At 43.0% G+C, this 144179-nt stretch overlaps 6 protein-coding genes and 2 long non-coding RNA genes across 13 annotated transcripts; 4 read left to right on the top strand and 4 right to left on the bottom strand.

The window, feature by feature from the left end:
• Positions 1–21138: 21138 nt before the first annotated feature.
• Positions 21139–21544, top strand: LOC144389451 (uncharacterized). The gene is made up of 2 exons (XR_013453516.1): positions 21139–21295; positions 21392–21544. It is a non-coding gene; the product is annotated as an uncharacterized LOC144389451 (long non-coding RNA).
• Positions 21545–25078: 3534 nt separating this feature from the next.
• LOC144389452 (uncharacterized) lies at positions 25079–26382 on the top strand. The gene is made up of 2 exons (XR_013453517.1): positions 25079–26133; positions 26230–26382. It is a non-coding gene; the product is annotated as an uncharacterized LOC144389452 (long non-coding RNA).
• Positions 26383–42687: 16305 nt separating this feature from the next.
• hace1 (HECT domain and ankyrin repeat containing E3 ubiquitin protein ligase 1) lies at positions 42688–65833 on the bottom strand. Of its 5 annotated transcripts, none has more exons than XM_040164845.2 (25): positions 65451–65833; positions 64606–64660; positions 64368–64457; positions 62309–62413; positions 61523–61598; positions 61241–61372; positions 60311–60393; positions 59695–59791; positions 59518–59619; positions 59327–59433; positions 58339–58489; positions 57360–57434; positions 55609–55913; positions 54533–54601; positions 54346–54433; positions 52653–52764; positions 52316–52413; positions 52102–52189; positions 51865–52014; positions 51458–51654; positions 50743–50874; positions 48446–48544; positions 47076–47146; positions 46883–46996; positions 42688–45033 (listed from the first exon to the last, which is right to left on the bottom strand). In XM_040164845.2, exons 1-25 carry the CDS (start codon positions 65536–65538, stop codon positions 44931–44933), a joined length of 2787 nt encoding a protein of 928 aa, XP_040020779.1. In that variant the 5' UTR covers positions 65539–65833; the 3' UTR covers positions 42688–44930. The 5 variants fall into 5 exon arrangements, with proteins under 5 accessions (XP_040020779.1, XP_077951447.1, XP_040020781.1 ...); XM_078095321.1 differs by having other exon boundaries at positions 64343–64457; positions 65451–65715; XM_040164847.2 differs by lacking the exon at positions 64368–64457 and having other exon boundaries at positions 65451–65763.
• Positions 65834–68782: 2949 nt separating this feature from the next.
• Positions 68783–76920, bottom strand: LOC120810359 (alpha-N-acetylgalactosaminidase). The gene is made up of 9 exons (XM_040164849.2): positions 76783–76920; positions 74692–74848; positions 73680–73820; positions 71863–72074; positions 71650–71744; positions 71218–71379; positions 70242–70439; positions 69921–70061; positions 68783–69175 (listed from the first exon to the last, which is right to left on the bottom strand). Exons 2-9 carry the CDS (start codon positions 74844–74846, stop codon positions 68984–68986), a joined length of 1296 nt encoding a protein of 431 aa, XP_040020783.2. The 5' UTR covers positions 74847–74848; positions 76783–76920; the 3' UTR covers positions 68783–68983.
• Positions 76921–77331: 411 nt separating this feature from the next.
• LOC120811176 (uncharacterized) lies at positions 77332–80530 on the bottom strand. Its single transcript, XM_040166376.2, has 2 exons — positions 80371–80530; positions 77332–79749 (listed from the first exon to the last, which is right to left on the bottom strand). Exons 1-2 carry the CDS (start codon positions 80387–80389, stop codon positions 78260–78262), a joined length of 1509 nt encoding a protein of 502 aa, XP_040022310.2. The 5' UTR covers positions 80390–80530; the 3' UTR covers positions 77332–78259.
• Positions 80531–83709: 3179 nt separating this feature from the next.
• Positions 83710–86936, top strand: rrp15 (ribosomal RNA processing 15 homolog). The gene is made up of 5 exons (XM_040165270.2): positions 83710–84001; positions 85432–85694; positions 86058–86155; positions 86232–86418; positions 86547–86936. Exons 1-5 carry the CDS (start codon positions 83977–83979, stop codon positions 86670–86672), a joined length of 699 nt encoding a protein of 232 aa, XP_040021204.2. The 5' UTR covers positions 83710–83976; the 3' UTR covers positions 86673–86936.
• Positions 86937–87374: 438 nt separating this feature from the next.
• On the top strand, positions 87375–121057 carry tgfb2 (transforming growth factor, beta 2). Its single transcript, XM_040165269.2, has 7 exons — positions 87375–88896; positions 103341–103504; positions 108879–109011; positions 109105–109215; positions 117567–117747; positions 119264–119417; positions 119498–121057. The coding sequence occupies exons 1-7, from the start codon at positions 88551–88553 to the stop codon at positions 119654–119656; spliced, it is 1248 nt and encodes a 415-aa protein (XP_040021203.1). The 5' UTR covers positions 87375–88550; the 3' UTR covers positions 119657–121057.
• A 13943-nt stretch (positions 121058–135000) lies between these two features.
• Positions 135001–142316, bottom strand: preb (prolactin regulatory element binding). 2 transcript variants are annotated; one of them, XM_040164270.2, is made up of 10 exons: positions 142118–142316; positions 140860–141033; positions 139979–140177; positions 139221–139474; positions 138090–138170; positions 137879–138006; positions 137625–137798; positions 136332–136404; positions 136096–136255; positions 135001–135982 (listed from the first exon to the last, which is right to left on the bottom strand). In XM_040164270.2, exons 2-10 carry the CDS (start codon positions 140992–140994, stop codon positions 135888–135890), a joined length of 1299 nt encoding a protein of 432 aa, XP_040020204.1. In that variant the 5' UTR covers positions 140995–141033; positions 142118–142316; the 3' UTR covers positions 135001–135887. The 2 variants fall into 2 exon arrangements, with proteins under 2 accessions (XP_040020204.1, XP_077951445.1); XM_078095319.1 differs by having other exon boundaries at positions 139979–140290; positions 140349–141033; positions 142118–142274.
• Positions 142317–144179: the final 1863 nt, after the last annotated feature.

Here is a 144179-nt window from a genome sequence, read left to right as displayed (position 1 = left end):
TCCATTCCTATCCTGGTGAATGGTACATCAATGACTGGAAGAGGCTGAAGTGGGAAAGGCTTGACCTTGTGCTTGCTTGAGAGCTGACATTGTCAGGATCTCCGATCCCCCCGAGTTGGTTGATGAGAAGAATCGCAGCACGTTGATCAATTAAAGTCAAAAGTTAACATTTATTTAGAAGAGAAAAAGATTACATGAGCAATTCTCCGCAGATATCTGGCTCTAACTATTGCTTGCAAGCAGGAGGTCCAACACACCAGCACGTATCTCAGCGCTCGGTGTAATGACGTCCCCGAGCAGTAAAAACGCTGAGTTTTTAAACACATGTGAAGGACATTCTCCATGCCAGTTACGAGAAGCTGCAAAGCAGGTTGATAAGAACCCAGGTGAAGCTGAGGGTAGCACACACACACAAGATCCTCCTCAGAGGCCGGTGCAAATCATAATTAATTGACATATGGTGAAAACGTGGATCCGGAACTTTCGTACCGAATAAGATATGAACCAAGGCCATGAACAGAAGTCCTTTGTTTTAAAGCTTCTATGAGATCGAGTCAACCGCTCTCCCTTCTCAGGACACAGCTGAAAAGCAACATTTTGTATCATGCTGCTCCTTGCACATCAGGGTCAAATACAGACACTTGAGACACAGCTTTAGCACAAAACAATGTTATAATATATTTTACCAGTACATGCATCTCACAACATGTTGGACATGTTTTGCAGTATTTGTACACATCTGTATATATTAGGGATGGGGGAAAAAATGGATTTCTCTCGATTCTCTCTTAAGTTTTCTGAATCGAGACCGAATCGTTCTAATCGGAATTTAAATTTTTTTTTGTCTATGAATAGTTTGCCTGCTGCAACATTCTGTTCGCTCGCTGCAGAACGCAACAGAAAACTTATGAGGGGCCGTGAGGGACATTATTCAGAATACCCTCTCACACACACTACTGAAAAGCTCTCACACACACATATGAAATGCTCTCCGCTCACACACACATATGAAAAGCTCTCACACACACTACTGGAATGCTATACGCGCACGCACACATATGAAAAGCTCTCACGCACACCTATGAAATGCTCTCACACACACTGCTGAAAAGCTCTCACACACACATATGAAAATCTCAGTTACAACAGAAGGTGTTTCAGATGGAAACGGAAGGTGTGTGGCAATAATGTCAGCTCAACCATGTGCTCAACAGCCTTCAAGCAACTTAGCCGAAGCAGCAGCGTTACTAAACAATATATTGGCCTCAGTGGAGACAATCAGAACATTGTCTAATGCCTCAAGTGTTCAGCAGCAGCCGGTCGTTTCCGCGGCTCCAGGTGTGGACACAGTCGACAGCCACCTAGCAGCTCTCTTTCCGTCCCGGCAGCGTAGCGGCGTGCCGCTGTCTGCTGTGGGTCCAATCGGGACACACTGTGCACCCCGCTATCAAGCGCAGCAGCAATTCAGCACGTGGACATCCAAAGGCATGAGGAGAAAAAGGTAATTATACGTATCAAAATGATCTTTTGTGTGCAGTTTGCTAGTTGGCTAGTTCACCTCTAGGACACTAGCCTAGCCTAGCTTACTGTATGAATGAACGAATGAACCAACCAACGAACAATATTTAACTCAAAAGGAGTAAGCGTGGTAATTGGGTTAAACTAAAACCAGGAATGTAGTGTATATGTGAAGGGAATGTATTGTAATGGACTGTTGTTAACATGTTCCGTGAGCAGGGTTGCACTTTACGGAGTTTGAAAGTTCAGTGAAGGGCCCACAATGGTTTATGTCGGTCATCCTAGTGCCACCTATGGGGATATGTTGTGGTGATGTTTGGGTACGGTGGCCGAGAAGGTTCAGACAAATACAAAAGCCACAACACAAACGCAAATGCCACAATACAACCCGAAAGCCACAACACAAAATACAAAAGCCACAACACAAACACAAATGCTACAACACAACCCAAAAGCCACAACATAAAATACAAAAGCCACAACACAAACGCAAAATGCCACAACACAACCCGAAAGCAACAACACAGCGTTGCGTTGTGGCTTTTGGGTTGTGTTGTGGCATTTTGCGTTTGTGTTGTGGCTTTTGTATTTGTCTGAACCTTCTCGGCCACCGTATTTGGGGGTGGGTTAAGTTTACATTTGCTTTTGTTTACATTTCCTTGCGGTCTTAAAGAAATCGCCACTGATTGGATACAACTGCAGACTGTCACCCATAATCAACCGCCTTCTGGCATGGACTGTGAACCGACTCCTGCTGCCTCACGTTAAATTTTCTTTCATTGTCTGCCAAAATATGAAAAAGCAACAGCGAAAAAAAGCAGTAGTTTTATAATTAAGTGCTCTTTAAAATCTTTGCGGTAAAACGAGAGGAAATATATAATTTTAGGCAGCTGGAGGGTTGGTTCACAGCCAGAGGAGGGTCTATAAGGGGTTATGGTTAGTTTTTTGCTCTTGTCAAACTGGACGTCATTAAAATATATATTGTCTATACAAGTTTGTACGTTGGTCTACGACTGTGATCTCTGAATTGTATTTATCTATGTTTTTATCTGCTGTTTTCATTTAGTCTTCACAATATTCTTCTTTCAGAGCTCGGTCACAGCAGCATGACCATTTCAACAAAGACGTAATATTACTTCCCAATCCATCATGGGGAATAGTGTGCAGACAAGGGCCAAAGTTACGGTTACACAAACATGGGCACATCCTCAGTGCCTTTGAATTCCAGAAGGCCTGGGACTGGTTTTGGTGAGCACATTCCAGAGGATGTCAGGTAAAGCCTTTTTTTTTCTTACTTTGTAATTAATTATATAATAATCTTTATTCCCAGAACACTTTAAAAAACAAACACAGGTTTCCAATCATCATTATTGCAAACCAAATACAGTAGCATTTGTTATACAATTTACATGACTGTCACATATCTAATAAGAACAAGAAACCAAGGAGAGACACACTCTCATGGCCTAAAAGCATTTTTTGTTGTTGTAATATCCCCATCTTCTTTGTAGCCTCCAGTTTCTAATGGCTTGTGGCAATAAGCTGGTGTCCCCTAAACTCCAGCAGGGCCAGGAGCTGAATGGCATGCTAATCCATAAGGTTTTTAAAACCAAAGCCCTGTATGTGAGACCATCAAGGACCCTTTAAGTAAGTTTGCGTTATTTTTTTAATTTGTTTTTAATACAATTCTATTTAGTGAAATGTGTTACTATTACTTTTAGCAGTACACAATATATATATTCAATACAATATATATTCAATTAAAGCAAAGGTTTCAGAGCAATCTAACCAGAGAACAGCGCAGACAAAGGTTTCTTGTTTTAATCGGTCAAATAATTACTGGTTTCCAATATGGTTATTTAATTTCAAAGTTGTAATTTTTGCTTTTGATATATTTATTTTTGGTCTTCTTTTCTGTTTAAGACTGACTCAGATGAAGAGAATGAATGTTCACACATCACTACCAGATCAACATTAAGCAGTTCTAAGGACAAGGATGATGACTGTTTGGAAGTTGATGGTCCACAAATCTACACTGGCAGACTCAGCACCACCAGGGTTGCTACAAGTGATGGAGCAATGAGAAGTAAGGATGACCCCTGTACTAGCAGTCATGATGGAGATGGCAACCCTGGCACTAGCAGTGGTGATGAACATGGCTATGGCATCAAACACTCCACCAGGAGTGTTGTTGAAAGAACTACAGCAATGCAAGGAAGTGGAACTAGAGGTCACGATGGAGGCTGCCTTGCAAGAAATGATGGCAACCCTGGCACGAGCAGTCATAATAAAGACTGCTCTTCATATTTAAGACTTCTTGCCAGTATGGAGAGTCCAACGTGAGTAGCACAAACCGAGAATGTGTTAACTATTGAGGATGATGTGATCAGGTAGTTGATATCAACTATTTCATCTTTAGATTATTATGTCATATCTAATCATTTATTTTTGATGTTGTCTTCATAGTGCAGAAAAAGTCACGGTTCAAGAGATACTGCTGGAACTCTCAAGCAAAATAAGCACAAACAGTGCAAATTTAATATAAATCGCTCTGCTGTCTGGGACGGAGCCGTGAGAGGATTCCAAAGGGTGTCCTATGACCCCAACTTGATGATCAGTGTAAAATTCTCAGATGACATGGGGAGAAATGAGGAAGGGATTGAAAATGCATAACAGAAGAAAACAAATCTATTCCATAGTTCCCATCGTTTTCAAGTGGATTCACTTGTTGAATACTGTTCATCGTAGTCTCATTAATGGTTACATCAATGTCGGGAATTCTAACATTATTATTAGTTTGAAGTTCCGGTAATGGCCCTTCTTCATCAATGCCATAGTAGTTATCGTCATCAAAAATGTCATTTATAAAGGGATCGATTCCTACATTGTTTATGACCCCTGTATGCCACAGCTGAAGAGGAGTCGCCCCCCCTTGTGTGGGCAGGCCGTGGTTGTTCACTGGTTGACAAATTCTGTTACTGCCCTTTCAATTCTTGGTAAATAAAAATAATGCAGACAAAATAGATGTAGTTCATTCAATGAATCCAGTATACCCTGTTCCTCCATGAAGTAAAAAATATTAATAAAGTGTCTAGATACAACTCTGTTCAATTCTGCCCATAGTCTTTCAATCCTTTGGTTGTGTACTGAAACCCCTGTAATAACACTGCGACTGTTCAGTCCTCTTCTTTCTAACATAAAATGGGCAACACGTATATTTTCCATTCCGTGATCACATCTGACACGTAAGGGCAAACCAAAGTTCTCTACTCCTCCCAAAAACAATGACAAGACACTTGAGGCTCTGTTATTAGATAAGCACCGTAAGTATATAATAGTCCGGCTGAAGCCATTGACACAGCCATGAAAGACCATCCGCCATCTTATCAGCTTGTGGTTGCTGTCAAAATGCCTGTTGGGAGATATAAAGTACATTCAATTTAAAATGATAGATGTAAAGCTTGCAAAGTATATCAAAGTGTTGATTATTTTTATTGATAATATAAAACAGTTACAAGTCAACTTACCATAATTCGTTGGGGGCCTGAACACTATAGACCCTTCGGCGTATAGCATGGCGGCGTCTAAATTACCGCCCGATGGGATCCACTTGATCGAGGCTCTGTCTGGCGCGCCAACGCTGAACCCTTAAGCCACGTGATCTCAGGCTTCCAAGAACGTATGCTTCACCTGCATTTGGAGTGTTTTGTAGTATATCAATCACAACGCTGTCCAGGTCTTGATTTGACAATATTGCAAATCTTAATGGCCCAACTCCCAGAGTTTGTCCGTGTCTGTCCTTCGACTGATTCCGAAGCAAAATGCAATTCTCTGCCATGTCATACCAATGGATACACAGTGAGCAATCTGTTCGGCGGCTATGCTGTATCGCGGCCGACCTGGATGGCCAGTCAAAATTGTTGGGGGTATCAAATTGTTGATCACATCACTGGATCCCTGTCTGGCCTCATGTTCATGTAGCAAGTTGCGAAAGCATCTAAACAATGATCCTAGTAGATTACTCACATCACCATCATCAGGATCATATCTGGACACAGCAAAAAATGCAGATAGTTTGTGTATGATCATCAAGCTCTCTATAAAGCCTCTCCTCACTGAAATTGTTGGACTCCTCACTTTGCAATGACTCAATGCATTGCAGAGCACTAGTAAAAAAACGTAAAATATCCTCTTCATTGCCTCTCACCTCAAAAAATAAAGTTTGGAAGTGAAAAACAAAGAGGATCAGGTGAACTCGCATTGTGGTTGAAGTACTAGCTCAAATCCAGTAAGAGCACATGCACTTCCTGGTGTTGAGTTCCTGACGGTGCTTTCAGGGTCCGATCGATGCTGCGAGGTGCGTCCGCTCGCGCCGCCCCCATCGCCATCCACACCTTAAATCTTCGGCTGCTCTCCAGCCACGCCGCCTGCAAAGGGCCCCTTTTAGAATAACTTATTTTCCCCGTTAAGATGGTTCAGCTACTGTAAAGAAAAGAGCACCGTCTCTCGCTCTTTAATCTCATTAAATGCCCAGCAAGAACGACAGCTTTGTTTTTCCGACGGGCCCTGAAACAAGCTCCATATCTCACGCGCTTGAGCACCCGCTCAGCATCTCGCCGTTGTAGACAGAGCTTTGGCATGTTTGGCAGAGCGCCTTGAGCGCCGTGTACAACCAGTATAGATCAACCGATTAACCAATTGATCCATATATATAAGGCGCTCCGGATTATAAGGCGTACTGTCGTTTGAGAAAATTAAAGGCTTTTAAGTCCGCCTTGGAGTGCAGAGAATGCGGTATATTTACTTTAATACTACAAGAGGGCGCCCCGTTTGACATTGTTTTATTTGGCGGCGCCTTTTGTTGAATAAGGACAGGCGGACAAGAGCAGCAGTTTCGAGCGAGAGCCTTATTGTTTGTGCTTCATCAATTAATGTTTCATGTAACTAATGTGCCGCATCATAAATATTTTGATATTAATTTCAAACTTTTCAAAATTGAAAATTAAAAACACGAATAAAACAATTTTATTTATTGTAAATGACCTCTCGCGGCCCACCTGCAGTACCGTCGCGGCCCACCAGTCCTCTGCTTCCTGCTATAAGGCCTTACCCTTTCCGTTAAGTTAATGTCGTTGTGTTTTCCTATTTGCTGTTATGCGTTCTTATTTGCCGTTGTGTTTTGATCTTCATGGCCACTGTACATAACCCATCAATGACGTGAGTTCTGGAGCTTAAAGGTCTGCAGGATGAAACTGTCCCTTAAACTGAGTCTGTAGGAGCGAATGCTGCTGGTGCAGTCTGACTACCGTTTGAGATTGGGATGGTTGGGGTGATAATCCGGTTATCACCCCAGCTCCACTTGTGGGAGACTCAAATTAAACAACTTTCTGTGTTGCCAAAGAATGACAAAACAGTGTCTCCACCGCCATGTTCTGCACATTTTACTCATTCACTAGGTGCACTGTGTCCAGTGACTAAGGTGTGGATAATGTACATTACTTATAGGGATTGTAAATATGTGTAAATTAATCGTGTATTGTATGTATTAGGTTTAGGAAAATTCCTAACTAACTAGATTAATATTTAGTGTGTGTGTGTCTATATATGCCTCTATATATGTCTGAGCTAATTAGAGTCAGGTGTTTATGTCAGGAGCTCAATTGTTTGTGTAAGAAAAGGAGAAAACTGGAGACTGAGGATAACTGCTTGGTGATGGTAAATGGTGTAATTTTCATTTTTTAAATAAATGAAGCTTCTGTTTAAAACCTTGTCTAGGCCTCATGATCTGTGTATTTGGCCGCTCGGGCATGCTAATAAACATAAGGACAGATGAACTCTTAAAATACTCAATACTCATAGACGGAGCCCCAAAGTTAAGCCCTCACCTTTACTAGTAAATATTCACACCATCTCTCCTCTGCCATTCCCTCTTCCTCTCTAGGTAAAGCAAAGACATGTGAGAAAAGGATAGGATTGGCGGTGTGCCACCTTTTCAATCAGCTGTGCAATCAGGTGGGTACTTAGATCCTGACAGTGACGAATATGGCTTTTAATGTCCTGCTGCTTCATGTTAATTGCATTTTTCCACTGTTTAGATGAGCGTCACACAGAGCAACCGTAGGAACAATAATTAACACCAACCCGCACATAGTGTGCAGCTTACATAGTTGGGTTCTCTGTACCAGAAGAATGGAGGCACATGAGGGTGAAAATTACCTGCTCAGTCACAGAGCTCAGGGAAAGCTCATTTTGCAGGCAAAATGAATCTACAAAGGCATGTATTACTGGAGTGTTAATACATAGCTTACATCATAAGTTTAATCCAAACTTTAGATTGCAATATCAAAACTGCAGACATGAGGTTGTTGCCAACTGCCTGCAGTAAAACTGGTATGATATAATAAATCGCATCAGGAGAAGTCACATGCCAGGGGCGTGGACAATGCCTTTCAGACCTTTACTGATCTGTATGAAAAAACCTGTAGGCACCCATTGTTCTAGGAATTTGTTAGTGGAAGCGAGGCACAGGAACTATGGGTGGTGAATGGGCTGCCCTGTGGCCTGATCATTGCAGAAACTAGCGGCTCACTTTACAGTCTGTACACATGCAACATCCTCTGTCCCGAAATCCTCACATCGGCAGAAGAAAAACCCTTCGAAAAAAGAAGAAACCTTAGAGAGAATGTCAGAGGAGAGATCCCTCTCCCGGGATAGGTCAGATAGATGAAGCAACATAAAGAATAACAAAACAATATTTAAGCATATACCAGAGGTCTTCAACAGGGGGTCCGCGACCCCCAAGGGGTCTGCGAAGGTACTGCAGGGGGGGTCGCAAAATTTTTGGTTGATAAGACAATTTTTTCCCCCACAAATGTAAATGTATTCAGAATCAGAATTGTATTTATGGTCTTTAATTAAATACACATTAACATGAATCCAACATATTGAAGCGAACGGATAAATTGATGGAGAAGACGTTATCTTCTCAGTCCGCAACACACACATTCAGCTTCCCTCAGCAGCTCTCAAGCTGGGCACCGGTTCACTCACAGCTCCTTTCATGTGAATACGACAGCGCAGGCACCAGCCAATCAGATCGCGTCAATGCTCACGTCTAAAGAGCGTGAAGCTCAAAAATAAAAGATGGCGGACCAAACTCCGTAGAATAGGGGGTCCCTGCTCCACCTCGCCATCAGTTTGGGGGACCTTAGCTTGAAAAACGTTGAAGACCTCTGGCATATACATTATACACAACCGAATAATACATGTTAAGTGCATAGAGGCCATACTGAAGTGAGTTCAAAATAGAATAGTAATAAGACTGATCAAAAACACGCATATGGTTGCACTGCTGAAGGCTGCAAATCAATCAATGTGCCCGAGTCTTTTATTCTACTCTGAAGTATCCACAATGACTACGGGGTGCTTTAATTGTTCTCCACATTAATTATTCTGTAAAGTCTGAATAAAGTTTGTTTTGTCTTAAGTAATTGTAATTGTGTTGGAAAAATATTGGAAATATGAAAATATCATCCCAGTAGTCTCATGTGGTGAATTCTGGATGCAGACTAAGGTGTTTTCTGTTATAAGATTTCTATATGATTCAGGTTCAAGTATTTACCATCAACTTCATACAGCCCCCACACACCCAACTGCCTGAGGCTTGCTCTTAGGCATTCATGCTGCTTGAACCCTGCTGTTCGCCAGTGGGATTGAGGTCTCTTAAATTGGGTCAGTGAATCCATCAATATTACACGACGTGGAGCCTATTAAAAAATGAATTCTTCATAACATAAAAAAGGAGTTTTACCTTTCCAACTGTTGTGGGGGATAAGGTTTTTCCCATTCGGACTGCAAAGCCAGCATGGAGCTTTTTTCCATGGACTACCAAATACAGAGACTTGAACAGCATTGTATGAGCCAAGCACTGAGTTTCACAATAGGATTTGACTGATAGAATTGTTAATATATTTGTTTCAGATTGACATTATAAGGTAGTAATTATTCATGGCATTTTATTGCCAACAGTGCCTGAGTAACATGATTATACTGTCACGATGTGGGTTTGTTGTTTTATTTTGTATTGTCCTGCCTCTCATGTTCCTTCACTTCAACCCTGTCTGCTGTTTCCCTATAATTTTCAGTGTCTTGTTTAGTGCACAATCACCTAACCTTAACCTAGCTATCACTGTCTCTTCTCTCCAGTTACTACTCCCTACCCTGGTCACTTTACCCTCTTTTATAGATAATAGATAGATGATCTCCTCTCTGTCCCACTTTTTTTGCCACATTTGGGAGACACATTTCTAGGTTTGCTTTCTTTAGTGGCCTCTTTGCCGATTCGTTTCCCTCTCCTCCCCACTATCCCCTATGTTCTGCAACCCACAGGAATGAACAATTCTTCTCATTTGCTAAGACATACTAAACCAAACTGGCATCCATTTGATTATCATGACATTCTTAGCACAGCAGTAATCTTCTCTTGCAAATAGTTTGACACTTGATAATTTCTTACACACATTTTTCACACCTTTTGTCAAAACAATTTCCACAGATCTTATTGAAAGAACCCAAACTATTGGATTCACTGTATTTAACAAAAAGAAAAAATATATTCACAGCTGATAGAAATTACTTGCTGTGGTGGCGGGGTGAGGTTAGCTCAGCTGCAGAGGGGAGAGCTGTCGAGTGGTTCAGGGAACAGTGCCGCCAGGTAGTTAACAAGCACAGCTGAACAACAACCTGACTGATTGTCTGCCCTGTAAAAGCAGTGAGCAGGACTTGGAGAAAGGAGAGACTGGAGCAGACGCTCAGCGGCAAGGCCGAGGAGAGGAGCAACAAAACCACAAACCTGCTCACTGCAAAATTAAAATAAAGTATATGGTTAAGTAGACCCGTGTGTCCGTGCGTCCTTCAACGAACCCGGCGGTAGTAGCTCCATCACGGCTACACTTGCATAACTATATATATGTTCAATCAGCAGGCAGTTCCATCCATTTATCAAAGATGCCACAGTCACTGTATTGTATACCACTGTGTATTCCAGATTTACTCCATCAACAAACTGTCTACAGTAATTAAGATGTTGTATCAATCTTATTTTATGTGACTGTCATACAGTAATGTCAATTTTGACATGCTTTACTTTATAGAATTTACACATTACCACACACAGTGTTGAACAGGAGCCTGCCATTGTATATATGTTTGTGGCAAACCATCCAGTCAGACTGGGTGAAATCCAGGCAGCAGTGAGACATCGTTAAGGAGGTAATATTCCAGAATGTGCAGGTACAGATCTTGTAATAACTTTTTTTACCATACAATTACATGCGACTGGAATATTTTGCAAATATCAGCATGTACTACTACTACCGCGTCAGATGGCGCCGTTGATGGCTGCCACGGTGCTTCGGTGCGCTTAGTTTTTTGTTGTTTTTGTTGTTATGTTTCCTGCTGCGATTCCCGGAGCTCTTTCACCAGAGATGAGCTCTTGAACATTCGTGGAACAACTCCAGCGGAGTTACTTCCAACTTTCCTGCTTTCTTCAGTGGAATTACTGGACATTCTAGTCAAAGGTGCACTCACCTTTCGTCACGCGGTGAGACGGCGTAGGAGAGGAAAACGGGCCGGCTCGCTGGTGAGACTCCGCAAGTGTGGTTCTCGCACTCCGCTGCCAGGCATCTTTCTCTCCAACGTGCGCTCACTGTGCAACAAATAGACGAAATTCAGCCGCTGGTGAGGAGAGACAGAGACATCCTCCGTTTTGTGCTTCACAGAGACGTGGCTCTGCGGATCGATACCGGACTCCGCGTTCCAGCTGGCGGGCTTCAGCTGCCCAGAGCGGACCGCGACACGGAGCTCTCCAGCAAGACAAAGGGTGGAGGAATCTGCTTCTACTTCAACAACAGCTGGTGCAACGACGTAATGGTGATCCTAAAACACTGTTCTCCTGATCTGGAAACTTTCTTCATCAACTGCTAACCCTTTTATTCCCCCCGTGAGTTCGCTTCATTCATCCTGGTCGGTGTTTACATGCCGCCGGCGGGCAACGTGCACGGGGCACAGCAGACACTCGCCGACCAGATACGGCGTGTGGAGCGGACCAACCCGAACTCTTTAGTTATTGTCCTCGGGGACTTTAACAAAGGTAATCTCACCCATGAACTTCCTAAATACAGACAGTTTATTACATGCCCCACCAGAGAGGAGAACACGCTGGATCACTGTTACACCACAGTAAGCAGGGCTTATCACGCCGCCCCTCGTGCTGCACTGGTACACTCTGACCACGTCATGGTCCATCTGATTCCTGCATATGGGCAGAAACTAAAGCTCTGCAAACCTGTGGTGAGGGAATTCAAGAAGTGGACCAGTGAGGCGCTGGAGGATCTTCGGGCGTGCTTTGACTGCACAGACTGGGATGTTTTCAGGACTGCTACTGACAAGTCTGGATGAGTTCACAGAGGCTGTAACTTCCTACATCGGCTTCTGTGAGGACAGCTGTGTACCACCATGCACCAGGGTGAGTTATAACAATGACAAATCCTGGTTCACAGCAGAACTCAGAACACTACGCCTGCAGAAGGATCAGGCATTTAGGAGTGGGGACAAAGACTTGTACACAGAGTCAAAATACAAGTTTAGCAAGGCGGTGAGAGATGCTAAACGACTGTACTCCAACAGCTCCAAACTCCAACAACAGTTCTCAGCAAGTGACTCTGCTTCGGTTTGGAGAGGCCTCAAACAACTCAAACTACAAGCCAAAAAAACCCCACTCCATGAATGACCTCCGCCTGGCAGACGAGCTGAATGAGTTCTACTGCAGATTCGAAAGACAATGTCCTGATCCCATCCCCCACAGCTCCACCAACCTGCTGCAGTCCCCCACCCCTCCCTCCCCCAGCCCATCAGGTGCTCACGCCTCTTCATCTATATCACCTTCCCCTCCCCCACCAGCAACAACCCTCTCTATTCTGGAGAGAGACGTTAACCGGCTCCTTAAAAGACAAAATCCCTGTAAGCCAGCCGGTCCGGACTCCGTCTCCCCTCACACCCTGAAGCATTGTGCTGACCAGCTGTCTCCGGTGTACACTGACATCTTCAACACCTCCCTGGAGACATGCCACGTACCAGCCTGCTTCAAGGTCTCCACCATCATCCCTGTTCCCAAGAAGCCCAGGATCACAGGACTCAATGACCACAGGCCTGTCGCCATGACCTCTGTAGTCATGAAATCTTTTGAACGGCTAGTCCTGACCCACCTGAAGTCCCTCGACGATCCCCTCCTTGACCCCCTGCAGTTCGCTTACAGAGCCAACAGGTCTGTGGACGATGCTGTCAACATGGCCCTCCAGCATCTGGACTCCCCAGGAACCAACGCCAGGATCCGGTTTGTGGACTTTAGCTCTGCCTTAAACACCATCATCCCGTCTCTGCTGCAGGACAAACTCTCCCAGCTGCACGTGCCCGACTCCACCTGCAAGTGGATCACAGACCTCCTGTCTGACAGGAACCAGCACGTGAAGCTGGGGAAACATGTCTCAGCCTCTCGGACCATCAGCACCGGTTCCCCTCAAGGCTGCGTTCTCTCCCCTCTGCTCTTTTCCCTGTACACCAACAGCTGCACCTCCAGTCACCAGTCCGTCAAGCTCCTGAAGTTTGCGAATGACCCCACCCTCATTGGACTGATCTCTGGTGGGGATGAGTCCGCCTACAGGTGGGAGTCTGACCATCTGGTGTCATGGTGCAGCCAGAACAACCTGGAGCTCAACACTCTAAAGACAGTGGAGATGGTTGTGGATTTCCGGCGGAACAGAGCCCCACCTTCCCCCATTACCCTGTGTGACTCCCCCGTCACTATTTTGGACTCCTTCCGTTTCCTGGGCTCCATCATCACCCAGGACCTCAAGTGGTTGCTGAACATCAGCTCCATCACAAAGAAGGCTCAGCAGAGTTTGTTCTTCCTGAGGCAGCTGAAGAAATTCAACCTGCCAAAGGCGATGATGGTCCACTTCTACACGGCCATCATCAAGTCCATCCTCTGCTCCTCCATCACCATCTGGTAGCTGCAGCCACAGCCAAGGACAAGGGCAGGCTGCAGCGTGTCATCCGCTCTGAAGAGAGGGTGATCGGCTGCAATCTGCCGTCCCTGCAGGACTTGTTTGCTTCCAGGTCTCTGAAGCGATCTAAAAAGATCGTGGCCGACCCCTCTCACCCCGGACAAAGACAGTTTGTGCCCCTTCCATCTGGCAGGAGGCTGAGGTCCATCAGGACTAAGACCTCCCGCCACATGAACAGTTCCCGTCGGCAGTCGGGCTCATGAACAGAGCCTGGTCCCCCACTGACCGACTATAACATTCCACCGGTCACTCCCCTTCATACTGCACATGTCACTTTAACTGCAATTTTTCACTTTGTCGTCACTCGTCACTTTACTTGTTCGCTAGTGCACTTTATGCTTAATATTTTTTAACTTTTTTAATATTTAATATTTTGAACTAACTTTATTCTCTTGTTTTATACTAACCCATAGCCTTATTCTACTAACCCATTGCATTACCATTTACTTTTACTTTATTTTATTACTTGTGCACTGCTGTCTTGTCGTCTACTGTTACACTGTCTACTGTCACGCACCAACTACCAAGACAAATTCCTTGTATGGTTGACATATTTTGGCAATAAATGTTTCCTGATTCCTGGATGTGCTGCCATCTCCAATGACGGGACCTGTTGCCAAATACCAACTATGTTTTAGTCTTGAACATATACAGTGGTATGAAAAAGTTAAGGCACCCTTGATCATTGTCAAGATTTTCCTTTTGTATCATTGGTTGTTCGGAACAGCAATTTGAATTAAATATAACATATACCAGACAAACACAGTGACATTTAAGAAGTGAAACTAAGTTTATAGGCTTTACAGAAAGTGTGCATTAATTAATTACTGGCAACTTGTTGTTCCTAGGGTTTTAAAAAGTAGGCTGGGGGCCAGAGCCTTCAGTTATCAAGCTCCTCTTTTGTGGAACCAGGTTCCACTTTCAGTCCGGGGGGCAGATTCGGTCAGCTCTTTTAAAGTAAAACTTAAGACGTTCCTCTTTGATTCTGCCTATAGTTAGGGCTGGCTCAGGTTAGTCCGGACCAGCCCTTAGTTAAGCTGCTATAGGCTTAGAATGCCGGGGGAATTCTTAGGACACACCGAGCTCCTCTCTCACGCTCTCGTTCTACCATAATTCAAGTTTTATTAATGCACATGACTAATTCAGCTTCTTTCGGGGAGTTTTTTTGTGTGCTTTCTCCCCTATCAGGTCTCCGTAGATCGTGGTTCCTTCGGGACCCTGGTCCTGACACCTACCGTGGCCATGCTGACGCCTGCTGCTGCCATCATCATCATTATTTTAGATATTAATCATATTACTTTACTCATAAACCGACATTACCCTCTCCTAAAATCTCTCCCTCCCCACAGGATTCTGTGGATGGTGGTTCTATCTGATGGTGGTTGCCCCTGCAGTGGTCCTGCTGTGCGCCTGGCTTACTATTCACAATTACTTTAATCATTTCTGTCATAGGAATTGCATGATTATACATTGTTCATTCTGTACACATGGCATCCATTGTAGTCTGTCCATCCCGGGAGTGGGATCCCTCCTCTGACGTTCTCCCTAAGGTTTCTTCCCTTTTTTCCCTCTTGTAAGGGTTTTTTTCATTTTTTGGGGAGTTTTTCCTGTGCCGATGGTGGGTTTCGGGGCAGAGGATGTTGTATGTGTACAGACTGTAAAGCCCTCTGAGGCAAATTTGTAATTTGCGATTTTGGGCTATACAAAATAAAATGACTTGACTTGACCAAAAGTAGGTACCCTTGTTGTTTTATTGATTTGAATACCTTTAGTACTAATTATTGGAACACAAAATTTGTTTGGTAAGCTCATTGACGCTTGACCTACATACACAGGTGAAGCCGGCTGAGGAGCCGCTGGTCTCAGCAATCAACAGGCCCCAGGTCAGTCCTTTTGACCATCCCTAGTGCCCATTTGTTGTCTCCACCAGCAAACTCGAGAACAATTGTTCCTACAGGTATTAATGCCAATGCTCAATGGTGTGAAAGTTAGTGTCCACGCCTCTGGGATCCTACAATGGTGAGAACAGTCAAACTCAACCCACAGACCAGCTCCAAAGACCTACAACATGATCTTGCTGCAGATGGTGTCACTGTGCATCGTTCAACTCTTCAGCGCACTTTGCACAAGGAGATGCTGTATGGGAGAGTAATGCGGCAGAATCCTTTTCTGTGCCCATGCCACAAAAAGAGTCGCTTGAGGTATGCTAAAGCACATTTGGACAAGCCAGCTTCATTTTGGAATACAGTGCTGTGGACTGATGAAACTAAAATTGAGTTATTTGGACATAACATGGGCGGTATGCATGGCGGAAGAAGAACACAGCATTCCAAGAAAAACACTTGCCACCCACAGTAAAATTTGGTGGTGGTTCCATCATGCTGTGGGGCTGTGTGGCCAGTGCAGGTACTGGCAATCTTGTTAAAAGTTCAAGGTCGCATGGATTCCAGTCAGTATCAGCAGATTCTTGCGAACAATGTTCAAGAATCAGTGAAAAGTTGAAGTTGCGCCAGGGCTGGATACTTCAACAAGACAACGACCCTAAACACCGCTCAAATTCTACCAAAGCATTCATGCAAAGGAACAAGTACAACGTTCTGGTATGGCCATCTCAGTCCCCAGACCTGAATATCATTTAAAATCTGTGGTCTGTTTTAAAGCGGGCTGTCCATGGTCGGAAACCATCAAACCTGACTGAACTGGAGATGTTTTGTAAAGAACAATGGTCAAAAATACCATCCACCAGAATCCACACCCTCATTGGAAGCTATAGGAAGCGTTTAGAGTCTGTTATTTCTGCAAAAGGAGGATCTACTAAATATTGACGTAATTTTTCTGTTGGGGTGCCCAAATTTATGCACCTGCCTACTTTTGTTTAAGTAATTATTGCACACTTTCTGTAAATCCTATAAACGTCATTTCACTTCTTAAATTTTACTGTTTGTCTGCTATATGATATATTTAATTGAAATTGCTGTTCCATTGCTGATCCATAAAGGAAAATCTTGAAAATGATCAGGGGTGCCCAAACTTTTTCATACCACTGTATGAGCATTAGAGCAACCTTTTTTGCCTCGCGGACCGGTTTCATGTTAGACAATATTTGGCGTACCAGTCTTCAACCACAGTCTGGCCCCCAATTTGTAAACCTAGGGGGAAACAAAATAGAAAGATACGATTGGGATGAAAACATACATACACATAACTCAGAGCGGGCCTGGCACACGAGAATTACCTGATGCAATAAACTCATATTTTAAGGATGACTCCTGATACTGCCAGTTAAATTAATCTTTTTTTGCAGTTGTATGTTCTTTGCTGTCTCCTCAGGGGGGCTTTTCCCCTTTCCAAAGAAGCTCTCCAAAGATGCTTAAGTTTGTAATTATCACGTGTCCGAGACAAGCTTCCTGAAATGTGACAAGAGGGTCATGTAATTGGGAGGGAGTTAGGTCATTTTTGTAAATTAAGCTTTTTTGGGGAAAAATAAATATGGTTATTCATTCTTTCTGTGTGGCACAGTGCCATTGCATTGAGGTCATGTGCTTTGATTGTGTGGATTAAACATTCTCAAAGTGCATCACTTCAGGCACATCTGTTTGAAAGGTTGTGTTTCACCAAGGTTAGAAATATGAAAAGGTTCATATTTATCAAAGGTGCAGGTTCTACTAGGAAAGTGAATATGGGGTATTGAAAGTGTTCATTCATATATATTCAAAGCGCCTTCGTTTCCTAACGACAACACGGATGTGGAAGGTTTTCAGACTTCTTTGTTAAGCTGTCACTCATGATTACACAGCCCTTTCAATCGATGTCCAGCCCATTAAACTTGTGATTACACGCCCCTTTTAGGTGATGTCACGCCATCTAAACCAGATCAGGGTCTGAAAGTGAAAATATACGATCTGAAAAAAAAGATTTGAAACTTTAAAAATTTGATATTAATCGGAAACGGAAGAATGAAAATAAATATTTTACTCAAAACCATTCAAGAAATGAATCAAAATGATTTGACCATTTTTGTATTTTTTGTCAAAGCAAATTAAAGGAGCAGCTCAGGCCCAGCGGTGCCTCCCCGTCTTACTCATCTGGGAGGCAATGACAGTAATGCTTACTGACCGGCCCATCGTAAAGGAATTGGTGCTGATGAGGTGTTTGTGTCAGCAGCTGCTGTGAGGGTGGGTTCCCTAAGGAGTCTATGGCTTACACATTCCATTCCCTTGCTTTGGAAAAAAAACTTTGGTGGAAATCTATAAAAGATAGCACCTATGGTCGAATCATGAGATCAATGCAAACAAATAAAGAAGGATCTTAACCTTGAAAATGAAAACTAATAACATTATCTTGTTCTTCAAGCCAAATGATGAATAAATTATGATTGGTCCTTTAGTCAAGTTTTTAAACTGAACTCTTATTTGCTTTCATCATTCAATACACATTTACACAAAAACAGGATTTGTATTACATTTTCTTTAGAATTCAATACTCAATAATTTAATTAAAGAAATTCTCAAAAAGAGGGTTTGCATAATACAGTTTTAAGCTGCTTCAGTGCTGAACATATATTTATTAAAAATCTTTAAATAAAAATGCTAGTTTCTTAGTTACTCTGGATACATGTGTGGGTATCTATGTATGTGTATGAGTCTGCACTTATTTTGCCAAAAAATGTTTTGCCCGGCAGTAATGCATCTTTCCAACGATTAGAGCAGACACGAGAGAAACAAGGCAGGAGGAAGAAAGCTCTGGTGTTAGACAGTGACAGCAAGCTGTCATTGTTGTATTGTTCCTACTGCATCTGGCTGCTGCAATGTTCCTCCAAATGGAATAAATATGTGGAATGACTGACTCCCCCAGGCCATTGCACCAGCTAAGGTCAAGCATAGTCTCCTTCCAACTCCTCTTTCACTGTACAGAGCGCTTCAGGTTGTGTATATAATATATCATCTCTGTTCCCACTATTTTGCTGTGCTGACAGTTTTAAAATCTGTTCACAGCCATATCTTCATACTTTCTCTATATCCAAAACATATGCTTGGGTTCCTTCCTGTGCACTTCACAGGAATTAATACAATTCTGACAATACCACATCTACTCTTTCCCTGTTGCTTCTTTTTCCAGCAGATTAATCAAACGCCTCATTACACAGATAATTATATAGTTTTAATTAATTTAAATTTACATTGAATGAGCCTGGAATGAAAATTTCTATTTTTAATCCAAGGAAATCTAGAGAGCGGTGCTGATTGAATTAATCATTCACGCTTCCCATACTCTGGCTATGTAAACCTCCGGGGTATGAGTGGGCTCAGATCTTAATAATTGCGAATGCAATTGCAAAAGTGACAGCTCTTTGAACTTCTTATTGAGAGTTGACCGCAACAGATTCCAAACACAACTACCACACCTAAAATTAGCTCTAGACCTTTTATCTACTCCTTGTAAATTAAATAACGAGGGAATTACACACACTGACCTTGGAACAACTGAGCAGCCAATTGTCTAATTACTTCTGGTCCCTTAAAAAGAGGGTGGCCACATTTGAATTTGTTGTAATTCCTACACCGTTCACCTGATTTGGATGTAAATACCCTCAAACTAAAGCTGAATGTCTGCTGTTACGGGCGGACGGACACCACCCTTAACATAAAGGCGAGACGCACACAAACCGGCTCGTATCAAAAATAATAGAGGGGTATTTTATTTAACAGAATGGATATTAAAAGGTAGTTTAATAATAAACTAAAACAAAATACAAATGCGGAACGTTTTCCACTGCAGGGTGGACGGCTGAACGGCAATCTTGAAAGCCATAACTTTATAATGCATGAATGCCTCTGGGGTTACAAAAGCAGATATTTGTTTTGCTCTAGGTGTAAGGGGAACTTGCCAGTAACCTTTTAGGAGGTCAATTTTAGTGACAAACGTGGCCGAGCCGACACAGTCCACACAGTCATCCATCCGCGGTAACGGATAACAGTCTGGCGAGTGATGGCATTCATACGCCTGTAGTCCGTACAAAACCTGTGAGTGCCGTCAGGTTTGCCAACTAAAAGGCACGGAGAGCTCCAATGGCTCAAGCTAGACTCAGCAATATTATTCTTTAACATGTACTCAACCTCCCGTTGGAGGATAGCTCGCTTCTCTGGATTTACCCTATATGGGTATATGGGTTTAGTCGGGCCCTTATCACCTACGTCTATGTCATGTTCCAGGACTAACAGGAAATCATCTATCCCAGACAATATATCAGCTGTGGCAAATGCTGTTGCTTCACCGAATAGGATATATATATATATATATATATATATATATATATATATATATATAGTTATACTTCTGGACCTTTTCTTTGGCCTTCTGCTTCTCCTCGTGATACTTGGCCTCCACCATAGATTTCAAGGTCTGCCTTGAAGGAAGGACATAGGTGGGGTCCAAAAGTGACACCAAGGCCCTAAAGCCTTGATTATCCACAACCTAAACAGCAAAAGAAATGTTACTATGTGTTTTACACAAATACCTCAATCTATGTGGCAAATAAATATCATACCTTGAAGGGCTGCGAATCCTTGACAATCATGTTCACCAGTGCCTCGTCAATCTTGGCCTTCCTATCACCTACAATACAACAGGCCATGGATACATAATATTATTATACTATAATACTTTTTAATGAGTAAATGCTGGAATAAAATGAATGTATAAACATATATTATATATTTATAACATTAAGATTACATGTAGAAGGGACCTACTGAATTAGAGGAATTGTACCCATCATGGATGCTTGCTGCAGCTTGACCAGCCTCATGCTTGGCACAAAAGTGCCTCAGCATGGATGAGGTGTTATTGTTATAGGCCAATTGCTGATGGCAAAAAACACATTGGACCTGAACAGAATTTACAAAAACACATTTTTCACAAATAAAATAAAGGCACATGTATAGTTTAACTACAAATAAAAATAAACATCCATAATTACACAATACAAATTACAGACTTGGCCTGCCTATTACAAACCTTGTTAGAGGAAATGAAATTGAAGTGCTCCCACATCTCGGAGCGACCCCTCTTTGCCACAGGTTCCTATGTAAATTTGGCCTTTGCTGGGACTGCTACTACTACTGCAACAACAACACTGACTTTGACTGTATCAAACAGACAAGCCCGAACCCTGTTTCGCGCCCATTTGAATCAAATCGAAACGGTCACGTAACTGTGCGCCGGAACGAAGCTCCGGACGTCACTGATCACGTGATCAGCAGCGAACTAACCAAGCACGATACATTTGCTTCGCCTTGCACTCAGTGCTGTAGTGGTAAAATTAGAGGTGGGTAAACTCTGAATTTTGTGATCATACAGACCTCGACGCGATGCGAAGCAACGCAACACAAAGCGTCGCGACTCTGTAAGGCTGTCCTGGCTATATTGCATTATGTTATCAGTAAAAGTCATATACTGTCAGGTCGCCACCCTCAGGAGGCGTCGGTGTGTTGGCACCAACCAGCACTCGAGGGGGCCGGACGTCAGCACGGAGGTGAGAGCAGGGCCCAGCTGCGTCTCATCCACAATCACCCACCTGTTGCTGCCTTCCAATCAGGGGAGGTATTTAGGAGCGGCCCCGAAGCCTCTTCCCCGCCGGATTGTTAGTCTTGTTTGTGAGTCAGACCGATAACTCAGGTCGAAGAACAGCAAGAAGTCAGAGGCCGCTGTTCTAAAACTAACCAGTGTCCTGTCTTCCTCTTTTCACCCAGGCACCTGAACGGGCCGCATGGCCCACGCACCTCCCCGGGAATCCCGCTCACTGTTTTTCCCCCACCTCTGGAATCCGGGACCGCCGTCACCACCCCGTCACCTCCTAGTCCGGTGCCTCCTTTTCACGAATAAAATACATGGTGACTAACAAATCTGCGTTTGGGTCTTTTCCAGTGGAGGCAATACGTGACAGAACAATCCGGCCCAAAGACATGGACCCAGCAGATCTACAATCTGTCCGCGGGGCCGTCACCAATCAAGGAGCCCTGCTAGATCAACACAGCCTAGCACTTCAGGAGATCATGAAGGGACTACAGGAGCTCTCAACCAGTGTCGCCGGGATACAACACCGACTCAGCGCCCCGGTTGGTCCTCCGGCTCCGGCTCCAGATCCTGCTCAAACACCGCCAGTGCCAGTCCCTCCCTACCATCGGGAGCCACAGGTTCCTACCCCGGAGAGGTACGATGGCGACCTCGGCAGCTGTCGAGCCTTCCTACTACAATGTGGGTTGGTCTTCGACCAACAACCAACTTCATTCGCCACGGACGGGTCAAAGATTGCTTTTGTGATTGGACTGCTACGTGGAAAAGCCTTAGAGTGGGCCTCAGCGGTATGGGAGACACAGAGTAATGTGGCAAGTACCTACCCAATGTTCACCTCAGAGATGCGTAAATTATTTGACCACCCAGTGCGTGGTAGAGACGCATCCAAGAGACTACACGCGCTGCGGCAAGGTACCCGAGGCGTCGCAGACTACGCCATTGAGTTCCGGACGCTAGCCGTTGAAAGCGGATGGAACGATGAGGCCTTAGAATCTGTTTTTTATAACGGATTAAGTAGCCAGATCAAGGACGAATTGGTTTCATACCCTGAACCAGAGACTTTAGAGGATCTGGTTCAATTGGCGATTCGGGTAGATAACCGATGCCGGGAGCGACAGAGAGAAAGGAGGCGCAGCGAGTCACCCCTCCCCCGAAGGGTAGCAACCTCATATTCTGTTGGAGGGGGACCTCCCAGGTACAACGCCAGATCACCAGCGGGGACCAACAATGAAGAGAGGCCCGAGCATGAGCCCATGCAACTAGGCCGATATCACCTTGACGAAGAGGAGCGGCGGCGCCGGTTTGACAACAACAGCTGTCTTTTCTGCGGGCTACAAGGACACTACCGTTCCTCCTGTCCTCGGCGCTCATCAAACAGGAGGGCTCGCTAGATGTGGAGAGAATACTAGCGAGCCAAGTACCCATATCTCCCAACCCCCGGCCCAGAGCACCACTGCACGCCACGCTCTCAACAAAAGGTCAGTCTTTTCGATTTCAAGTTTTAATCGATTCTGGGGCAGACGACAGTTTTATTGATGCTGATGTGGTGAGACAACTGGGCCTCAACACCACTCCTCTGGAGGGGGCTGTTGAGGCTGCTACTCTTGACGGCAGGCTGCTGGCCAGGATCACCAGCCGAACCGAGCCCGTTAAGCTATTTATTTCAGGTAACCACCAGGAAGAGATCAGCCTGTTAATTATTTCCTCCCCTAAGATTCCGATCGTTCTAGGACTTACGTGGTTGGTTAAACACAATCCGGTAATCGACTGGCCAGAGGCTAGGATAACCAACTGGAGTAAGTTTTGTCATGCTCATTGCCTGCGGTCTGCAAGTCCGAGACTAGAGAACAGCCAGGGATCCACCCAATGCGCGGCTGACCTATCCCTCGTCCCCACTGACTACCATGACCTGGGGGAGGTTTTCAGTAAGAATCGGGCCTCATCACTTCCACCTCACCGCCCGTACGACTGCGCGATTGAATTAAAGTCTGGTTCCACGTTCCCCAGTAGTCGTCTGTACAGCATCTCTAAACCGGAACGGGTAGCCATGGAGAAATACATTAAGGAGTCGCTCGCCGCCGAGCTCATCCGTCCCTCTTCGTCTCCATTGGGAGCAGGTTTTTTTTTTGTCACCAAGAAGGACGGTTCCCTCCGGCCATGTATTGACTATCGCGGTTTAAACGAGATAACCATCAAGAATAAGTATCCGTTACCACTCATGAACGAGGCCTTTGATGCACTTCAAGGGTCCACAATCTTCACTAAGTTAGACTTGCGTAATGCATACCACTTGGTGAGAATTCGTAAGGGAGACGAGTGGTTGACAGGATTTAACACACCGTTGGGGCATTTTGAATATCAAGTCATGCCGTTTGGATTGACTAATGCCCCAGCGGTATTTCAGGGGCTGGTTAACGACGTGCTCAGAGACATGTTGGGACGTTTCGTATTTGTGTATCTTGATGACATCCTCATATTTTCTAGAGACCCCACCGAACACATTCAACATGTCCGCCTGGTGCTACAACGTCTCCTGGAGAACAAATTATATGCCAAAGCGGAGAAATGTGAATTTCATGCCGACACTGTTTCATTCCTGGGCTACGTCATTTCTGAGGGACAGGTGAGGATGGATCCAGCTAAGGTGGAGGCAGTACTTGGATGGCCTAGGCCCGACACGAGAAAGCAACTTCAGAGGTTCTTAGGGTTTGCTAACTTTTACCGACGGTTTATTCGGGATTACAGTAGTGTCGCCGCTCCCCTTACTGCACTTACCTCCTGTAGCAAACCCTACGTGTGGACCCCAGAAGCAGAGGGGGCGTTTGGGGAACTCAAGAGGCGGTTCACGTCTGCTCCCATCCTTGCCCAACCTGATCCGTGCCGGCAGTTTGTTGTCGAGGTGGATGCCTCTGACGTGGGGCTGGGAGCGGTGTTATCCCAACGCACCGCGACGGACGGTAAGCTCCACCCCTGTGCTTACTTGTCGCGTCGGTTGTCCCCGGCCGAGCGCAATTACGATGTGGGCAACCGTGAGCTACTGGCCGTCAAGGTCGCCCTAGAGGAATGGCGTCATTGGTTGGAGGGTGCGGAACTACCGTTTGTGGTTTGGACAGACCATAAGAATCTCGAGTACATCCGGTCAGCAAAACGCCTCAACTCACGTCAAGCCAGGTGGGCCCTGTTTTTTGGACGTTTTTCCTTCTCCCTGACTTACAGACCTGGATCACGTAACACCAAACCAGACGCCCTATCTAGAGTGTTTTCCAGAGAGGAGGAGGGGCGAGAGCCGGACACCATCGTCCCCAAACACTGCTTGGTCGGGGCAGCCCTGTGGAGAATAGAAGACGAGGTAACCTCTGCCCTCAGAGTCAACCCGGGGCCAGGTAATGGGCCTCCGGGCCGGCTATTTGTGCCAGATAATGTGAGAACTAATGTCCTGCAGTGGGCTCATGGCTCAAGGCTGACGTGCCATCCCGGAGTGGCTCGGACCATGGCATTTCTAAGGAGACGGTTCTGGTGGCCAACCATGGCTGACGACACAAAGGGATACGTCGCAGCTTGCCAAGTGTGCGCACAAAATAAGGTATCTAATAGACCTAGCGTCGGATTTTTACGCCCCCTGCCCATACCACGACGCCCATGGTCTCATGTGGCACTGGACTTCGTGACCGGACTACCCCCGTCAGAAGGTAACACAGTTGTACTCACCGTGGTTGATCGTTTCAGCAAGTATGCCCATTTCGTTCCACTCCCCAAGCTCCCGTCAGCAAAGGAGACGGCCTCTATCCTTGTCAAGGAGGTGTTTCGCATACATGGGTTGCCTTGTGACCTGGTCTCGGACCGGGGGCCCCAATTTTGGAGAGCCTTCTGTAGGGCCATTGGGGCCACAGTCAGTCTGTGCTCGGGATACCATCCACAGACCAATGGTCAGGCAGAGAGAGCTAACCAGAAACTGGAGATATCTCTTCGATGTCTAGTGTCTGCTAATCCCGGGTCCTGGGCCTCCCAAATCTACTGGGCAGAATATGCCCACAACACCTTGCCCTCTTCCGCAACAGGTATGTCCCCTTTTCAATGTTTGTACGGCTATCAACCTCCCCTTTTCCCATCCCAGGAGAGAGACATCGCCGTGCCCTCCGTACACAGTCACATCCGTCGCTGTCACCGAACCTGGCATCGAGTCCGCGCGGCCTTGCTCCGCTCCTCTGAGCACTACCAACGGCATGCCAACCGCCACCGGACGGCCGCCCCGACCTACAAAGTAGGTGACAAGGTCTGGCTGTCCACTAAAGACCTTCCACTGAGGACGGAGTCTAGAAAACTGTCTCAGAGATTCATTGGCCCGTTCGTAATTGAAGGGGTCATCAACCCGGTTGCGGTCCGATTGAAGTTACCTAGGTCCCTTCGTGTTCACCCCACTTTCCACGTGTCCCGTCTTAAACCGGTCCTCCTCAGCCCCCTCCTGCCCCCTCCCCCGCGACCCCCCCCACCACGGATCATTGACGGTGCTCCGGCTTACACAGTGCGTAGGATTCTGGACTCCAGACGCCGGGGCCGGGGAACCCAATACCTAGTGGATTGGGAGGGTTTTGGTCCAGAGGAGCGGTGCTGGATTCCCCGCCGCCAGATCCTGGACGCCGTCATGGTGAGGGACTACCATCGCCGTCGGCCAGACAGGCCTGGTGGGGTGTCTGGAGACACCCGTCGGAGAGGGGGTACTGTCAGGTCGCCACCCTCAGGAGGCGTCGGTGTGTTGGCACCAACCAGCACTCGAGGGGGCCGGACGTCAGCACGGAGGTGAGAGCAGGGCCCAGCTGCGTCTCATCCACAATCACCCACCTGTTGCTGCCTTCCAATCAGGGGAGGTATTTAGGAGCGGCCCCGAAGCCTCTTCCCCGCCGGATTGTTAGTCTTGTTTGTGAGTCAGACCGATAACTCAGGTCGAAGAACAGCAAGAAGTCAGAGGCCGCTGTTCTAAAACTAACCAGTGTCCTGTCTTCCTCTTTTCACCCAGGCACCTGAACGGGCCGCATGGCCCACGCACCTCCCCGGGAATCCCGCTCACTGTTTTTCCCCCACCTCTGGAATCCGGGACCGCCGTCACCACCCCGTCACCTCCTAGTCCGGTGCCTCCTTTTCACGAATAAAATACATGGTGACTAACAAATCTGCGTTTGGGTCTTTTCCAGTGGAGGCAATACGTGACAATATACAATCAATGAAAATGAATAAATGTGTTAGTAGTTTATTAAATTTAAGAAAACAGTAAAGAAAAGTATGTCAACACAACAACACAATTGCAGATTAAGAACTATGTACATACGGAGTCTCCTTTTTACAGTAGTGCCCAGAGGGCCTCCTTGTCCTCCACGTCAGGTCCTGCCTTGCACAGAGTGTGTTTTGGGGTTCATGGCTCCTCTGTGCTTCTCCTCTCTCTATTGGACCTGGTGTTTCTCCTCTCCCTGTGCTCTCTGCATCATTGCCTGTCCTATCACTGCATGAAAAAATATGTTGAATTTAAGAGTTAACCAGTTAAGCAGCCTGTCAATTACACTGACAACATAAGTTAAAGGAACACTCATGTACTACCTATGTCATCATAAATAGCCTACAGCATGTTTTGTTTTCACATTGAGAACTGACTTGTTTTCTAACGCTTACAGGCTACTCTACACCTTTCATGACTTACAATAATTGATTAAGCATATAGGCCTATTCAGTGAAGCAACAGCTTTGCTCCCCGCTCATGATGACAGGGGAGGCAGAGCCTTTGAACATTGACTGGATTTTCTCCTAATTATGTGCGCACGTCACCAGGCGTTTTTCTTGTCCTTTTACCGTGCACGACCAGCAAACACAGAGCGCGCGACTACTACCCCATCCCCCCGTCGGTCGTTCCGCCCGCAACGACTACTACAGGGTGTCTGTTCCCTGCAAGCCCCAAACTTCTATTGGCTTTCCATAAAAATGTCTGTCCGGGTGGGGATGAAGCCAGGAAACTTGTGCAAGAACATGTTTAAATGCCGTACCCTTTGACACAACATTAACAACTATAAACTGCTTTATAATGGCTGGTCGTAGTTCTGCTAGAGGGTCAAGGACGGGTTCCTCAAAACTGTTAGTGTTTCCACACCACTTAGCATAAACATGCTGACCTTAATGCTCTGCATCTATCGATTGAATAAGTTACATTCATATATGTTACCCGTTTACATGTCATGGGAAACATTCAACCTCAGTGACACAAGGGTACATCTGATGATACATTGTCAACATTGCATGTATGTCAGACTCATCCAAGATTGTCTGGTGGAATGGAGAAAGAGGCACCACTGTACAGATTTCTAGGAAAAGTCGTTCTGCTGACACCAAAACACTGCTTTACATAAAGCATATCAGCTGTTTCAAAGTCCCAACCATTTGTCTTCCTAAAATACTGGTCCTTCCGTATAACAATAACCTCGTATGTGATTGGAGGACCCTTAGACTCCTCGTCCAATCACGTGTGAGGTCATAGGCATGACTCAGACAGCAGTACTTGCAAGACGAGCATACAAACACGTGTGTGTTACTATATTCAGAAGAACTGTATCTCCAGTTCCTTTGTTTGGTTTTTGCTGGTTCGTGAATAACGGCTGGAGGACGGCTCGCGTTCAACTCGCCTTCAACTCCTCTCCGGGGTCACCAACTTTCGGCCAGTCCGCAGACAGACGAGAAACTGCTGAATGCTCTCAGTGGATCGTCTCGTCAACTCCAACAACAAACTGCCGATATCAACGAGCGGTTCGCTCCACTGGAGCGTTCGGGACTCTCCAGGTTGTTGTCAATGGAGGAGAGGATGGCGGCTCTGGAGGAACTGAGTCAAAGAAGAGGAGACGGGCGCACAATCCCAAGATAGCGGTAAGAATACGTTCGATGACTGCAAGCTAAGCTAAAAGTAGCGTAGCCTAAAACGAAAGCTAAGAGTAGCCTAGTTGCCTTACAAGTGAGCAGAAACAGCTTTATTAAAGTGTGTTTTCTTTGCCGTGTCGTTTACAGGAAGCGGTGTGCCGTCTTCACAACTCCGAGACGAATTACAGGCGCTACGAACCGGAGCAAGGGTAAGATTTACTGCATATGCTTTCATTCTGCGGTATAAGGGAATATATACGTATGGATACCATAGGATGGATACCGATCATAACTGTACATTTTGTTTTCACAGACTAATCTCGCCTCATAATGAGGCGGTGACCTCGTATTTGCTCCGGGAAAAGTCCAGATTTAGACGACATCATTGTGTGTAAGTGACACTGTTTACTGTTTCTCCTTCCTCGTTAAATGTTACTGTGACTTGCGTTTGATTTTTTTTGTATTCATACCACACTCATTTAATTGTTTTCCAGCCGCCTGTAAGACGTATTTTGAGACGGGACGCAGGACCTTCAGGTTTTCCAGCCGGAACACTCATTGCTGGCGGAAGCTGCGAAGGATTCAGCGCGGAGTCGAGCGAGAAGAAAGAGGGTCAGAGTTTATTTGCTGACTTTTTCAGGTGCATTGATAGATGTGTTGTGTCCATACGCATCGCATCGCACAGCACTGATTCATTGTTGTTTTTACAGCTGCTGGAATTGAGACAAAGTGTGCTGGCTGATGACGAGGTGGAACTCTGGAAATCCGCCACCGTAGAGCTCACGTCGGACGGAGAGGATGGCGTTGTTGGCGGGGTCTCGGGGTGGATTGTACAGTCGCCACACGCACACGAGGCGCCTGCACAACAGACCTGCCTCGGAAAACACGCCGCCAGTGACGGTCTACAACCCCGAGGAGGCAAACTGACAGTTTACTGAGCTGTAGTTTTTAAACCGCCGTTACCCAAGTGTGGGCAGATCCTCACTTTGTATGTAGTTGTTGTTTGTGTGTTGTTAATAAAGCTCTTTCTTTGCATAAACATGTGGCAAATGTTCATTTTCTCTATAAATTCATTGATGTCCTGGTTGGTATCCTAATAATAGTGTAGTAGCCTACATAGGATAACCATGAAATGAATATACAGCATAATATGAATATATAAATATATATAAATAAAATGAGGCGGGTGACCAATAGCGACAGATCTGCCAACCAATCACGAGTGATTGAAAGTTGTGGTTTCATCCAATCATGAATAAGGAAACTCAAGCCTGGTCTGCCCAAGTGTGGTTTTGCTGCCAATCACGAGTGATTTTATTTGTTCGTAAGTTGTGGTTTCATCCAATAAGGAGTAAGGATATTCAAGCCCGCTCGGCTCGGCCACCCGCGGTTTCGCTGCATTCATATGCTAATTCGGGCCATTCGCACCTCCGCCAGCTCTCCACCTACGTCATGGTTCGTTTCCGACAATTTGTGGCACAGACAAACGCGACGTGCGCGGGTTGCAAATTGTCGGAAATTGTCGGAAATTAGGGAGATTTCCGGGCGTTTACGGGAACGAAAATCTCACTTTTGATGCAGTGTCTATTACCGCTGGGCCGCAGTGACCACCCGTTCCCGCTGGGCCACAGCGACCTCCCGTTCCGTATAAAAAATAATATAGGGGTATTTTATTTAACAGAATATTATTAAACTTTAATATCCAAACTAAAACAAAATACGGAACGTTTTCCACTGCTGGGTGGACGGCTAAACCGCAATCTTGACAGCAGCAAGCGCCGTTGTGCAGACTCTCAAGGATCTGTGTGCGCCTCCAAAAATGGTCCAGGAAGCCTTTTGTAGCGCAAACACAGGCTCCGCTCAGGTGTGGCTCATCTGTAATCAAGAGACACACATTGTATGCACTCAAACTCATGTAGCAACAAACACCAGAGCTGGGCGACGTAACATCTGCCATTAATGCATTTTTTCATTTCAACTCCATTGTTGTGTACAAAATAATGAAAAATGTGTCTATGTCCAAATATTTATGGACCTAACTAAGTATTTTGTGCTCTCCAGAATTGTTGGTTACCACATGAAACTCAAACCTTTTGTGTCCGTTATTGTGTACACCTCCATCATACAATACAACATCACATCAGTAAGAAGACACCTCACAGTGGTTACACATAGTGTAACTTTAATTGTTGATCAGTATACAGACTTCAAGGGGTTTGGTGTCTTACCTTTCACCTGCAAGGGACATGATGCACATCCTGTTATCCATGCTCCTAGACCTGTTCCAGCACGATTGCGGGAGCTGAAAGAAGAACTTAACCCTAGGACATAACTAGGAGTTATAAAGAACGTCGAGGAGCCCACAGAATGGGTTCATTTGATGGTGTGTATCAGAATGCCAAATGGAGACTTGCGCATGTGCATAGATCCTAAAGATCTGAACAACAACAAAATAAGGGAGTATTATCAGATCCCAACTAGAGACGAGATCACAAGCGAGATGGCCGGTTCAAAATATTTTAGCAAACTGGATGCCCCTCAGGGTTTTTGGCAGTTGGAACTGCATGAAGAAAGTATTGCATGTTCAAGAAAACATATGGCCTTTACTGCTTCCAAAGGTTGCCTTTTGGAATATGCTCTGCCCCAAAAGTGTACCACCGGGCCATGGGGCACATAATTGAAGGAATTGAAGGCGTGCATGTGTAGCGGTTGTACTCTCTCTCTCTCTTGTGTTGCGTTTTTAACATCACCACCAGGACACGGACCACATTCGGCTCCAATCAACCGTTTATTTCGCGACGTTAGACACCCTGGCGAACAAACAGAAGTTAACGTCTTCAGAATGTACCTCGTGGCATCATAACAGTTGCACACCCTGCAGCAGACTAACTTTAGCTACGAACATGACATACCTGGCGAACATACAGAGGTTAACGTCTTCAGAAAGTACCTCGTGGCATCATAACTGTTAAACAAAATAAAACACATGAGCTAGTTGAATCTAGCATTGGCATTGACAAGGGGACTTTCTACAGCCAACTTACCAGTTGCACACCCTGCAGCAGACTAACTTTTTAGCTAAAGGGTGTCGCACCCCCGTCCGCAGGGACCCAATAGAGGGCACCCACGGGACACCCTGTCATGACTTGTAGCGATGGCAAGTGGATTCAAACACCCGTTACACATGTGTATGTGGATCATATAATTTTGTGGAGTGCCTCACTGGAACATCACAACAGAAGGTCAAAGTGCTTTAGATAATACAGCAGTATGGATTGAAGTTGAACAGAGCAAAGTGTCAGTTTGACTTAGAGACAAGATGTCCAAACCAGATGTTGAACCAGACAAGAGCATGGTGAAAGCAATACTGCAAATGCCCAAACCTGAAGATAAGAAATCCCTGTGAGCTCTAGAGACGGGGAATTATTTTCATATCTCCGTTGATAGCGGCAATGGTATGGGGCATCGATGGCTTGGTAGTGGAAAGCCTTCAGAAAGGTAGGAAAGTCAGTAATGTGGGTTTAGGATGACAGTGATAGTATTGTGATTAATAATGACTCAGTTTAGGCAGTTTATATAAGGCCATATATAAGACGACGATTAACCAGTTAGTCCCTATCGTTGCAGGAATGAGGAAATGTGGACATGAAATATATCTAACAGTTGTCCAGAGAACAAATCATATGTGTAGGTGAATTTTGAAACGTGTTAGTGTCATTTACCATACTATGTTACCAAAGATACTGCTACTACTTTTAGGCCACCTGGATTGTATATTTAGAACGGAAATCTATTACTTAATTCTGAGTATGACACACATTATATGAATACGTCCACAGTAATAGTAATTTAGGTTTTAGAATATAGTGGGGGTACACTCACCTAAAGGATTATTAGGAACACCTGTTCAATTTCTCATTAATGCAATTATCTAATCAACCAATCACATGGCAGTTGCTTCAATGCATTTAAGTTGAAGACTGGAAAAATGTGGCCCAGTCTGATGAGTCTCGATTTCTGTTGAGACATTCAGATGTTAGAGTCAGAATTTGGCGTAAACAGAATGAGAACATGGATCCATCATGCCTTGTTACCACTGTGCAGGCTGGTGGTAGTGTACTGGTGTGGGGGATGTTTTCTTGGCACACTGTAGGCCCCTTAGTGCCAATTGGGCATCGTTTAAATGCCACGGCCTACCTGAGCATTGTTTCTGACCATGTCCATCCCTTTATGGCCACCATGTACCCATGTACCCATCCTGCTGGCTACTTCCAGCAGGATAATGCACCATGTCACAAAGCTCGAATCATTTCAAATTGGTTTCTTGAACATGACAATGAGTTCACTGTACTAAAATGGTCCCCACAGTCACCAGATCTCAACCCAATAGAGCATCTTTGGGATGTGGTGGAACGGGAGCTTGCCCTAGATGTGCATCCCACAAATCTCCATCAACTGCAATCAGGAAACATTTATTGCCAAAATATGTCAGACATACAAGGAATTTGTCTTGGCGGTTGGTGCATGACAGTAGACAGTGTAACAATAGACAACAAGACAGCAGTGCACAAGTAATAAAATAAAGTAAAATGAAATGCTAATGCAATGGGTTAGTAGAATAAGGCTATGGGTTAGTATAAAAAAAGAAAATTAAGTAAAAAATTAAAAATATTAAAGTTAAATATTTAGCATAAAGTGCACTAGCAAACAAGTAACAAAGTGACAAGTGACGACAAAGTGAAAAATTACAGTTAAAGTGACATGTGCAGTATGAAGGGGAGTGATCGGTGGAATGTCATAGTCAGACAGTGGGGGACCGGGCTCTGTTGATGAGCCCGACTGCTGACGGAAAGAAACTGTTCGTGTGGCGGGAGGTCTTAGTCCTGATGGACCTCAGCCTCCTGCCAGATGGATGGGGCTCAAACTGTTTTTGTCCGGGGTGAGAGGGGTCGGCTACGATCTTTTTAGCTCGCTTCAGTGACCTGGAAGCGAACAGGTCCTGCAGGGACGGCAGATTGCAGCCAATCACCCTCTCTGCAGAGCGGAGGACACGCTGCAGTCTGCCCTTGTCCTTGGCTGTGGCTGCAGCGTACCAGACGGTGATGGAGGAGCAGAGGATGGACTCGATGATGGCCGTGTAGAAGTGGACCATCATCGTCTTTGGCAGGTTGAATTTCTTCAGCTGCCTGAGGAAGAACAACCTCTGCTGAGCTATCTTTGTGATGGAGCTGGTGTTCAGCTCCCACTTGAGGTCCTGGGTGATGATGGAGCCCAGGAAACTGAAGGAGTCCACAATAGTGACAGGGGGAGTCACACAGGGTAATGGGGGAAGGTGGGGCTCTGTTCCGCCGGAAATCCACAACCATCTCCACTGTCTTTAGAGCGTTGAGCTCCAGGTTGTTCTGGCTGCACCACGACACCAGATGGTCAGACTCCCACCTGTAGGCGGACTCATCCCCACCAGAGATCAGTCCAATGAGGGTGGTGTCATCCGCAAACTTCAGGAGCTTGACGGACTGGTGACTGGAGGTGCAGCTGTTGGTGTACAGGGAGAGGAGCAGAGGGGAAATAATGCAGCCTTGGGGGGAACCGGTGCTGATGGTAAGATGATATCCTATCAATATGGGCCAACATTTCTAAAGAATGCTTTCAGCACCTTGTTGAATCAATGCCACGTAGACTTAAGGCAGTTCTGAAGGCGAAAGGGGGTCAAACACAGTATTAGTATGCTGTTCCCAAAAATCCTTTAGGTGAGTGTACATCATGCAGTACTGCTTACACTGATTATACATGTATTATATGCATAGTGTAATTTGATTTACTTTCATTAACCTTTTTAGGTTGGAGTCAGTTATTCCTATAAACTGTCTCCAATAAAAAAAAAATCATTGCAGCAGAGATGGGACATGCCGCCAATAGACATGCAATATTTTGTTTTCCGAATTAGCAAAGCTTCAAAACATTTCCGTGATATCAGAAAGGTTTAAAAGAAAATAAATTATGCAATTTTAAATTAATGCCGACATTGCTACCGCCAGCATTGACTATGTTACTCCATGCACACGTTCCTATGCCCTCTCTTACATCTGCACCATCCCTTACCCCTGTTTACCTTACCTTCCATCAGTAATCCTCATCCATACTATCTCACCACCTAGGAAAGTGTACGCACATCAAAGAGCTTCACCGTCATCAGTACAGGGACAATCAGCAAACATTGGATAATTGGTTGTTTGTGGAGGCTCCCCTCAATCCCGCAGTATCTCTCGGACAGGAGAGGTGCGTCGATGCAAGAAGTGAAGAGTGACAGGCTCATAGCCTGAAGCAGAGGAAGGAAATGAAAGCAAGGAATAGTGAGTGATGACAATGTGGCCCCTGCAAGCTAAACAATGACTCTTAACTACCAGGCAAAGATTTTAATTCAGTTGACCGTACAGTAAGTATTGCCCCTGACCGGGATGATTGAGCCAAAGTTATGATCTTGTGCTCGTCTAAAAGATTAACTTTGCAAGCTTGTGTTGTATGACTGATATAACTATTTAATGTTCTATTCGGAGGAAAAAGCCACAGACTAACAGAGTTTAAATAACGGACCTCAGAAAGAGAAGTGACAATTTGCCACCATAGTCTGCCGTCTGCTCCAGAACTTGACTTTTAGTTTATTTCCGGTTTCTTTCCACAATTGTGTTTTGAGAATTCAAAGTGGATCTTTCCAAAATAATGAATGGCAATCAAGACATAAACACGCAAATTAAATGATCAAAGTTTTATAAAGATCACAAAGTTATATCTTACATCCCCAAAAACCTGTTTTTTTCACAGTTGCATACTAACACCTTTTAATTTAGTTTCATTAGTTGTCTGATTTTGGTGTTTTATTATTTGAACCAAAGCGATACTGACATAAAACAATACAAAGTAAATATGACGGTTCCACAAAATTCTCTTTTAGAAAATAAATTCTATATATATATTATAGAATTTTATATATATATATATATATATATATATATATATATATATACATAGAAAACTGCTGTATTGATTAATCTTGATTGAAGTAAATCAAGATTAACAAGTGAATGATTCGGCTTTAATAGCTTTATTCTTTCATGCATGAAATTATTTGCATGTATATTTTCTCAACAATACATAATCAGCATCATTATTTATAACTTCATCGTTTTTATTGTCATCGGCATTATTTAATCCTTTTTTTCATCTATTTATGCCATACATCAATTTATTTATGCATTAATCCAGCATTAATTGTATAATTTAAAAATATATTCAGTCCTTCTGTCACTATTTCTCATTCTAACTTCATTTTTTCTAATTAGCTTTGTCTTTCTTATGAACTACAGGTTTGTAACATTTCACAAAGTAAATCCAGTCTTGATCATTAGAAAGGCATTCATTTAACCAGCTGCTAATGTGAGGCTCAATGGGAGTCATGTTAGCACTCCTGCGTGGGAGGTTGATTAGGGCTGAAGTGAGCAACGTCACAGTAAATCAGTTCTCAGTGTTAGCTGTGCCTTACCTGCATTCACCTCCACTGTTTACACATCCAACCAGAAAAACACTAAATGCCTCAAACAAGGTTACGGTACAAAAGAGGGTAATTTTCATGCTTCCTCTGATACCTGATGTCTGCGTGTGTCTGCTTTCAGGAGGTTCACTGTATTTGGGGGCTGGGCAACCATTGTTTTATGGCAGTGGTCCCTTACCACGGGCCGCAGAGAAAGAAAAATAGCTGACATTTTTCTGAAAACTTTTATTTTGAAAAATGAACGGATTATCTCCCAATTACATGCACCTGTCCCTCTTGACACATTACAAAACCGTCAGCAAAGCGTTTTGCAGTGCACGTTGACCGGTTCATGACCAGTCTGCAAAATATTGTCTAACATGAAACTGTGAGGCAAAAAAGTTTGGAAGCTGCTGCTTTATCGTACATATAACATTGCAGGGTAATCCCATGGAGGCGGATTAGAGGGTCCTTGCATTCAATTTTTTTCGCAGACTGCCTTTGTTCACTCAGTCCTCGCTTCACTTCACCCTCAGTTCACTAAAATGGGGCTTTTATCAATTTGTGCTGTCTGATTTCACTGCAGTTTTAAAAAATACAATGCCAAACAAATACAGCTCTGCATGGGGGCAAGAGTCTGTTATATTGTAATAAATTACTTCTAGTTTTATGTTTATCTAATAATGCATGAAGTTGTGCAGCTTCCAAATCATCCTCTGTTATCGGAATCCCTCTTTTCTGTGTGTCAACCTTAATTTAAATGTACAATCGCTAATGTCCCCAATTGTCATGGTTTGGGTTTGTTTCATGTCTTATTTTGTAGTTTTCTGCCTCTTGTGTCCCTGGGTAACTTCACTTCCTGCCTTGTCCTGTCATCCCCTGTGATTGTTTGATTGTTTCCACCTGTGTCCAATCACCTGCACCTCCCTAGTGTATTTAAGCCCTGTGTGTCTCTTGTCGCGTCATTGTCGAATGTTGTCTGGATGTTCCTGGTTCCCGTCTGCATTTTTTTCCCCTTTGCCCTTTTTGGATTGGACAATTAAAGTCTTTTTTGTTTTTGAAGTCTTACCTTCCCCGCATCCCTGACATATATTTGAATATCTGGTTGCTCATTAGGCACGTCAATAACACAAGGTTCCCAACTTTTCAAGAAACCTTGGAGTGGTATTTATTTTGTCTGGGGTGTACGCTACAGCCGACGGGGGGAGTAACCAGCGCGGCTTGGTCTGATTTTTTTTTTTCAAATTGGGTGTGTGGCGAGAGTGCGTGACTAGAAAAGAGTAATTTATTTAAGTTCAAACGTATTTAACAACATATTACCACACAAATAAGTAAATTAACTAATGGCCAAGATCTCGCTCTCTCCCACACCATCACGCTCTCTGCGCATAGTGGGGTAATTACAATAAACAAATGCTGAGTGCTGATCAAGAGTTTTGTGCAAGCAATTTAATGTCGGGATTCTTGTCCCTAATATGGCAGGCTTCAATAAGTGATTGGAACAATCATTATTAACATTAATTGTTAAAGGTTTTACCGTACCGACATTGAACGCTGTGCTGGTGAACATGGAACTTTTCCTGGCGCATGAAACGGCAAATAATCAAACTAGTGCATGAAGCTGTTGTAGCCTATTTTATTCATGTAATATATAGTCAGTACAGTCAGGCGCGCCGCGCACACCCGCAAAAGCAGACAGTCGCGCAACTGCTGCGCTATTGATTTTTTTTTTTTTTTTTTTTTTTTTTTTACATTTGAATATTTATTTTGAAATTCGAATAGTTAACAACTATTCGAATATTATATCCCCAACTCCTCCATTTTGTTCCCGTCTCCACTTCTTGTCACCCTTCAACCATGGAGTGGATGTGACAGATAATTAGCAAAATAGATACCAACCTTCACTGGCATCATACTCAAAAATAATTCAAAAACAAGCACACTTTGTATTGGTGTTTAGCTTCCAGTGGGTTAAGTTATGCCATCTAGGATCCCCTTGCACGGGAGGAAATGGGCACTTTCTAGGTGATGGTTTCCCACCTATAGTGCACCTAGTGTGCTTTTTATATTATTTAGCCTGCCCCTCAGACACTGGGGAGACAACTCTGCTTTGATCCACTGGACCTTCGGCTCTTCTTCATTGTATATCCTTCAGTAGAGGGCTGTGATTGGTGTACGTTATTATTTCTGTGTAAACTGTGAGGGGTAGATGTCAATCAGGACTGGATGTAGCAGTGTGAGATGATTAGAGCTTTTCCCTCCAGGATGCATTCAGAGACTAATCAGAGTAATCACTTGGTGGTGGTGCCGCTTTCGAAGCCATGCCACAGAGCACCGGGGAAACCTCCAGTGAGGTCTTTTTTTTGGTCTAATGAGATGAGAGGTGGATGAAACCCAGACATGCAAAATTACTTTAAGGATATAAGTCTCATCAATTAAGGATATCAGCCAGTGACGTGCGGTGAGGTTCATGGCTGGGGAGGGACTGACTCTTTCAAAGTCAGAAGTAGCATGAATTCACCATTCAACTAGGTGCTTGCACTTCGACTACTGGTTATGTTTCATATCCCGTATCATATATTCTTTTATAATACGGGGCAGATGAAATCAAGCATTCTGAGAGACAGTCACTGGTGTACTGAATTGAGCCATAATGTAATGTTACCAGTTTATATTGACCTGAGCGTTCCAGATCAGTGCGGTGATCAGAATAAGTTGTTTTTTTTACAATTTTGCGCGACCGTTTCATTTCAGTTTTTAGCTCTGTGGCGATCACCTAAAAACATCCCGCAAATGGGCAGTTTTGGGAAATGAGAGCTTTCGCAACAGATTAAAAAAAAAAAAAAAAGGGAAAACGCATGAATCTATGTGATTAATGTGGCCAAGATTAATGCAACAAAACATACGTTTGTTTACTTCCAGATCAGATGTTGACTGTGTAAACTAAACTGCCGCTAGCTGCAGTCAATTACATCAGGATGGAGAGAGCTTTTTGTATTGGAAGTAAAACTAACAGAGGCCCAACATACAGCGGAGAAGTGTGCAGAGGAATTACTTAACGTGTCAAACCGAATAGGGGTGAGTGGCCAACGGACCACTTAAAGCACCGGTATGCTAAGCTAGCTGCTAGGCTACTTCCATCTCAACATCTCTACCATGCGCGGCACGCAAGCTGCAGAGGACCACCAGTGGGTCCCTAAAAGACCGTGGTTTGTAAACGTCCTGGCTAAATGTGTGGAGATTGGCACTTCAAACACAGCCGTTAAATTATGAAGAGTTGAGAGCAAAGTGCACGTAGACAGCAGGAAGACTCGCTAGTTCAACATGTTCCACCCGGTGGAATTCTGACAAGATGATCAAATTTGTGTAGTTGTGTTTAAAATAACATTAACAATTAAACAACAGTGTATAAAATACAAGCTTTCTAAAGTGATTACTCATTACTTTTAAGATTTAGTCCTTTGGAAGTGTAGGATATTAGAAATAAACTGACGACCCGGTTCATAAATTAATAAAATGCATTTAGTGTAAACCAGAATACAGCCATGATTCTGTAACTATGCAATCAATAAAGTAATGAGAATATTGTAAAGCCACTGTAATTTTGAAACTTTAATCAATAGAATAATATTATCGAGGTGTTAAAAGAATAAGCGTTGCACTACAAAGTTATTATATTCTTTTGATTATAACTTTTCGATCCCCGATGTCCTTTGTCTGTCCGGAGTTTCTTCATTTTGAACACAACAGAAGAAAAACAAACATTCATTAAAAAGACATTGTACATTAATAACGTTCATTAATCGATATTAATGAATTTCAAAATGTGGATTTATTTTTTAATATATTGACAGCCCTACTAAAAACGATACAATTGATTCAAATCGAGGTATGAGGTGGGTGGTGGGGGACGGGCGGGGGGGGGGCTGTCAATGTTCATAAATCATCAAAGGGTGGCTCGACAGAAAAGTTTGGGAACCACGGGTTTCCCACTATGCTTTGTTTGGAGGATGAGAGGCAGATGTCGCCTTTTAATGACCCTTTTGCACACATCAATCACCTGTCCATAAGACCATGTGAGCCACAAAAAGGCAGACAAGACGAAAATCTGCTTGACCTGTCCAGGACTAAATTAATTATCCAATTACTCCTTTCCGAGTCACTGTGCTGCCCAGATAAGTTGAGAGCTATTTACAACAGACTGGCGACTGCTTTGCTAAGATAACATAGGGCCAGTTGCCGTGTAATCACTTCGCATGGTAAACGATCAGCACAAAACTCCTGAGACTGCCAAAAACTCCTTGCACCTCAGAAAAGTCATCAGCATATTTTACTTTTACTGTCAGTGACTGATGAAAGCGTCATGAACAAAAATACAAAGTAAGTGGAAATAAGACAAAACAGATGCATTTCAACAAAATTCACATGCTCAATTTCTCTCAAGCCCATCTTGAGCCCATTTCCAGCATGTGTTTCATTACCATTAAAGCCATCAATTTTGTTTTTATCTTGCCCAAAGCTCTGGGAGTGGCAGGAAAAGTGTTACCCGGAAGCGGGTATTATTCCGGTCTATTCCTGTCGAGAGCATCTCGTGTCTTCATTTCTTATTTTCTCTCAATTTCAAAAGAAAGCTCTGACTCAAGTTACATTCAAGTAGTAAAAAGGTCATTACCAAAAGAATGGACTCCACCTGTAGAATGTTGAAAGTTTAATAACAAGCAAAAATAAACCACATTTAAGCTGGACCTCTGCCAATCACATGGGAGAAAGGACAGCAAAGGTCTCAAAGGTCTATGGAGTATGTAAATTCTCAACATGAAGCTGGAAAAAAGGGGCAGTGAGATCAATATGGCATATCACTTGCCTGCAGCACTAATAAAGACATCCAGAGCCCAGGCTTAACAGATGAGGGGTGGAGGCAAGTGTGGTTGTTTGAAAAAGCAATACAGCTTACTACACAAGTTGCAACATCAGAGCCAATGTCAAACAGAGGTGGACAGAGGTCATATACAAAAACATAATTATTGTTTTGAACCAGAAACCCGTTGAACGAATGGCACTAATGTGTATTCATGACTGGCAAGCAAAAGAAAGCAAGGCCAGGGTGAGTGAAAATCCACACACACTTTATAGAGTAGTTAATCTGCACTTTGATTTTATAACCCTTTCATAATGCTGTGAGGCAGGAAAAAAACAAGGAGGTTGACCCCGATCATAATCCTGACCTCTCCTTTAAGACCAGAGGCAAAGGAAGCGGAGGTTCTATGCATAAAAAACCTGAGGCATTTTCTGCCCCTCACCCTCAATTGAGAATAAAATGTTACTTTCTACTTTAACAGGAGTGGAAAGTGTTTGTGTGGGAGAGGAACCACGAGTAGCAGAGTTGGCTGCAAAGCTTATCGGGTACCTTCTGCATGGGAATGACATCGGTTCGACAGGACGAACAGGGTTGGTTAGGGTTCCTGTGTACCAACTAGACCTTCTTTTGTCTGTGAGCATGCAGTGCGGCAGGGCTAATTAGACATGCTGATATATCGAAAATATCTGTAAGGCCAGCTGTTGGATTTTGGCAAACCTGTTCCTCTTTTTCTCTTGAACAGGGGAACACGTTAAATAACACGTGTTATTTAAGGCTATGCTTAAGACTCCTCTTTGGTAACCCTTACAGTAAGGGCTGGCTCAGGTCAGCCTAGGCAGCCCTTAGATAAGCTGCTATAGGCAGATTTGTGGTTATACAAAATGAATTGAATTGAGTGTGACGCCCCTCAATGTCTTGTCACATTGTGGTAATGTATTTTTGTACAACAGAACGGAAGTGCCTGATTTTAAATATATTACCTAGTTGAAAAAAGCAGTTTTCCAGCAGCTGCTGGATACCAGAGCAGAGCAGAGAAGAGAAACTATATCACGAGACAGCTGACTTCAGAGGTGCTCTGGGCTTATCAAGATAACCTCAAACATCAAAGTTGCTAGTCATCCAAGTTTTGATGTCCCTGAGACATTCTTGATGTCGAACAAGCTGGCCGGTCTTGTCTGGCTTGATTGACAGATACAATTTTAACAACAGTATTGTCTGGATAACAATAGACGTTTATGCAGTGTTTTCTGAGTAAATTATAAAGTTACTAAAAATATAAATATTTAGCACAGGTGGACTCCATTCAAGTTGTAGAAACATCTGAAGGATGATCAGTGGAAACAGGATGCACCTGAGCTAAATTTTGAGTGTCATGGCAAAGGCTGTGAATACTTATGTACAAGTTTTCGTTATTTATTTCTTAAGATTTGCAAAAATTAGCAAAAAACAGTTTTTACTTTGTCCATTATGGGTTGTTGTGTGTAGAATGTTGAGGAAAATAATGAATTTAATCCATTTTGGAATAAGGCTGTAACATAACAAAATGTGGAAAAAGTGAAGCACTGTGAATACTTTCCGGATGCACTGTATATTGAAAGCATTTATGTTGGATTGAGTGACGTCATGAAGGCAGCAGGTGCAACACAGAAGAACTGCATGGGGCACGAGAGCATCATCTTAAATGAACCACATGAAAGTATAAATATAAACACATTTCCATGATTTTTTTCCAAAACTGCAGAGGATTTTATTTTTTTCCAGGCCTGGAAATGACCAAAATTCCAGGTTTTTCCTGACCGTACGAACCCTGTTACTAGACAATGGTCTGACAAGAGGGTTCTGTGGAGTGTTAAATGTTCTACCATACACCAGAACCAGGTCGAGGGTGTGGTTAAAAAATGAGTAGGTCTCCGTACACTCTCAAGAATGGACATGGATGTGCACTGTGGGCTACAAATCTGGATGTAGCCTACAATGCCATTGCAAAACAGATGTATGGACATGCAGATCCAATAGCAAACACACCTGAGGGCTGCACATCTTCTCCTTCTATCTTCTCTTCACTCCCAATGGCTCCTTCTTTATTCCTGCACAAACATGAGCCATGTTTTCCACTGCAGACCACAGGAACATTACCAAATCACCAGAATTGTCCACAACAAAGCACAAATTGACTGTATATATTTACCAAAATATATAAATACCCATGTTTAATCAACTTTAAGAGCAGTTTACAAAAGCATTTCAGGCAACGTCCTCAAAACAACACCAATGGATAGTATGAAATATTGAGTCAATGTGTAAAATCCCTTTTGTAAATGGATAGAAGGAAAACGTCATGCCATGGTTTTTCTCTCTAGAACAGAGGTCTTCAGGGTTCGGTGCGGAACAGGGTCCGCGGAGGTACTGTAGGGGGTCGCAAATTTTTTATTATTTAAAAAAAAAATGTCAACCAATTTTCTTTCCACGAAATTTATGTCTTGAGAATCAGAATTGTATTTATTGTCTTTAAATACACATTAACATGAATCCAACATATTGTAGAAACGGATAAATAAATGGAGACGTTGTCTTTCAGTCCCACAGCAGCTCTCAAGCTGATAGGACATCACAGGCACCAGCCAGGCACCAGCCAATCAGATCCATTCATGCTCATGTCTAAAGAGGGCGGATAAAAGATAAAAGATGGAGAACAGGGGGTCACTGCTGCATCTCGCCATCAGTCTGGGGGACCTTGGCCTGAAAAACGTTGAAGACCCCTGCTCTAGAAGAATAGGTTATTTTCATTTTAATTTCTCTAAGGTATTCAGATTTGGTCTTTTGGCACTGCGAGCCAACACAAAGACATATTGTATTGCTCCTCGTGAAAGTCTAATAACCAGGAGAAAGTAGATCAGACAGCAAAATACAAAAATAAAAACAGGGATGGCCATGGTCTTACAGCTATGTATACAAAACGTCAGCCATACAATCCATCAAACACCTAGAGCATTGCCAAACACACGCTCCTTCACAGTGGGATGAGTCAAGTTAAAATACAGTACATTCAAAATGAAAGACGATTTTTGCTAAGAAATCCATATAAATGTATATTCTGTGTCCATTCTAAATTGTGCATTCATTTTGGTAAAAATTTAAAAATATATTTTTCTCCTGATAGCCAGTGGGCATTATTTGGTATTCTTTTAAATTGTGTTTTCTATCAATATCATTACTGTCATTTGATGGTCAAATATCTATATCAGGGGTATTCTAATACAACTCAGCCAGTTCTATTTAGTTTTATAATATACAAATGGCAAGGATTTTCAATTCAAATAATGAATATTTATTGTCAGAGAAATGTGTGTGCAGGGTCTAATACCACTTGTTTAAGCTAAATTACCCATCTCTGTTGACCTCATTGTTGGGCAGTGTATTTTGTGCGTTAGTATTCGGATCATATTGGGCTCTCAGGTTTATTTTATGTGCCTTCATTTTGGATGTGAGCAGGTACGCTGTTTCTTTAGTGGAGTTTCACGTTACTGTTTTTAATAATGGTCATGTTCTTTGAAGATGCAACATATTGGTGCAGAAGTGGCCGAGGGGAGAATGAACTTCAAACAGTGGGCCCATTCTTGGTTGAATACTCTGGTCTAATCGACCACTTTGGTCTTGTTTGAGAACGTCATGTGAAATTATTTCTGACTGCAATAACGTTTCACCTTAGTCAGTAGTAGACGTCACAAAGTCTGTTCGCTTTCACACAGAGGTACATGTTGTGGGTCATCTGATTATCAAGGTGTTGCTTCAATCTTTACAATCTTGTGGTGCCAAAGATAACTGCCTACATCAAGGTCTTTTGATCTCGGTCTAATACCCTAGGTTAAGGCTTTATAGTTCCAATGGTGTTACATTTTAATACAAGAACATAAATGATTGACCCGCTTTGTGCTAGATATGTTATTGTTACATACATACATACAGAACCCCAGCTCCACATCCCTGCAGCCAAAGGGCTATGCTTTGAGATGACATGATCATCCCTCTTGCATCACTTGCATCTAAAGTTGTACACAAACTTTTGTCATATAGTACAGTGACTATACAGTATGTCTGGCTAAAGTTTGGTTAGACAGCGCTATACAGAACTAACTGAATTGATGACATGTAAAAGCGCTTTGGGTGGTACATGGTAAATGCGTTTTTTTTCTTTTAATTCAATTTCAAATGAGAAGATATTCAATTATTTTTTGCATACATGACCAGATATCACGTCAATCTAAGGAGTAGAAGTTGCCACACAGGTATGAAGACTCAGAACCTGGGGTCTCCAGTCATTGTGTTGTGGATTTCCCTTTTTTGTCCAGCAAAAGCAGCGAATGGCTACATGAAGTGCGTGAGTGGAGGAGGGAGTGTTGCATGGGTCTGCAAACTCTCACAACAGCAGGGACTGATACTACGCCATGGTGTAACCATAGCTCCCACAATGCAGCGCCACCAGCAGCCGGTCTCTCAGGACCTCCTGGCTTGGATATTCTGGGAGTTTCAGCATGTTGATACTGTGGAGAAGGGAAAGAAAACCCAATCAGCTGTTGCGGTCATGACGACTCATGGAGCTGGAAGAGTAGGGATGACTCCTCGCTGTCCACAGGAGAAAGAGCTGCTGCGATATGAAGTACCTGTTGCTCATTCTAGCAGAAAGAGAACTCTCCCTGTTTTCAAGCTGCCATCAGCGTACAAGGACTCCCCTACCCAATCCCAACGATACTGAAAAGACATACTGCCCTCTAGTGTTTCGTAAGATTTGTAAAGCTGTGTATTGTGACTTGTATTGGGTTTGTATGTCTCTCTATTTATTTGATCTCAATAGTCAAACTGTGAGAACTTCTGAGAACTCCAGGCCGAGTACAAAGAAACTATATTCTACTTGCTTCTGCCTCTCTATCTCCTGGATTAACACTGCTTTTAGAGGTAATTACTGGATCGATTAGACAAATGAATAAACGTCTGTACTCATATACTTCCATATTCTTAAGGGACATTCTGAATGACTTGCAGGCAGGTCATTTATCTTCTCTTTTCTAGGTTGTCCTTGCGAGCGGTTGCATTTTTCATTATGTTGAGTCTCATAGAAGATTACATTCTTTGAGCACGGAGACTTGCTGCGAACACAACAACCACACAAGTTTTCCAGGTACCTTTGTGAAAAATAGGATGTGATCCAGTTTTCTTGGAAAGCTTTTGACAGCAAAAGACCGGACTTACTGCTGGGCCACTTCACTCTAACAGGGACATTTGCTACTGAGTGTAGATTATTGATCGATCAATAGCTTGTTGATGCTCCTCCCCGATAAAAGAAACAGGTAATGATGGCATCCGCTCCAGGAAAAAAAAAAAAAGTAAATGCCAACTTGCCTGTTTTAATGTTATGATCTTGGAGATTAACTTTTTATAACTATAGAGATAGAGAGAAACGTTAATGCCTCCTGGCAGTGGTTAGTTTTTTTTTTTTATTGAATTAAGTTTAAGTGGAGATTTACAAGAAGCTTCTAATATGTAAAGCAGGGGTGTCAAACTTATTTTAGGTTTGGGCCAGATACTACTTAAGTCTCAAGTGGGCGAGACCATGAAAATCATAGGGGGTTGTTGCGGGTGGTCCGGGAGGGGGGTGCCTCGCGGATGGTCCGGTCGACGGGGGGACACAGTAATTTACAAGTAGGTCACTGCTGCCTGGAGTATCGCCGTGGTTGGAAAGGTCTAACGCAGGGGTCCCTACACTCTTCGGCTCGCAAGCTACTTTTCAATCAACTCTTCAATCCAAAGTCATGGCGATCTACCCTCCCTTCCGCTCGGGCAGTTCACCTGAATAATAATAATTACGAGCAGTAGCGGTAACCGAACAGAACAACAGCGCTGTATACCGGGTACGCAAAACAAATCGATACACAGATTAAAAAAAAACACGAGTATCGTCTGTCAGAAGCAACCACGCATGCGTGGTGACCTGACGTGACTTCAATGGCAGGTAATCTACCGGCATTGCATTGGTGAACGACCCCCCAGTGGACTTTCTAGGAATAGCAGCTACTTTTATAGAAATGCAATTTATGTCTTTCTGTAATTCTCACAATGGCAAAGTCATCCGCACCAGACCCCTCGGCGGGCTGGATTTGGCCTGCGGGCCTTGGGTTTGATAAATTTGATATATTGCAATTAAACATTTTAATTTTTACCCAGTACTATTAAATATTTTAATTGTTACCCAGTACTGGTAAATATATAAAGAATATCTACTTGAAATTAATCTTTTTTTCATGAGGATTTTAGCAGTTCTATGAAAGAAGTTCCTTTTTGAAATGTAATAATAATAATGAGATAAAAAGAGCCGGACAGAGAAATGATCATTACCAGGTACTAGAGGTAGGCAGTAGGTTGGAGGTGTATGGTACTGCAGCAACGGTGAACTTCTGTAAACCACTGCCCCCCATCAAGTAGGCAAAGCCACCATGTGGAACCCTGGAACTGAGGGAGACTTCATTACTCATTTATGGACAATTTTTGTATACTTCAAGATCCTTAGTACAAAATCAGACCGACAAACCTTCCAGTGACAAACTGGAGTAGAAGAACCCGTTCCTCCTGGGACAGACTTTTCACCACTTCCCAGAACCACTGCAGAACAAATGGATCATGTTAGATGACAGATAACACAATCAGAGAGCTGGTTTGCTTTGTCCAGGAAGCAGATGTTTCCAAGTGACATGAATCTCACTGTGCCTAGTATATGTCCTTGTACTGTTGACTTTTTCTGGACAGTTAAGTGTTTTTCAACATCATTATCATAATTTCAAGATATTTGTTATTTTCAACAGGGTAGTTTCACTGTAAGTAAGATTTGATCACTGAACACAACTGGGGGGGTGGGGGGGTGGTTAGCATTATTGCCTCACAGGTCCTGAGTTCAAACCCACTCAGCATCTTTCTGTGTACTTGTACCCGGGTCCAAAGACATGATGTAGGTTAGACTCTAAAAATGCCAGTTGGTGTGTGAATGGGAGAGTGAATGGTTGTCTCGGTGTCAGGACGTACCCAGTCTATAGCACTGTGTTAGCTGTGATGGACTCCACAACCCTTTGAGGATAAAGGTTATAGCAGATGACTGACTGAACATGTTCTATGCTCACGAAATACACTGCTCAAAAAATAATGCAATAATGTGCTACCTTAGAACGACAGAGTCTGTGCTCTTTCACTTAGTGTGTTTGAAATCTTCTGGTGCCAAAGATGATGGTCTACATCCGGGGTTGACTACCAGCACTTGGGTTTTGCCCAGAGCCCCCCCTGTTTTAGCATGTTTATCTTACCAGCAGGTAGATATATATATATATATATATAGTTGGTTATTACAAACTATATATTCCTGCTCCGAAGATGAAAACCTTGGAGTAGGCTTGGCAATTGTTTTCCTGTCAAGCTGAGGATGGTCCGACTGTTTCACCAGTGAACCCATAGGACACACGGCACCAAATGTCAACAACAACAGACCCTACTTCCAGTTGGCTCTTTCTTTCACCCTCCATCTCCCGAGAGGGAGGAGGTTCTTTTCTGACGTGGGTTTCATTAGAGAGGCATGAAAAGGTGCATTTTGGAAAATGGGTGACCTTTAAATATGCAACGCTTTCTCTATAAGTAATATGTGTGGAAACACGTAGTGGTAAAGATTAATTCCATTTGGAAAAGACTAAAGAAAGCAGGCGACCAGATGTCTTACCTGCTGTCAGACTGGGAATATAATCTCTACTGAAAATAGACATATCGCATCCCTATTTGCATCAGCACTTGTGATAACTTCCCTTTCTGACATTTACAATTCGCAGCATGACTTGGTAAACGCCCGTGGTTTGGATGACGAGGTGAACATAATGGATGATGCTAGTGAGTCATGAATGTGTGGTTCTGGAGGAGTCCCACCTGGATGACCGCCTCCTGAGGGTCATAGCCACTGGTGTACTCGGTGTTCCTGCACCAATCCTGCACGTCGATTTCTGGCATCCCTGACAGCAGGAGCTCCTGCACACACAACAGTTTTTTTTAGTTATCCACCCAAATTTCCACCTCTGCGTTATGACTTATTTATGACTGACTGAGTGTCATAAGATAAATAACATGAACATAAATGTTGTGCACCTCCCTGACAGAGTTGTGTTTTTGATGTTTTTTAACATACACAACGAGCAGCTCAATTACCGGGAAACGCTGTGATGTTAACACACGTCTGCTTGTAGTAATTAGTGAAGAGTCACTTTAATGACTAAACTTCCACATGTTTTGTTTTGTAACATCCCATTGAGGTTGACATTTTTATAGATAGTTTGTACTTCATATTATGAACAGAAAGGGCTCAAAGTGAGTGCTAAAAGTTAAGAAGCTGAAATATCACTTTCTAAGTCAGTAACGTTACAAATGTTGAATAAATCCTAGGAAACACAACTTGCTTTGCTTCATTTGTTTAGTGGTGTGATTATAAACTAACTTTACAGTTTGTTGGGTTTCATGGAGCCAAGAGGACGATGCATCAAGCTGAAGGAGAACGATGTGTGTGAGGACATTCAGCTACTGTAGCTTGGACATATTCTGTAATATCTTACGGTCACTATGCAAGAAAAAATAAAAAATACAAGTTAATAAATTTGTTTGCTGCAGTATTGATTCTGCAGCAAACTTCTAGCTGAAAGTAGATGGCCTACTTAATTTGAATTTAAAATAGTAATGTTCTTCTATCAGCCTGAAATAAATCAGGCATATATCAATGGAAGGTGAAGCAAATCTTCCTAAATTAAATCAAATACGATGATTACCTTATATATCTGTACTTTAGGTTTTGGGGATTTTAAGGCCTTCACTGTCAAGCGCAGCAGGTTGCTAGGCAACGGGAGCAGTGGAGGTAAAGCTGATGACGCAAGCAGGAAGTCCCCCCGTAGTCCAGACTGTCTCATTTCAGAGGCCGCTCGGTTCAGCCTATGCGGTTGATTCAGTGGGCTGCAATCTTGTAGGCCTTGTAGCCTTCGCTGTAGACCTGGGCTGGGTCCTACAAGCATGCAGCCCACCGAATTGAGACATAGTTTGTGTTTAGTTGCCAGCCACTTAGGAAAGAAGGTTTCTCTTTAAGTGCAGCTCGATCACCTCCCCCCATGGCCACTAAACACTGAGGCAGGCCGGCTCTCCTGGTTTCTGGGCAGCTTCCAAAAGGCGGTGCTGTGCTGCCGAGGAGAGAAGGGGGGGCAGCACAGAGCTCACTGCATCGTACTGGTCCCACCATAGGTCGTCACTTTAGACGAGTCCATTTTGTTGAACTGTTTTTTCAGTTAGGTCGTTTGGTCTTCTTTTGTTCCATTTGGTTAGGTAAGTTCGAATATCTGCTCAGTTTGGTTTGTTTATAGTTCCATAAATATAATGGACTATATATACATATATATATATACTATATATATGTGAGCTTATCAGAGACCAGGAAAGCTGTGCCTGAAATAGAGGAGAAGCACGGAACTTTTGTAATGAAATTGACTAAGAAACGGTGTTTATTGTGGGTCAGACACACTAAATATTGTCATGAATGCCCGTCTTTTATTTGTTCCTGATTTGAATTTCAGAGCATTGATATGAAGATATAGCGGAGCAATGCTTTGTGCAGGTTGTAGTTTGAGCTTCTCTGTGCTTTCATTATGAGCACATTATGCAAAGATGGCTACTCCTCAGCTCAGAGACAATGCAGGGATGGTCAAGCCAGGTATAGAGTTAATAAAGAGAGAGAGAGGTGCTGTCGAGTACTAAGTGAATCAGGGAAATAACACGCAGTTAACGTGTGAAATGTCACTCCACCATATTCGACATGTTGAAAAAAGTCTTAATTAATAACATTGAATCCAACTTTTTTTCAGGTCTTAGCTGATGTGTGAGCCACATTGCAAGTTGCACATGCACAGACCCGATGAGAATAGAAAAGCATGCATTTATACTTGGAACAATAGTGAAGTGAAGCCTCCAGCAGCATTACTGGTAGCTACACTCCTGAGACACTTCCACAGCTAGTGTGTGTGTGTGTGTGTGTGTGTGTGTGTGGGGGGGTTTGACTATTGTTTTGACAATATCCTTATCCTTTAAACTCTAGATGCACATACAGCGCTGAAAGCAGCAGATTACAGTGTGATGGGAGTAGCAGCAGCACATAATGGATGAGAAGACGAGGAGATTGGAGGAGGACAACTAACCAATTCGTATTCGTCAAAAAGCTGGATGAGTGAGGGAAGGATAAAGGTGTGGAATCCTTGCAGGAAGCCGTTTATCTGAGGCTGGATGGCTCGTGTCATCCTCAGCTCAGTCACCAGCTGGACATATTCGGCCTGTGAGGACACACACGCACGCACGCACGCACGCAGAAAGAGACAGAATTATTCCATCTGTCTGGCTGGAATCTTTAAAAAAAGAATAGTTAATTGATAACTTCATTTTGATTGAATTGATTGATTGATAGACAATTGATATTCATGCCGGGTAAATATGAAGTCGGACTGAGAAGCAAACTACATTCCCTGGAACATTAAAAGAGAAAGAATACCTCCAGAACAAATGTGCCCAAATTTGTCAAATGCTCAGAAGAAACTTAGAGCTGCGGTTTGCCAACCTGGTATTCATTTTTTCTGGTTGTAACATTGACAATTTTGTTAAGCGGAATCTAATGTTTTTAATTGAATTAATTCACACGCTAAAAAACAACTGTCGCTCCAATATGAGGAAGACTGTTCTAATGGGTTCGACTCAGCTTTACCTTGAATTAGAAATAAACTACCGGTATAGTTTTTTTTAGGAGGACAGTGCATTAAGAAACTATTCAAGGAACACGTCAAATAAAGCGTGAACCTGCCCTTTCACCAATCACAATAATTGTCGCGTTATGTTGACACAGCGAGACCTTATGCCTCTGACCTTGTTGTCCTGGGTGACCAGGATGCTGGTCCCTCCGGGTTTGAGCGGCACTTCCTCCATGGCCCCGAACACGTCAGTCTCTACGGAGAAGGTGAGCTCCAGACCCAGATCACTGATATCGTTGTCCAGTATCCACTGCAGGTTCTTGGCGTACTCCGGATCAATGGACGACACGTCTTGGTAGTTCACCGGGATGCCTGGTGATACATTCCATCATTTCTGACATGGTTCTCCTACAGTCGCGTGTCGCTGTGTTATTAGTCAATGTTGCATGACATCACGTGTGCATTCCAGTTGGTCTCAGATGAGTTCTTTTGCATTGCTGAATATTTTAATTTTAAGGGGTGGACGCGAATGATCCTATATATTATTAGTGATATCATTATCAACCAACACACAACTCTTACCCAGAATGTGTTTGTAGAAGGAGCGGGTGAAGTAGATGTTGACCAGCTGTCGGTGGTACAGCGCCAAACCCAGAATGTGACCCGCAAACTGAAAGTAGTTTAGATGATCTGGATTCACCGAGGAGTTGCTGTTAGGTTGGAAAGTTGTACCTGTAGATCACAGACATATCAACACACCATTGTTCCACATGATGAAGTTCTGCTAGTTAAATGCTAAAGTAAGTAAAAGGCCCGTACCATCAGCTGACTGAGTGAACAGAGCATAGTCAGGGTTGATTATCTCATTGGACAGGATGTCAAACCACTCCCGAACCACCCCCTGGCCCTGTAACATACACATTCAACACGGCTCACTGCCGTGGCTTTCATTGTACACAAGTGCTGCTGCGCCATGAGCTTACAACTCAAACAGACCATTTATTCCTAACAACTCAGGAGTATAGAGACCCACCATTCCCTCCTCTCCATGGAAGCGAACAGCAATGCCCTGTTTTAGTTTCTCATTGCTGGACTTGGAAACCATCTCACAGCTACTCCTGAATATGGTATCTGTTAGTGAGATCAAAGATATGGCATTAAGGGGATATGGACCAGTGTGACACATTTCTTTTACACAGAAATTAGCAACATATGACATGTATTTCCTTTAGCAAACAGTGCTATGCTGTCAGCCAGGAGCGACGAATGCATCTGTGGAAGAATTGTGTTTGTGCATTTGAAAAGCCAGTCTTTGAAGGGATTGTGGTGTGATACTCACACAGGCCCACGCACTTCCTGTGTTCATGTACCTCTGTGGATGAGCAGGATGTCGTTCTCGTTGACCGGACGATGAACCATGTCGGAATCTGGCTGCCCAGCCAGCAGGTGCTCATAGAACCACTCACAGCGATCCTTGAAGGGCTGACAGAGGAAACTAAGCTTCATCCCACACTCACAGACCTTTTTTAAACCAATTACCACTTTCTTGGGTTTTCTACTCTCAGAACTAATGGCTTTGGAACCTAATAATGCAGTCTGAAATACTTATCCGTAATATAGATTTGCATAAAATATGCCTTTGTTCCCTAAGCGTTGGAGGGAGAATAGGGAAAGAGAGCAAAAGGCGTTGCCACTGGGCCCAGCTGAGAGACAAAATCGAATTCACCAGGTAAAAGTCGCTAATTAAAGCAAGGGCCTCCTCCGAGGCGAGCTATAATTCAAGGGGAATGAGGCTCCACTGCTGCAGCTCATTATGAATACAGAAAGGTAAGGAAGCGGCACTTCAAGTTGATGACACCATATACATATAATTCAAGACAAGTGTTATTGCCATGGCTGGAACATTGTGAAATGATCCTGAAGTGAAGACAGGACTATCAAAGTGACTTGCTGTGAAGTACAGGAAGGCACAAACATAAACAGTATGCGGTTAAATTGTGTGTATTTTACTTAGTTTGGAGCTAATAAATGGCAGTGGACTTTCGGTGGAAGTTTCACATTCAATAATGCATATTACATCTTCCTTTCATTTTCAAGATTGACTATTATTATTATTATCGTTGCATTTTGTACTGCTTCGAAGAATTTCCTTTCAGCGATTTGGGGCTATTTGAAAAGTGACCGTATGCCACAGGAAAGCATGTGGACTATTTTCCTAAACCTTGTCAAATTTTATAAATCAAAAGTTAATAAAAAAAAGTAGCAGGCTGACGTAGACACCAAGTAGATTACTGAATTTCTAAATTAATTACTTAAAACTACTACTATAAACTATTACTTTAGATTATGAGATCACAACTGCATTTATATTTCCAATATTAGGTTTTTCACACTTGGTTCTTTCAGCCCTCCAAACGATGTGTCAGCATTTTTCATATGAACACCAAAATAATTCACAAAGCAGGTGGGTAATTGCATGAATGGAAGGAGGGGGGAGAGACGGAGGGGGGGAGGGGGGAGTATATTTTGTTGACTGCTATATTACCCTACATCTACATTGATGACTCTCTCCGCACCATTGTCATACCTGGATCGGTTACAGGTCATTTAGCTGACACTTTTATCCAAAGTGACTTACATTGGATTTTTTTATTAACCCACATTTTTGCCTGGGGAGCAATCAGGGTTTAGGTGTCTTGCTCAGGGACACCTCGACATGGGACATGGAGCAGCCGGGGGTCGAACCGCCAACCTTGTGGTTCCCGGCGCACCCTCTCTGCTCCATGCGCCACCGTCGACCCCCGGTGGCTCGGTGACTACTTACAGTTTGCCATAGCTCTGCAATAAAATGCCCCTGGTTCATATTTTACTGTGTCGCAGTTGTAGCCAACCATTCAAACTAAAAGAAAAATTCAAATCCACATAAATGTGAAGATATAATTCACATTCTTAAAGCATACCCTTTTGGTTACTTCAGACCACATTTTATGCCACACTGGATTTAGCTCTCAGGCGTGCGTTCCACATTCAGTCCCTTTACTGAAAAAAATCACCCCAACTTACCTGGGCCTTGATAATGTGCATAAAGCGTGACATCAACTCTGGACACTCCAGTAGGAAATGGAAGTGGTTAAAGATGATCTTTGGGTTCCTGAAAGCGAGGAGGGCAGGAAGAACAGGAGCATGTGAGAGAACAAAGAGGAAAAAGTAGAGAGAGGTGGAAGAATGGGCGAGGGCCACAAGGACTCACCTGGTTACAAAACACTTGAGCACCTCGCCATGCTTGCAGACAAACTCAATGAAGCGAGGGGATGTCATTCTGGGTGAGGTAAGAAAGGGCGTTTAAGCGCTTGGGGGCAGTGATTCAGAAGCCACATCATCTGAAAAACAGCCTGTGTTTTAAAATTCCAAAAGATCAAAAAGAATAGTCTAAATGTATATGGTGTGCAGAAGAAGGAGCAGTTATGGGGTTTTACACTGTCGGAAATAAACTAATACTTTACTTTAACTGGTGGTCTCTGGAAAGTAGTAGCAGGGCATGTAAAAAGTCGCAGTAGTAGTAGTAGTACAGAACAATGTAGACACGCAAGTTGAGGCAGTGGTCGGATGGCTAAACGCCGGCAAAAATACCTGCATCCGCCAGACAAAGCGTCCGTGAGCCGGAAAAGACGCTTTGCAAACTTTATGTTTAACATTATCATGGTCTTAGGTCTTTTCTGGCAACATTTGAGAGGGATCTGATAAATCTGCGAGGAGCAGGGTGCAAAGTAAAAAAATATGTAACTTTCTGTTGGCACTAGGAGGCGCTATGACTAGGATTCAAAATTATCTTATGGATGTCTACAGGGGACGGGGGTCATGACACATGAGAAACAAATATTATAAAATAATTAGGATGTTTAGGAATGCAATCTCGACAAATTTGGTGCGGGCAGGCAAAGTCATTTGGAAGTTATGGGTCTTTACATACCCCTTGAAGTTAATTGGTCCATATCTTCTAAAAACAATGAGATATGAACAAGCTTTATAGAAGACTATTCTTTTTACACAAATGCGAGACCCCAAAAATATTGAATTTCTTGATAAGCGCAACAAACTGAACAACTTTTGGTATAGGATAAAGCCCCCAAAAAACATACAGAAGAAAAATCATAATAATTCCTACAAATACAATAGGTTCCTCTACGACTAGTCGTAGGGAGGACCCTAATAATGTCCGAAGAAGTAGCAGTAGTAATTGTAGCTGACATGGTTGGAACAGCAGTGTGAGCCAGAGGTCATATGCAGTGAACTGATTTGATTTACAGCTGAAGAATGAGCACAGACCCTTGTGGCATCTGACAGGAGCAGCACATATAAAAGGCCTGAATCACAGCACTGAGCCGACTGGCTGTCATGGAGATGACGTCCTCCCCATCGGCATACACCTCCGTTTCCACGCCGGCTTCGGGGTCTAGCAAGGAGTGCAGCTTTGGCTTGGAGCCAGAATGGTCCCCCTCCCGTTGCTTGAGAAGCAAAGAGGCTATCTCACTGCTGGGGGAGGAGGAAGACGGGTTCTTCCTGTTCCTCTCCAGCTCTGTGGAGATGAGCACCAGCCATTCATCCAGAGAGTGCCACAACAGCTCCAATGGCTGTAGAGACACAGACAGGAAGTGAGAACCACATAGTCAAAGGGCCAACAAAGGAGGTCCTCCACGGAAACACTACAAGAGGAGCTTCACAGGAGGCTTTAGCAGAGTGTTTCTCAACTGGTGGGTCGTGGAGCCCGATTTCAGTGGGGCAGTTTTATCCTGGGCCAAAAGAAATTGATTTAAAAAATATATATATTAGTGCTGTCAAATGAATAAAATATTTAAATCACATTTATATCATAGTTAACTCAAAATCAATCACAATTAATTGCAACTTTGTATCTATTCTAAAAGTCCCTTCATTTATTTATTTTTTCTATTTTTTTCATTTTAATGCTCTTATTAACATGGAAAAGTGGATTGGCTTGCTTTATGCAAATGTTTTATTTATTGAAAAACAACATTGCCAAACAGGGCGGCACAAAATAAAATGCACATTTCAGGTGGGTTAGGGTTTGCATGTGCATGTACTATGTACTAGGTAATTATTTACCTGAAAAAATCGATTTACATGTTGATGTAAATCGATTTTATATACGATCATATGTTGGTATGCTGTTGTGCTGGTGGGAGTTTTTACTACAAGATGAAGGAGGGGTGCTCAATTTGTTCTTCTTTTTTTCTACATGTTTTGTGAGTGAAATGTGTAGGACTGTTCCTCAAACAGGATCAAGCAGCTGGGTCACAACATGTAAAGCTAAAAACAACAAACGTTAATCTCGCGAGAAAAAAATTGACGCCGTTAAAATGGGTTTGCGTTAACGTTGTTAATAATAATTAACTGACAGCACTAATATATATATATAATTATTCTGTGATATTTTTACCATTCTCAGTGTACCTCAACTCATTTACACTCTTGTCACTACGTTGTGATGGAGGGTCCCACAGCCAGACCAGTTGAGAACCACTGCTTTAGCAGACTTCAGACCAATTAACTGAACAAATACACAAAGATACCTTGTCATTTGCACCAGCATGAAGTTTTTACTCTACTTTAATATTATATATCAAATCAAAGCTTTTGTATCCACAGAAATACAATAGATGTGAATCAAATTGTGTTTTTAGAGATAGTAAAAAAATTTGAATTCAAAATGGTCAACAGTAACATCTCCGTAGAAATCCACATCTTGACGCAGATTCACAGAATTGCATACACTTTTAGAACATACTGTATAGTAGATAACAATATGATACAATGTACTGCAATGATAAAAGTAGCAAGAAAGACAATTTGATCCGTATTGCCCAACCCTAAATTACCCAGCAAAATACCACAGTGATAATCATTTTGAATTTGGAACATTAAATATCAGAGTAAATAATCATTCAGATGTTCAATCAGAGGGAGATTAAGTGTAAACGCCCAGCTACCATGACAATAGTAATATGATTACGAGATTGCAGAGTGAACTGCAAATGATAAAAGTGTCCATGGCTCACATCAAAGACAGGAGAACCTGTCCAGGAACATTCATCTTTTTGTACCGTCTCCACCTCCATCTGTCTCGCACACATCTGCAACCAATGGATTCAATTCTTATTTTTGCTGTTTAAGTTCAGAGGACATAGGTCAAGTCAGTATGATCAAGATACCAAGTTATGACGTGTTGCAGACTGTCTTCCCATGAACACAGCAACTAACACACAGTTACTATAGTCTGGCTTTCAATACACATTTTCAAAGGCTACACAAACAGGCGTAGAAGCAGCAGATATCCAAGTGTTCAGCTAGAGGCTCACAAGGCCGTGGGTTACGTCAAAAGGGGTCATTTGTATTCATAGTCACTTATGACAATGGTCACTAAAGACGAGTGAATAGATGTAGTGAGCAGGACTTTCTACAGGGCCAAAACAAACATGTTCGTTTTCTTACTAACAAACTTTTCTATGGGATTTCCTCTTCGCCAACATAGATAAATACATTGGTCTAAGTGATAATAACCTTATTCTTGTTGTCTTCAACATTTTTGGCACCCATTGTATTTTAAGTTTATTATATTTGATTCTCAATTGTTGTTACCCTTGATTTAGGAATAATCCATTGTATTCATGGAGTAAGTAGAATGCTTAATACAAAAATAACAGTTCATCTGATTAGCGATAAGCGAAATTTTGGCCTTGGAATGTGCGTCCGGTGAAACATCCCAGAATTAAGCATTGACATGATTTATATATCAAATTGTCACAGTAATGTGCATTTGTTTAGACATACAGTTCAATTGAACAGGTTATTCTCGGTTGGTTTAATCTCACACCTGTGCCAATAACATAGAGCATACACTCATTCAAGCAGTCTAGAACATTCTTTGCGATGGATAAAGGGGAAATTTCCGGGGCACACCTGAGGTCTGGCGACACCGGTAGGCGTTGGAGCAGTGGTTAAGAATACAGCAGCAGCGGATTGTAAGACACAGCTTACCTTAAAGACCTGGCTGCGAGGCGTCTTGTTTCCATTGTAGCCCATGTCGTTGCCGTTGTTAGATGATGAAGGCCCCAGGCGGAACACATGGCAGAAAATACGAATGATTCTCAGTAGACTCTTCATTTGAGCTTCATAACTGCTAGACAGGCTTAGGGTGGACAAAGAGCAAAAGAGGGAGAATGTTCACAATGTTAAACACAGCTCTTCTGAACCTGCACTATCTCCAACGGGCAACTCCACTGCCTGATTGTATAGAAGGCTACTTCTCTCCGGATGTATTCCCTCATTGCGATGACCCTACAAGGGTGGCAGTGACAGTGGGGGTCTCTAGACGGAACAGACCTGGTCGGCAAATGCGGGCTTTGGGGACGTGGAACGTAACCTCTCTGGGGGGGAAGGAGCCGGAGCTTGTGCGAGAGGGGGAGCGTTATCAGTTGGATCGACTGTTTGTTTCAGTGTGTTTCTGTGCATATGCACCAAACAGCAGCTCGGAGTATTCTGCCTTTTTGGAGACCCTGAATGGAGTCCTGCATGGGGCTTCGGTAGGGGACACCATAGTCCTACTGGCAGACTTCAACGTGCACATGGGCGACGATGGAGAGAACTGGAGAGGCGTGATTGCAAGGAATGGCCTCCCTGATCTGAACCAGGGGGGGCGTGCTTCTGGAAGACCATCCGGCACCTCAGGAGGGGGAAACGGGGAACCATCCAAGCTGTGTAAAGTAGGGATGGGACCCTACCCTGTTGACTGCAACTGAGGAAGTTATTGGGCGGTGGAAGGAACACTTTGAGGAACTCCTGAATCCAACTACTACGCCCTCTTTGGGGACCCAGCCATATGGATATTTCTCTGTATGTGAACCTCAATGAAAAATAAAGAACTCCAGAAACACCCAGTGATTGCTATTCATAAAAATATGAATCAGAAAAAAAGATCATGTATAAAATGAAATAAGGAAAAGAAAGCAAATATGTGAAATGATACCTGAGAAGCTTGTGTCCATTAGTGGTAGCCACTTCAGCAAGACTGGTCAAGATCCTGAGGAAATGACTGTCACTCTGCTGAGAGACATGCTCAAGAACCTGCCTGAGCTACACACACATACACATACACACACATCAATAGAAGCGGATACACAGAGCTGATCAATGAATGCAGAGATAAACCAGTCGTACCATGTTTTCTTTCAGATCATCATTTTGTGTCATTTGGATGAGGGACTGGAAAAGTCTACCGTGGTGCTGTATGAGGATCTCGCAGGTCTCCCCATATCCACCCTGAACACACATCAGGTGGGACAGTAACCACATGAGACAAGCAACACTAAGAGGAAAAACTATAAAGATCCTCACCTGCACACAGAGATCCAGAGGAGTGATTCCATTCTTGTCAGAGAGGTACTTGGCACCTCGAGAAAGCAGGATCTGTGCTGTGTCTCTTTGGCCATGGCTACAGAATGACACAGTAATGGCTCCAATGGGTATTTTATAACTTTTGACTCCGTAGTGTTCTGGGTTACTTTGGTACTTTTACATGAGTCTTACAGTTGCAGAAATGTACATGCATAATTGTGAAGGCTTTTATATGCGTGTCTTAAAGGAACACAAAAGCATGCCTGCAAATATGTTTGCAATAACACAATTGATGGCATTGGCAACACTGATGTTTATTTGCAAAAAAAAATTAAAAAAGAGTATTCGAATTTGCCTGTTATATATAGACTTTGTAGCCTTTATGTTGTTTTACACTGTAGTGTTTCTTTTCAAATCGAAAACAACGTGATTGATGGGTATTGATGTGGGAAACTAGCCATCTGGTGCCTAAAAGGGGATGTTGCTTTTACCACTAAAACTAGCTTTCTCTTTGAGAGTATAACGACCAAAAAAACGACATGCAAATTAATGATGCCCGATGCCTTCAGAGAGGTTGAGAGAACACTACAAATCTACAACATCACAATAAGATCACCTGCAGGCAAAGTAAAGAGGCGTGGCTCCAGAGACGTTGGGCCGGTTGATGTCAGCTCCACTGTCCAGAAGACAAAGCACCGTCTAAGTGGACACAATATCTTCACTCTTAACATATTGTACTGGGGTAAAAGAATACAGAAAGTATTGTCAACCACACTCAGTGCAAGCAGCTTGGAAACAGCTCAAGAGGGCAACCTCTTACTTTTCACGATTACGTTGAGACATAACTGCAAAAGTATCAAGCAAATAGAAATAGCAAACTTGTTTTTCTTACTTTTGAAATGCAGTGTTTGGCTAGAAACCCAAACAGAAGCCCTGAGAAGCCACACCGCTCCTAATGGTATTTGAACAACGTGTCTGTTTGTGCCCCCCATGAACTCCCCCATGCTCAGAGATCGGTGGATAATTGTGAAAAAATAAATAAATCCAGAGACAGAAGGCAAAGGCGTCTGCTGTGCTCCACATGTGCAATGGCAACACACCGGGACACTGTTTAGTCCCCTCAGGTCTATGACCTCTCCTAATAAGCCAGAGAATATGTAGAGGAGAGCGCAGGCTGATAAACGGTGGGCTGATGTCTGAATTTCATGGTCTTTATGTTTCTAGTTTATTATACAAAATTGGGTTTATCATCCATTGGGTCAATGATGAAACATAGAGAGATATTGTCGTTATTATGCTATGATTTTACTGGTCTGGAAGTGGGCGGTATGTGGCCCTTAACTAAAATGAGTTTGACAACCATGTGATAGAGGGATCCTCCTCTGTCGTTCTCCCTAAGGTGATTTTCTCTTCCCGTTAAAGGTTTTCACTGTGCTGAAGTGAGGGTTTCGTGTTTGTACAGACTGCAGAGTCCTCTGAGGACAACTCGGCATTTATGATTTCAGGCTATACAAAATAAATTCATTTGAATAAGAAATTGACTCACGGTTTTGTGTCCGTTCTGACAGGCTACATGTAGAGCAGTCTGTCCCATGGCGTCCTCCACGTCCACGTTGGACACATGCTGGACCAGATCGTAGAGGAGCTCCGTCCTCCCATTCACTGCCAACCAATGGATCTGCAGCAGAGGTTCACGTGCACAATCACTCTCCTGACTACAGGACTCAAACATCCACGGTCACAGAGACCACGCGACAACATGTGAATTCACAATGACGCAAAATGATTAAAAACATTAATGACAGCGAGGTCGTTCAAGTCAACTTACAGCAGTCAGTCCCTCATTATTGCAGATGTTGACATCAGCATTATATTCCAGTAGTTTGCCCATGCACTTCTTCTGCCTGTGGCAACAGTGGAGGCAAGTGTTAAGTAGCAGTGTTATCTCACACTCACTCATTTTCACACATGTAACAGCCACAACTTTCTCTTAGGTCCAATGACGATCAGCTGGTATTTACTGGACATGAGAGAAGAAACTGGCTGCAAGTTATTAAGATGTTGGAACTGCAACATGCATATAACATCTGGAAGTCTAACAAACATAGTAAGCGCACCGCAAATTAAAACACACCTAACGACTTTACCCGGACTAGTCAGCACTAGTCAGTCAGCCCTTACGATGGCACTTTAGTTAGGCTTTTTTGGGCAAATTTTTTGATCCTTTTTTTAGCCATCAGGAGTCTGTGAAATCTTTCTGTAGTTCTTCTTGTAGAACCGTCTTACAATTGACGTTGAAGTCTCCGGCTCGGCGATATTTCATGACAGCATGTTTCAGCAATGGCTTTCTTTTTGCCCCTCTCCCATCCAGCTTTGACTGGTGAAGAACCCTGGCATCGGTTGTATGTACATTCTGTCCCATCTGAGCCACTGAAACTTTGCACGCTTTTACAGTTGACAGTGATCAATTCTCAAAGAAATAAAAATGATTTCCTTTATAAAAGCAACCAAAACATGTTTAAATCAAACAAAAGCACCGTGTCACAGCACTTCGAATAAAAACTGAACTCAACACACATGTGAAACAGAATTGAGTGTAATATGAGGCCCGTACCCGTTCCTTGCAGCCAGGTGCAGAGGGGTGCAGCCTGAGATGTCCTGGTAGTTTGGGTTGGCTCCTCTTTTCAGCAGTAGAAGCAGACACTCCACTGATCCACAGCTGTACAGAAGGAACACAAGGCAACACAGGCGGGATGAGGTTTGCCGGCCAATCCCATCAGATCCAAGACATAATTGAAAAACACTTTACAAGCAATTGATTCCATCGGATTGGTAGGTTCAGACATTGAAAAGGTCCAAGGATAATGCGTTGTCATTACGCAACACACAGATGCACAATGGAATTAAGTTGTAGCCTTCTTGAAAAACAAGCCCAAGCCCAGTGTTTGTGACTTCAGGGGGAGCGGGAGGGGGTAGTAGAGTCGGGCAGATGGTTCAGCTCCCACGCAAACATATTATATATTGCCGATGGGTGCCCTTATGTTTTGGTTTAAACACCCGCCCCCCAAAATGTCTATACATGTGCCTCTTATCAAATCATGATAGACAGGCCAGTTGTGATGCTCAGACACAATGTGTCTGTCCTTCCTGAATCCCTTTTTCATTCTCTATGTAATGTTTTGTATTTACTAATTATTGGAACCTATTTACTTACTTAAGATCAGTCTTGTACAGCCATGGGGAGTATTTTCCATCTGACAGCCAAGGTAGGTCAAAACCTGACTTGTTGGAGACAACCGTGGGACGCTCTCTACGGGCTGGTGGAAGTGCCCATTGGGGCAGAACTCCGCCGTGAGCGACGCCGAGCACAAAGGAGAGTTGTAAACGCGACCATGTAGAGACTGAAATGTGTCCGCTGGTACGTGTGCGCGGCGTGTGTGTTGCAGTGGAATCGCTGTGCGTGGAAAAAAAATATTCAAATTATTTATTTATTCCACACTTTTTAAAGGGGTGGGGCTAGGGCTGTCAAGGAATATTCTATATTTGAATGTGAAAATTAATATTCAAATGTAAAAAAATAAAATAAAAAAGAAACAGCGGCAGCAGTGCGACTGTCTGGTTTGTGGGTGTGCGCGAGCCTGTACGGACTATATTGCATGAAACAAAAATAGACTAGATGACGACATGCACTGGTTTGATTATTTGCCGTTTCATGCCAAGGAAAGCTTCTGTGTTTACAGCACAGCTCGCTCGGAGTGTTCAATGTCGGTACTGAAAAACTTTCAGTTTCAATCACTGAATGAACCCTGGCTCAAAGGGGGGCCGCCCCGCCATTATAATGGTAGGAGAAACACAGAATTTTTTAATTTGGCAGCAAGGCAACAAAAATAATTCTTTGGGCAGACAATATGCCCGGCATCTCCAAATTAAACATCTAAACTAAACAGGAAGACATGGCAGTGTTTCCCCTACCATTATAACAGGGGGGCGCCCTCTCCCATCCCCCTGAAAAACTGCAATAAAAAATAAAAGCAGCGCCTGTCCCAATGGGTAGTGGAGGCCATTGCCTAGACCACGGGTGCCCAAGAGGTCAACCAGTCGCTCGCGAAGGCAGTGCCATCGACAAACAAAATCACGTTACGTCACACATGCGCGGCCGACCGTGGGAGCAAAACAAAACCAATACTAACTGTTACTAATGGATATATTTCATTTCATTCAAAGGCAACCCTGGCTGACTCTAATCAGTGCAAGTCATCCGAATATGGTAATGACCAAGAACGCATGCAATAGTTATCTCGCTTCTACAGGAGGAGAGGCTCGTTGTTTTGTTATATCGATTCATTTTGCGCTTGCAGCCATTCAGAGTGAAGGGACACTCTACCAGGAGTGAACTCGCGGTAAGATTCCCTAGGACTGATCTCAGGATGTCTCCTGAATTTAGAGACGACGGTGATCATCCGAGGTACAGGTAACTTGTACAGGTGACTTTGTTGGTATAAAATCTTGACCCGCGGAAGAGCGAGATAATCCAGTGTTAAGCACTGCCTCTGGCGGTCATCCAGGATTCATACAACCGTAGTTACATATGTAACTCTCATTTTAGCTTCTTGCTGGATTAGCTTTAAAAATCCAAGGGTACGCTCACCCTTAAAGAGTCAACAAACTCTTACTTGGCAGCGATGTGTAGTAGACTTCTCTTCACCCGTCCAAAGGCATAGTTTACATCAAACTTGGAGTTGAGGAGCAACTCAGACACTGACCTTTTAGAGAGAGGATGGAACAAGTAAAAAACAACACAAGTTGTAATGAAGAAAGACAACCTGCTAAAGCAGAATCATTTCACAATACACGCATTCTTAATGGAGCCTTGATATCTACTCGTGCATCCCTGTCTGCCCTGAGGCTCACCTGTGCTGGTCAGCCATGACCATCGGCATAAGTGTGTACACTGCAGTCTCATTATCTGTGGAAAGAGAAATAGCATTTCATAGAAAACTGTTTTGACATAACAAATCATAAATAAAGTTTGTATAAAAACAATTGGGTCCTAAATGTCTGAGGTAATTCTTAATTATGTGACCCAAGCAATAATGATGATGTGCAGCGCCAGTATTGCAAACTGTGCACAAGCCAATATGCTGGCACCTAAGTTCCATATGTGCACATCTGATGTTAAAACAGCTCTTTAGAGCCTACTGTAGTCCACTCGACAGCCCACTCGTGGTGCAGATACAATAGAATCTTGCTGAAGCTCTCAAGATGGACAAGAGCAAGTCATGTTTGTGACCAGTGACGTGACCAGTGCACTTATTTTTATTTTGAATATATTGTTGTATTTTTCAATGTTCAACAACAGAATGTTTAGGTTCACATTTGTTTCAAAACTTTAGACCTGGATTTGGCTCGTTGGGTTTTTTATACAAACTTTATTTCAAAGGAAAGGCAACTTGCTCCCTTCCTGTTTCAACACATCAACACCAAGTGACGTTCGGAACTCGAGTGGACTCAACAGAATATCCGTTCAGTATAAATACACAATCTTCAACGTTTGGACTAATTCATATATGAGGCGGCTTGACGCTGAATTGAACAATATACATAAGCGAAAGAGAGAGAGAGAGCTAGCATACACGAGATATGGCCTAACGTTACATGACTGTCAAGGACAGTATGATGAGACAAGCTGCTCCAGCTGAATGAAACCACGGCGTGGCTGTCAGTCATGTGGCCGCGGAAGGGTTCTATGCGGTTACCTTCTGGCAGTTCCACGGTCCTGGCCCGGCGGAGGGAGCGGGTTAGCCGGCTGAGCTGTACGTTGAGCTGTTCCATCGCTCGTTCCATTGTACGGCGCCCGGTCCACCGAGATGAGAACCGGCGGGAAAGCCTTTCCCGTCTGAGTTATTTGTTCCTAGTGGGGCTGTATTGTTCGTGGGCGTCGTCCATGGGCGCTGGGAGAAAGGGAACCGGTGTGGGCAGCAGCACTGTCCACTCACCTTCTCCTCCAGCCTGTTCACACCGACAGCGCTGCTGCTCACTTACTTCCTGTTGTGATGACGTATGAGCGCTATGCGGTGTTGCTGTTGTTGTAGCGGAGTGTAGGCCTTCTCCTTCCAGTTCTCGGGCGGTTGGCATCCAGCTTATGGGTGAATGCAAGAATAGACTGACAACTGTTCCTCCAAAACAACAACAAAACAAGACAAACTCATAATAAACCAATAATAAACCAACCCCAACCAGCGGACCGCTACCGGTCAGTGGGCCATTTGTTCCCGGGCTGCACTTTTTTTCTGAACAGTCTGCTCAAAACGGTCAACTCAAAAAAATAAACTTCATTTAACAGGCAGTATCAGTAGTCATACTTAAAATAATTATCATGTCAGGTAATTCTAATGCGCCAGGCCCGCTATGCATATAAGTTTGTATGTTTTATTTTCTCGCGTTCATCAGCCACACATTGACGACCGCTCTGGGAAATACTGTTTAACATGAATCCGGTCTGCAAGGCCAAAAAGGTTGGGGATCGCTGACACACAAGACACCAATATGTTATATCCTCCATTTTATACTGTGTGGGGGCACTGACAACACCAAACAGCTCCCTGGCTGTGGTGTGTGGATGTCACTTACTGGTGAGCAGGGGTCACTGTGCATGGGAGCTCCTGTCATCAGAGTATGCATGGGTGTAAATGATCACATGTAGTGATAAACATGTTACAGTGGTTAGAAGACTAAAGTAGTACAAGTAGAGTCTTAAGAAGTCTTAGCCTTTGACAAGCATCCTTGAACCTGTATGTCCCTGTATTTCCATCACATCTGATAAAAAGGCTTGTGTTCTTTAAGAAAGATACCTGTAACCGAACCTGTGCTTTCTCACCCATGCTCAGTACTCTTTCTTTCTCAGTACTTTCCCTTTGGATTAATGCACCTATGATTCCCTCCACCCAAAACTGAAAACTACGTGCAACAGAAAAAAAACTTATTTTACCCAAATAGAACAGAACACTATACTGTTGGAAATCACATGATGATTTCAAGATTAGATTCACTACATTCAGGCAACATAAGGGGCAAGTTCTTTGGTGTCACCAAAACAACTACACCAGCAGACTAAACTGTGTGAATGAACAGCTATGCAATCAAATTACATTGCACAATGGATTTATTAAATTCAGAACAGTTTTTTTAAAACATCTGAAAAAAACTCTCTCTCTCACTCTCTATACTTGTGGTGATGTTAAAAAGTGCACAAAAGCATAACGTATGTGCCCTGCATTTTCTTTACTTACTTACTCCTGGGACTAAATGGGTCAATAACTCTGGTCTTCAAAACGTTATAAATATTTGTACATTTTTAAATATGCACAGGTCCTTGCACAAGTTTTGACCCCCACTGGACCTTTCTACATTTTGTCCTGGTATAACCACAGATTCAAATGTATTTCATTGGGATTTTATGTAACGGACCAACAGAGGTGTCAAGTAAAGAAGTACAAATACTTCGTCACCTTAATTAGGTAGAAATTTTGTGTATCTATACTTTACTGTAGTATTTTGTTTTCAGACAACTTTTTACATTTTCACGCCAAAGTTCCCATCATTATAACAGAGGTGCCCCCCCTCCTATCCCCATGAAGTAGTAAACCTCGGGGAGACACTGCAGTCTCTGTGGACCAACACAAAATACTCTGAAAGTCGGGGAAAAGTTACATGTATTTCAAAATTGTTTACAAATTAAAAAGTGTTGAGTGCATATGTTTTCGCCCCCTTTACTGTAAAACAAGTCAAGATCTGGTGCGACCAATTGCCTTCACAAGTCACATAGTCCTACCTGTCTTAGACTCTGATATAGTCTGAAGACTGGGGCGGAAGTACCCATCTTTAGATCAAAGTTAAATGTTTTGAAATGGCCTAGTCAAAGCCTGCACCTCAATCCAATTGACCATCTATGGCAAGATTTAAAAATTGCTGTTCACAGATGGCTGCATGCTTTGGCATCTAACAACATTCAACTTCTGTATTTTATTATTATTGTTGGAATGTTGTTTAAGCATTACAACAACTAGAAAATGCCTTTCCTGCAGAAAATGCATTGGAATGCTGAAAACTAAAAGCCGAAATTATTGTGATGTCATTGTCAACAGTGAGTCACAGTGTAGAAAAAGGAACAGGCACTTATTTGTTGTGAAGTGTGTGTGAGACTGTGTTTTGTTGCGCAGGAGAAGAATCCTATCAAGGTTTACTGGAGGTGAATTTCTTTTGGTGATGAGACAATTTGATCAGTATTGTTATTATCTGGGAAGCTGCAGAGGCCGGGCGGGTTATAGTCTTCAGCCCACTCAGAGCACTTTAACTCTTCATGTTATTCGCTGCTACCATGCAAGGGGACACCTGCCCATTAGGACAATCTAACCATGAGGTGTCCTGCACAAAGACATCAACATGAACAACTCATACGTTCCCAGGGCGTTGGGCTGCAGACACTCCAGCAATGTTCTGCTGCAGCACATGATTTGGCTCCTGTCTCCTTTTTTAATTTTGTTTCTTTTTGCTTCTTACTCTGAAACAGATATCACGTCAAATCGAAATAATTCCGTAAAATTAAATTACTGTTTTTACAGTCTATTTCAAATAATACCAGGGGGACACAAAAAATATGTGTTATGTATGTACTTTCTTTCAATAATAAGAGTAAATTCATTTGTTTACCCCTCATTCATTTAATATGGAGGACAAAGAATGACTTAAGTATAAATAAATAAATGTATAAATAAATGCTTAAATACATTAGTGTATTAATAAAAGTTGGTACCTAAATAGAACATAATTAAATAAATCTATTTCTACATTTCTGTATTTCTTTATGTATGTATTTCTGTGTCCATATGTAAATCAGCTTAGGGGGTCCGAACCTCATGCTTGAGCAGGATTGGTCAAGTAGAGGAACGAGACAGAAGCAATCGATCCCCAGCACATCGCTCCTGTAGAGCTTGTCTAAAGCTGCTAGCAGCGCTCGTGGCTTCGGCCGGGCGGCATGTGGCTGAGCACTGCCGCTACTACTGCTGGGAATAAACATCTTAAACACGGATGACAATTAGTGAATGTTATTTTTATTGAAGGAAAAGGCTCCTCAAAGGCATCACGAAATTAGAAAAACGTTGTGTTTGGTCTGCAACAGTTCAAAAGAACATCTGTTCAAAATCAAGCTGATATGCCTTTGATTAAGCCTGTCAATGAGTTATTCTAAAACATTCCAGTAGAGCATTGTTTTTTCTCCCCAAAGGTTCCTTCATAACACAGTAGAATGCTCAGGTTTAGCTTTGTGGAATGTCTTGTGCCTGTGGTGGAGAGATTCCGTCAGTTTGGACTGTTGTTCTGGGTAGACGTACCACATAACGACACCCGAGGGATTGATGGAGATCGTGAACTCTGAGGTGGCGTTCAACCCTCTCACAGCTGAGCCAGTAAACACATCATTTGCCTAAAAGCAACAGAATAACATATCAAAGACTGCAAAGGTGATTCACATTTAATGATTTTAGCCACATTTTCCCAAATCAATTTTGAACTACTGTGGATTTAGAAATAGAAAAAGTACTTTATAGGACTGGTGGGGAATTTTCCCTGTTAGAGAAGAAGCTTGAAAAAAATAAATGATAGAGTATATATGAGTGTATATATGATTCTGCGGTCAAGAGACATTTTTGTAAGAAAGATATCTTATTTTTAATTTAGTTTTATTTAGTATATTTATAAATTTGAGTTGTCAGAACTAAGCATGGCAAAGTCAAAAGCTGCAGGGCCACTGGGCTTGGCACATACATTATAGTATGTTGTGTGCATGAATGTAAACAGTATAGTTTTCTCATCTTGATTTTTTTGCCATTACTTTGGTCTATTTCTTGTGCTGCTTTACATATGGATATAGAAACATTGTATCCTGTGTAAAAAAAATACATTTATTGGATAGTGTATAAAATATCAAGAATCGAGCAGTAATTCTTTGGAGAAGCTATAACCAGACGGTACTACATTTTTTTCTTGATGAATGGTAAACGGTAAAGAGACCAAACTTAAATAGCGCTTTTCTAGTCTTCCCACCACTGAACGTTAATCAGTAATTGTTTACAAAAATGTTGAGATTTCGTGGGAAAACTAATCCATTAATGAACTAACATTTGGATAGAGATGTGATACACAAGGTAGGACGTAGAGGCAAAACCAACCTCATAGGTGCCAGCTTGGTATTTGAGTTTAGCCAGAGAAGTGTGGTAGAGGTAGGGCATGTCTGTCCGTCGACTCAGGAACACAAGGGCACTGGCTGAGTTAGACAGAGGCCTCCAGTAAACCTCGATACGATTCTTCTCCTGTGCAACAAAACACAGTCTCACACACATGCACACACACCTCATAACAAATAAGGGCCTGTTTCTTTTTCTACACTGTGACTCACTGTTGACAATGACATCAGTGTATTGTTGTGTATTATTTCCCAGCCTTGTTGGTTCAATGTATCAAAAATGATGTCCCAATAGTGATGCAGTAACCTGTAACAGGCGTCTTCCCTGGATTCCCATGGGGTCCTGGTTTATGGCAATGGCCACTTTGTTTTGCAGGATGGCCCTTGCACTGTTGTCCAGGTTTCGGAGGTCATTTGACATGATGAGGGGTGCAGCCATTATAGCCCACAGAGCCATCTGAGAGCGAGCCTGGTCCACACTAAGACCAAAGTTTCCAATGATGAGCTGTGGAGTGATATCAAGTGTAAAGGCATAATGACTAAATGTACAATACGACTCGCACACTTTTCTATATGTCCTTTTCCAAACCATTTTTAGCAATGATTTAGGTGATATGACAGATCCTTAAGAGACATGCCATTTGTAGCTATAAATTGCACATTAAATAATCTCCGTCATACATTTTTGATAATACATGGGTATAATAAGGGGCTCCCTCACATTACTGCCCAATGGCACGTTTAAAAGCAAACACCACAGTTTTGGAAAAGCCTTGTTTTCCTTTTTGTCACCAGGACGTAATACAGTTTCTTTCAGACTCACCCAGCATTTCTGAAAAACATCATAATTATATTTGACACCGGAAACCCCCGAAATATAGCCCTTTGCCCGACAGGCTTGTCTATCGTCAAAATGCGTTTGGAGAATGGAGATTGATAGACACGGAGGCCCTCTCGGAGCGCTTGGACCCTACTGTCAGCTCAAAGTCAAAGCTGTGTGGCTATTGTCACTGGGAAAGGATGACTTTTGCTAAACTCTGTCCAATAAATAAGCTACCTGGAAGTCATGTGACTTCTGTATAAAAGTAATTCAACAGACAGGAGGACACCAACAAAACACATAGAGAAAAATAGAAGTAAAGAAAACGTATTTGCTATGGAATAAGGAAACCTTTGATGTAAACACACTTTGAGAGACAGCAGTTGTGGGGGTGATTGCATCTATGACTGGTTGTGCTATGTCCTATGATACAGGATAAACAATGAAGACTCATCCATTATACCATGTCTGGGTCATTCCATCGTCCGGGCCCCGCGGCTGGCTGCAAATCATCCTGGTTGTTGGAGAACCACTCAACAATGCCTTGCACGCTGTCCCACGAATCCTGGATATCGTAGTAATTCCTCCACAAGTGACAGATATCACCAAGGAGAGAGTAGTTCACCTGGTAGGGCCAGGGAAAAAGAAATCAAAGCTGCGAACAAAGCTATTTACATATGTGTGTATATCCTGGTGAATGGACAGAGAGCGAGCGACCCCGTCCGCAGCGACTACTAACAACTAACCCTACTAACCCCCCGCCACACCCTCAAGACCACTCTGCGAAATATTGTCTAACATGAAAACAGTCAGTGAGGCAAAAACGGTTGAGGACCCGCGCCGTAATACATCCACGTCCCAGTGACTAATCAGCTCGTGGGGGGATGACACTCACATCAGGGGGAAGGCCTCCAACATAGACAGGCCAACTACAGGAGTAGACCATGGGTCTGCCTGTAGCATTCAAAGCCTTGGACATTAGAGGGTAACCTGTGTGACACAAAAAACACTTCATAAAGCTAATTACCTATTGCTTTTGGCTCATTATACTAAATATTTTATTTTCAGCTTTCATCCAATGTAATTTAGTTGGTTAATGTGCTCTTACCCAGCATTTGTTCTATGGGATTTGAATAACAGCCATCAAACTTCAGATAGTCTACCCCCCAGCTAGCAAAGGTCTGGGCATCGATCTCGATTTTATCCAGTGTGGTGCCAGGGAATCCCATACATGTGTGAGTTCCCATGTCTGCGTAGATGCCCAGCTTCAATCCACGGTCATGGATATACCGTGCTAGTTTTGCTATGCCGCCAGGGAACCTAGAGGGAAAGCACAAGATATAGGTTTGTAAATATAAGTGTCTCTTTAACATTGAAGTTAAGATGAAGATGTGAATCTTACTGATGTGTGAGATTTATGTAGTCATTCATCCATTCATACCCTGCCGACCATGAAAGGTGGGCTAGTCTATCGGAACTAGACTAGACTTTAAGTTTATGAGGACAAACATGTTATGATCTGATCGTCAAGTGCGTCACAGAGCGAGGGAATTTGCAGAGGAGAGGGCAGGCCCATAAGCAGATGTTTGAGTTGTGTTAGCGTTTCTAGTTTATTGTAGAAATACCTTAAAATAGGGTTTATCATCCAAAAAACTTGTGTTAAAAAAAAGAAGTAACTGTGTTGCTACTTGCTTTTCGGGGTCAATGAATTAATGTGTTTACTGAAAATACTGTCACAATACCGTCAGAATCTTTCGAAATACCGTGATATGGATTTTTGGCCATACCACCCAGCCCTAATTGTAACCAGTGCCAAATTCCCTTACTCTTTGTGCTAATTTTATACATATATAGTGTATGTACCTATGTACATATTTTGTATGTATGAAAAAGAGCTGAGTGGTCCGAAAACTAGAAAAGAGATGTATATTCCATTTACCATACACTCCAAAAACTGATATGGGCTGGCAGTCCAATTTACTTGACTGCAAAATGTTTTATCTACATTATAGTTTTACGTTTGCAAGATGAACGTGACCACATTGCCTTCGTTTTACAAAACATTTACAAACATACAAAACACGCGAGAAGACGAAATACCATCAGTGTTCGTCACACACACGGAAAGGTAAGCAAAATAGCTGCATCCATCCTGTCTTATGCAAATGAATTATTGTTCAATACTATGATCAGCTGTTAGTCCTTTCATGTTTTTATGCTTAATTTCATCTAGTGTTTTGGGGGAAATAAACTTCTCTTGCCTCAACCACAGTTTGTGTTTTCTTGTTCCCATTGTTAATGCAAGGTTTCTTTATTTGTGTTATTGTCATTGTTTGCACTTAATATCTATTCTTTGACTTAACTTAATAAAATCATGGAAAGGATTACCATTGAATGGCTTTCTTTTAGCACTAAGAAATTATATTCGACCAACCTGTATAGAGTAGAGTTAAATGTGTTTGAACCTGATTAAGTTAGTTGAAACTTAGTTAGCTGAAACAGGTGAAACTGATCAAACCATTTATATCAATTCAACTCTAAAAAAACTATATCAACCAAACCCAATAACATAGTTTTAGAGTAACGTAATTGCTTAACATAAAGAGCACAGACATTTCTATTTCGTGAAAAGAAGAGAGAAACCAATGCCTTTTTGATAAGAATCCCCACAACCAAGCTCTCTTGCTCATTTTTGTTGTTTCCTAAACCTCCTCTGAGGATAGATGTCTATTTGAAAGAGCCACTTAACAAAGGAGGGTGAATGAGTGTGAATGGATGAATGATAAAGCACTTTGAGAATAGCATTATACAAAGATACAAAGAGCGTTCCACCTTATTTCAGCTGACCAAGCAAAGATCTATGACTTATTGCTGGAAATTCTCACCAATTCATGAATGCTAATGGACCAAAACAGTGTAACCAACCTGGAAGGTTCAGGTTGTAATCTCCCGTGTTCATCTCTCAGCAAGGACATCCAGCAGTCATCTATGATCACATACTCATAGCCCAGCTCCTTCCAGCCATCTTCAGCCAGCCGGTCAGCTGTGTCTTTGAACAGGTCCTCGCTGTGGAACGTTGGACACAGGAATCAAACACAGACTTTGTCAGCCATGATTGAAACACATTGATATACTTTAAGTCAAATGTTCTGCATACTTTTAACAAGATTTCAATTAAATAATCTACAGTATTTACAGGCACTGTAAATGGTAAACGGACTGTACTCTCTTTCTTTAGTCCTCACACTCCAAGCTGATGAGAGGATAGCATGATATGCAAAATTGATAATGTTATTATATGACTTTTTAAGGATGTAGAACTATTAAGGGTTTAGGATAGGAAAAGGGGACACATAAATAAGTGCCTAGGTTTTAATCTTATAAGTAGGACCAAAAACTTTTTGATAATATAATCAGCCATATTATAGAGTGCATATATGAAAAAGATGCTCTGTAGTTTTACCTAGGCTTAACTTAGGTATTATAAGAGGTATCCAGCCATCCTTATTGACACACCTATATATGTGCAGGTGTTCGTTGTTTTTCTTATTTTTATATGTGCATGTCATCTAAAACTGTAAAATGCACAATATAATATATATATAGATATATGTTGGTGACAGAAGTGACAGCAGTTCTGCGAGAAGATGTGATGCCAGTCAGGTGGATACTATATTTTATAAATGTGTTTGCTGTTGTGGTTTTTATTGACAACATTAATAGAATTTCCTCTGCCTTAAGATTGCAATATTACTTTTTGCTGAGAGTAATTTTAAATTAGCATTAAATTAAGTATTATACATTAACTGATTTCAATTTTAATTTAAAATAACCGGAAAATGTTCTTCTCTCAGCCTGAAATACTACAAAAAATAACTGTAACTGAACCCACACTGTGACACTATCCAGAGGAACAACAATCACAACGTGATTATACCTGATGCAGTTCTCCCGGTCATCTTTACAGTCAATATCACAGCGAAAGCGTTCCCAGGCCATCCATCCCATAGGGGGAGTCTTCAGTAAGCCGTCGTCCAGGGCAACAGTCACTGAGATCAGGGCAAGGAGCTGAGCTAGGGCAAATGGCCCCATTTCTAAACAGAAGAATTTTGCAGATTGAAAACTCATTGGCGCACAAGGCAAGCCTGTTAGATTTGCTAGATTGTAGTCTCATGTTGTGTTACGAAGGTTTAATCTAAAACAATACTTAAAAGAGAGCAGCAACATGTTTCACAGAGAGGGTAGCATGACATTCATGAGGGATGTGCACTACAAAAGCCTACAGATGGGATCTAACAGGAAGAAACTGTTCTGTTTCTTCCTGTTTACTTTCAAAACTGTCCAACAACTGAAGTTTTATGTCAAAGCCTCGTGCTACTTACACCTGCTCCTGTGTCATTTTCTAGGCGAGACACAGTTCATCTCAAACGAGCCCATTTCCTCGCTTCCAACTAGACACGGAAGAAGTTCTGCGCCGCCATATTGATAAGGCCATCTCAGGCAAATTTGAATTAACGGCCGTCCCAAAGCTCCAAGAAGCTCTGAGGATGGAGGAGCGAGGATGCATGGGAGTCTGAGGGCGTGTTTTAACGGCCGACCCACCCACTTATTGTTCATCAGTTATTTGATTGGCCGCTGCATCTGATCGGACTAAAGAAGTAAAGCTGTAGAAGTCAGTTGTTTAAAACACAACACAGAATACAGTATAAATCCTGCAAACTCTATATAATCAATGCATTATTTTTACAGGCTACAAAGAGAAAACATTGCTACACTGACAGGGATAATTACTGTTTTTATTTGATATTAGTACAACGATCACACAAACTCCTCAAAGGTCTCTCCAGATTATGAGCCACCGCTGGTTGTGATTGTCTGTGATCATCTGTGGGTGAGCGGGGAGCAGGTCGTCCTCCAGTCAGAGGGTTGTCGGTTTGATCCCAGGCCCTGCTAACCCGCATGTCCATGTGTCCAAGACACTTAACCCCACATTGCTCCTGTAGCTGCGACTACAGTGTGTGAATGTTAGTGACTGATGGGCAGGTGTCACTGTGTGTGGTTCTCCTGTCATCAGTGTGTGAATGGGTGAATTATGTCATGTAGTGTTAAAGCGCTTTGAGTGGTCAGAAGACTAGAGACAGCTTTGATTGTCTGTGATCGGGTGTGATTGTCTGTGATGAGCTGTGATGAGCCTCCTCCATCATCAGAAACGGTCTTTGATCAACTCGCTGAAGAAAGCATGTTTAAGCCATGTTCCCTTGATTCCTCTCTCCTTGCAAGTGAGGGAAGCAAGGATGCAATAACAGTGATAACAATAATAACGAGACTTGGGATGTGTCCACAGTGAGCATTCACTCACTGGTCATTGTACAATCCTTTCTATATAGCCCACGAAAGTGCACTCGGATGTCATATAAATGTTCATATTTCTACTTTTTGGGTTTGAGTACGGTTTATTGATGATGGTCAATATGGATGTATTAGTGTTGTTTGAGTGAAGGTGGTTTAAATATGTATTTAAATCTAGTTTGTATAATAAGGCATGAATGTGGTTTAAATATTTATTAGAAATGTATCAGTCATTTTCAAAGACGGGCAATTTAGAGTCACTGATTAACCTAATCCCCATAGCAATTCTTTGGACTGTGGGAGGAACATGCAGACTCACACGGTGGAGTCAAACCCAGGACCTTCTTGCTGTGAGGCGACACTGCTAACCAGCACACCACAGAGCCCCCTGATTTTTTCTTACATAAGTTTGAAATACTTCCCTTCTACTGAGGTAATAAAGATATTATTTAGTACTTACAATGCCACTTTCCATTTTGTTTTTGGAGAATAATTGCACAAGGATTGAATGTAAGCTTGCCGTATGGCTCACAAATGTTTTCTTACTTAGTGAGGCTCTTAACAGCACGTTACCAGAGCAGCACCATCAAGCAGCAGATCCAGTTTAGATAAACACACACAACACCGTGACATGTCTGTTTAAGATCGTATTACAGTTAGGAAAATAAGTGTCTCCTACCTGTTGACCTCAAACGTCAGCTTGCACACGACTGATCTAAACAGTTCTGCTTGTGCAACCACATGACCGCCCTCTGTTCTTCCTGGATCAATGTCTTCCTGTTAAGGTAAGGTCATGTGACTGGCTGCTTCGTGTCATATGACAAAAAGGGAAACAGGGTGAAGGAGGAAGATAAGTGGTCTTTTGGTGTACAAATGTATATAGCATTCTTTTTGTGTAAGACATTATTGATAATATGAGTGTTTTCTTAAGTACTAATCATATAAGAAAATAACACACTATGACCACAATGGCCCTTAAATTCACAGAAATGTTTAGGATTGAGAAAACAGTGTTGCAATGGAAACATGTGAGGATAAATAGTTTGGTGGCTAATAATGTAGATACACCTTTTCTCTCTAAACAAACTGCACCAGTACGCTGAAAGTTTGAATTCCTTCGTATTGTTCAGGTTTTTTTTTCTTCACGGCAACCTGCATGTCTCGTGGTTCGCCCTGAAAAACTGGTTTGGCCAAACTGTTGTAACTGTAATAATAATGCTTTTGATCAGTAGAGCAGTTTTGATTTAATTTCATATGATGACATAAAAAAACATTCAGAAACATTATGCAAAGCATTTAGTTAAACATAAACATTTGATATCAAATGAATGAATCAATACACAGAGATTAAAAAGCAATCTGCCCGTGGAAACAAGACATGTAAAAATACAACACCCTATACAGCAGTCAATGCAATGTATAAATCATCCAGATAGCCATCAAAAGAAACATTTTATATTCAATTCTATTTATATTGTATAGCTCAAAATCTCAGATCCGACCACACAATTATAATGACAACACAGTGTATATTAATTTTAGATTACTCATACTGACTCAAGAAGAAAATGCATCTCTACACACCCAGAACCCTCTTGTGGTGGACCAACTCAACCCCCCATGAACAACCCCCCCCCCCCAATGTTTATTCTTTGTTTTTATGGTTTTAAAGCCTGTCAAAAATGTAATTTTAATTTCTTGCCTACATATGAATCACATAAAAAATGGCTGGAGTTTAGCCTAAATAAACATTGTGGTGTTATTTACTTTTGTCATTTAAAACCATTTCCAAAACTACGATGTGTCTCTCAATACTTTCCGTTTTTGATGACACTTAGGCCCCCAAGCTCATTGTTTGCTACTAAAGATGTAAATACGGGCCAACTGTAGCTGAGTGGGGAGCCGGGTTGAGAAATTAGTGCTCTCGTGTATATTTTTGTACAGTGAGGTTCATTGATGTTTTGTTTTTTTTAATTAGTTTTTATACAACAATGAAGCTTTATCAGGCTTTTATACACATATTAGTTTGACACTAAATGGGATTTATCATTGTAAAAAAAGTAATCAGCAGGCAAAAGGTGCAAATAACACTCTGGCAACACATGCACTGACAACGTCTTTCCTGGGAGGCCTCTGGGATCTGAACATGCGCTGTGCTAAAATGGATTGGTCATTGCAAAGACGTAGGCCACAGGCACTTGCAGGCCAATGTTGACAATATGCCATTTCCCCATCGCTAATGCTCCAATAACCAGCCCTGCTGCTGTTCCTAATGTTCCTGGCCACGATGACCACCTTCCAGCCACAGCTGCTGCTGCACCCACAGACACCCCTGCTACACCCACCACCCCCAGCAACGCCCCCGCTTTCCCCCCTTCTCCCAGCACCGGGGCTAAAAGCTCCACCCCAACCAGTAAACCACCCGCCACCAAAGCTCCCCCAACCACGACTTTCACTTCTCCAGCTCCTCGCCTCACCAGTGGACCCCCCACTGCAGCCCCCAAAGCCAACTCACATAATTTTGCCGCAAAAAAAGCTGCATTCAAAGCTTCCAGAGAGGATTGTCGGTTCATTCTAGTGCTGATGTTTTGTCTGGAGTGATTCTGCCCTGCTGCTCGCATCTTCATGGCAGTTGTTAGGACCACCTGACCGGCATGTAGGGTGAGCATGGCAATGACGAAAGTTGCCAGCATTCCCATGCACCCTATTAACATCCAGAATTTAAAGTCTGGGGATTTCAGAAGCAAATAAGTTATCCCTGCAACCAAAGCCAGAAGAACTATAAACACAGACTGGTGCCCCCCATAACCAAACACCCCAAACCCTGTCGTTACTATGGCAACCACTGTCATTGGAATCCCTGAGAAAGCCAAGAAGTCCACATATTTGACCACCGCTGTGTTGATCCAGTCTTGCATGGTTCTTTGCTCCATCTCTGCCTCTTCATTCTCCGTTTTCCTCCTCTCCATTTCCTCTCTCTGCCTTCGCTCCGTGACCCATGTGGTCGTGTCCTCCGTCCCGCTGCCTCCCTTCTCCAGTGTCAGGATCCTCTGCTCTATCTGCAGAGCCACTCTCTGTCTCTGCTCTGATTCTATAATCTCTGTATGTTTCCTCCTACTGTCCCAGTCTTTAGATCTTAGAGTGCAGCAGGCCTCTCCCTGTTTCCAGAGGAGCTTAAATGCAAAGTGCAGAGGCGGTTTGAGCACAGTGAATATGCTCAGCGCCCACAGAAGGCCCACCATGCTATAATTGTTCACAATCCATTCGATAGAGGCCCCTAGTGTAGCCCCACTGAGAGTGGTCCCAAAGGCCCCGGCAAGTCCTGCTGATGCCCACAAGGTCACAGAGTCTTTGTGGGAAGTACCACAGCTATGCGTGCCCACAAACACTGAAGCTACCGCTGCTGCCAGAATCACACCAGCGACTGCTGCAGTCATTGCCGTGGTCAGTGCTGAAGCTCCAATCAGGGACCCCAAACCCAGAGCGCCCACTGTCCTGACTTCATCCACCACTGGTTTCAATGGACCGGCTGCAGTCATCAGTAACAACGTCTTTTCCACTGGGTCCTCTGTGGCTCCGAGTATGGAGCCTCCCACTGCTCCCAGTGCAAAGCCCACAGCTGCCTCCATTAAAGGGCTCCTAGTTCCTGAAACATGAGAAGAACAAAACTATTCAGAGCTCTGGTTACTTGGTCTCTTTTTCCAAGGTTGATGGCTATTTTAATAAGTGGTTACAGATAACACCGTTACAAGTTATTATTCACCCTTTCTTTTACTTTTGTATCTCACATAACAAGGTGAAGGACATTTCCTTTAGAACAAATTCTTTTACATGAGGAGTACACAAAAACTTTTTAACAACTGGACAAAGATTTCATTTGAATTTACAAAAGACTTCCTAATGAGACGAGTGAATGGGAAAGGCGGTCATGTGTGATGCATGACTGCCTGCAGAGACCTGACTGGTTAGTCAGGTTTAGCAAGCAGGGGAAACCATGCTGCCATGATTCCTATCTGTTCACACTGTGCATGTGACTCCAGCTCAAAACAGGGAGCTTCACTGGGTCAAAGAAGTTGGTGCCTTTCTAGGATTGGGAATGTAGTCAAGTAATGCATAAAAAAACTATGTCCAGCTTTCTTGAAGGAAGTCCTTGTTAAAAGAAAATAAAAGCACTACACTACTGACTGTTTTTTGAGCACAGTGTAAATGTTCATTCATGAACACAGACACCAATGAAATGTACATCTAGAAAGGTAACGTGTCTTACCCAGTTTAGTCCGTGCCATGCTGTCTTAATATGGGCGGAAGATCGACTAATCCTCTTCCCCCGGGGGTTTGTCAGAGTATAACCAACCCTGTTTCCAAACCTGTCGAAAGAACCCTGTGTGTCACGAAATGTGTCTGAAAGTGCCTATTTTTCCCTGTTTATATAACAGCAGCTCGTACAGGACACACCCCTTGTCCTTTCAGTGTCCTTCCTCCAGGTGATCCTGTATGGAGAACAAAAGCTACCATCCTTATGAATGTAAAAAATGACTCAATGATCAAATAAATGAGGCACAGTTTTTGATAACTATTATTTATTGTATTTCTTCACACGTATTTATGAGGTGGAGGTGATATTACTACTATCATTCTGTAGAGAAAAGAAAATGGCATAAATCCAGAATAAAATAAACATGGCTGTAGATAGAGGAATGTAGATGTAAGTAAATGTTAATATAAAATGTAAATAAATGAGGGAAAAACGTCTTTTTGAGAAAGGACAATTTAAAGGACAAATGTTTCTGTTGTCTCATAGAAATCTACGGTTTTCAGCAGAACTTTATTCTCTGTATTTGTCCAGGCTCTGTTATGTGGTTGACTCCCTTCAACCGTTTATCTGGGGTCAGGTTGCAGGGACAATAGTTCCATCAGGGGAGCCTAAAACTTCCTCCTTTGTTAAGTGGGGACTCTTCCCTTAAAATGAGTAATTTACGCCCGCCCATGGACTCAATGTCGACTGTAACTATTGGTTACTATCACCTGATCCATAATATCAACAGGTCAGTAAAACCCAGCTCTTGTGTTGTGACTTGCATCTTCACCTTGGTTTGTAGAGATGGATGCCAGTGGATCCAACAGTTAAAGGCAGTTTAATCAGCTGTTGTTTGTAGGTAATGAATGATTGAATGTGTTTGCATTTGGAAGACTTGATTTATTTCTATATGGGTGGTCATCACTGTTGTTTTGGGACTGCCCACGGGAAGAAATTGCTGAAGGGTTAGTTCGCAGAAGGAGAGAAGGTTTGAGCACTTTTTATTCCTTTTAGATAGATAGATGTATACTTTATTCATCCCTAGGGGCTATTTATGTGTAGCAGCAGTACGTAAGGTTGCATGATAAACATATGGTATTCCGAATGGAATTAAAATTGACAATATATATACCATATGGAATTAAAAATGCATACCATGTACACAATACAATTATAAACAGAGCAGAAGATTCAATTAAATTTTAGAATCAAATAGAAAAGAAAGAAGTTGACAAAATACAAGTATATTCAGTGTATGTGAGTGAAAAAGGAGTGAAATAGAAATATTTTATCCTGCTTCCCCCAGTTGCCACTTTCTGTTTTTGTCACTGTTCCTAAACAAACATTCTTCAGTGCAATAACAAGTCTAACACATATGGGTAATTTCCACAATATGTAAAGAGATTATCAAAATGTTGACTCACTGCTGCCTTGCAGTTGGATCGTGGTAGTGCCTAGTGCTTCAACGTGGACAAACGGACAAAAATAGCAAGCATCCTTTATCTTGTAATTGGTTCGATCCGCCGCCAAGAAAATTTTTTCCCTCAGCACACCAAACAAATCATGCTCCTAATGTATAAGCCATTGAGTCTAAGTCCTCAGGCAGTTCTGAAACTATGGATGAAGTTCCAGCGCCCTGTCCCTCCCTCACAACAGCTCCGCAACCATCCTCTGTCTCTCATAAAGGCAATAATTGATCAATTCCAGATAACAAGGCTAATGACGCCAATAATTATCTCCAGGAAAAGTCAGGTTCCCTTATGCAGCTAGTTCTCTCGATTCCAGTCCTAGTAGTTTATAGAAAAAGATTGTCGAGGCAAGAAACAAGTTGGGAAAATAAAGCTATAAACACAAAACACAAACTGATTACATCTCTGAAAAAAAGCGTGAACTGTTAACTCAGAAGTTCTCCTCCACAAGAGCTTGTAGATGTCTTCAATTCCAAAGTAAGAATGTGAAAGTGGAAGTTGTGTGTGGTAAGCAAAGATCTCCTTGGAGAAAGGCCACACTTAGTTATAACAAAGAAAAGAAAATGTCAAAGAGCTGAACGCAGGCGTCAAAAAACAAATCTCCTGGTAATCTGTATATAAAGACAGACTCAAATATAATTCAGAAATAAGAAACGCAAGGTCCAATGCAAGTCCTTCTTCTCTGATGTCATAACCAAAACACTAACAACAAACATTGCATTGGTCAACTGGCTGCTTTGATATTATACCAACACACTTTTTTGCCTCGCCTTACTGACCCCATGTTGTCATCGCAAGATGAGCGATTAAACCCTGGCTTGCTCTGGATGTGCATCCTGATGAGTCAGCTCAATTTTCAACCTTAGGGACACAAACTGTTGAGTGTGAACAATTAAAGTCTCAGAAGACTTAAACCACTGAAGCTCATGATGTGCTCAACTTGAAGCACGTTGTGAAAAAAGTACATCTGATCAACATGACAACGTGAATTTGAATATTTCCAGGGAAGGGTAGGGAAGGGTTTACAACGAAGTGTCTCTGTCTGTTTTAAATAATGCAGTAATGCAGCTATGAATTGATGCATTGCTTTTACTTTTGTATGTACTTTTTACATTTTTTTTAATGTTTTTTAAATATTTTTTATGTTTGTGCAGGGGATGATGTAAGCAGTGACATCATCGGGTTGGACCGGGGGGGAGTGTCATAATGGGTGTATGGGTGTCACCTGTGCACATGGTGCAACCTGGGGCGGGTTGATTGACAGCGTTAAAGGTGGAGGACATTGACTGTTGGGGGAAAATGGTGCAACATCTGTGTAGCTGAGGGCACGTGTTAGATGAGTTTATGTTGAGTTGATTCAGTTAATGAATCCCTTTTTTTTACCTGGACCAAGTTTCGCTTGCCTGCCTCCTAATTCCAGGATTCACTCGGTCGTGGCATCCTCACATACAATTATACATATAGTCGCTAAATTAGCAGCCTAGTAACAAATGAAACATTTAGGATCACTGTAAATGGCACTGCTAACTGCAACAGCAAGATAATACAAAAGTGACAGAAATTGTTCTTGGGATGCAAGAGGACTCAAAATAAAATTGTTTAGTTGGTGGCCTACCTGGAATGTTGCATTAATTTAAATTAAAGACGAAACTTAAAACAAAGAAAATCAGAGATATTAAATTTATATTTTACAGATTTGACCATAATACATTTGTCTTCGTTATTGAAACTCTTTCGACAAAAATAATAATATATTATTTTGAATGTACTCATAGGTTGTGAGAAAAGAGCCGTGAAAGATGTTCAACTTAGGAGTGAAAGATATAAAATATACATCCACACCATGACGGCGATTAGGATTCACCTCATTCCACGTCCTTAAAATCGTGCCACACTAAACCATTTACTGTGGGCTCCCAGTTGGCCAGGGCCCATCACTGTTGGACGGATAACTCTGGTGCACACTCCCACACGGTAGGTGGCGCTAACCACTTTCAAACTCTCCGCTCTGCAAACAAAATAACACCAAAGAAAACTTCCGGGTGGTGGAACTGATGCAACTTAACGTTAGTTGGACTCTACGGACGCATGTAAGTGTAACTCAACGATGGCAGCGCTGACGAAAAAGCATGGTGAGTTTTTATACACAGGTCTATATTTTTGCCTCCGTCTGACACGACAGATATGTTGGATGTCTATTTTTCACCTTACACATGTGTATTTTTTAGCTAGCTGCCGCTACCTTTTTCGTTGGTATAACGTTTTTTTACTAGGATCCGTAGCTAGCTTAGCACTAGCCCTGTTAAGCTAGCTAGCTAACGTTACCCAGGTTTAACACAACTAACTTAACGTAAGCTTAAAGCTGCGGTGATGTATCGTCTTTCTCTAGGTTTGAAGCTTGTTTTTTAGACTAGGCTAAATTGAACAATTCTAAATCCAAGTTGTGTGGATGATGGGTCGATGAATGTGATCCACACATGTCTCTGTACATCGTGGTCTTTTGGCGGAAGTCACTTTGGGACTGGAGAGCATTGACTGCTTTTGTTCCCTTCAGTTCAATTCATTTTATTTTGTATAGCCCAAAATCGCAAATTACAAATTTGCCTCAGAGGGCTTTACAGTCTGTGCACATACGACATCCTCTGTCCCGAAACCCTCCATAGGCAAAGGAAAAGCTCCCCAAAATATGAAAAAACCCTTCCAAGAGGAAAAAAAAGGGCAGAAACCTTAGGGAGAACGTCAGAGGAGGGATCCCACTCCCGGGATGGACAGACTACAATGGATGCCATGTGTGCAGAATGAACAATGTATAATACATTCAATTCTTATGACAGAAATGATTAAAGTAATTGTGAGTAGTAAGCCAGGCGCACAGCAGGACCACTGCAGGGACAACCACCATCAGATAGAACCACCACCCACAGATGCCTGTGAGGAGGGAGAGCACAAATACTTTAGCAGAGGGTCATGTTGGTTTATGAGTACAGTAATATGATTAATATTTATAATAATAATGATGATTGCTGCAGCAGCAGGTGTCAGCACATCACCGTCATAAACTGAATAGCATATCAGGTTTCTGAGGGTGGAGTGAGATGAAAACGGGATGTCGTTATCTTCGCAATAAAAGATCTTTGATGTTACTTGTCGAGTCTTTGCCAATCAGCGTCCAAATGTCTTTAGCGTCTTCATTTCCCTTCCAACTTTTCATCCTTTCACTCATTTTAAAGTTACTGCCAATACTGGATTACTACTGTACTTGCTTTGGCCCGGCTCAGACTTCTGGTCAGAAAAGCCCAAATGTAGCACAATGAAAGCACAATGAAAGTGGAAGCAGTGTTCCTGTTTAGGGCAATAATGTCTCAATGAATGAATGAATAATGCTGAACTCCATATTGATCAAAATAATAACTGTTGATTGTGATTTTGGCCCTAATTGTGCAGCCCTAACGTACACCCTTGCTCCTTTTTCACCCCAAATGAGTTTGCAAGTGTGCATAATTTTGGTGCACCATACGTAATGGAAATCCACTAGACATTTGTATTTCTTTGTGTGATCCAGGAGACGATGCACAGCCTTTGTCTGATGATCCCGGTGACCAGAGGAATTCTGAGGAAGGGAGCAACAATGAAGGATCTGCTGATGGAGGAGATGAAGAGGAGGATGGAGATGGCAGTAATGCAAATGCTGGGTGGGCTGAGGCCATGGCAAAGATCCTTGGAAAGAAAACCCCCGAGAGTAGAAGCAGTATCCTGGTGAAGAGCAAAGAGCTCGACAAGATGAAGGGGGTGGAGAAACAGGAGCAGCTGGAGAGGAGGAAGCAGGTAACGTCCCATCTGCTACTAATTAGGCTTTAAATCTCATAATGGTTATGCTCAAGGCTGAAGCCAAATGGGAGTGGTACATGCAGAATACAGATATCTCAACAGATTAACATCACCTTGAGCCGACATCCAACTTCATGCAAAAAGTTTGACCTGGCTAAACCAAGCTACACCCCCATGTTTGACAGATCCTACTCCTTTCTGTGGAGAGCAAACTAGGCGTAGTTTGCTCCCCACAGAAAGGAGTAGGATCTGTCAACTTTGTATATAGATATCTATGGATAGAAGAACACGTGAAGTGAATTTATTGATTTATTTTTATTGCTAGATGTTGGGTGTTACATTTTTCTATGTGTGCATCAGGTTGACAAGAAGAGAGCGTGGGAAATGATGTGCAGAGAGAAACCTGATGTTGCGAAGGACCGCGACGCCGAAAGGGCTCTGCAGAGAATAGCTACAAGGTGACTATTTTCTGAGGCTCTGGTAAAACATTCTGGGCAAGTTTCATTCCTGATCCCAGTTTGTGATTCTGTCCAGGGGGGTGGTGCAGCTGTTCAATGCAGTGAGGAAACACCAGAAAACCATCGATATCAAGGTGAAAGAAATCGGTGGCTCAGAGAGGAAGAAGGCCAAGCTTCTTTCATCTGTCTCTAAGAAGGACTTCATCGATGTGCTGAGGGGAGCGGAGGGGGGCGGTGCCAGGAGCAGGGCTGAAGACACCACTGTAAGTTCAATGACCCACTCCCTACAGAGGGCGAACCAGTGATCCAAACAGTTTGATTTCATCACACTGTCCAACAAGATGTCATTACAATGACTCACATCATGGTGTGTATGTTTGTTTGTGTGTAGGTGGCTTTAGCAGAGAAGCAGTCCTCCTGGAGTGTCCTCTCGGATGACTTCATGATGGGAGCCACCATGAAAGACTGGGACAAAGACAGTGATCGAGCGGAGGATGACGCTGTGCGTACCGGCTGAAGAGACGTGTAACAGCTGGCTGTAACACCTTCACAGACATTCTTTGAATCAGAAACCCTGATCTACAGAGAACTGCTGAACCTCTGGAAATGTGGAACTACCCAAGTCTAGTTGCAAGCCCTGCCCGTTTGCCCCTGCAAGACAAACCAATGGGAAACTGGATGAGTTGTTGGACCTGGAGGAGCTCCTCCACCATACTATTGTATTAATGTAAACTCTGTACATAAGAATGTTTTGAATAAACAACCAATGGATGAAAGGCCATCAGCGCTGTGTAGTGTCTCTGTAGGCCCTAATGACTAGTGTCAGGTGGGATGTTTCCATGGTCAGAGGGGATAGTTCCAGGAACCCTTGACTGAAGGAACATATGGACGTCTGAGTGGTTTTAACATTTACTTGCTTTTATAAAGTAGTGGTTCCAACCAATCCTGTGACGTGTTTCCACAGAGCCATTCTGCAGTGTTAGTGCCCTCTACATCCATGAGGGCGCATACCCAATATGCCTTGGTTAAGACCATACCCTGCCTGATTGGCCACGGGGATCTACATACTGAAAGGGACTTGATTTATATCTTTCATCAATAAATACACTTGTGATCGTTTGTTTCATGGTTGGTTAGCTTGGCGCTAGTTAGCGTTCGCTCCCATGCTTGGGTTTGAGCATGAGACTTCATAGGGCTCCAAGCTCCCTCTACCTCATCGCCAGGGGTTTGTGTAAATGTTGACAAATAGGAAATATAAATATCGAAAGGAGTCTTCATAGCACCAGACATGAGAACTATCACGTCGCCACACTGTCATGCTGTGTCCATATATTGTCAATGACAACTAGCAACTAACACTGCAGCTTTTCTACAATTGAAAAATTCAACTAACGTCAGAAATGGTGGAACGAGCTCTCTGACACCAGGACCGCAGAGAGCCTTCACATCTTCCGCCGCAAACTAAAGACTCTTCAGACTCTACCTCGACTGAAAGACTAACCAATTGTAGCACTTAAATTGTATTTATAACGCCACTTATCTAAAGCAAAATGTAAATTGGCTCATTTGAGGAAATTGCACTCGTTTCTTGCTCTTCGGAGTTCGTATCCCTGTGGGATGTTAGTGTTTTCTGGAACTGTGACGTGGAGATCAACGAGCGCGAGACCTGCTAAGTTCCGGCATTAGGACCCTGCGTCGACACAAGGCAGCGGGCCGACGGACCCTTCGCCGCCGTCGCGCTGCCCCGATGGACTCAGTGAACGCTCCTCTGCTCAACTAACCGTCCGGTAACTTCCATTTAGAGCCTCATCTTTTCACAAAGTTAAGGCCACGGCGCAGAGGGGGCGCGTGGAACGTTCGTCCCCCATTAGTCTGAAAGCGGCCGCTGCAGCCCCCAACTAGATGGGTTGAGGGAGACGCGTAAAAAGCACTATGCGGTCTCGCCGAAGCCAAACTCCGAGCTGTTTGTGAGGTACTTGGGAAGGACGCCTCTCCTTGTGACATCACGGCTCTGTGGGGATTACTGATTTCAACGTGTCAGGAAAAGTTTTAAAAGTTCCCACGTTGCATCCCCACTGAACTTCGTGGTCGGGTGCCTGTTGTGCGGAGAGTAAAGGCGATGGAGGTGCCTCCAGCTTCCCCGTTTCCACGCAGCCCCCCCGCTGCCGTCTGATGGCCGCCCGTCCCGCTTCGCCAGCACTTCGCTGCCCCGAGACCTCTGGCGTTAGTCCCGGCTGCTCCTTCCGTCCACACTGCTGAGCGCCTCGCGTTACTGGACCGCACGCTTTACATTATGTACTTTATTCTGGGCTCCGACGCGTGTTTGCCTGCCAGAGTTTGAAGCGCTCGGCGAATATCTTCCTCGGTCGTCTTTGTGTGTTCGATAACGGAGAAGATGAACCTGTGTGTCGTCAGTCTGCTCCTCACTCTGGATCTAGCCGCCGTGGCGCTCAGCCTGTCCACGTGCAGCACGCTGGACATGGAGCACTTTAAGAAGAAGCGCATCGAGGCCATCCGAGGGCAGATTCTGAGCAAGCTGAAGCTCACCAGTCCCCCGCAGGACTTCCCCGACCCCGAGGAGGTGTCCCGGGACATCGTCGCCATCTACAACAGCACGCGCGACCTGCTGCAGGAGAAGGCGAACGAGCGCGCGGCGACGTGCGAGCGGCAGCGGAGCGAGGAGGAGTACTACGCCAAGGAGGTGCACAAGGTCGACATGCAACCTTTCTTTCCGGCAGAGAGTAAGTGTTAGGCGTGCGCGCGTGTGTGGCTGCATGTGACCCCACTGATGCTGTGTGAGTGAGAAGTTGGTCACGGACGTCATTTGATTGTTTTGGATGAGCGCAGTGACCTCCTTCGACTCTCTGACGTCACTTTGTTCGGTGCTCTGGTGGAACGTCGGCATGCGGATGGCTGAGGACCAAGGAGGTCAGGCTGTAGCTGGAAGCGGACCCAAACACGCGTCCATCTCTGTTCGTGCCCTTCTGCTTCACCCAAGCCTCCACCCCGATCCCCGGAACCACTTGTTCCTAACATCAGAGTCCCCGTGAAGTTGACCAGGGTGCGTCTCTAAATGTAGATCTGGCGCTCGCGTCCTCACTAGCAACAGGTTTTTTTTTAGCAGTAACACACCTCAGACCTTCAGCCTCGGTGGAAATGGTCCTGAATTTGCTGAGACACCTCCCACCCCCACGAGGGGACAAATATTCGCGAGACTTATTCGCTACTCTTCCAACTACTCAACGCTCTTTAACCCTACATGTCATCATCCAGTTTGCAGAGGAACCAACACCTTCTACTTATGGAAGCTTCAAGTAGAAGGTGTTGGTTCGCTGCTGTTCTGTAGCTGACCCTGACCTTTGACATCTCCTGTGGGGAAGATTCATTTCTGCTTTTACGGAGCGAAGACACACTGTAAGAGCGGCATGGCTGTAGAAACCAAATAATCATTTTAAGATGAAGCTGCAGAGCTGTTAACCCCAATCCCATCAGAAATGTGAGCACATGAGCTGAAGAAAAAATAAATTAGCAGGACATTTTGTTTGCACGGAGGTGTATTTTACATTAAATGTTATCCTTGGCCCGGCCTCTTGTGTATATACCTTGAACACGAATAGATGTGGCCTGGTGCCAAATGCAGTCAGCAAAGCATTTACAGGATATAAATAATACTGAGTCAACACGCAGGGAGGAAAGATTCCCATTCATGTGAACTAGTGACACTGGCCAGGTCCTCACATCTGGACGCTGAGAGGAGGGAGATCAAGCAGTGAGCCCTCAGCTCTATTTATTTAGGATCAGCCTTGTTTGGTTGGGTGCCGGGAAATCCTCAAAGGCAGCAATGTAGGGCACATGCGCTTGAAAGCCTCACAGACCGATGGAGGAGCGGAATGAGGGGGGGTTGGAGATGTTGTGCCAGGTCTCACAGTTGTTTATTTAAACCCAGTAAGCTATTGGGCTTTTTGTGTATGCTCTGCCTGCCACTCACGCCATGGAAAGTTCCAGCAGCAGAGATGCTAAGTCGGTGGCTAATAACTTTTACGGTCTGTTTGGAAATTGAGCTCAGAAAGTGGGGGTGGGGACTTGTAAAAACATGGATACTTACCAGGCAGGGAGGGTCCTATGAGGAATGGTGAAAATTGCATCATGACAACCTCCATTTTTGTGGCTCGACGCGTACTAACTCTGATTTTTAGGTTGAATATATATATATATATATATTGACCAATCTTTTTTTTCTCAAATACACCACCAAAGTCCACAACTTTATGGCAGTAAGGTACTAAATCCCCTCTTTGATCATCTGCTTCTCCCTTAAAAGTCAACCTGCACTGTATCAGTTTGACTTAATGAGACATATCTCTCACAAATGTTACCTAATAATCTTATAACATTATTACTATTGTGGAAATAGCAGTAGTTAGTTTCTGATGGTACGTCGTCGCTGTGTGGTAGCTCCTCCCATCGGTGTATGGGGGTCGGGGTGGCGCAGGGGGTAGAGCGGGGGCACTGGGAACTGCAAGGTTGGTGGTACGAGTCCCGGCTGCCCCATGTCTCAAGTCAAAGTGTCCCTGAGCAAGACACCTAACCCCTAATTGCTCCCCGGGCAAAAAGCCATGGGTTTAAAGTCGCTTTGGATAAAAGCGTCAGCTAAATGACCTGTAATGTGTATGAATGGGTGATGACATGTAGTGTTAGAGCTTCAAGTTGTCAAGAGAAAAGATTCTTAAAGTTATAGTACATTTTACTATTGATTTATCTGAAAGGACGTAATTGTGCCAGATAAAAATACATGAGCATAATGATACAAAAAAATGGACAAAACACCATTTCTCCATATTTGAGCTGCAATAAATAGAGATTTCCCAATAGTTCCAGGCAAAGACAAAAATATGGCTTTTACTTTGAAGAAATCTCAATCTGTACAGTAAAAACACTTCATATGCTAGTAGTCAGAGAGGTTCTTAACACATATGCATTGGTCTTGCCTGGAACTATTAATAAATCTGTTTTATGCCAGTTGAAAATTGTGTTTTTGAACTTCCAAAAATAGGGCTTTTACTTTGAAGACATTTCCAAATCTGTACAGTAAAAATACTTGATATTTCTCATCCTAGTAGTGAGAGAGGTCCTTAACACAGGTGCATTGGTCTTTGCCCGGGAACTGTTGAGAAATTCATTTTTATTGCAGTCCAAACATGGAGAACCTGTCTTTTTGAACGTGCAATTCTAGAGCTTTTACTTTGGTGAAAACTCCAAATCTGTAGAGTAAAATAATTTCATATTCAGCATGCTAGTAGTGAGAGGTTCTTAACATGAGTACACGCACTCAGTTTTTTTTCTTGGAATTATTGAGAATTGTGTTTTTATTGCATTTCAAATATGGAGATATGGTCTTTCTGAACGTGCAATTCTAGGGCTTTCACTTTGAAGAAATCTCAATCTGTACAGTAACATTTTTTCACTTTTCTTTGTTGTCCAATTGTAGTCCGAGATGTCTTTAAGACATGGTATGTTAGTCTTGACTGGAATTATTGAGAAAAGTATTTTTATTGCACTTCAAACATGAGAAATGGTGCTTTTGAACTTTGAAATATAGGATAATTATCTAACTTTGTACAGTAAAAGTATTTCTTTTTTTGTACAACAGTAGTCATGCAACCATAATTGATATTATGAGACTCATTGAGAGCAAATAACTTTAAAGGTTGAAGTCCCAGCATTAAACAATTTACACCATCATACAAATAAACAAGTAAACACAGGAAAGAGTTCTTCAGAGTAAAACAAAGTTTATTAAATTACAGAAAGACCGATCAAGAGCACTTGGTTCTGTAACCAAAAACCCCATGACACAATTTATGAACCTACTATCCCAACCAACAATCAAATACTGTGTGTGCGTGTGTGTTTTTGAAAAAAAGGAAGGAAGGATACTTTGCAAAAAGACAAACTAAGGAAAATAATAGGGTCGACTGTCAAACCCCAGAGGGAGGGAGGATGGTGTTAGTCAGTGTGTTTACATGATGGTATAATTGGAATCTTTGCTTAGTCGGACTATGCTCTCTTTTGGGGGGAGGTGCTATTATCCCAATATACATGGCAGTGAATGAATCGAATCATTGGCCGAAAGCATGTCATATCCAATACGATAGGTGGCGCTGTTTTCATTACAACTAGTTGTGATACAGCCATTTCCGCTTGACCACTACCAACAACAACAACAACAACATCAACATTACGAGAAAGATGGCGAGGGGAGAGCAAGGTGAAGCTACATCCCTCTACTGTGTGTGCATGATGTTAATAGCAGTACAGCGAATGCGAATGGCGCTATTGGCTGATTTGATAACGGAGAGAAGACGCCGTCGGGATCTCAAGCATGCGCAAAGACGCAAAGTCCAGTTCCTCATCCGATTCACCGTTACATGCCGCAATAGTCGAACTATCGACTGGATCGGATCGTGTTATCCAGGGGTGTTATTCGGATCGTAATCGGACCGCACATAGTCGGACAAAGGTGTTTACATGAAAAAGGATCATTCGATTTCAGTCCGACTAAGCCAGTTATTCGAATCCATGTCACCACGCTGAGTGACAACTATTCCCAGTGTTTCCCCTACCAGTATAACAGCAGGGCTCTCAGTGGGGCATTGAGCAACACAGTAGGTCCCCCCCTCCCCGTCGACAGTATAGTCGCCCCGGACAAAATCTCACTCCGATTTCCTTTGAAACGTTGAGAGGTTCGTAACAGCCCCCCGCCTGCTGAAGTGTGCAATTTAATAATAAAAAACCCCCACAGCAGTCGCGAATATGTGATCGCAGCAGTGGGGCAGAGAGCACCTGAGTGACTTCTACCCCGCCCCCCTCCCCTCCCGTGTTGGCTGAATTGTTTGATCGACTACTACCCCATTTGCCCAACGTGACAGACAACGTTATCTCGCACGTTTATGTAGGGTAGGGTATGTAACTCTGGACTCGGTCACGAGACGCGGACCTTGTCCAGTGAGAGCTCTGTCCCGTGGCCACTCTCACACCTCCCAACTTTGTTCTCCAGTGGAGCCTGGTGCCCAGCGGGGGTCTGTGACTAGGGGCTCTGCTGTTAAGCCTAGTTTATGCATTTGTGTTTTCAGAGAGACGCAAGGACACGCAAGAGCCCCTTGGGTGTCCTTGCGTGTGTCGATCCATTTTTCTAGGCTTGCGTCAAAAGCTACACAAGCCTCCCGCAGCCCGCAAGGCTGTGATTGGTCTGCTAACTACAGGAGTCTCACATTTCCGTTTTCATAGCACAATACGGCCATTATTAAAAGGAAGAATGTTTACAAGAGAACGGATCAGATTGAAGAGCTTTTGTCGGAAGAAATGTGTAAATATGAGCACTTCTACAAGCCGTCATTGGCGGACTATGAGGACGCCGGATGGCCTCTGATTCGTGGAGGGAGATCTCCACAAACGAGGGGAACGAAGTCGTGGAGGAAAATACGGGACAAATGTGTCCTTGATGAAAAGCAGCAGTGTGGATGCACGGGGCAATAAAGTCTATGATAAATAAATAAAGCAACCAACGACTTCCACACACAAAGACGTGACTCTCTAGGTCGTCTTCAACAAAACACGTTACTCCACCTGTTGTTCTGGAGGTGAATTGCTCTGCAACACACGCAAGACTTGGTGCGTAAAGACGCAGACGCATGCGGCAGCCTTTAGAAGACGCATGTCTTCCTGCAGGTTCCTGTCCTCTCTTTGGCTCTCCCTGGCACCATGGATGGCAGGGCCCAACAAATGCTTGATATTCCGTCTCATACACATTGTGTTATTTAAGCTTGACCACTGTCTTTCACTAACTGTTTTGTTGACCTAATCTGTGGTATCCACAGAACACTATTTGGATTGAGGTGTTGTTGTTGTTGTTGAAGTTCTGGAACAATCTTCTTTTAAATGCCTGCGGTCCAGTTCCATGAAAGCGATTTGTCAATTGTGCTGAGAAACTGGTTCATGGAAGTATATGTTTATACATACAGGATATTTTAAGACAGACAAATGGACATTGTGTAATACATTGGAATTTAAATAAAGAAATATACAAAAGAATACAAAGCCTCAAAAGCATGTCTGTTTTTTAATCAACAGTTATGCAGGGATGTGTAGATAATTATCGGCCACTTTGTTGATGAGCCCAGGGTCCGAGGTTTGTTTTCCCTGCTTCACATTCTGCTTCCTGTCAGACAGGAAGTCGATGATCATCTTGCAGATGGAGTCGAGCATGTGCTACCGGGATAGCTGCAATATAGTAGATGCAGGGATGCAAACAGCGCACTTTTCGGCGCCTCCCGCATTTTTCACGTCAGTTTGGGTGACTTGTGTGAACCTATTTGAACGCAGCCCTGGAGTAGAATACTAAAGAGTCCACATGGTGGAGGATGAAGTGAAGGGCCATGTTGGTTAGGACGGCAGAGGCCTTGAAGCAGGCTGCTCTACTGATCAGAAGGGGTGGAGGCATCACATTTGGCGAAAAAAGTCCACTTTGGTTCAAGGATATATGCTTTACCTTGTGTGTAAGGAGAAGACATTAATCCTACTATCAGGGTGTTAGTGTGCAGCCTGGAGTTTAATCACACAACCATGAAATGAAATGAAATGTCCAGTCCAGAACATCATCTGAAAGTAAACTTAAAGCAATTTTACACTACAATGACATCATGAAAGTTTTGAGAGACCCATAAACACATTGTAAGTATGGAGATTTGTTTAAAATGACAAAATAAAGAATAACACATAAGAATAACACCAGTTTAGGCTGAACTCCAGCCATTTTTGATGTGATTCATATGTAGGCATTAAATCATTCAGAAAAGCAAAGTATTAACAGTTTTCTTCCAAAATCCAAATCCAGTCTTTTATCCTTTCTGAGAGCAATCCATATACTGAGGTATGACACAGGTCTGCAGACTGGGGTAACTTAATGAGATAAGACTGGAACCGCATTCTTCTCAGCCTATGCAATGATAGCTGGCATTTGATTTACGCTGCTGTTGTCTTTGGAGGTGCCGTGTGCACACACACACACACACACACACACACATACACACACACACACACACACACACACACACAGATACGTGTGTACACCACAGCAGTGATTTTCAGCCAAATGTTCGAAAAATGGTCAATGGTACTTTTTTTCCATTTTTCAGCATGAAAAAGCACATCACATATTGGCTGGCTAATAAACAAAATAAGTAATGAAATACTCTCGTTGGTAGAACTAGCGCTATCAGTTCAATTCTAATTCTTTTGTTTAGTCCAAACTCAAAAATTATAAATATGCCCTAAAAGGGCGTACATCATCCTCTGTCCTAGAACCCTCACATCAGCGTAGGAAAGACACCCCCCAAAATTACCTTCAGAGGAAGAAAAGAAGTAGAAACCTTAGTGAGACACTTAAACGGTCCTCGTGCTCTTTATAAGCTACACAAATGCTGCAGGCTTGGCTCGTCCACCTGCAGAATGCATTGCACTCTGTCTGACGATTGAGACTGAGTAGAGAATAAACTCCAAAGATCAACCTCTTTCTCAACTTCCTTTACTTCAGTATCCTAGGACTTACTCTAGGACTTTCCACCAGAGTCTGCAAAAACAAAACACTAGAGTGGATTTGTACCACTAGCAGTAAAGATGAACCGTGAATATCATGGAGCTGGTTCCTGGGAGGCAGAGGAACCGGTTGTCTCAGGTACCAGCAGCATGGAGAGACATTCCTGTGGTGTGTGTGCATAGTGCAGAGGGGGCGGCACAGAAAGCGATTCAGATGTGTCTGTAATGAGGCTTTAAAATGTATCACATGAGTAATAGGAAGCAGAGTGGCTCCATGCACGTGGAGAGAGTTAACTGGATATTGAGTCTCAAAATGCATAAGCTTTACAGAGACCTGGATATTGAATTTTCTCTGAAAAAACGATTGACTTTGATTTAACTGCTTGATGCGTCTGCTCCCACCAGCGGGATTATTCTATTAAACTCATCCGATTTCTGAGGAAACACAATCCCTCCACATGGGGAGGGGATGAGTGACAGTGAGGTCTGAGGAAGCACAGTGCTTCTCTGCGACATAGAGAGGTCACCAGTTTGACGGTGTCTATTCGTCCTTTGGTTCTTCTGAGTAGACGGAGGGACTGTGGCTCAGTGGGACGGTCAGCAGAGGGAGACACGTTGGGCACTACTGTTCTCAGAGGGAGGCGGTGTGTCCTTGTGATACACGCTGGTTTCCAGGCGCTGCTGCTGTTGTTGCTGTAAGCCGAGTGTTCAGTCGCTGCGCTTCCACTGGGCCGAGAGTCGCAGCTCCCCACAGGTTGTTGTTGTTCACAGCCCACTTATGCAAGAGCTGGACGCTGGAGCGTTCTGCAGCGCTCAGCCGCTGTGGCCAGCAGCATTGCGTAACAAGAGGGGGAGGGAGAGCGTTCTCCTCCAGCTCTCTCTCTGTTGTTCATGGCGACGGCAGACGGCCTGTGGAAGAGGAGAGTGTGAGCGGGTTCTGCTGGATGCTTCAGCCTTTAACCAGGACTCCCCAAGAATGTTTTGTTGCTATAAATACCTGTCACATGAGATGTACAGTTATCTTGTATGTATGTATGTATGTATGTATGTATGTATATGCGTGTGTGTGTGTGTGTGTGTGTATATATATATACATATAGGTCAGTGACATGCTTTTCTTTCTTTTTAATATAATTGTATACATTCATGACATATATACTAGTAGTAGTTCTATAAAATCTATCCAGTTTCAATACATTTGAAGTATACTAAAATGACATACATTCTTCTATGTGTTGACCCTTCAAACCCTGGAAATGAATCAAAACTAGTTTTATTACTAACAATGCTATTAAATTCTATTAAAATAGTTTGGCTCATACTTACATACTACACGTTTGCATTAGGGCTGTCAAAATTGCTCAAAAAGGACGTTCGAATATTTGCTTTAAAAAAAGACTGATATTTGAATATATTCGAATATCTGGTTGCGCATTAGACACGTCAACAACAGGACAAATATATACAACGAGACATAACTACTTGCATAGGTAATTTATTTAAATTTAAACCTATACAACAACATATTACCTGCACAAAAATAAGTAAATGAACTAATGGCCTCTCTCTCTCTCTCTGTCTGTCTCTCTGCATGTAGCGGTTTAAATGAACAACAACAATGAACAAATGTTGAGTGCTGATCAAGTGTTTTGTGCAAGCAGTTTAAGGTCGCAATTCTTGTCCCAAATATGTCTGGCTTCATTCAGTGATTGAAACTGAAAGTTTTACAGTACCGACAGTGAACGCTCCGAGCGAGCTGTGCTGCAAACACGGAACCTTTCATTGGCATGAAACTAGTGCATGAAGCCGATCTAGTCTGTTTTATTCATGCAATACACAGTAGTCAGGTGCCGCCGTTTAAAAAAAATCTTACAATTCTACATTTGAATATATATTCGGATATAGAATATTCGTTGACAGCCCTAGTGTGTATATGATCAGATATCATTTAGTATGGGCCTGAAGGTCTCCTCACACAGCAGGAGAGTTTGGATCTGCTGTGGAGACGGAGAGGCCTTCTAAGAGGCCGGGTATTTTTAGTTCTCAGGGATTATCGGCGCAGTTGTTTTCAATTGACTGTTGGCAGGTGAGGGTCTGGGCGGAGGAGTGTGCTCACATTCCCTCTCTGGAGATCCTTTTTTCCTCTCCCGCTCTCGGTTTCTATGCCGACTGCTCCTGTCCCCCGTCCTCTTGCTGGGTCCTTCATTTCCTCTTGGCTGCTGTGCGTCTGCTGCACTCTTTACCATCCTTTCATTCCTCTCCCTCTGCTTCTTCACCATTACTCTGTTTTCCATAAGTCTAGTATCCTATTCATAATGCCCTCACTGGTGCCTTAAGGCAGCGTGGTCCTCTTGCTAAGGTCCCCCCGAACAGTCCAGCTGCCAACATCAAGATCACAGAAGATCCTAATTGATTTCTGTGTGACTTAACTACAGTATGTCATGGCAGCTCTGATGCTCAGTGTTTAGTGTGAAGTTGTTAGAGATTAGAATCATATCTGAATTGACACTACGCCCCCGCGCCTCCCTCCACCCCTTTCTCCACATTTCCCATAATCTAACAATATGCTGTATATATTTCAGGCCATCCTGAGCCAGATCTTTGATTGAGTTACAGCCTTCACATCTCCCAGTCAGACCTTTCTCACTGGATAAATATTCTTCTTTCTTTCTATCTGACCTGTTAGTGACCTTCGTTGGTTTACAACATTGGTTTAAATGAACTTGGATTTGCGATTTATGCACGAATAGTGTATATATAATGAAATTATATTTACTAGAAATGCTTCCAGCTGGATAATATTTAAGAATGACTCTTGTAATCATAGTTTTTGTGCGGCCTAATGCTGTTTTTACATTGCTTTTAATATGGAAAAGATGTCGTCATGACAGATTAGCCAGAAGTCCTGCACAGAGTGGTACTAACTCTGTCATTTCAGAGCGGAAGAGAAGCGTTTCTGCTGACAAAGCCAGCAGTCATAGAGCACGGGGGGGGGCACATACAGCACTCTCAGCCCTCTTCCCCAAGAAGGGTCCTCTCAAGTTAGTCGGTGTTAGGTTGTAGTGTCCGGACTTACCCAAATTCAATTTTTTGCCGACTACCCTAAAACGTTCTTCAGTGGACGCTACAGTTATAAACTGAGTGCCCCATACAGTAGCAGCATGGAGCAGCATGAGTATGTTTTCCACTGGAAATAATATAACAGCAGAGGATTAAACCAAGTAGAAGGAGACCTGATAAGGATACAGAGGAAACACACACTCTACATACACACCTTTAAGTGCACCGCTCCTGCATTCCAGCTGGCACAGCTGCACCACAGACTCTGCCTGTAGTTTCTATAAATGTGCACTCATGTGAAGAATCTGTTATTTGAAATAGATGGGTCACTGACAGATGGGTCCCCTTTGGCTCCTGGCACACCATTTAAAGCGCACATTGGCGATTTCTGTCTATCTCATTGTTTTTATGAGCTGTGAATGATTCCTAAGTGGCCTACATTGCATACATATTTAGCTCACTCGCTAAAACGGCAGTCCAAGCTTAGCACACATTTGTGGCTTTCTTTATAGGAACTGAATGTGTGGTCCATGTTTTACATTGTTCCTTCTGTACACATGACATCCATTGTAGTCTGTCCCTCCCGGGGGAGGGATCCTCCTCTGACGTTCTCCCTAAGGTTTCTTCCCTTTTCTCCCCATGGGAGGGTTTTCGGGACAGAGGATGTTGCATGTGTACAGACTGTAAAGCCCTCTGAGGCAAATGTGTAAATTGAGATTTTGGGCTGTACAAAATAAAATGAATTTAATTAAATAAAATTGTATTGAAAGTTCTCCTCTGCTCTTTGTCGTTGTCGTTTGAACATCCATGACACTTTGTGTATACGTATGTGTGGTAATACGACATTACTCGCCTCACTCCTGCGCACACACAGATACACCCCTAGACAGACCACAGCGGCGCCAGTTGTGGCCGATTCTTTTCATGTCATGAGAAATTTGTGGTAATGTGGCTGATTGCTGTGTGCTGCTGCCTGCAGTCATTTGCTTACAGCCCACACTGGCACCCAATTTCTGGAATATATCTCCTTTTACTACAATAACAATTGTATTTCAACTGGCTGTGCAATTGGTGCACTGTCTGTGAGGATCCAAATGTGTTTACTGGGCATTACTTGTGAATTTAATGCAGGCTGTTTGTTAATCTGTTGTGTTATGTCAAATTGTCAAGTGTTAAAAAGTCACTGATTGTAGTTTTTCATATTTCTTATACTACACAAATTGATGCATCCATTCACTATTTCTACACAGAGCAGGTTGCCAGATATTACAGTTGAGCAACCTGTTAACTCCACTGTGACAAAAATACTCCAGGAGTGTGGTAGTTCCACGGATTACGCCCAGTAAAAAACTATTTCCACCGTCTGTTCCCTACTTTACACAAACCACCAGGCTCATATCCATCTGAACTCACCGTTGGAACAAAGGAAAAGGGAGAATTGCAATCCAAAAAAGTTGTACCTTTCCAAAGGAGACAATGTCTACGGCGAGTTCACACAGTGTGAGACCATGTGTGTGGAGCGTTCGAACTTTACTGTTGGCTAATTCTGTTGCTTTCTGTGTAAACAACCGAGACCAACTGCATGAATACCTTTACGGCAGACTGCCTGAAAGTGTGCTTTGTTACCCCCATGTGTGTGATTCATTACGTTGAGACCACAATGAGAGAGAAACTGCGAGGCAATGGGGGCAAGCTATGGTTGCAAGCTTATCACTTTGGAGTAAGCAGTAGAAACACTCATTAGTCATGGATGGGCGTAGAACAACGACACACTGTTTGCCTGAAGCATACTGAGGTCAGTGCAGCGCCGACGTGGTGGATTAAGTTGTCCTGTATTCAACTTCACGTATAACTCGTGAACACGTGAGGCTACATAGATCTATTCTCTGTATCAGCCCTCTAAGCTCTGTTAGTGAATGCCCATCAGGGCTGGTGGGTGTCGAGTGTGTGCCGTCCACAGCCTGTGACGGCGGGGCGTCTGCTCAATGCATCCAGTGTTTTGTTAAAGCACAGCAGACTCATTCATGAAGCTCAGCGCAATTTGGGTCAACAGTTTTCCTTCAGCTGGTCCTAGAGCTGGATGTGTGACTTTCTCCCAAACAGGACAGGCCATTGTTGGTCCAGGCCCATCTGCCTCAGCTACTCAAACTACATACTGTTCAGTGTCGGCCAATGAGCAGCAGCCCTGAAGCATATGGATGTGTGCTTGTTTGATCAAAGCATTGCTTTAGAGTTCACTTAGGTCACAAGCTTGAGCAGCACTGCACGTGTAGTTTGAGGAGGTTTTTCTGCTGAGGGCCCCTGCATCCTGGGTCATGTGGCAGTTTAAAGTGGATTGCATCACTGATGTTTCCATTTTCTGTTTGACAACACTTCAAATTCCTTGTGGGGCTGTTGATTAACTTGCAGGCTTGGAGTGTAATGGATTACATTGAATGGTTTTAAGTTATTAGGATACAGATAAAAAAGTAACCGTAATCTGCCACTGAGGGGGACCTTACAGATAAAAATACCGTTATGCTAATTATATTTCCCTTACAGTATACATTTTCATATACCACCATACTGGAAAATGGCTGCAAAGAGCGCTTTAGCTGAGAACCCTTCGGTTGCATTGAATAACTGCACACCCTCACTAAAGGTTAGAACGGCATGCTGGGTAACATAACTGACAGTTAGCAGCATAACTGTCTGTGAACAAACACCTTGTAGGGCTCCGACACTACTACTACACATTTGAGAACAGAAGAGAGCGAAAGCAGAGATGCTCTAGAAGCACGTGTGTCCTAGAGAGGAGCTTGAATCATGTAGTTTTTGTTTCCAGTGGGGCTAACGATAGCCGCCCGCGTCAGTTCCATACAGAACTGGAAGAAGCAGAGTGCGATCCTGGACTCAAGGTCGTCGGTAGTGCCGGTGAAACAGAGAAGGCAAAGGACAGACATTGAACAAAGAGACATTTGAATGAGACACTGCACATGACAGTAAGAGGAGCAGCAGTATAAATGTGAAAATGACCCAGCTGTGAAGGACACGGTCCTGCTACAGACCCCCAACGAGGACGTCAGATCCATGATTAAAATATTGGACTAGAGGTCCCTTTGGGTTGAGACGGGGGAAATACTCTTAATATATTATTATGCCGACAGTTCTTTCCAAAAAACAAAGTGATAGGGATTTTTGATCATACCACCCAGCACGTGATGTGTCTGAAGTCCGACACCTGAGATAGTATGGAGACAGAATACGTATGCCAACACAAAAACAAGTTTAATGAAAAAACAAAACAGCCAGCTGTTAATTCTCATTTTTATTTTCCCAGGCAAAGGCCCGTTACCCATTAAAAACGGGTCCGCGACCCACCAGTTGAGAATCACTGCCCTACACCACCTTCCTCTGGGTCAGACCAGGACCCTTCCAGGTCTGACCCTCTGGCTAAATGTTTTCTGAGCAGTTAGTTTAGGGAAATTGGTCCAAGAAATACTTAATTGTCTTCGGAATACATGGGGTTACTCCAACTGCAAGACTCCTGGGTGGTGCAGAGGTCTTGCAACATCTCCACAAAAGGAAAAGGTGCTCACAGTGGTGGTTTAAACCCTAGTGCCTAATGTAAGTCGCATGCATGGAGGGACAAATGCTTGTTGAAAGAGGACAGCAGATGAGGTATTTCACAGGGGGCTGCCGTACTCCTGCGGGCCGACTTTGACAAACACTCACAAGTTGAAGCGGACTGAGGCTTCATTCTATTGCTGCAGTATGTTTCTGTCTAGTCACTAGATCCTTTAACTTTGTTAATGATGTCACGTTTACCACCAGGCCAAGAAAAAGAGTTTGCTAACACGTAAAACATGATGACAAACAAAAATGTATTGAATGATATGCTATGGTCTCACACATTCACACACGCGCCTGTGATACAGCTGGCATTCAGAAGTCCATCAAGGAAAAATGGACATTAATACACTTCTTTAAAAGTCAGATCTTATCACATAATCATCAGGATCAACATCTGTAGCAGCCTGACATGGAGAGCTATAGGCTAAATTCCAAACGCGGTATGAATGACTTTATTATAAGTGGTACGGCTGGCTATTTATGTCTATGTTATCACTTCAACTCAATTCAACATCATCTCGGCCTCCTCTCATGACAATACTAAGCCTCAGTTTAAAAAAAGGAAAGACAAAATGCAACATGCATTGGTGACTTTGACTGTATTTTTATTTAACGCCCTGAGTTATTCTAAACTATTAATTTCAGCGTTTATCTAGTATTAATTGAAATTAATCTGACAAGATGTCTTTTTTTAACATGACATTATGGCATAACAGTGGTGTGTAGACCATACAACCTTTTTTGTTGAGCTATCTTGAGTTCGTAGGAGCCCTGTGGATATAGCTGTGCTGGTCATTCCCTCGCCTACATTTTTAATGTGTTATTTGGCTTGCTATACAACAAGCTAACATTACTTGGTACCAATGGATAAATCCACGCCAATATCCCGAATCATCTGTTCTTTCTCCCTTTTTTGTAGATGTCATTTCTGCTACACACTTCAACCCATACTTCAGACGGTTGACGTTTGATGTGTCCTCCATGGAAAAGAACGCTTCCAACCTGGTGAAAGCTGAACTTCGGATCTTCCGTCTTCAAAACCATGGTGCCCGAGTTTCTGAGCAGCGCATAGAACTCTACCAGGTACACACACCTTCCACCGGTTTGATATCAGGAGCTCCCAGGGATCGCTAACAAATATTTACAGAGATACCTTTGGGATTTTTTCAGGCAACAAAAGGATTTTTACTGTAATGTCATAACTCAATCAATGGATAACTTTTGCTTTGTTTCTTTAACATTTTTGTAGGGGACACATTTTGCTTTAGACATTTTTACTCATTTACAGACTTTTAAGCAACATAGTCTTGACATAAAGTGGACTGAATGAAGTGTCCGGTGTCAGCTTATGAAGTTCTTTGTTTAGAAGCAGTTGAAGGGAATATTCTTGGTAGTAGTACAGCCACATTTCCAAGTTGAGTGTTTTACTATGTTAATTCCACTAATCACGAACCTGAAGGGCTTTTGGGAAAGGGTACCTTGAAGAGCGTTTCAGAGGGTAGAGAGCAAGAACTCACAAACTTTACCAGCTTTTATTATGAAGGATTCTGCTGCTGTTCATGACAAAATGGAGATACTGAATTGTTTTAACAAACACTTCATATGTTCTGGTTCCCCGTTTGAATCTTGTTGTCCAGGGTCTGGTGTTGAAGTTTATACTGGTCAGCCTTTTAAATTGAGCCGATTTCCTGTTGGAAGTTCACAGAGCCCTTAAAAGCTTAGTTCATTGGAAACCTTTAGGGTCTGGCTGTATAGACCAGGGGTGCTGAATCCGTCGATCGCGATCGACCAGTTGATCTCAAAGGCAGTACCAGTCGATCGCGTGATGTCACGTCACGCACGCGCGGTCTACCGCGGGAGATGACCGAAAGTAATGCTAATGCTAATGCTATATGGCCAACGCAATGGAAGTAAAGGCGAGGAGCTGTTGCTAGGCGACAGTGGGTGGGTGGGACAGGATGTTAAAGAGATGCCCCTTCCTCACCTGCTTGGGCTGAGCTCCATGGTAAAGGGGCTGAGACAGTCTTTTCAGGCTCACGAGGAGCGCAGGTCATGAGCAAAAGGACCGGTTGCCATGGCGCCAACATTTGAGGATGGTCTCTATGTGCAGACGGTGGTCGAGGCGGTGAAACGGTCCAGCTGTAGTGGAGAATGGGAATGTGTTGAGATCATGAGTCAGGAGCCAGATCCAAATCACAACCTGTGTGACCTCCCTCACTGAGAGCAAAACACTCGACTAGATCTCGACTCTTCGCTGTCCTTGCGCCGAAATGGTGGAACGAGCTCTCTGAAGATATCAGGACCGCAGAGAGCCTTCACATCTTCCGCCGCAAACTAAAGACACACCTCTTCAGACTCTACCTCGACTAAAGACTAACAAATTGTAGCACTTAAATTGTACTTGTAACGTCACTCATCTATAGCAAATTGTAAATTGGCTTATTTGAGGAAATTGCACTTTCTTGTTTCTTGTTCTTCTGAGTTTGTACCCTATGGTTGAATGCACTTATTGTACGTCGCTTTGGATAAAAGCGTCAGCTAAATGACATGTAATGTAATGTAATGTAATGTAATCAGCGTTTCTTGCTTACTAACGGACGCATTTCATTTAATTCCAAAGCAACCCAGGCTGACTCCAGTAAGGTAATGACCATTATTACATTTAGCTGACGCTTTTATCCAAAGTGACTTACAATAAGTGCATTTCAACCATAAGGATTCAAACTCAAAAGAACAAGAAAGAGCCAACATAAAGACATGGTTCTGAAAGAGGTTTCGGACAGAATCTGGTTACACTCTCGCTCCTCCTCCCAGACCTCCATGTTACATGGATTCGAATAACTGGCTTAGTCAGACTGAAATCGAATTATCCGTTTCATGTAAACACCTTTGTCCGACTATGTCTGACTACGATCCGACTATCCAACACCCCTGGATAAATCGATCCGATCCACTTGATAGTTCGACTATTGCGGCATGTAACGGTGAATCGGATGAGGAACTGGACTTTGCGTCTTTGCGCATGCTTGAGATCCCGACGGCGTCTTCTCTCCGTTATCAAATCAGCCAATAGCGCCATTCGCATTCCTTGTACTCCTATTAACATCATGCACAAATAGTAGAGGGATGTAGCTTCACCTTGCTCTCCGTTCACCATCTTTCTCGTAAAGTTGATGTTGTTGTTGTTGGTTGTTGTTGGTAGTGGTGAAGAGGTCAAGTAGTAGTCGCGCGCTCTGTGTTCGCTGGTGGGCGAAACTGCCGTGCACGGTAAGAGGACAATTGTAAACGTGAAGAAAAACACCTGGTAACGCGTGGGGAATATGTCAGAGGGACGAGCGCACATAATTAGGAGAAAATCAATTTTCAAAATAAAACTTTTTTCCGGAAAAAAAAATATATAAGCTTTCTGTGGTGCGGCCCGGTACCAAACGGCCCATGGACCGGTCCGGTGGTTGGGGACCACTTGTGTATAGCAAGTAATAAAATGAAAGGACACCACTTAAGAGAGATTGCCAGAAATCAGACATACTGAACATGGGCCCCAGAGAGATTTGTGTGACTTTACAGATAGCACCACCAACATTACATTACATTCGTGCGTCATTTAGCTGACTAAAAAAGCGACTTACAATAAGTGCATTCAACCATAGGGTACAAACTCAGAAGAACAAGAAACAAGAAAGTGCAATTTCCTCAAATAAGCCAATTTACAATTTGCTATAGATAGCGTTAGAAGTACAATTTAAGTGCTACAATTTGTTAGTCTTTTGGCAGCAGAGATAGAAGCAGAAAAAGAGGAGAAAAGAGATTGAAATTCAAGCAGGTCGTCAGGTGATTCATTTTTACGCCATCTCCTTTCCGATGCTCGCATGGTGTCTCTCATGGCACACACCGGTTGAGACAGCCACGGAGCCGGAGAGGATTTGCCAGTCCGTCGGGTTATCAGAGGGCAGAGAGAGTCTAGAGAGGAGGAAAGAGTTGAGAGGAGAGTCTCAGCAGCAGCGTTCCGATGCAAGAGTGAGACGGAGTCAGTGGAAGGGAGAGCTGATAGAACAGAGGAGGCCAGGGAGAGAGGGAGCGAATGTTGCAACGAACAGGTAGAGTCAGTCAATGAGGGAGGTTTGTTAGTTATAGAGAGTGGGAAAGAGTAAAAGATGAATAAGTGGTCAGACACATGAAGTGGAGTTACAGAGAGGTTAGTGGTAGAGCAGTTTCTAGTGAAGATGTAGTCAAGGTGATTGCCGGCTTTGTGAGTAGGAGGAGAGGGACTGAGTGACCGAGGGAAAGAAGAAAGTAGGTGTAAGAGGTCAGATGACTTCTCAGTCTGGATGTTGAAGTCACCCAGGAGGATGAGTGGAGGGCCATTTTCAGGGAAGTTGGACAGTTCTTCCAAGAAATGACCCAAGGAGCCTGGCGGATGGTAAAGGACAACAATAGTTTATTGCACCGGGTGAGTAACTGTTACAGCATGGAATTCGAAAGACAGTGGGGTGGATGGTGGAAGAGGGTAAAGAGAAAAGCTCAATTTGGGTGAAATGAGTAGACCTGTGCCACCACCCCTAACAGTGGGCCTGGGTGTGTGGCTAAAGAAAAAGGCGGAGGAGAGAGCGGCTGGGGTGGATGTGTTCTCAGGTGTGATCCAGGTCTCGGTGAGAGCGAGGAAGTCGAGTGACTGCTGGATAGCGAAGCCGGAGATGAAGTCTGCCTTGCGAGTAGCTGACTGGCAGTTCCAGAGGCCCCCTGTGACGAGGTGCTGGACATGAGTGGAGCGGGTGGGATAGGTGAGAAAGGAGAGGTTACGATAGAGAGCGGATCTCAGCCCGAGGCCTCTAGTATCTGCGGGAAGAGATTCGGACAGGTATGGGTAAAGGGCTCAAACACATAATTAAAACTAGAAGAAGCCGCCGCATTCAGCCGGCCCGAAGACTCCACGAAAGACTCCCTAGTCTTTGTCCTGCTCGTCTTGACTCCCACGAAAGACTCCCTCGTCTTTGTCCTGCTCGTCTTGACTCCCACGAAAGACTCCCTCGTCTATGTCCTGCTCGTCTTGACTCCCACGAAAGACTCCCTCGTCTTTGTCCTGCTCGTCTTGACTCCCACGAAAGACTCCCTAGTCTTTGTCCTGCTCGTCTTGACTCCCACGAAAGACTCCCTAGTCTTTGTCCTGCTCGTCTTGACTCCCACGAAAGACTCCCTCGTCTATGTCCTGCTCGTCTTGACTCCCACGAAAGACTCCCTCGTCTTTGTCCTGCTCGTCTTGACTCCCACGAAAGACTCCCTCGTCTATGTCCTGCTCGTCTTGACTCCCACGAAAGACTCCCTCGTCTTTGTCCTGCTCGTCTTGACTCCCACGAAAGACTCCCTCGTCTATGTCCTGCTCGTCTTGACTCCCACGAAAGACTCCCTCGTCTTTGTCCTGCTCGTCTTGACTCCCACGAAAGACTCCCTCGTCTATGTCCTGCTCGTCTTGACTCCCACGAAAGACTCCCTCGTCTTTGTCCTGCTCGTCTTGACTCCCACGAAAGACTCCCTCATCTTTGTCCTGCTCGTCTTTGTGCTGCGAGGATAAGCAAACGCTGAAGCTAACGCTTCACTCGATCTGTAGTTAAATACTCCCTCGTTAGTGGAAGTTGGCTAAGGCTGCGCTGACCACGCCCCCGTCGTTTAGGAGACAAAAGGTCGATTAGCCTCGACAGAAACTCCTCAAAAAACACCAATTGCTTGACACTCAGTGGACAATCACCATGTGGCGCTTTGACAAACTGGGAGTTTAAGGATTCAAGTCTTATTTGATTCAGAAGTGAAGGCAAAACAGACTTAGATCAGGTCAAAGCTAGCAGAGTTAGGAGGGCACACTAGCAGTTAATAGTACAGTCTAGAGCACCAACTGGCACTAAAAAAGTGAAAGAGTTTAAGCAAACTAGGAGCCAAGATAACCTCAAACAGAGAGAACTGGCAGTAAAACGGCAAGATCTACGGCAAATCAGCCGTCGGCAAATCAGCAATGAAATTAACTTAAGACACCAGAATCAACAACAAATTTAGCAGACTAGCTTGGTTTAAAGAAAAAGATACTTAGTCCGATTTCAGGTCGCCTGGATGTCTGATGGCCTTGGAGAAGAGATGCACGCAACATGTGGTCACTCATCTTAACATCTACTACTACATGTCTCCTAGCAACAGTCCTAATATGTTCACCATGTCGACAAATCGGAACAAAGCATTTAAGTTGGTTAAACCGTAACCACGGAAAATACCTCACGAGCAATTGAAATATGTATATTTAAAGATGACCCATTTTGTCATCGGTCAGAATAGTTGTTTGAGAGGACTGTGTTGCATAGAAGTCTGGGTAATTATCTTTAACCACTAAGATTATTAAAAAAATCAAGAATTCTGTCTAAAATATGATTTGTGCTTCACAATATTTTCTTTCATGCGTCTGTTTTGTACACAGATTTTAGGATACAGAGACCTGACATCCCCAACACAGCGATATATAGACAGCAAGGTGGTACGAACACAGACTGAGGGAGAGTGGCTCTCCTTCGATGTGACAGAGGCCGTGAATGAATGGCTGAACCACAGAGGTGAGGTCATAACACCGTGTGCAGTCCCTGCATCACAGCAGCACGCTTCTTATCATTTATTGCACATGTTACATTGTTGTTGTTTCTCCACAGACAGAAACAGTGGATTCAAGATCAGCCTACATTGCCCGTGCTGCACGTTTGTACCATCAAATAACTACATCATTCCCAACAAGAGTGAGGAGCTGGAGGCACGGTTTGCAGGTTGTTTGATTAAGAAAATTCCTATTAGTTTAGAAACAAAATAAATGGTTCTCCTGGTCTCATTAATTAACAAAGGCTTTTGGGACAGTTGTCCACTCTCTACTTTAACGACTTTCTTCAGTTTATGACCATTCTTGCTTCCCGTGGTTTCCGAAGGATCTTTCTGACAGGTTGCAGTGTCAAATTAAGCTACCCTACTCTGGGGAATGTTGCCTATTAAACATTTGAACCTTTTAGATGCGGTACACCACTGAACCTTGCAGTGTTTGTGGACTGATTTACGTTTGTCTAAATAAAAAGAAAGAAATGCACTTACCCCAAAGAATATTATAAAACCTTGTTTACTATGAAGGCCAATTTCCTTTTTTTTTTGATCCAAAAACCACTAGTAAATGTGTGTAACTGTGTCATACCCACATCACGTCCTCTACACACACATTCAGCCATAAATGGTCACTGCAAAGCACTTTATAAATCTTGATGCTCAATCATGAGCTGCTTATCAGTACGTCTTGAGGGTGAATCACAGAGAAGACCGAGGAAGAACACTGGTTCCCTCCTGTTTCTTCAATTCATTTAGTCCTTACAGTGCCAACCTTTCAATAGTAACATAATACAAATTGGAGTATTTACATCAATCGGACTGACTGCTTCCAAAATGTCACTACAACAGTGAAATCCACCATTTACATGGTGAAAACAATTCATTTAATTAATATTTTCATATGATTACGAATGATAATGGCGCTATGGAGTGATCGTACAAAAGCCGTCACTGGCTTTGTTCTGGACTTTGCTAATTTAATAAATTCCTCATGCTCAGGGAGATTTGCTCGTTGAGGTGTCATGATCTACAAAAAGGTTGTTAAAATGTATTGGGCTATATAAAATAAAACAAATTGAATCTTGCTATAAACTACTTCATCAACTGCTACAGATGACCACGAGTGTCAAGGTAGTTCGGCCCTCCCTTCTGAGCTGAGGACAGCAGACGCAGCGCTGATGAAATATTAAGCGAGATTTGATGTGATGTTGTTTTTATAGTATCCACACTTGTCCTATAAGGGTCCACAAGTCTCACTGACTGTTTATTATTGTCCTTTTATGAAAACTTCATGCAGAAACAACAAGTAAACAAACACTGTCTGTGCATTACCTGCCACAAGTTTGCCACATGTTTCAGTATTTTAATGCTAACTTAGCAATTGGATCATGTTTGCCTTGTAGACCAGCAGTAAATAAACTGATTATTTACATGGTATGGTCATGCTCTATTCAGGAAGTATAAAGGACAGCGCTGGGGTAAATTACAAAGCTGTAAACGAATAATATGTAGCTTTTCATAATTAACTTCATTGGAAGAGGATATTTCTACAGACCTATTGAATAATTAGGCAGTAATGGGCTTTTAACATCCTAAACTACCAGCAGCTTATATTATTATTTCGTTTTCTGCAAAATAAGCACTCAGGTGATCTATTTTGTCGGTTACATCAATTTCAGAAAAAATGATGCCATGGAGTTGCCATTGTACTCTACCCCTTAATAGGCATTTGTATAGATTGTCTTTGTAGAAAAAAATATTGGTATATATGATACTACCGTCCCTGCTTCAAATTATACCGTGAATTAAATTTCACGGTATAAGATACATAAGATACATTGATACCCTACACTACTGGCTGGCAATGTTTGATTATGCTGACCTATTTGGCAGTTTTCCTATTTGGCATGTCCTCAAAACATCACAAATCTCCGATTCTGATGCAAGATGTCACCTACATTTCTCAAAACACATGACGGTATAAGAAGCATGCAACATCGGAAACCATTATGACCCTATAAGGACAGATTGATGCTCATGCTCAAGCATAATACCCTCCTGTGGCGGCGGCGCATTGCTGGGCTGAGCTGCGGAGCGGTGTGGAGAGAAGGGGTTCAGGGAACGATTCCAGGAGAGGCTCAATCAGTCTCAGCTGAAATAGATAATTATTAATTTTATTGGCCCAGGCAATTTATATTACCTTTATTGTTTTAGCTGATGCTTTTATCCAAAGCAACTTACAAACAGTATATTCAACCAAATGGGTTACAGAACAAGAACAACAAAAATCAAGAAAACACAAGCCAAACTACAATGTGCTATAGCAGTAAGTGATGTGCTAACTAATCCAGGTATAGTCGATAGAGGTGTGTTTTGAGCAGCCTGACCCCCAAACCTGTTCGTAAAAATGTATACGAAAATCTTGAACATACAAATTTGTAGTGATACATACGAAATAAATACGGACTGCAACTGATGACGTCACCCTATTCAAAGTGAATGGGGACCTGCACCCCGTAAACACACTTTGTGAAGTCTAACGATGTAAAATAAACGTGTTATGATTGCATTTTTAACGAGAAATCAATGTTAACTTGTAAGAATAGAATACTAACCCTAACCCCCTCAAAAAATCCAACATGGCGGAGAGACGTTCACTCAAGAATCCGACATGGTCCGCCATGTTGTTCACACAAGGGGCGTGGTTAACCCGGGCAGTTCGTATGTATTGTTACGAATTTGTATGTTCAAGATTTTCGTATACATTTTTACGAACAGGTTTTGGAGATCACGTTGGTTTTGAGCGCTGTTAGCTGAATAGACTTTCTGCTGTCCTGGGCCCTGTTCCTCATACGTGGTTCAACTAAGTCGATCAAATGTCCCATTATCCAGCTCAAATTAACAAGATGGTTGATGTCAGACTATCTCGGTTCCTCAAAAGCGGATCTGTGCTCAAACAGTCTCGTTAATTGGAACCAGATGTCAGTCATCGGGATAATCGCGCGTGTTCTATCTCAGAAGGCGGAAGAGTTGATCACCGAAATCAGGATTTTTAACCGTATAACGGCAAATAAACTCAGGAAGAGAGTCTTTTTTTCTCCCCTGACAAACAGGAGATGATCATGAACACATACAGTGCATCCGGAAAGTATTCACAGCACTTCACTTTTTCCACATTTTGTTATGTTACAGCCTTATTCCAAAATGGATTAAATTCATTATTTCCCTCAACATTCTACGCACAACAACCCATAAAAGTGAAAACTGTTTTTTTGCAAATTTTTGCAAATCTGTTAAAAATAAAGAACGAAAAAACATAACATGTACACAGTACATGTTACACAGTAAAGACAGTATTCACAGCCTTTGCCATGACACTCAAAATTTAGCTCAGGTGCATCCTGTTTCCACTGATCTTCCTTGAGATGTTTCTACAACTTGATTGGAGTCCACCTGTGCTAGATTCAGTTGATTGGATTGTCCAATCAATACCAATACTTATATAAATAAGGTATCACAGTTGACAGTGCATATCAGAACATAAACCAAGCCATGAAGTCCAAGGAATTATCTGTAGACCTCCGAGACAGAATTGTATCGAGGCACAGATCTGGCGAAGGGTACAGAAAGATTTCTGCAGCATTGAAAGTCCCAATGAGCACAGTGGCCTCCATCATCTGGAAAGTTGGGAACCACCAGGACTCTTCCTAGAGTTGGCCGCCCAGCCAGACTGAGCGATCGGGGGAGAAGGGCCTTAGTCAGGGAGGTGACCAGGAACCCGATGGTCACTCTGACAGAGCTCCAGCGTTGTTCTACGAAGAGAGGAGAACCTTCCAGAAGGACTGAGAGAAAGATGAATGCAGCAATGTACAGAGACATCCTCGATGAAAACATGCTTCAAAGCGCTCTGGACCTCAGACTGGGGTGACGGTTCATCTTCCAACAGGACAACGACCTGAAGCACACAGCCAAGATAACAAAGGAGTGGCTTCGGCACAACTCTGTGAATGTCCTTGAGTGGCCCAGCCAGAGCCCTGACTTGAACCCGATTGAACATCTCTGGAGAGTTCTGAAAATGGCTGTGCACCGACGCTCCTCATCCAACCTGATGGAACTTGAGAGGTTCTGCAAAAAAGAATGGGAGAAACTGCCCAGAAATAGGTGTGCCATGCTTGTGGAATCATACCCAAGAAGACTTGAGGCTGTAATTGCTACAAAGTATTGAGCAAAGGCTGTGAATACTTATGTACATGTTATGTTTTAGTTCTTTATTTTTAACAGATTTGCAAAAAATTGCAAAAACAGTTTTCACCATGTCATTATGGGTTGTTGTGTGTAGAATGTTGAGGAAAATAATGAATTTAATCCATTTTGGAATAAGGCTGTAACATAACAATGTGTAAAAAGTGAAGCGCTGTGAATACTTGGGTGAGTGCGGAGCACGGTCGTCCTCCAATCAGAGGGTTGTCTGTTCGATCCCAGGCTCTGCTAACCCGCATGTCGATGTGTCCTTGAGCAAGCCAACCCAATGTTAACCCAACATTGCTCCTGTAGCTGCGACTACAGTGTGTGAATGTTAGTTACTGATGGGCAGGTGTCACTGTGTGTGGTTCTCCTGTCATCAGTGTGTTGACAGTGGGTGTGAATGGGTGAAAGATGTCATGTAGTGTTAAAGCGCTTTGAGTGGTCGAAAGACTAGAAAAGCGCTATACAAGTACAGACCATTTACCATTTCTTTCCAGATGTACTGTATTAGATGTATTTGAATCATTTGTCGGATGAATTGAACATATTGTACATCTTTCTTGTTGTTCATTCTGTACATCCATCGCAGTCTGTCCGTCCCAGGGGAGGATCCTCCTGTGTCTCTCTAAAGGTTTCTTCACTTTATTCTCCCCATCTTCCCAAGATTTTATTAGGGAGTTTTTCCTGTGCTGATGTGAGGGTCTCGGGACAGAGAATGTCACATGTGTACAGACTGGAAAGACCTCTAAGGCAAATTTGCGATTTTGTAATGAATAAAATGAATTGAATAAAATAATCAAAGACTGACACCGCCTACAAGCCCGACAAAGTATCTCATTCAACTTGTCTGCGAGACTTTGTCGGGCTTGTAGCCCCAAGTATTGTTCCTCATCACTAATCAATCACTTAACATTTCTTTAAATGTACCTGCTTGCAGGAGGCGTGATCAGGAATGCATCATCATTATCCATTGAGAAGAATTATCAACTCTTTCAGAATATGTAGATGAAAACAAGCCCAAAGTCTAATTCAGGGGTCATTTCAGGCCAAGGACCCCCAAATTGATGGCGAGATGGAGCCATCTTTTATTTTTGAGCTTTGCACTCTTTAGACGTGAGCATAAACGCGATCTGATTGACTAGTGCCTGTGCTGTCGTATTTGCATGAAAGTTGCTGTGAATTAACCGGTGTCCGGCTTGAGAGAGCTTAAATTTGTGGAGGAAAAAAAAAATTGTCTGATCAACCAAAAATGTTGCAGTACCTCCGCGGACCCCCTGTTGAAGACCACTGGTCTAATTGATACGAATGAATAGGATATATGTACTGTATCAGCTTATGTATCATATGTATGTGTAGATGACCATATAGAACTAGGAGTTTTATTATGTGTGTGAGTAGGGCTGCCAAGATATCAAATTTTTGTTGCGCTATGCGATATTATGGCAATATGCGATATTTTTGCAATTTTAAGATCTTTAAATGCCACTGATAACATAATGCCAATATAATAGCATAGTAATACAAGTACGCTATTTCAAAGAACGTTTTATTAGACATTAGAATCGGAATGGGAAAAAATATATCCTATAAAAAAAAAGTGCAAGGGACACGGAGCGGGCGAATCGGCAGCCGGGGAGGTTTAACACGCGGAGCTTCCACTTTCTGCTTTCCACAAGGAAAAGGGACAGAGGCAGCGTGATCAACTTAAATGTTGGTGACGTTCATTTATATATAAAATGAATATCGCAGCACCAAAAAGTATTTCGCGATTTCAGAGAGCACGCGATATGTCATTTTATCGCATATTACGACGGGCCTATGTGTGAGTGAATCTGTGGGCGAATCAGTATATATCTGTTTCTCATAATCAGACATTTGATCAATTGAAGCAGTGAAACATGGAACATCCAGAAGTTTATTAAGCGCCAAATAAACCAACAGAACTTTACAAAGAGCATGACATGCAGCGGCTTTCCAGATGTTCTCTGCATCACAACACTGTACAGATATGTACAGGGAGCTCATTCCACCATTAAGGAGACAGCTGACAGCTGGGATGTTGTTTAGTGTTCTGCTCTCTGTGAGGGAGCAACAAGCAGAATGGCAGATGTAGAGCGGCATGAGCAGGCAGGGATATAAGGTTTGAATGTCCTGGATGTAGACTGGACCTGATCTGTTCGCCGCACGGTACACAAATAGTCAGGACTGGGGTTACGACGGAGTTGTCGAGGGCAACAGTCAGGTTGTTGGGAGTTGAGAGTTAAGTCACAAACACTGAGCACCGGTAAGGGTGAGATCCATTACGTCCAGTAAAATCCCACACACCGGGTCGGATGTTACGTAAGAATCTGCTCCAGGCCCAGGAACGGCGACAGCGCTGTTCAACAGAGGAGCAAGGCTGAGGCAATTCAAACCGGGAGAAAAGATACTTGTAACCAGTTTTTCCAGTTCCAAACTTGTGGCAAGGGCCCTTGGTGGTAACATGCCGAGTGGGGGATGTTGACTATGAGGTGGTGTAGTCTGACAGAAGAGGAGCTACAGATTTAACACCTCAACCTAATAAAAACATGGAGAAAGCAAGTAGTAAGCCAGGTGCACGGCAGGACCACTGCAGGGACATCAACCATCAGATAGAACCACTATCCACAGAAGCCTGTGGGGAAGGAAAGACTTTAGGAAAGGGTAATAGTAATGTGATTCATATTTAAAATAATGATGATGATGATAATAGCAGCAGCAGCAGCAGCAGCAGGTGTCAGCAGGGCCACGGTAGGAGGCAGGAACAGGGTCCAGATAGTACCATGATCCATGGAAACCTGTGTGGCGAGAAAGCACAAATACTCCGTGGAAGAAACAAAGTTAGTGATGCACATTAATGTTTACAGCGATAGAAATGGGAATATCAATGGTGTTAGAAGCGGTAGGTGTCCGCGGGGCCAGGCAGGAGTCAGTACAAGTGTCCAGACGGAACTATGATCTACGGAGACCTGCGAGGCAAGAACGCACAAAAAACTGAAAAGCTGAATTAGTGATGTGCCTTAATAAAACATGGATTATTGCAGAAGGAGAGATTAACAGTGAGAGAGGAGCTGAGTTCTAAGAAGTGCCCCGGCGGTCTAGACCTAAAGCTATAGCAATGATGTGTCCCAGTTCGATGCCTACCCAAGCCGCGGGTCAACCAACTCTTGATGGTCACTGCACGTTTCTTCACAACACTGGATTTAACCAAGGATTTTACTAGAAGATTCTTCCGTCACCAGAGTGCATGGAAAATCGCCCTCAGGTGTACAAGATTGCCACTATTGCAGCCGGCCAATAACAAAAAAAAGCCCCTTGACCGGCCTTACCTAAACAGGTGCCTCAGATCCGGTCCGTGGTCAGAGCAGTGGCAGTTGGTGTTTGAGCGGTTCAAACAGGCTCTCTCCCCTCTACTCTTCAGATCATCAAATGGGGCTGTTTCGTCACAGCAGGTTGACTGCCCTCTCCTGTACATCAGCTGGAAGCTATCCGAGAGCAGCCCAAGTTTCCCTAAGCTAATCACATATATATCTGCTGTCAAAACGTTGCAACTGCTCTGCTTTCAGTTGTCATTACACTATGCTCCCAATTCACCTCAAGTCTCCGTCATATCCATGCCCAGTTCTTCTCCTCATCCCATCATCGTCAGCAAGTGGGTGAGAACTCACCGTTTGCCCCATGTTACACTAGTTTGTGACTTGGTTACATACCCTACTAGGCAGAGGCTAAAAGGGGTACCTGGTACTTATACAGCAGTGATAACAGCCCGTCAGACCAAGTATACGGGGGTGGAGAGTCTTGTGAAATGGGTGTCACCTGTACGCATGGTGCGACATATAGTTGGTTGATAGACAATTCTATAAAAGGGAGAGGACATTGACTGTTAAGGGGGAACGGGGGAAACATCCGTGTAGCCGTGTGCACATAATTGATTAGGTTATGTTGCCTTGAGTTTAATAATTAACGTTAAATAGACTAATTAGGTTTGTTTGTTTTGTTCTATGTTACCTGGACAAAGGCTCGCTTGCCTGCCTGCTACCATTCCCAAAGTCACTATGTTCTGGCCTCCTCACACCTCCAATGCAAATGGCAGAAATGATTTGTAGTAAGCAGAATAATGATGTAAAAACTGGCAATATGGTATTATAAACCATAAATATGGTATTATAAGCTCTTTTAGATACAACGGTGCCTCACCAGTTAGGACAGGGGGGTACAGTGGGTTCACATATTGACTTGCAGCATTGATATACTCTGTTTCCAGGTATTGATGACAGCTACAGCCACGGCAACGACCTGAAGATGTATCAAAAGCGTCGACAAAGCACTCGGGCCCCACACCTTCTACTCATGCTGCTTCCTTCATACCGGGTGGAGTCCCAGTCCCAGTCCCAGCCCACGACCCATCGATCCAAGAGAGCGCTCGACGCCGCCTACTGCTCAAGGTACTAATCTGGAATTCCCACTTGCACATTAGGGAAGATTTTTTCCGCTTCTGAGTTTGCTTTGTCATTGTCATTCTTCATTGTTCGCCATATCCATTACAACTTTTATAGTCTGCAGGAATCAAATAATGATCACCCATCATATTAGAGGTGAAATTAGTGGATAACGTCTTTGAGAGAAATCAGAAGTATCTTAAGCTAGTTTGTGACTGATTGTAATATGTATTTATTACAAACCAACATACTGAAAAATCATAAAGAATAAACAAATCATCAACACAACCCGTAAGTACAGGAAAACAGAATTCAGCTGAAAAGGGACAGCGTTTCCTGCTCCTGCAGGGAGCAAGACAGTTTGACAAGGTTTCTGGGTGTAAAAGAAGCTTTAATACACATCAGAGGTTTGTGTTGTCCAATCAGAAGGACACCCTGGCATAAAGGAACTTGAGCAGGGAAACAGGTGGGGAGGAATGCACACTTCGAGACCCCCCAGCCCCCTCCTCCTCAGTGACCATCGGCAATTATCGTCTGACACACAAATAGAAGATAGACAATAAAACACATGCATTAGTGGATTAGTTTCAGCCCAGAATAGAGGTCACTAAGTTAATGGGTTGACGGTAAACATCCTTTTAGAGGTCTTTCGTAGTAAGAAAAGTAAAGGTTTTATAAAATGTATATAATCTAGATCAGAGGTCTTCAATGTTTTTCAAGCCATGGTCCCCCAAACTGATGGCGAGGTGGAGCAGGGACCCCCTATTCTACGGAGTTTGGTCCGCCATCTTTTATTTTTGAGCTTCACGCCCTTTAGACGTGAGCATAAACGCGATCTGATTGGCTGGTGCCTGCACTGTCGCATTCGCATGAAAGGAGCTGTGAACGGTGCCCAGCTTGAGAGCTGCTGAGGGAAGCTGAATGTGTGTGTTGCGGACTGACAGATAACGTCTTCTCCATCAATTTATCCGTTCGCTTCAATATGTTGGATTCATGTTAATGTGTATTTAAAGACCATAAATAAAATTCTGATTCTGATGACATTTACATTTGTGGGGAAAAAAAATGTTTAAAAAAATTGTCTTATCAACCAAAAATTTTGCGACCCCCCTGCCAGTACCTTCGCGGACCCCCTGTTGAAGACCTCTGATCTAGATGGCAGCATCTAAAATGTCGTAGGACAAATATCTCAGAACCAACAAATGTAGGCTACAAGTGCTGGATAACAAATACCACGGAGGACAGTTGTAAATGTAATAATCCTCTCTTCCTATATAAAGCAATTTCTTTATCCAAAGCAAATGGGCAAGTCCATCTTGTGTTAACACTTTTACTTCCGCAGATATTCTGTATTTTCCACATTTTTAGAAGAGAAAGTAGGGGGGGGGGGCTTTTAAGTACCTTTCCACTGTCCTGTCTTGCATCCACCCTAAATCAATGATGAACTGTATTCACCAAAGTCAGACTGGAGAAAATCAGTTCCTACTGCACTACCTTCACCTCTCCCCTTCATCGCTTGTAGAAACGTTCAGGACAACTGCTGTCTACGGTCACTCTACATTGATTTTAAGAAAGACCTTGGCTGGAGGTGGATCCACGAGCCAAAGGGCTACGAGGCCAACTTCTGTGCCGGAGCCTGTCCCTATTTGTGGAGTGCAGACACCCAGCATTCCAAGGTGCTGTATAAGGAACAGGGTCCTATTGTATTGCATATTGTATTTACATTCATGTAATGGCTGTAATGTTTATGTTTCAGGTGTTAGGCCTGTACAACACCATCAACCCCGAAGCATCGGCATCACCCTGCTGCGTTTCCCAGGACCTGGAGCCCCTCACCATCCTCTACTACATTGGCAAGACCCCCAAAATAGAGCAGCTATCCAGCATGAAGGTCAAGTCCTGCAAGTGCAGCTAGACTCTCTTACAAGCCAGCACAAACGCTATCTTCCTCCCTCCCTCGCACACACACACACAAACACACAGTGAAACTACAATTGTACTTTGTCTTACATGCATTGTGTGTACAGAGCAGTTCAATGCGAGCACAACATACAGGGACAATGTGGTCATACAGGGAACTTGACATTGATACCAATGAGGAGTACAATAAGTACAGTGTTGCATTACAGTTACTGGTTGGTTGACACACTGCCTGTGTGCAAAGATTTGCATGATGTTGTTGGTTCTTAATGTTTGGCTTCCAAGCAACGTCTATACCCATTAAACCTTCCTCTCTCAGTGAAGTGCCTGCGCAGTGTTAATGATATTAAATTGTCCTTATGTGGCCATGCAACCAAAATAACGGCTGAAAGACGTCCACACACGCAATCATGTACAGCTGAAAACCATGAAATATGTTAGAGATGTGCATCAGTACTGTCTCTAAGTGAAACTGTTCCATGTTTGACTCGTGACAATAGTAGATAAACCATTAAATGGAATGTTGTCTCTAAAATAATTTTAAGCAGTGGTAGCAAACTAATTCCTACTTTATTATTGCAATCTCACTGCACAGACCACATGTTTTCTATACATTCACACCGCACACACCAAATGCATGCACACACACTACATTCTAAAAGCCCTATCAATATGTATCACTTCACACAGTTATCAAAACGAGACGCGATTTTCCTATTGGGCGATTATCTCTACTCAATATTACAAAGCAGTAAGCCTGAATATCTTTATTTGTTGCAGAAAAAAGGTCATTTCAAATAAAAGGTTGTCTACTGAAGTCAATAATTGAATTATTCAAGGGAATTATTGATGGATGTTGAAAAAATGCTGGCTTAGAATTACCTTTTATATTTCCTTTGGTGCTCAGCATCAGAGCTGTCATGACACACTGTAGTCTCACAGAAACATCCCACAATGCATTCTGGTTCCCGGACAAAACACCAGGGCACGCTTGACTATTGGGTATGTCAGACAACCCGGTTGCAGCCCCAACTGAAAGGCCCCCCAAACAGCGATTAATAAGGCAGAATATATTATGATGTGTATATATGTAGTAATATTCTAACTCAGTGTACCTGAAAGTAAGAAAATATCCCCGAAGCGCTCAGATGTACACAACTAACTTCTAAGGGAACCATTGCAGTACTCCATTTAGAAGAGTCGAGTTAGAAAGAAGTGAGAGCTCTACTTTGAACTGACGTTAAGTAAATTTGAATCTATATTTTTTAATATTGAAAGGATCCTGCATTCAACTATAAAACTATTCTGTCTGTATGTAGGTCCTTGGTATATCTTAGTGGTTTGTCTAAATTGTCTTGATTTGACTAAATAAAGAATTTGCCTTAAGGGGCTTTATAGTCTGTGTTACAGAAGACTGTCTCTTACACCAGCGCTCAGATAGAGATAAAGATGACATTGCCTTACAGATGCTTGTTCATTAGCTTCTTTTTTTATGACAGGTACTTTTACCTTGTATGACGTTTACACTTGACCTGCTTTGGGTGTACACAGTTCTACTGTGCAATGAGGGAATATTGGGGAGGTTTCAGGTTTGCAGACTTTCCATTTGACGTACCAAAAAGTGGTAAAGGATTTGTTTTCAACCTACCTCTTCGTTCCTGGACAAAAATAAACCAATTCAGTTGTGATGAATTAAACACTTTGGTTGAAAGCAAGGCTCCTGATCCCACTGTGTAAGGTGTTCTGTAACACCTGTGAGACCTATGACGCTGGACCAGTACACCTGTCTCCTGGTTAAGTCCTGCGACTGTTTGACCTCTGTGCTCAAATGACTCCGTACAACTGCAGTTACTCAATTTCAAAAGATCATTACAGAAGGGAATATTTCAAATGTTCCCACATACAAGTGGACATATAGAACAGACACTTCTGTTCATGCTCACATTCAAGCGTATTGCCAAAAAAATCCGACCTTCATGTCTTTTAATTGTGCTGTTAAACAATTAGAGGCTCCACGCAGAGACAAGTCACATCTCATACTCGGTATATATATGTATGTATGTATATATATATACATACATACAGTTACAATCAAAATTATTCACCCCCCCCCATGGCACATTAGGTTTATTGGCAAAATATACAATTTCTCAGCTGTTTGCAATAAAAAAATTACACAAGAATTGTTTAAGTAGTTTAATGAAACTAATATTACAAAGGTTTTGTCCAAATTCAACACAAAATGCTACTTTTAATGACTTTGAATTTACTGCAGTCTCAAAATTATTCAACCCCTTCATGCCGAGCATCTTCAGTACTTAGTAGAGCACCCTTTTGCTGTTGACCTGCTGCAAGCGTGATGCATAGCCAGACACCAGCTTCTGACAGCGTTCCTGAGGAATCTGAGCCCATTCCTCATGGGCAATGGCCTCCAGTTCAGTAATATTCTTTGGTGTGCGTTTTGCAACCGCCTTCTTCAAATTCCACCAGATGGGATTTCAAGTCAGGCGACTGTGATGGCCACTCTAGGATCTTCCATTTCTTCTTCTGAAACCAAGCCTTGGTGGACTTTGAGGTATGCTTGGGATCATTGTCCTGTTGGAAGGTCCAATGACGCCCAAGTTTCAGCTTCATCACAGACGGCATGCCGTTTTTTCCTAAGATTTCCTGATATTTGACTGAATCCATCGTGCCCTCCACACGCTGCAGGTTTCCAGTGCCAGAGGCAGCAAAGCAGCCCCAGAGCATCACTGAGCCACCGCCATGCTTCACTGTAGGCAGGGTGTTCTTTTCAGCATATGCTTCATTCGTCTTCCTCCAGACATACCGCTGATCCATAGGCCCGAATAGTTCCAGTTTTGTCTCATCACTCCACAGAACAGAATTCCAAAACTTTGAATGGCTTGGAAACTTGGTGGCTTATGGCTTATGGTGGTGTGCGTCTTGGAGTCCGGGCATGGAACCCTTCAGTGTTTAGTATGCGCCTTACTGTGCAAACTAAAACCTCAGTGCCTGCTGCCACCAAGTCTTGCTGCAGGTGTTTTGCAGTCACTCGAGGGTTTTTGACCACTTGCCTCCTCAGGAATCTGGTGGCTGCCGCTGATAGCTTCCTCTTTCTGCCACGTCCCGGTAGTGTAGCCACTGTTCCTTCAACTTTGAACTTGCGAACTATGGTTCCAACTGTATTTCTAGGGACATTCAGTGCTTTTGCTATCTTTTTGTATCCTTTTCCTTGTTTGTGCAAGGCAATGATCTCTTCTCTCAACTTTTTGGACAATTCTTTTGACTTAGGCATATTTCTAACATGCAATCAAACGTCACTCTGAACAAATCCAGAGCCAGACCAGGTATTTATGCGTTCCATCTCAAGCACACCTGAACTGATGAAGCCCTTGATTAGTTGCACCAGGTGTGCTTGATACAGAGAGTTGAATCATTTCAAAGGGTGCTCTACTAAGTACTGAAGATGCTTGGCATGAAGGGGTTGAATAATTTTGAGACTGCAGTAAATTCATTAAGTCATTAAAAGTAGCATTTTGTGTTGAATTTGGATAAAAGCTTTGTAATATTAGTTTCATTAAACTACTTGAACAGTTATTGTGTAATTTGTTTATTGCAACAGCTGAGAAATTGTATATGTTGCCAATAAATCTAATGTGCAATGAGGGGTTGAATAATTTTGATTGCAACTGTATATACATATATATATATATATATATATATATATACACATACGTATATGTATATATATGTACTGTATATATAGTATATGCCACCACTGTAGTATTGCATTGTAGTGTCATCAATGTGTCATCTTCCTACCAACAAAAAAATGTTATCCCACAGTGTCATTCTTCATTCTTAAATCGAAACAAAGTGCAGTTTTAATGGTACTATTCAAAATTACCTAGTTTTGTGTTATCCAATTAGGAGTGCCAATATAGGTCACCAGACCCCAGCCCCTTGACCGTTTATAGCCAGTGGACTTGCTGAGTAGCAGCAAAAAAAGAGAGCTAACGTTGTCACATTAGTTGACTTGTTATTTTTTATGTGTATTTGTTTTGATGATGATGTTATTGTGACCCACTCTGCTAACATTGTTGTGGTGGTGGTGAATAAATTATTTAAGTTTCAAGGGAATTTGGTGTTATGCATGTTCTTTCTGATATTAATGGGACTGCTGCAAAGTGTCTTCTCTGGGAACGTGAATCCCTGCTACACTTGCTCAGACAAAGAGGAGAGACACGAGAGAATAGTTGAGAGCAGTGTCCTCTGCTCTCAACTATTGCGCAACACATGTAATGACTGACAGGAAAAGCATTTTAAGGCTATTAGTACTGCTTTTACTGCCCCGTTTCTTCACACAGCTATTGTGTTGTTTGCTTTGAACCTTTTGTCTTTACCCAGTTTTACTAAACCCCAATGCCCATCATTACATGCACATACAACTCGATGGCGTCACCATGTCAGCTTTTCTTGTTAATGAATTTAATACAGTTCCTGTCAGTGAAGTATTTTTACTATCAACACTGATTTAAAATAAAAAAATGTTTAATGAATTATTCTAAATAGCCATAAACTGCTTTTATTTTAAGGCACGACACGTGTTGCGCAATATTTGAGAGCACATAAAACCGACTGTTTAAAGGTAAATAACGGTCGGAAGGTATGAAACCAGTTATGGCATGCGGTTTGTGTAGGTTTGGAGGTCCTTAATGTATGGATGGGATGGAGGAACCAGTCCTGAACCGAACATATTGACGTAGGACATGTGAAAAAGAGGATTTCAATAACAGTATAGGGGCGAGAGATTCTGTAAATAGCCAGACCTCTAGTGGAATTCACTTTACAGCGAATTGGTTTAAGTCTGTTGGGTGCTGAACTTTAGGTCTCTATTCGATCGAATATTTTATGTGTGATTCACAACGGTAGCTGTATTATTGATGGATAAGTAATTCATCAATAGACTCTTTAGGCTCTAATGATATGGTTGGGGAGGGTACCTTATTTCCTATAACAATCTAGATAAAACCTTAATACCCTGGCAGTGGCAAATAGCTCAGTTTATATTTGATTTCATTATCATTTTTTCATTTAATCAAGTTTAAGTTGAGATTTACAATGAATATTTTAACTGCTACATAGCTACATAATACATGTAATACATTACTTTGGAATTTATTATTAAATTTTGCTCATTGCAATGTGATTAATCGGAGAAATCCATGCGATTGTAGAGATTAAATGTTTTAATCGTTGCCCAACAGTAATTATAATAGAAATGAAGATAACAACAAAATATTTAGAAAACCAATACGTGACAGGCTCAACCTCCTCTCCCGATGTCCTGAAAATGGCTGTCACAATCCAGCGCGCCCCTTCTCCGGAGTACTGAGGCCTTCAAAATCTGGTCCCCAAACTCCCCCCTGTTTACTGTCTAGTTGGTCTGTCCCGTTTTGTGTTGGTTTGTTCCATTGTGTGTCTGCCTGTTGTGCACACCCACTCATCCCTACACACCTGTGTCTGGTTCCCCATCAAGCTGGTCTGTATACATACCCCTTATCCCTCTGTGTTCCTTGCGAAGTCAACATCACATTCTAAGCGTTATTTGGATCTCCTGTTTGTACCCCCGTTGAAGACCCCTTGTTTGTTCCAGACCTCGTTGCCTCCTGCCTGATCCCTGTCGGTACCTTTGCCTATTTCCTTACTCCTGGATTTCGACCTCTTCAGTCTGTCTACTGGATACCACTAAGCCTACTCCCTGTGTAAACTGTTGTTGATTAAATCTGCGCTCTGCGCTTGGGTCTACTCCTGTCTCCTGTGATGCGTTATAAGTACACCTGTAGCCAAGTCCAGTCCTCCTCCTCCATCAGCCATTTTGGGCAAAAAAAAAAACCTCTAGATCTACACAAATTAGCTTGTTCAGGTGATCTTCTTAACCTGAACCTCAAGGCAGCAAATATCAAAACTAAATTGATATTCTGATGATGTTGAGGCCAGCAAAGAAGACCTAGCTGGCATGCCAGCTTGATCGGTAGAGTTAGCCCGGGATGCTCCATAGGTGACAAACAAAGTGATTAGGATCCAAACCATGATATTTTCCTGAACCTCACCAAACAAAGTAGTTTCCTACCAAAATGGTAGACTGAAAAGACTTCTTATTGCATAGGTGTTCACATGAAAAATGAAAGAAACAATTATGTAACAAATTTGGGAAACTACTGCATAAGTGAATTTTTCCGCTTTGGGAGTTTCCGCTTTGGGAAACTACTGCATAAGTGAATAAAGTTGCATAAATCCTTTTTTGCATCCGAAAGGAGCAGAGTGAAGAAGTCTCAACAATACAAGTACAAGCTAAGTCAGAAGACTGGACCCTTTCTGCAGGTTGGACACTAAAATCTACACAATCATTACAAAAGGCACACACACCACTCCTCTCATCTCAAGACACTACAGTGTATAATTTACCAGATATATTTGATTTGATAAATCATTTGTTCATGTGACAACAGATAATTATTACGCCAAAGTTTCCTAATCTGCTCTTTTTGAGCAGCTTTCAGCCAAAGCTTTTTCACAAAGATGTAGGGTTGTTTACCATGCCAAACAGTGAATTCAATGCACCCACCCATACCAACCCTAAAAATCTCAGTTTGGTAGAAAACAAAATTAGCTGCGGAAAAACTTGTAAAGTGAACTGATCATGGAGCCTAAGCAGTTATCTTTGGCTTGAATCTTGAATCAACTCAAATTCCTGAGGCCGGTGGAACATTTCTTCAGTAGCTGTCTTTTAACCAAGCATATTGAACCATGACAGTGTGGACCAAGAAGCGGGTAAAGTCCTGCTCAATGTCACATGCTGCCTGTGAGGGGCTCCTGTCCTCAGCCATGCAGCCTGAGTGCAATCTGTAGCAGAGGACGGCGCAGACATTCAGGGTGAGTGGGTGTGCTGTCTCTGGGGAGAAAAACGATTTGGAGATTTTGGTTACTCAGCTGCAGCTGCCGGCACGACATAACAAAGAATCAGAGAGAGGTTCTCAAACCGTGACATCAGCAGCCAGCAATGCACTGATTCCCATCAGCAAAGAGGCTTCTGACAGAAAGGACATTCAACAGTCTAACCGCATAGAGTGTGTGTGTTAGCGTGTTCGGATGCTCTCAGCAAAAGCATTCCATTGAAAGCAATTGGCCGAAACTTGATACCATGTCAGTCTGGTTCACGGTGCCTGCCTACCTGCCTCTCATGTGATGGCAGTAATGGCCCAGAAGACACAGGGTTGTATTGCATCGGTATTAATTACCGCAATACAACCCTGTGTTGTATAGGAAGGACAGCTCTCTTTGAACTTTGGATTAGCGACTCTTTGTGTTTGGTAGAAAGGGGTGTACAAAGGTAGCCAGAAGTATTGCTCACAGGCTCAGCGTGCATCTCTACTACAAGGCCATCAGACATCCAGGCGACCTGAAATGAAACCTGACTAAGTATCTTTTCTTTAAACTAAAGTCTGCTAAATGTGTTGTTGATTCGAGTGTTTTAAGTTAATTTGATTGTTGGTTTGCTTTAGCTTTGCCGTTTTTACTGCCAGTTCTCTCTGTTTGAAGTTAACTTGGTTGCTAGTTTGCTTAAGCTCTTTCCGTTTTTAGTGGCAGTTGTTATAGACTCTAGTATTAAGTTAACTGCTAGCGTGCCCTCCTAACTTTGCTAGGTTTCACCTGATCTAAGTCTGTTTTGCCTTCTCTTCCGAAACAGAAGAGACTTGAATCCTTAACCTCTGTTTGTCAAAACACCACATGGTGATTGTTCACTGATTAGGATGTCAAGTGATTGGTGTTTTGCAATTTGAGGAGTTTCTGCCAAGGCCAATCGACCTTTTGTTTCCTAAACGACGGGGGAGTGGTCAGCGCGGCCGTAGCCGACTTCCACTAACGAGGGAGTATTTAACTAAAGGTTGAGTGAAGCGTAAGCATAACCTCGCAGCATGAAGACGAGCAGGACAAAGACAAAAGGAGTCTTTCGTGGGAGTCAAGACGAGCAGGACAAAGACAAAAGGAGTCTTTTGTGGGAGTCAAGACGAGCAGGACAAAGACAAAAAGACAGACTTTACCTTTTCTCAAACCAACCTCCTACTACTTCATCCCACTGACTTTACCTCTATTGCCCTCGCTTTCCTATTTTACCCCCGTCTCCTAACTCCTAATTCTTACCCTAGTAACCTCTGCCCGTCCGACCAACTGCCCTTTTGACCCCATTCCATCACATCTTCAACAACCTATCGCTCCTGACCTTCTTCCTTTCCTCACCTGTCTTATCAACAATGCTCTGTTATCTGACCGTTTTCCCAATTCTCTGAAGGAGGCAGAAGTTAACCCACTCCTGAAGAAACCTACCCTCAACCCTTCTGTAGAATGAAACTACAGACCGGTCTCTCTTCTTCCCTTTTTGTCCAAAACTCTTTGAACGTGCGATCTTTAACCAACTCTCCTCCTATCTCCACCGTAAAACCACCTTCTTGACCAGGCCATTTCACAGAGACTGCTCTCTTTGCTATCTCAGAAAAACTCCACACAGCTAGAGCCGCCTCTCTCTCTGTCCTCATTCTTCGGGACTTCTCCGCTGCATTTGACAGTCAACCACAGATCCTTATTTCCTCCCTTCAGGAACTTGCTGTCTCAGGCTCTGCTCTCTCGTCCTACCTTGATGGCTATACCTAACTGGTAACCTGGCGAGGATCTATGTTGGAACCTTGTCCTCTTACTACTGGAGTTCCTCAGGGTTCCGTTCTGGGTGCCCTCCTCGTCTCTCTCGACACCAACTCTCTCGGCGCTGTCATTCGCTCGCATGGATTCTCTTACCACAGCTATGCCGATGACACACAACTAATTCTCTCCTTCCCTCACTCGGACACCCAGGTGGCGGCATTGATCTCTGCCTGTCTGACTGACATCAACTTTGGCAACTCAGTGTTAACGCCCACTTTGACTGCTAGGAACCTCGGCGTGACACTCGGCAACCAACTTTCCCTGACTCCCATCATCACTGCGACAACACGATCCTGTAGATACATGCTCTACAACATCAGGAGAATACGTCCCGTTCTCACTCAGAAGGCAGCGCAGGTACTGATTCAGGCTCTTGTCATCTCCCACCTGGACTATTGCAACTCTCTCCTGCCAGGTCTCCCCGCTACCGCCATTCAACCTCTGCAGCTCAGAATGCCGCAGCTCGACTGGTCTTTAACCTTCCAAAATTCTCCAACACCACTCCACTCCTCCGCTCTCTTCACTGGCTACTGGTGGCTAACCGCCTGCATCCAGTTGAAAACATTGGTGCTCACGTACCATGCTGTGAATCGATCGGGTCCAGCTTACATCCAGGTCAAACCCTACATCCCGACCCGCACTCTCCGCTCTGCATCCGCAAAACTGCTTGTCGCTCCCTGACTGAGAGCAAAACACTCGACTAGATCACGACTCTTTGCTGTCCTTGCTCCGAAATGGTGGAACGAGCTCTCTGATGACACCAGGACCGCAGAGAGCCTTCAAATCTTCCGCCGCAAACTAAAGACACACCTCTTCAGACTCTACCTCGACTAAAAGACTAACCAATTGTAGCACTTAAATTGTACTTATAATGCCACTTATCTCTAGCAAATTGTAAACTGGCTTGTTTGAGGAAATTGCACTTTCTTGTCTCTTGCTCTTCTGAGTTTGTATCCCTGTGGTTGAATGCACTTGTTGTAAGTCGCTTTGGATAAAAGCGTCAGCTAAATGACATGTAATGTAAAGTACAAAGAATTTTTTTCTCTCTCTTTCTATGGCAGCACTGGAGCCTGGGTCATTCAATCCCTCCTGCACCAGTCCGCCTGTCTGTCTGTCCGATGATTAAGTCACGTTTACTTTATCATATTGAGCCTTAAACACAGCACACTTGGAGTACTCTGGAAGGTTCAAAGAAAAAAGATGAAAAAATAAATGATGCCGGCTAACAATATGAGAGGCAGACATTGTTTTAATTGCCTCACCAAAATTCTGCTTCGGCAAATAAACAGGATTACCTGTTTTTTCCGGGGGAGTGGCCCTTTTATCTACCACTAATACGGACAAGAGAATCCCTGAAAAACCGAAACATTTTAAAGATTTGTGCAAACAAAAGCACAAACTAGACTTTGTCTGGTGATGAAACCAATGACTGTCTACAGGGTGGGGTGGTCTGAGGGTCAAACAGTCAGGGGACATTTCCCTGAACACTGTTTATATATCAATCATTAGGTTAGTATGGATTTAAAAAACCTACTGCATTTTATTTGAAATGTGGCTACCGCGCCATCAGATAAACATCGACTGAAGAAACCCTTGCCAAGAGAAGCACATTCCGGTAGTAGGAATTCAAAAGTTATTAGATAATGGTCTAACAAGAAAGAGTTTTGTGAAAAGACAGTTCAATATTCCATCCTAACACCACACACCAGAACCAGGTCATGGGTGGATTAAAACAACAAGTGAGATTGGGGGTAGGAAGTCAATCTGAGAGGACTAAATAGCTCCAAGTCATGTGTGAGAGTGAGCGACACAGGGTGAGTATGTGTGTTTCTGGGTTTTCTGTCAAATGATTTTTTGTCAAAACTACACATCAAACAAGTGCCCCTAAAACTGTCCAATAAAAAATAAGGACATTGTGAGAAACATAAGACTGCTAAAGGCAGAGATATACTTTACACATCTGTGCGGGCTAACTTAGGATCAAAAGCGGTCTGCTTTCTTCAAGTTAGTCATCCTAATTTACATTAGAGTGAATGGTGTGAAGGTTGGACTTTGTCTCAGCGGTGCTGTCGCAAAAAGTGCAAGTCTGTTAGATAGATGTTCACATGTCTAGCACAATATATTCTTACTCCATCCAAAAATGATGAGTAGTAATTGTGGACACGGTGACAAAGTACAAATATATTTTTTATAAAATTCTGAGAGTGTATGGGATTGGGTGAGGAATATTACAACATTTGTATAGAGACTTTTCTCTTCAATATTGTAGATTTTGTGTATTCCTTAGACAACCCTCACATCGCATGGCATCCTTAATGTCATGCAATATGAGGGTTGGTTCCAAAAGGAAATGGCCAATTAATGAAAACCCCATGTCAAATAGTCAGTGGAGGGGAAATGTGCACGAGAAAGACCGCAGCAGATGATAGAGAGAAAAAAAGACCGACAGCAGCACACAAGACACAACCTGTCAAGGCGGAAAAAAACACAACCATTTACTATTTCAATAAACTAGTTGTTAACATTACAGAGGTTGAGAATATACTACTTCTCTACGTAATAGATACAGAGATGGGCAGTATTTCTATTACTTGTATTTGACATGCTGCAGGACAAACTCTCCCAGCTGCACGTGCCCGACTCCACCTGCAAGTGGATCACAGACTTCCAGTCTGACAGGAAGCAGCACGTGAAGCTGGGGAAACATGTCTCAGCCTCTCGGACCATCAGCACCGGTTCCCCCCAAGGCTGCGTTCTCTCCCCTCTGCTCTTCTCCCTGTACACCAACAGCTGCACCTCCAGCCACCAGTCCGTCAAGCTCCTGAAGTTTGCGGATGACACCACCCTCATTGGACTAATCTCTGGTGGGGACAAGTCCGCCTACAGGTGGGAGTCTGACCATCTGGTGTCGTGGTGCAGCCAGAACAACCTGGAGCTCAACGCTCTAAAGACAGTGGAGATGGTTGTGGATTTCCGGCGGAACAGAGCCCCACCCTCCCCCATCACCCTGTGTGACTCCCCCGTCACTATTGTGGATTCCTTCCGTTTCCTGGGCTCCATCATCACCCAGGACCTCAAGTGGGAGCTGATCAGCTCCATCACCAAGAAGGCTCAGCAGAGGTTGTTCTTCCTGAGGCAGCTGAAGAAACTCAACCTGCCAAAGACGATGATGACGATGATTGACATATTTTGGCTAATAAATGTTTCCTGATTCCTGATTCCTGACATACGTACGTATAGTATTTGGAATTTGTATTTGATAAGAATGATAGTAATTTTGTATACTTCCTCCACCAATTTAAAAAATAGTTCACGAGTTCAGTCTTCAGAAGTTCAAGTGATTGTCTGTCAGTTACTTGTTCCCTTTTCTTTTCATTTACTATTTACCTGTTATTTTTATTCATTTTTCTGTGCAATACTTAGTATACAGTAAATTATTTAGGATATTTACCTGTGTACAACTGGTTTTAATTCAGTATTTTTCTTTTATAGTGTACTTGGGCCTAATGTGTGATGCTATTCATATGTGATGAATATTTTCTTATTGATTCAAAGCCAAAGTTTATGGGCTGTTATCCTATTGATACAAATATATATAGACATAATAAATCAAGTTTTTGTCTTTAAATCGCTTTGCTGATTTACACATTCTGTTCTTCCTCTGTGTGGGGTTCACCAGAGTTTTGTGTACATATATAGCCCAAATCTGAATGCTCTGCTATACCAAATTATGAGAAAATGGAAAATAAATTTTCAGGCACCAGTATTTTGTATTTTATTTGAAAACATTTACTTGAGGGGTGTTAGGCAAAAATACATCAGAATGTATTTTACCAATCTCTAAGGACTAGAATGTAAAATATTTTGGTACATGTAAATATCCCGCTTTTTTAAGGAGTTTGTTTCCAGTCTGCCTCATTATTAAAGGTGCATAGTCCATTACCTTGGAGCCACTAAGGTGTATCTCACTCCGAAATAAAATAGTCTTCTCTCTATACCTTCAGTTATTCTTTATCTGTGTTGCACAAAAAAGGCCCACCAGAGGCTGTACTTCCTAAAGAAGCTGAGGAAATTTGACATGCAAACCAAAATTCTCAATAACTTCTAGAGAGGTAGGTCGAGAGCGTCCTTACAACATCAATAACCATGTGGTATGGCACTGCCCAGAACAGGAAGGCACCACAGCGTGTGATGAAAAAAAACACCTTTCCATCTCGTTAGCGGTCCAAATGCTTTGCAACTCTGAATCCACAACCTATATACCGGAGCTCATTACTTTTTAGTAGAGCACCACCCAGTGTACAAAAAGAAAACAGTGCTGTTGTCACCACCATATTTGGCTCACAGTGATTATTAGTATTGTACATACAACATATTCGTTACTGGCCTTTAAATGACATGGGTTTTAGTCTTTAATCTCACTGAACTCACAAACCCTTTGACGCTAAAAACTTCAAGGACTTGAAGGATCCATGACTACAAAAATATTTCCAATAGCCAACTCCTTTTCCTCTGGTTCCAATTGTCCCTTTCTTAGGGCAAAGGTAAGTACTGTCTAATACCCATCTCCTACCTGCATCCATCTTCCTCTCCCATTCTTCAAGAGCAGTAGATGATCAGGTGTAAGTGGTTCCAGGTCGTTGAGATCATCTGAGAGCTTGGTAATTGGCAGATCATTCAAAATAGCCTCCTCGCTTCAGGAAATAGTCCATCATCAGCCAAAGTCTGTTTGACGTAGAATGGAGCTGAGAACCTTTCTAACCAGAGAGAATAACTGGACTGAAACTACAAAGCATTTCCACCTGTGAGAGGACTCCCTTGAATGTGATTGTGATTAAAACTAGTTAGTGACTCATTTAGTTATCTTTGCTGCCTCAATGCAGTTGGTACCATTGCGGGCGACTGTGGGTGAGCGGGGAGCAGGTCGTCCTCCAATCAGAGGGTTGTCGGTTCGATCCCAGGCTCTGCTAACCTGCATGTCAATGTGTCCTTGGGCAAGACAATTATTCCAACATTGCTCCTGTAGCTGCGACTACAGTGTGTGAATGTTAGGTACAGGTGTCACTGTGTACGGTTCTCCTGTCATCAGTGTGAATGGATGAATGATGTCATGTAGTGTTAAAGCGCTTTGAGTGGTCGGAAGACTAGAAAAGCGCTAAACAAGTACTGTCCATATACCATTGTCTGACCTTAGGTGCACAAAGCGTTCTCTACTGCTGATAAAACGTAGTAAAGCATTGATTCATGCATCGGTTTCTAACGAAACAGTTACCTCCTAGATGGACAGTCCTGCTCGTCATACAGGTAAATATAACACCGTAAATGGTGAATGGTGGGAGATCAAGAAGGATTCTCGCCTCAGAAGACCTTCCATCTTTTGTTCTAATGCTCTTCCATTATAGCGTCCGCAAAAGCTGCATTTAGCCACGATTCTTCTGACTGCTTAATTGGCACTGGTGATCCAAAACCTCTTTCTAACTGTATGGCTCCTTCCACCATGGCCCGGAGTCTGGTGTATGTTAAGCTTGAGAGGGAACATAGATATATGTTGATCTTTGCAGAGGATGGGTGGATGTTTGGCTTCTTTAGACATTGCGCCTCTGCTTAACCGCCCTCCAACTCCCAATAGTCAACCCTCAAAAATTGGATCCAAGTTATTTACTATACCCTTTGGTTGCTTTCCCTGAATGATATGGCAAAAATCTCCTCAGGCAGTAGCAGTTGTCAACTGTTTTCCCCAGTCACTCAGTTCAAATAACACCGCCTTTAACCCGAGAAACCAGACAACTGCGGTCTCATCCAGAGAAGTAGAAAATGGCCGCAACGCAAATTTTCCGGTTAACCTTATGTACCCCCGGAAGCGGTCCAGACAGAGTTTCTATAGGAGTCAGTAAAATTCACCGAGCTGTCTACACCTACGGATGCTATTTTGTACCCAAACATGACGGCGTCTGGTCGTCTACGTCAGTAGAACTTCCACATGAAGTACATCTTCCACAATTTAAGCGGAAGAGAAAAGATAGTGGAAAGATTTTTTTTAAGGGTGATAAGCTACGCCCCATCGCCGTTGCAGAGTGAATGGTGCAATTAATTGAAATTGACATTAAAAACTATGAGGATAATCTTTAATGCTGATGTTTGAGTAACAAGACGACACAGGTAGGCGTGTACGTGGAATGTAGCCCTAGCTTATTGGATTATTTGAATGTAGTAAGACAGCACAGTAGGCACAGGTAGGAAAAGCACAGCACGCCACGGCCACTAACTTGTCTGGACTTTTGGGTAATACTAGGGTATTACCCAAAAGTCATTGCAAGGTGACATTAGAAGAGGAATAACCAGTGGAAGCATGGAGACGTTAAATAGGTTAATCAAAGAGTTCCGACATACATTTTCAGTGTTTCTCCTCCCACCCAATTAAGAAAGTCTTTTTTTTAATGTTTACAATTATCCACTGATCTCTGTGCACGTGGGAGTTCCTTCCCGATGGACACAAACAGACACATGCGCGCACACAGGGGAGTGCGGTCCCAGCAGTGGACACTGCAATTTTGTTTGAAAAACATGATCACAATTCAATTCACAATTCACAATTTATTTCTCTTGCTCACAAGTCGCCAAAAAAATCAAGTTATGGCAGTTTTCTAAAAATTACCCTCGAAGAAACTTGGATTGTGAACGTATCAATGTGAGTTCGCTTTTTTAAAGCTAGCTTTCTTATTTGATATTACCATGTCATAATAATATGGATTTACACATTGTACATCTGATTGGCAACATGTTCAAGTAGATTATATCATTCAAATGTCTTCATAAACTAAGGGAATGCCCTCTTTCGCTGTAAGGGCATTTTCATCAACCGTTTGAATTCACACCTTGCGGTTTATGTGCTGATGGCAACTTCACTTGTAATATGGATTTTATTTTATTAAATAATATGAAATTATTATCAATTTGAAAATTACTAAAAAAATTATAGTTGACATCGAGCAACAAAGTTAAAGTCGAAAGACAAAGCTGTCAATGTTTAACACGGTTAGCGTTAATAATGGACAGTGCTTTACCAAAAGAAAGAAAAAACTGAGGCGGCCAATAGCCAGTTCGAGTGTAAACAAAAAACAAAACCAGAGATTATTTTTCACTCATTACAATATTTTACATGTTTGCCTAAAGACCACCCTTCATACTCAGAAACCTACGTTCTTCAACTCATTACGGATGCAACAAATATTAAAAATAATTGATAGAGATCAAAACAAATGAAATCCTACACTCCTGACTCCACTGGGTTAACAGGTCTAAGAAGAACAACCTTGAGGAAGTGCTGACGAAGACGAGGTCAGCTGGTCAGTCCGCGCAGCAGCCTGAAGAACTTCATCTGGCTCAACTTGGAGTCGTGATGCAGCACTGAGAGGTGAGGATGCTGAACTGATGCAAAGTAAGTCATGTGTCCAACCTTGTATGATTTAAATAAACCCTGGAAAAAGGTACTGCAGGAGGAGAACGACTCCCATCACCACGAGGCCACAGAGAAACAGCACTAGCCAAATGGAAAAGGATCCTAAAGAAAGAAGAAAAACAAAAGGGACAAAGGATACGCTGAAAAGATCTGTAGTTATGATGAATGGCCTGTTCATTTGATGATGATGACGATGGTGGTGGTGCAGGACTTACGTCGGTTGGGGACAGCATGAACCTGACAGCGGCTGTCGACAGCTACACTCAACATAGCGGTTTCATTCTTCCCTTTGAGGTTTTTGCCTTTTAGAGAGTCGGGTAGGAAGGCCAGGTCTGTCACAACAATGCCATGGGACTCCTGTGCGTAATACAGCTTCTACACACACAGAGAGGAAGTGCATGTTATTATCAGACATCAGGGCTCCTCGTTGAGATATGTCCACTCTTTTTACCTGGAGGGAGAAAGCGATGTAGATTGCCACTGAACCTGTCACAGTTCCAAGGCCAAGAAAGGTTCCAGAGTCACTGTCAAAGAAAAGGTTCAAGTTAAAATCTTAGGCCGACACCCTGTGGTCGCTTGGTCCATCGTCCCTCATCCGTCAATCAATTGTTTAAAGGGCAGGTGGAATTTGCTTTACCACAGCAATACTGCAACAACGTCCACTCCCACATAAAACAAACCTTAACGGCCTTTCTCACCTGCGCAATGTTGCAATAGAATTTGGCACTGATCGGAAAATCAATGCACAATGTGTTTGTTCCACCGCTACATTTCTATTTGTTGCATCACAGACGCCAAGTGGTGTAGAATGTCATTGCATTTTCCCCTCCATTCTTGCCGTATTCATTTGCATCTGACTATTGAGAGGACATGCTGCAGCTACGTTTCACTTTGTTCACACTGTTTGGTAGCTTTTAAAGATCTACGTCTGTAAGTAGCTCTGTATCCACTGTTAGATATCTGCCAAGCTTTTCAGTGCAAGGCAAGAGCACAATAGTGGTTATGTATTTGCTACATTATGGCAATTCCTTACTAATCTAATGCTAATAAAATGGGATTGTGTTCAGTTGTGCGCACTAGACCAGCCTTGCTACCGGAGGTGTGCATGGTAGCCTGCTTGCTCTTATCAACAGCAGTCACTGTATTGCTTTGCTAATGACCTAAGCAAGTGGTGATGGATATTACCTTCCTTCTAACTATAGACTTAGTTTGGACAATTTGCTGGTACCTTTTCGTCAGCCCAAGTGTCATAATCAGCTGGAAACAACGTGTATGTCACGCTGTCAGAGCTGGTGACACCTTCTAGGTAGATGCCCTTTCAGAGAGAGTAGTAGGCTGTCATTAAGGTATTCATTAGAAAAGATATTTATTTAAAATAATATTGGCTTCTGGTTAAAGGTCCGTTGCTTCTTAATCTCTCTAGCTCTCCAAAAAGCTACTGCTTAGCTTATTCAACAAAATGAAAAACCTTGGTTCCCGGGTGCTCATTTTAAAACTTTTAAATCGAACATGGTCACAGCTTTTGTCACAATTGAAATATTTTTATTTCAAAATAGTCTAAAATCATGATTCATGTTTATGTATACAACAAACTATTAAGGCAATTCAATTATTGAACCTGTTTGTGAAAGCTATGTTTTCTTTGTGAGGAGTTGTGTCTGTAAAGGAGTTAGGAAGGTGCGTACCAAACCTGCTGTACTCGAGTCTCAGCATCCACATGGTAGAATATACGATGATGAGTTACCTGACAGCCAGACTGGAGATGACTTCAGTGCCACACGAGGCCGTCAGCATGGGCAGAAAGCTCTGGCCGTTCCATTTGGTGAGGTAGCAAGGAGGCGGCTTCCTGTCTCGTTTATGAGGGATCTGAACTGTGTAAAGCCTTGTGGTGTCTTTTTGGTCTTCTACCTTTCCAAACCTGAAGTACGTGGAAATACATCCATTAAAATACACATCACCTCTTTGGTAGATGAGGATGTCTCTTTCTTTTTGGTTTACCTGCAAGCCATATAGCGATAAGACTTCTCAGCTATCTGAGGCATGGTTTCAAGCCAGTTAAGGCCCATAGCCAGCTGGCTGCCACTCCACACACTGCAGGAGAAGTCCCGGCCAGCACTCACCAGGTGCTGCTCGACAACAAGAGATAATTGAATAATGGGACATGGACACAGAATCGAAATATCTACACTAGGAGGTGTCATTGGTTCACCTTGTTCCCTGGACTAATGTCCAAGTCTTCAATCTCCCCTTTGTGTGCTTTGAAGTCAAACTTCTTCTTCATGGATGGAAACTGGAGAAAAATTAAGACATCTATTCAGGACATCGATACATACTAAAGAATAAACAGGAACACAATGGTGTTGTGCACCAGCTGAGCTTAAGGGCCCCCACTACCATTGAACTCTTCAACAAGTCACCAGGAGCAGATGGCCAGCTGGAAGCATCAAACCCCACAGTATCTCCCAGGTGGAGGAGCAGAGGACCAACTTATTACTTTAATAACGTTATGCCTCCACTAATTAAATCCACCCACTACTAGTGAGCTCCACAGAGCATAAAAGCATTAATACTGCGCACCGAGTCCAGCATCCAAAGGTTTACTTCAAGTGAGAAGTGACAGGGAGGCATCATTAGTAAAATGGACTTGAATTTACTCAATGTCCGTTCAAGGTGGAGCTCTCACCAACTCTACTCTGTCTTCTAAATGGAGTACAGCAGCAACAGACAGAGAAACAGCGTGGGAGAAAATTGCTGTAAGTTCCAATATAGTGTTGTCAGTTAATATTGAATTTACACACCATACATTTAACTAATTCCAGGTGGGAAAAATACATTTTGTTAGAATGTACTACACACAGGCTTGAAATACACACCCATGCTCATAATTAATCACAAGAATAATATCGCTGGTAAGAACTGGTACAATGGTATTGAACCTATAGTGTATTTTATTCAGGTGCATCCTGTGGAACTCCCCTTTAACGGCTTCACTGGTTTGTGTCCTGGGAACTAAAATGTTTAAAAGACGTTTCAGAGCGAGGCACACGTTTCTCACGGCTCTGCATACAGCAGCTTTACTAACATTCTCTGGAGACTGGAGAGGAGACTGTGAAAGAAACTCGAGGTTTATTGAAGAAAACCTGCTCCCGACCAGGTTCGGTTCACAGGCTCAGTTACCATGGTGACTGACCCTGAGCTTTAGTTACCTCCCTTTCTGAAACCAACAAGCCAGAGTTCCCCCTCACCTCAGGGTTAACAAACTCTGAGTTTCCAGTAAACCCGCTTCTTGAAACGGACCCCTGAAGAGACTTAATGAAAACAACAACTGGACAATGTTTACCTCCCAGACTCGTATGTGACCGTCTGTGCCTCCTGTCAGTAGAAGACTCAAGTCAGGACTGAACCGGACCACCTTCTGGAGCGGATCCTGGGGGTTCAGATCTGACAGCACCTCAGCCAAAGCAGTCACAGAGATATGGGCCGTCTCATCCTTCAGATCGGACGTATCTCCAGATCCCACAGCTTCATCCTGTCCACCTTTGTCTCCTTTCCCAGCTCGTCGCCTGGCATGGCCCTGCTGCATGCTGCTCCCTGCTGCACACATGACACTCCGGACAGTTCAGCAACAGAACAAAAAGGTACCACTAAGACAGATAATACAGGGCAGTTACACTACGTGTCTGTTAGGGGACGAGATCGTGTGGATTGGTGAAAGGAACAAATCAGGAAGCTTCTCTCATGTGACATTATGCATTAGCATCTTTCTAATACATTTTCATATGCTTTCTCCCAATATAACTGAATAATATTTATGTCTATTGAATTATTCAAATGTGTTGGTATGAGCCGGGTGGGAGGAGACGCTGCGGCGATGCTAATACTTTCCTCCTCTCACTTGAGTAACATCTTGAGCGTAAAACCCATACGTGTAACAAACTTTTTTACACTATGCTCTCAGGAATAATTTAGTCAGAAACACATTGTTGTATAAATATGAATAGCGATGACATGCACTGTTTATTGTGCTGCCATACATGAGGGAATTGATGGGAAACTATGCAGTGCTAAGTAAATGAAGATGTACACATATTGATTCACCATCTTTAGATGCCGCTTTGTCCCCTTCTCGCTGAGGGCAGTGTTTGAAGCTCATCAGGCAGCAGGTCCCGTCCTGTCCTGCAGCGATTACACCGCTGCCTACGGCCATGTTCATGGTTGCGCGGGTCTCGGTATCATGAGAGTGAAGGAGACTGGCACTGTACTGGTGCTCTCCCACCAGCCGCAGATCAAGGAAGTGCTGAAACACAGTCATGAGTCTGCTACGGTTGCTACTCTCATGATGCCTGTGGTCCAGGATTCCTTTCATACATTCAAACTATACATACATTTCTTATATAAATGTATCATAACCTCTTCTGCTGTATTTTCCTTTAGTTCTCATACATTTCTTATATAAATGTATCATAACCTCTTCTGCTGTATTTTCCTTTAGTTCTGAAAACTGAATCATTCTACAACATAAGGAAACCAATGACATTCAAACAGAAACATAAGCAATTAAAGAAAAATACTTCACCATTAATTACATTACATTACAGGTCATTTAGCTGACGCTTTTATCCAAAGCGACTTACATTACACTTTAAACCCATGGCTTTTTCACATTTTGCCCGGGGAGCAATTGGGGGTCAGGTGTCTTGCTCGCAGAGATCATAGCAAACTACAAACACCCAACACAGAGGTTTCTGTACTCTCTTTGTGCCTAACGTTGGTGTCAGTGTGCGGCAGAGACAGGACGAGCACACACTCTGGGAAGTTGTTAGCAGCAAGTATATGGCTGTGAACACAGCAGGACTCTCCTCACTGACTTCCTGATAGAGGGAAGGAGTTCGCCTCAGAGTCAGCAACAACTTTGCTTCACCTATAGTGGACTTGTAATTCAGAGCCTGACAATTTTTCACTTGATTTTCAGTACTTACCACAGCATTCTTTATGCCTGTTTTGGAAGCCCCGCCTCCCCCTGCGGTGATCACCAGCCCTGTCTTAGGGTCCACTTTAATAGAGTACAAGGGAAAAGGGGCTCTATACAGATCTGGCACCCTCCTCTTCCCCATTGTCGTTGTGAACGTAACTCACACTTCTTCATACAATTGCTGCATGTACAACAGAAAAAAACAGAGTTTAGTTTACATATGTTACATACCACCTCTCAAAATAAAATCAAACTAAATTGACTTAATATATATAAATATAAACTTAATTTATGATATTCTATCACGCAACTTTGCAAGACAAAACAGCGTGGAAGAATGATGAATAACACAGCAAACTGCTGTAAATTGATCTGAGCTCACGGCTCCGTGTTCGTGCTGGCTGCTAACAACCATCTGCATGTTTCATTTCAACATTAGCTATATTAATACACTGCAAGATTACTGTGTTATATAACGTTACCTCACTTGCTAAAGTTCAGGTTGCCTTGTTGTGGTGCACAGTGCACCACATCGTTATGATAATATAGATCAATGTGCGGAGTCTTTAATGTAAAACAAATCGCTGTTAAATTGCCTACATGTTGAACCACAAGTTTCCATCAGTTTACAGTCATGTGTTCGCAGTGTTTGAGCTCAGTATATTTATACTTACTGGCTAAATGAGGATATGAATGCATATACACGTCTCACGTGGACACAATATTAATGACGATATATGATACAAAAATAAGACTGAAAACAAGCATTTGAAAAGCATTTATTGACGTGAGGGTTTTGAAATGGCATCGACCACTACTAGCTATTTTGTCTGTCACTCTTGCCCTCTGCATGTTTACCGCAGCCTGACGCGCGTATAGTGAATGGTGATTCGACATGGCTCTCGTAAGGCCACGCCCACGACAGATCTGCCTTATGCACGCGGAAATAAACCAGCCGGGTGAACGCAGCAGATTGTTGTTAACGTTAAAGTTCGTTCTCAGCAACTAACATTAGGAGCACGGTGATCACCGGGTAAACACGGAATGTAGCACTAGTGAATATCATCAATTGCAGTCAAACAAACCTTGGCAACGCCAAAAACTAACGACATATGGTTAGTTAATGGTACGTGCGAACGGCGATGTCAACATTGCTTCGCTAACGTTAGCTGAAGCTAACGACTAACGTTACAGTTAGCGGTACAGCATTGTGTGCTAATTTGCTGGTTTAGCTCTTGCCGGTGATTGAATTAAGAGTCACCTACTTGTCCAGGTTCGTTCTGCGTTGTTATTAGGGCACATAAAAATACCAAATCAGACTGGACAGTGGTCTTAGACGGACGATGAATGCTAAGAGTTAGTGGAAACCATGGATGAGACGTTAGCTGCAGCCAACCTTCCCGACCAACACGTCAGCAGCGTGGCATCACGTGACAGACGCTGCCTAGTGACGCTCCGCTGAGTATGGAAGCCCATTATGTCATTGAGATGAAAGTAATTCAGATTAGCGAAGTCATTGTAACGACAAACTTTCTTTCTGACTTACTATCTCATATTACTAAGCATCCCATAATGAAAATGAATATACCATATTGATAACGTACTGTTGTATAATTTGACTTAGTATCAAAAGTATTGCTTTTCTATGTTTAGGCATACAGGGGAGTTCCACACGCCCCAAAACAAAAATAGCAAAGCAACAAAGTTCCGTTTCTTTGTGTATTTATTCTTTAACGTTTGTAACTGTTACTGGACTTATAAAGTTATATTTCAGGGTCTTAACTCGTCTACTTAAGCTCACTTTGATCCATTTCTGTTTATAATATTAAGTATACACTATCTATAAAACGTCTGTAGGACACTCTCCCAACTCATCTTCTACCACCTATCTGGGGTCGGGTCGCTTTTTTTGTTTTTTGGATAGAAACACATATTTTTTGTTTCCTTTCGTTCTCTCTTTCCTATGTCCTCTCATACTACCACTTTTTTTTCATCAGCTTCTCCCCTCGCCCCCTTTTCCATGGTCTGGTTGTGTCTCTCTCTCTAAATTCTCAGAATATTTGTTTGATGTGTCCAAGGTCACGTCTGTCCCTGTAGTGCATTCTCCGCTCTTAGTTTGGGGTCGTGTCGACTCAGTCATCTCTGTAAAGCAGTTTGTTACTCTGCTGGCTGAATGCCTAATTCATATCAATTGGACACATTTTTCTATTTTCTATTTCTTTATTTCTTTTTCTATTGCTTGACGTCATTGAATACTTGAACAAAGGAATCATAACTGATTTAATGAATTTTCACTTTCACTGTACAGTCCCTGTGTACTTAGACTTGCATGGCTTAATCTTTGAGACAAGCATATGCTGGTAGGATCAACCAGGTAGCCCATCGGGCGGGACAATTCGCGGGGCCCGGTCCGAGTACCACGGAACCGGCAGCTGCATCGAGTTGAGGCGATGCTCAAGGATTTAAATATATTTAATACCACAGACCTCCCAATAACTATATTATATATTATTCTCCCACACCACACACTTGCAGGGGCTCTGTTGAATTATTCTAGCCCAGCAAACACCTCCAGTGACTGGATATAATTAGGTATAACACCTCAAACCTCCCAATAACTCTAATAAATTCATCTTTAACACTGTAAATAACCACATTAAATTATTCTTGAATACTACACACTTCCAGGGGCTCTGCCGGCAACCTGGTCTGGTATTTGATGGTTAACAGACTGTACTTGTACTTTTCTAATATTCTAACGACCTTTAATATTTCATTGTCATCACATACTGTATGTACAAAATGAGGCAAATGTGTGTCTCTGTGTTTTAACCATTTGACCTTGGAAGTCAGTGTGGGCCACTGAAATTGGGAGTTTCCGGTCGATGGTAAACAATCTGTCTAATGATCAGAGGTTTGCCGCATGGTTTCAGTGGAATGATCAATATAAGCCCACAAGCAACGTGATGTTATTGAAGGTTGTGAGGTCAGGTTTTGGTGACGGAAGTAGGAGTCAGGCGCAGAACCAACCTTTATATAACTCAAACAATCTTTAATCAAAGAAAAAAATGATCAGAAAGCCAGTAGGCCCGAGGCCAGGAAAAACACCAATGCACCCCAGTGAAGGTCACAGGGAAATATCTGATCAATTGTTACACTGGCCAGCCGGAAACACCCAGACAAAAGACACACATGGCTTAAACACACTGGGCAGAAGGGAACAATTAGGGACAAGGCAGGCAATAGCTGTGTCTCATTCCATCGGCTGCATCCTCCTCAGGCTGCTCATCATACGCTGACCGCATATGACACTTCAACTCGGATGTC

Source organism: Gasterosteus aculeatus, chromosome 20 (genome assembly GCF_964276395.1).
Source record: "Gasterosteus aculeatus chromosome 20, fGasAcu3.hap1.1, whole genome shotgun sequence".
NCBI lineage: Eukaryota > Metazoa > Chordata > Actinopteri > Perciformes > Gasterosteidae > Gasterosteus > Gasterosteus aculeatus.
Note: the sequence above shows the minus strand (reverse complement) of the source record. Positions and strands in the feature narration are given on the sequence as shown.

Excerpts from the sequence above, each read along its gene's own strand:
- hace1 (XM_040164845.2), bottom strand. The coding sequence starts at position 65,538 with ATGGAACGAGCGATGGAACAGCTCAACGTACAGCTCAGCCGGCTAACC. Across the intron at positions 57,435-58,338 it reads CTCGCAGCCAGGTCTTTAAG|ATGTGTGCGAGACAGATGGA; the intron begins GTAAGCTGTGTC and ends CATTGGTTGCAG. Across the intron at positions 45,034-46,882 it reads CTGCCTACCTCTAGTACCTG|TATCAACATGCTGAAACTCC; the intron begins GTAATGATCATT and ends CCTTCTCCACAG.
- LOC120810359 (XM_040164849.2), bottom strand. The coding sequence starts at position 74,846 with ATGGGGCCATTTGCCCTAGCTCAGCTCCTTGCCCTGATCTCAGTGACT. Across the intron at positions 72,075-73,679 it reads TTACAACCTGAACCTTCCAG|GTTCCCTGGCGGCATAGCAA; the intron begins GTTGGTTACACT and ends CTTTCCCTCTAG. Across the intron at positions 70,062-70,241 it reads AGGGAAGACGCCTGTTACAG|GAGAAGAATCGTATCGAGGT; the intron begins GTTACTGCATCA and ends TTTGTTGCACAG.
- rrp15 (XM_040165270.2), top strand. The coding sequence starts at position 83,977 with ATGGCAGCGCTGACGAAAAAGCATG. Across the intron at positions 84,002-85,431 it reads AGCGCTGACGAAAAAGCATG|GAGACGATGCACAGCCTTTG; the intron begins GTGAGTTTTTAT and ends TGTGTGATCCAG. Across the intron at positions 85,695-86,057 it reads AGCTGGAGAGGAGGAAGCAG|GTTGACAAGAAGAGAGCGTG; the intron begins GTAACGTCCCAT and ends TGTGTGCATCAG.
- tgfb2 (XM_040165269.2), top strand. The coding sequence starts at position 88,551 with ATGAACCTGTGTGTCGTCAGTCTGCTCCTCACTCTGGATCTAGCCGCC. Across the intron at positions 88,897-103,340 it reads ACCTTTCTTTCCGGCAGAGA|ATGTCATTTCTGCTACACAC; the intron begins GTAAGTGTTAGG and ends CCTTTTTTGTAG. Across the intron at positions 103,505-108,878 it reads AGCGCATAGAACTCTACCAG|ATTTTAGGATACAGAGACCT; the intron begins GTACACACACCT and ends TTTTGTACACAG.
- preb (XM_040164270.2), bottom strand. The coding sequence starts at position 140,994 with ATGGGGAAGAGGAGGGTGCCAGATCTGTATAGAGCCCCTTTTCCCTTG. Across the intron at positions 140,178-140,859 it reads CAGGCATAAAGAATGCTGTG|CACTTCCTTGATCTGCGGCT; the intron begins GTAAGTACTGAA and ends ACTGTGTTTCAG. Across the intron at positions 139,475-139,978 it reads CAAAGCGGCATCTAAAGATG|CAGGGAGCAGCATGCAGCAG; the intron begins GTGAATCAATAT and ends TCATGTGTGCAG.